We start from the raw sequence: 144,179 nt of genomic DNA on the forward strand, positions 1-144,179 counted from the left end.
GGCAGTCGTACACTTCTCCTTTGTTGGTCGTACACTTTCAACTTGCCACATGGGGGTTCCAGGAAGGACGTTTTTTGGCTGGAGGTTGGAACTGTTGGCATATGCACACTCCAATGAGACATTGTATGTGATTGAAGGTTTTGTCATTGATGGCAACCTTGCAATCCTATGGCACCGGCAAGACATTATACGGGCAAAGCATAACACCGACAAGATAGTGCACCGGCATTAGCAGATCACACTCTACACCGGCACCGGCACAGAAGAAAGAAAGTATACCGGCACTGAGGCCGACAGGATTTTTGTTATACAATATTTTGTTTATTATTGTAAGCCGACTTGGCAAATTGTAAAATGACTCTTATATATAAAGGAGATCATTGTAGACATTTGTAATAATGAGGTAGGAGCATAAAAGAAAATATTAGGCAGACCTAATGTGCAAAATATAGGTCAAAGGGTATATGTAAAGAACAGAGCAGGAACCGGTACTGAATCTGGCATTGAAGATGCTATTGTAAAGCAGTACAAGTTATTGGATTAGTATAATCCTTATTGTAAGTCAGTGTGACTTCCCATTGAGCAATGAGCTCTAAGCAGTTGGTCTTCCTACATGTGCAGGCCCCTATTGTAAGTAATATTCTCTTATTGGCCAGTGAGTGAATATTGTGGGTCACAAATCCCACCGAGGTTTTTCCCATACCGGGTTTCCTCGTTAACATCTTGTGTTATGGTGTACTTTTCATGTGGATATTCTTGATTCTGTTTATTGCATTATTTCTTGCATACCGGTACACTGTTATATTATGTTCTGCATGTTTTAACTTAAGAAATACTTATTACCGGTTAGATATTGATTCACCCCCCCTCTCAGTATCTGTGGGACCCCTAACAATTGGTATCAGAGCTTGGTCCTCTATTTTCAGAAGCCTAACAGCTTAAGGAAGATCTTGACACCAGTAAAGATGGAAAATATGATGAAGCAACTTGAAGGAGCTCTTACAGACTATGATGCAGAGAAATTGAAAAATATCAAATTAGAAGATGATTTAAGGGCAGGTCAGGATATCATTCAGGCACTTCAAGAAAATTTTACTATTGCAAGAAATAAGAGAAGAGAACTTTGTGAAAAACTGCAAAATGAGAATGATGAAAAGGAATCACTTAATGATATGATAAGCAAGTTGAAACAAGAGATCATGACAACAAAAAATGAAATGCAGGATATGACTATGAGATTTTGCAAAGAGATTGAGGATAGGAAGAAGAATGAAGAAGAATTGACCAGAAGACTAAGTGATGTAGCAAATGAGAACACAAGACTTAGCTATGAAAATGACATGTTGAAGACAGATCTGATGCATACTCAGAATGACTCAAATGAACTGATGAGACAAAAAGAAATCTTGGAAAAGGAACTGGAAACTGCAAATCAACACAAAGAAAAATTCAAGAAAAGCTTAGAGGAACTTAGCACCTTGCTGAAGAATCAAAAACCTAAAGGTGACACTTCTGGAATTGGCTTTGAAGTTGGTGAAAGCTCTGGTACTGCAAATACTCAGGATCACAACAAACCGGTAAGACAACCTAATGCTAATAAATTCAATGGAAAATGCTTTAACTGTAATAAGTATGGTCATAGAGCAAATGAATGTATATCTAGGAATTATCAGAATATCAACACACCCACCGGTCAATGTTCAAAATGCAACAAAGTTGGTCACAACTTTAAAAACTGCAGAATGAATGTGAGATGTTATGTTTGTGGACGATTTGGGCCTTTATCAAATCAATGCAGAACACAAACCGGCATAGGTTATGGGAAAGTTATTCAGAAGAATAATGTAACTTGTTATGCATGTAACAAGATTGGGCATATTGCTAAATTTTGTAGAAGTAAAGGGACACCGATAGACAACAAAAGTGCTAGCTTGAAAGGTAAAGAAAAAGTTGAAGAGGTTAAGCAAGAATTCTCAAAACAATGGATTAGAAAAGCTGATCTAAATATTGGGAATACTTCTCCATCAGTAGAACCAACCAATGCTTCACCAGTAGGACAAAGTGATACTTCACCGGCAGGACAAAGTAGTGCTCCACCGGCAAGAAGTTCTTCATCTAATTGAAGAAAATTTCTTTGAGGGTTTGGCAATCTAATGACACGTGCTAATTATTCCCTCGGTTAGAGATAAGAAGTTGAAAATTACTTATTACCAGCAGACAATGTTAAGTGAATACTTAACCGGCATGCAATTAATGTGGTAGATGGCGAAAAGACATTATAAAGTTAAGGTTTTGGCTCCATTTCATTTCACCGTGATTTTAAATTTTCAGAGAGCATGAAGATTCCGAGCTAAGGCATTTCGAACAAGAAGCAAGCACACTCCAAGCAATCATCCATCCAAGGCAGTAAAAGGTATTTAATCATGGCATCCACCTCTGCAATTGAATACATAGCAAACCCTACTGTTGTTGAGGTAATAAAAAGACCTAGGCTCGTATTTCAGTTAGTTCCCGAGATAGCAAAGAAGGATGATACCTTAGGTGCATTTTCTCAAATTCCTAAAGGAGTTGTTTATGCTAAAGACCCCCGAATGTACATCCACTGTAACATTGAAGAATTAGGAGATGAGGAAATCAAAACCATGTATAAAACCGTGATATGTGATAACACCGGCAATGTTAAAGATGAACACAAGATTATTGAAACCCTAGGATTTACAGAGATCCTTAGCATTCCTAAATTTCCTAAGGATGTGATTAGGATAGTATTAAGCAGAGTACATAGAGAATTTTTAAGATCACCAAGGAAGCTGTGAAAGCTGTCACAGGGTTACCAACCACCGGTAAGAGGCCAAATAAAACCAAGAAGGTTCCCAATGACCTAGTTACAAAACTGACTGGTGCAACATTTGACAAGAGGTCTCTAAGGGTTAATGATGTAAAAGATATCAATGTGAGATTCATCAGTATGATATTAGGTTATAAAGCCACTCATGCTAATAGACTTAATTCAGTTTCAAGTTTATGCATTAAGAGTGCTTATGATATGGTAATAGACAATGCAAAATTCGACATATGTGAATGGTTAAAGGATGAACTAATTGACAACCTTGAAAAGATCAAGAAGGACAAGATAGGAACTTTCAGATTTGGAAATCTGTTAGTATGCCTAATGCTACACATAACAAAACAGGTTCCCGGTATAGGTTATAAAGAACTTGGATATGACATATCGGTAGGAAAACAATTGACTGAACTATTCAATAACATGGGTGAGAACAAGGAAAACAATATTGATGACTTCTTTCAAGCATTAAAGACCAAAATGAAGAAAAGAGTAAGGTTATCTCATAAAATAGTAGACAAATACAAAGATGATATATGCTTTGTTATTAAGAAAGATGAAATATGGATGGAAGCGGTCATCCCAAGGACAATTTGGGTAACCGAGATGGGCTATGAAACAGATGATCACATAGTTGAAACATATGCTAAAGCACTTCTGGAAGCCCCCAATGAACCTAAGGAAGAAGTATTTGGTAGTGCTGAGACTATAGAAAGCCAAATACAATCAAAGAAAAGAGTAAAGAAGGTTGAGGCATTTGTAAGGAAAGGGTCCAGACAAGCAAAAGCCATTAAGTAAGATGTATTGAAGAAAACCGGCATAACAGAGGATGAGTTGGCAGCTCCACAACCTGAAACTCATCTATCACCAGTAGGTACTTCTTTAGGAAGTGACATGCCTACAACTTTTAAAAGAGTTGTAAGAAAAAGAGATCCCTTACCGGCAACCACTCCTTCACCTAGAAGAACAAGGCAAAAACAACAAGCAGTAAGATCTTCGATTAGAAAGGCCACACCAAAGAAGAAGCTAACACCTAAGAAGAAGAAAAGGACAAACAGAGACTTGGCCCCTCTTGATGTACTGCTAAATGAAATCACAGAGGAAGGAAAACTGAAGAACATAGAGAAAATTTATGACACTCTAACAGCTGATGAGAAAAAGCAAGTTGAGAACAGTGTTATCTTGCATATGGACATGTACAAGAAATTTTTGATGGAAGTAGTAAATGAAATTCCTAATGAATTATTTAGAAGACTTGAGGCCAAAAGGCAAGCAGTGATAGAATTAGATAAGAAAATAAAAATTGAGAAGCTACATGTTGTATATCCGGTAAACTCTCCAAAAGAAATTGATGATTTGATTGCTTAAGCAAACCGATCAGTATTCTCTACTGCACACCGACATATTTCACTAATGGCAAGATGAGTTAATGAAGTGACAGAGGAAACAGAAGATGGATGGGATATATTCCTGGTTGACAAAGAAAAACAAGAAGAGTACAGGAACCCTAAACCTATAAAGGTATATCAAAAAGATAGAGACAAGGGGAAAGGTAAAGTTGGTGGACCACCAAGCATCAAAGTTAAAGACAACCTACCCCCACCGGTGAAAACAACAACTGCTGAAGATCAACCGACAGCCGAGAGTATGGATGTAGAGGATAATAAACCTAATTCTGAAGTCCTATACACTGTGGATGTTGATACTCAGAAGATCAACATAGTAGTAGATAAAGATACAACTGAAAAGTCAGATATGGCTAATAAGCCTCCAGTAGCAGGGGAAACAGAGAAACTGGCAGAAGATACAGAGAAAAAGGTAGAAACTGAGTCACAGACAGAGACAACACAACATATAGAGAAACCAACAGAGTTAAAGGCTCCGAAACAACATAACTCAGAACAAGTACATAAGGAAACAGTGCCACCGGTAACTAATGAAGTAGGAAAACCAGTGCTTAAAGAAATGCAGACACAAACTGACCTACCAGAGGTCAATACAAGCATGGTTACTTCCACCAATACTCAGATTGTTGGATCATCATCAACATTTAAATCAACAAATGTGACTGAGGTATTACTTGATTCTATCAAGAAAATAACTGACTGCAGCTCACAGGCTTACAAAGCAATTGATGATTCTATACCAATTTTGAAGGTAATTGCACCTAACTGTAATATAGATAATAAATATTCTTTAGGACAATTGGATACATTGTGTAAATATATCTCAAAAAACATTGAGAAAATAAAGGAAGATTCATTAAAGGATAAGGTAGAGATTGAAAAGCAGAAATTCTTTGATGAGGAAATAAAGAAGTGTAATAGAGATTTTGACACACTTCTACCGGCACTATGCAATTTGTTGAAAGAATACAAAAATTTGAATAAAGATACATATAAAACAAACTTTTTGACTATAGATATTGACAAGAAAATAAGCAAGGCACGGGATGAGATAAATAGACTTGCAAATAGCTCTGTCAACTCACCTGATACACTATCAATTTTTGAAGAGAAGATAGCAAATTTTGAGGAAGAACTACTCAAATTGGAAAGGGAGAAAGAAAGGATAATAAATAAGGCAAAACATTTGAGATCTAAACTAATAATAAATAAGGCAAAACATTTGAGATCTAAACTAATAATAAATAAGGCAAAACATTTGAGATCTAAACTAAGTCCAAGATTGGACTATTTAGCATCTCTATGAAAGAAAATTTCTGAGGCATTAACACAGGGAAGCAAAACACCAGCAGAGCATTTGCAGCATCTCACCAGTACAGTGAAAAGAACTGAATAAAAGATAGTAAGAAGTTTATGGATAGTATAAACTTGATTTTGAGATATCTTTTTCAGATAATAACTACCCAGCTACAAGGTTGAGGTTATGGATAGATGAAACTACAAACTCTACTGACATATTGACAACCTTTGTCATTGATGCCAAAGGGGGAGTAGTGGGATGAGAAAGTTCAAAACACAGGAATCATATGCTCAAGGGGAGCTCTCACATTTTTGGACTGCACACTTTTGAACACTTTTTGAAATTTCTCATGAGTGTTGCCATCAATGCCAAAGGGGGAGATTGTTGGCATATGCACACTCCAATGAGACATTGTATGTGATTGAAGGTTTTGTCATTGATGGCAACCTTGCAATCCTATGGCACCGGCAAGACATTATACCGGCAAAGCATTACACGGACAAGATAGTGCACCGGCATCAACAGATGACACTCTACACTGGCATCAGCACAGAAGAAAGAAAGTATACCAGCACTGAGGCCGACAGGATTTTTGTTATACAATATTTTGTTTATTATTGTAAGCCGACTTGGCAAATTGTAAAATGACTCTTATATATAAAGGAGATCATTGTAGACATTTGTAATAATGAGGTAGGAGCATAAAAGAAAATATTAGGCAGACCTAATGTACGAAATATAGGTCAAGGGGTATATGTAAATAACAGAGTAGGAACCGGTACTGAATCTGGCATTGAAGATGCTATTGTAAAGCAGTACAAGTTATTGGATTAGTATAATCCTTATTGTAAGTCAGTGTGACTTCCCATTAAGCAGTGAGCTCTAGGCAATTGGCCTTCCTGCATGTGCAGGCCCCTATTGTAAGTAATATTCTCTTATTGGCCAATGAGTGAATATTGTGGGTCACAAATCCCACCGAGGTTTTTCCCACACCGGGTTTCCTCGTTAACATCTTGTGTTATGGTGTACTTTTCATGTGGATATTCTTGATTCTGTTTATTGCATTATTTTTTGCATACCGGTACACTGTTATATTATGTTCTACATGTTTTAACTTAAGAAATACTTATTACCGATTAGATACTGATTCACCCCCCCCCCCCCCCCCCTCTCAGTATCTGTGGCACCCCTAACAGGAACACCTCCCTAATTTGCATTCTGAGTGCACAGTTCCCAACGCCTCACCTATTCAGGCTATTCCATCAACTTTTTGGCTCAAAGAAATCACATTCTGGACTTGTACACCAATTTTGGTTAGTTTCCTAGTTTTGGTTGGCAAACACCAAAATTATTCATTTAAAATAAGTTAAGGACCTATGGGTATGTAATTAGCAGTAGAATTTATTGTAGTAGTTATCCTATTCATAATATAGTTGCAGTTGCTCTCAATTTCATTTCTATTTGGTTCTATGTGCAATTCTTGCATGGAGCATGTGTTATTTTTTGCTTTAAAATTGTTCAAAAATCTTGAAAATTCAAAAACACACAAACAATAGTAATTCCGGAGAGTTAGAATCAGCAGGGTTCTTACATTCATGAACATTAATATTCTTATCTTGTTGGTGTTGTAGAATATAAGTTAAGATTTTACAATGACTCGTGGAACAAAGAGGGGCAGCTTGCTGGCTTTAAGTTTTTTTTTTTGTGATGTTTGAATGTAAAATATAAGCAAATCTTGAAGTGGAGTCTCAATCAACTAGACTCACAAGGGCTTGTTAAAAATTCTAAATCCCTAGTTTGCATTATAACTGATTAAGCATCTTAATAATAAGATATTCATAAAATATTATATAAAAAATATTCAATGAGGTAAGACGTTGTGTTCTATTATTGAGAAGCTCAAATGTTTAAAAAACTTTAAAAAAGGCTCTTTTGTTTTAATTTTCTGCTGCCACCATTTCAAATTAAACTACAACATAATTAACTATTGTGAACGGATATAGTGTACCACATTCAAGCATCAATATTTTCTTTGGAGCACAAGTTCTTCTGTATACATAAATTGTAACGAGCTCAAATTAATAAAATATTAAAATCCCATTCAAATGTTTGATAAGTCACAAATTTGCATGTTTTAACTCCACATCCTTGTTCTTTGCAGGTGGCATTATTAAAGTGTTGGGACTGACTACAATAACAATACAACTACTACTATTTTGCATTACAAGAAATCCAAAGTCAAACATAGAGGGCCATGGATTTTGCAAAGAACAAGGTTACTGTTGAGCATCAAATTTGAATTAAGTAAAATATCTTGATTCGTAAGATTGAATTACGAGAGCCCTCCATTTTTAGAAAAACCCATTATTTTTATTGATATCATAATATTCCATAAGTTGTCAAGCAAGTGTAATAGCACTCTATCGAATATCCAAAATTCAAAAGGTATCGATGAGACTTAGCGATGTCTCATCGATATAAAAGGGATATCGAAGAAAAGGGAGTGTCGGTGAACTCTAGAAAAGACTCACCGAAAGCGATGATTTCACCGACAAAAAGTATCGAAGAAAGCAGAGGTGGTCCCCACCGATGAGAAAAGGCTTTCGAAGAAACAATACCATCGATGCAAGATGAAGAAGACTCACCGAAAGAAACGCTCTCATCGAAAGAATGATATCGATCAGACAAAAGGAAGTTACGTCGATAAAAGATATCGATAAAGATATGGGTTTCGAGGAAGCTAAAGGGCGTGTTATCGATATGTATGATTTTGCCGATACAAATTTATCAATGAAAAATTACTAATGAGCTCATCAAAGTAAAGAAGACTTCGATGAAACGACAGACCCATTTATCGATGGGGTGTAGTGATGTCAATAGAAAAGGTGTTTCGATGGAAGGATAAAGGAAGTCACCAAAGCCCTAGGTCTCTTCGACATGAAACCTGACGGACATCAGAAATATATCGATGAGGAGACGACTATAATGACCGAATGCAGCATTTCGATAAAGGGAGAAAATACATATTCAAAGTAATATTCAAAACAAAAGTATCATTGATAGAGACAAAGAGATCGATGGAATAAAAAATAAGGGATCAAAAGATATATTCTCATCGAAATGATTGCCGCGAAAATCAGAAACAAACCCCAGGGAAGGTCACATCGCCATTAAATTCGAGCATGTTCCCAAGTAACCGTTGTTAAAACTTCCATTATTAACTGATCAAAGACGACATGAGGATGCTAAACAAAGATATTGTAATGAATAAAGATGACAAGTACATCGAGCACATGGGGGTACTCAATTTGTTTATCTTCCAGTTTGTTAACAAAAAATGTTAGTTAACGGTTATATGTTGAAAAGTCACAACGCTTGGTGATAATGTATACTCTCATATAAAGGAGGGAACTTTGGTAATGTGGGAAGACATTAGAGAAGGAGTAGATTATAGCCTCAGGCTTACCATTGTAATATTTTGGCAAATATATATAATATAATCAATCGTTTTCCTTTGCGTTTATGTTGTGGATTATTGCATTTCTACAGGTAGTTGCTTATGATATTATCTAAAAGAAGATCGTGTTCTTACAATGAAATTATGTGTTTCATATTGTAGATTTGGATCAAAAAGATTTACTCGCGAATTGTAATTGTTCCTTGTATTTCTTCCTTGGATGGTCTCTTAAAAGTTAGGGTTGAATTCATTCAAGCAGTTTACAATATAGACACTGAAGTAGAGCTCATAAGAAATAGTAACTGACACACTCATCGAGAGGGGGTGGGTTTAAAAATTGTCTCATAAGTTTACACAATAAGTCCTAAAGAAATATAAAAACTCTGTAGCCCAAACAGCGAAGAAAGGCACTGGTCATCTATAGAATACAACTCATCAGTTCACATTTCACTTTAAAAGTAATAGGAGTAGTTGAGTAGGAAATATAGAATAGACTAGCAATAGTGTATATACATAAATTTCAAGCACAAAGATCGAATACTTCTACAACAACAATCTTGAACTCATCTGCTATATCTCCATCCTGGGAATTTATGCCATTCTGAGATAGGAGGAAATCAGATCAAGATACTTAATCTGCTATAAAAAGCATTAGTCATTGAAAACAACTAGTGAGTAGGTATACCCACTTGCAGAGCCTAAAGTGAGAGAGTTAATAATCAAATAGGTTCACTCTATAAGTTGGCCAAGTCAATTGGAAGGTTTGAGCATAGGAGTTGGCATATCCTTAGAACCTATCCAATCTGTTGATTTGAGACCCAACAGTTACAACATAGAAGTGTATAATATAAGGATCCTGACAATTTTCTCCTCTCACAAACTTTCAGAAGCCACAAGTTTTTTTGGCAAGGACAACCGACTGGGTGATGCAAGAGGGATGATTCACATCAACACAATAGATTGATTTTTGTAACCCTTTAGCCATATCAACGTACTAGGACAAAATTTTCCTGTTGAGAACAATCGGTAATAACTTTCACTAGAGACATAATTAAGCCAATCGCTTCAATGAGATTTAAGAAAGCCTAAATACAACCATTTCCTTTAAGTTATAGCCAAATCCAACGGTTAAAACAAAATTTATGATATATTTCCCAAAAATGTTAACCCTAGGTAGGGTTCCAAGCAACCTGCACCAAATTGATTATAACTTTTGAAAGACTTAATGAAATTGAACCAAAACACCTTTACATTAAACTAGAATCATTTGTTAAAATTTTCCAATTGGTTTGAGGAATTTTAATGTACCAACAATTTCCATACCACAAAGTTTGTAAATTGTTATCTTCACCAAAAACTGTCAAACTGGACAGCCTTCACCAAAATCGCCACATCTCAAACAAAACTCAATAAAATTTAATGAGACAAAAAGATTTGGAAACTAGAAACAAATATCTTTCCATCCAAATATTATAGTCCTCAATATGAGACCATTCAAGGGCCGTAAAATAGGATGTTTCAGACTGCAAATTCTAAAAACTTAAAAAAACCAATGTAAGGATGCTACAAAAATAAATTCCTTCTTTATTCTATCCTTCTTCAACCTTCTTTAACCTTTAACAACTCATGGAATTCGTATTGGAGGCCATATTTGTTTCTTTTCCAACCAACAATGATCAATTACAACTGACTTTTAAATGACTTACCCTTCACCTTCCACATACAACCAAAAATGCAAAATTGCATGACAACATTTGACAACATGACAATTTTTTACAATATTTTCCATATAACCCACAAATGACCTCCTAAGACTCAAACTCAATACAAATAAGTCCAAAATGGTCTAAAAGACCTCGTTACATTATCAAAACACAATGCTAAAGCCAAATTTACAAAATTGCCCCATGGAGGCATAAAGTCCATCAGGTGCTCCTGCACCACTAGGAAATGGAGGCTTCAGATGAGTTTATCTGGGTTACCTCAAAGATGGCCAATCAGTATCAGTAAAGAGACTTTACCAAGACAACTCCAAAGAGTCAAGTAAGTTTTTAATGAAACAAAGATACTCTAATCGCTTCATTACCAAAACCTCATCAGCTGTTTGGCTGCACAAGTCCAAAAGCAAATAATTACTGCTGGTCTACAAATATATTGCCACTGGGACCCTAGATGATCATCTGCATGGAGAAAATGTGTTTGGTGTGAATAAACTGCAGAATCCACTTCAACATGGGACTTCTAAACCTAACACAGAACACCCAACTGGGCTTTCTAAGCCTATTGCTAGGAATTGTTGTTGTACATTAACATGTACTGTATCAGAAAGTCAGCCTAATCATTATTTCCAAAAGTTTGCCTGAAATTGTTCAATCCATAAACTGTTATGTGATTATACATCATGACCACCATTAACAAAGTTCCCAACATTACCAAGCAGGTAGAATATATCATTAAGGCCACCAGTAATGAGCTGCTGAACAGATGCACATCCTCTCACAAATGTGAATAAAATGTTGCCTCTATGGCTGGAATATTGAAGCAGAATATAAGAAGATTTAGGGTTTGGTGTAATAAAATTTAGGTTTTTGGTACACACAATTGAGGATTTGATACATTATGATTTAGGCATAGGTATAACAACATTTAGACTTTACAAAAAGTTTTGTGAGCACTTATTTTATATCTAAGTTGTTTCCAAGATAAGAATATGATGTTTACTTAGAATAAATGGTATATTTTTGTTCAACTACTGGGCGTTTCATTGCACAAGTTTTGCACAGACCTTTAAAAGTTCCTTTCCTTAACACCTCTTACTAAACTCACTGATATGGCAAGTTGTATCATGAGTCATATCTCCAAACCCTAGTCATAGGTAAATTAGACTCCAATCGTATCTTATGAAAAATTGGCATAACACAAGATTACATGTAAGTGCAACATGGTCACCAAACTAGCCCACCCAACTAGTGGCCCCTTTGCCCTAAATGACCTTTGAATTCAGTTGCCATGAATTTTTTGCATAATTGATCTAATGAAATATACCATCGCATGCAATGACATGACAATCTTACAAAATATATTTCGGCTGAAAAGAAAAGGGGATTTAAACTAAATAAAATAGATGTAAACTTTATATATCAAAAGGGAAAGCCCCAAAGACAAATAATAATACATTGTTTTTTCTTTTCACAATTTCATTCATCTTTCAACTGTGTGGTTCACAGAGAATCAGGTCTATCTATCTTAATCTTAAACTATCTACTCAAGAATCATATCTAATGAGAATGTTGTATAGAATCTATAATAATAATTATGTCTAATGGGAATTCAGGATGCAGCATTGAACAAAACTAATCAATAAGTTTCTTTTAAGGCAGTTTAGCAGCAGAGAGAACATATTTCGTAAGCTTCTCTGACTGTTTCATATAACTGACTGTTAGTCTATGTAATCTCCCTCTTGTTTACCTTAGGCTTCCAAACAATGTCCTTTAATGCAGATGAAAGTTTATTGTAAAACTGCACAGAAAAAATGAAGTCATTGCATAGCTTGTGACAAGCAGGTAAAACCATAGAACTGGATCAACATAACTGCTAGAAAATTACTAGAATGCATCCTTAAACAGAACATTTGGAAGACGTATTTCATAAGTATGTCTCAACCTCAGAGAATTCCAGGGTATCACCTCCAGCCTTCTGAACCTCAACCATGCAAAGTGATGGAGCAACTTCAAATAACTAAAACACAACAAGAAAATATTGTAGCACAAGGATACAAATAATGCTTCACTATGCAAATAATAGCACAGTTAATGACAATTAAAGAGGGTTCTAATAGATTACAATGACCATTAGTTTTATGCTTGCAAAGAACATTCAAGATCATAAAGATGAGTTGTATTAGTACCTGTATCGCTACAGACAAACTACCCTTTCTTCCAATGTTGGCACCTTGCAGCTTCACCTGAAAGCAAGTTACACGTCATCTAGAAAGTAAGAGAAATTCATGCTAATGTGAGATGGATGTTTGTGAATCATTACTCATGAAATATGGATTAATACAGATTGACTCAAAGCTACATATTTGAATCCCAAAACAATAGTACATAATGATGCCCTAAAGAAATGCCAATTGCATAAAAAAGAACAGACCTACAAAAAATTTAAAATAAGATGGCACACCAGATACTTGTGTAGGTAATCACCCAAAGGCAATTTCAAAAGAACACATACCAATATAATTTATTAAGCCATAGAGTAATATAATCAAGTGATACTCGATACCTTATAATTCTTTTTTTTTACATTGAATCCAAGAGATCCAGCAGCTTCCTCAATTTTTGATATTATCTCTTCGGCAGGGTGTTTGGATGTGAATTTTGTTTGTCGCTTAACCAAACCCTAATACAAGCATATAGAATTAAACCACATCTGTAAAGTCCTGAGTAGTAATAAAAGGGAAATTAGCTATAACTACTTAAAGGCATGCGCAACCTGGAAACCGTAGAACTATGTCAATGAGATATCTGTCTTGACCAGAAAAACATCTTTGTTATACAATATTTACAGCTTAGTATTGACTAAAATAGCAGTTTTGCCCATGTTGGCATAGATCCTATTACTTGCTGAACATACTATCTTTAATTCAAAGTGAACCTATACCCTGTATTTGATGCAGATATACTAATTAATGTCAGCTATTCCACTAACCATTGTAAAATTCTGAAAAGTAACAGCAATATTTATAAATGATAAAGAAATCATAATGTATACTGTGGTTGAATGCTGAAGAATATCAAGTAATTCAAAAGCACTTCAAAAATGCCTATTCATAAGTCCTATTCAAATTTTAGAGATACAAACATGAAGGAAGACCTTTGACACAGACTAAAAACAAAACATACAAGTTTTCCTTGGATTCAGTTAAGATTATTTGGATGTTTACTCATCTCCATACCGTACCAATTTTTAGTTTTAACTTTTTTTTATTAACCAGTTATTTTCAGAAAATTTACATGTTTAGCCAGGTTGATGAGTTCTTAAAAAAAGCACAGAGCACAATAATATGAGGAGGCTGACTTGAAAATGAATGGCACATTCTTCTGTCACCAAGATAACATTGCATACACATTCATATGAGGTTGGTTTCCTTTAAAATGGAATGCCTACAATTGCCAAGATGATATACTTGGTTAATCTTTGACCACTTTCAACCAGAAAGATCAATCACAGTTGCTCTACTGGGCTTCATTTCAAGGGTAAGCACTCGTTAGGAGTCTCTCTTCAATCTACTGATAGGATTGAGTTTCTATTCCAAGTCAAGATTTAGATACATTAGAAACATAGATCTAATTCATCAAAAAACAAAAAAATAGAAATGTGAACTGAACAAGGGGCAACAGTAACATATATATTGCATTAGATCTACCATACCATGCACATTCAATCTACCGTATGATTAAAGAAGCATTCATTTGAGACAAGGAAACGTGAAGAATTAGCATAGAAGAATCATAATGACAGTGACCAAGAGGGCTTACTATACCCCCACACTAGCAATAGCACCAGTGGGATCCATGGCCAGGCAATAGGCTGTATTTAAAGGACCTATGAGTACGAGTACAACCCATGATTGACGTGTCTTTTGTGTAGCTGGTCATGCCAATATGTCCTTTAAATACAGCCTATTGGCTGACATGGCACTGAAAGGTTCTGACACTAGTCATAGCAGTTTGTCACTTCTGCAGAGATTTTAAGATTTGAGAAATTGAACCGTAAGACCTAGAAATCTGGATTTCTTGTTTAGCATGTTCCAAATTTTCAACAAATGGTCCTCTGTGCCATTGAATTCAAAGACATTTTTAAAAAATATCAATGATCTCCAAGTCAGCCTTATACATTAGTTTTATAAAAGGAAATATAAAAATTCACACATACTACTTATGAAACAAAGTATTCCTTCTCCGGAGATTTATTCAAAGAAAAGTTTCTTAGGAGATAAAATAGAGAATAAGAATCTTTTGCTGATTCTGCTACAAAAGATGCTTTCTGAAAAAGGTGTTTTATAGCAAATAGCAATAAACAAGTTTTCCTGACACTTACCATGTGCTGTTCAAACATATTACCAAGATTTAGAACCTCTGATACAGAAATAAGTTCAAATGCATTCATAAACACAGGCCGTGTCTCTTTTATCTCCGTGACAAGATGCTCCTGGATATAACCAATATAAAATAATAAATTATTAAACATTACACAAAAGGATGTTTCTTAAATTTTAATTTTTTTTAAAAGAAAAAAGAGAAAAATCACCCAGGACATAACTAGCAACATCTTACCTCTGAATCACTAAAAACAACATCTATTTCATTCAAGCCTACATTCTCATCTTCTTGGAACTTGGGTGGCATGTAATCTTTCTGGAACCATTCATTCTTTATGATCTCTGGTACTGTAATGCGCTGCCAGTGGAAAGAACAAATATGCGAATCAGTAAATTCATATCAGATTTCAACCTTCTGGGAAGACCAAGCACAATGAGTAAAGATACTAAAAGCTGAATATATGTATGGTATATAATAAATATAAACTGTTTTTCATTTTACCGTCTTAGGATTTGGATCAAAAATTCTTGAAATTAATTTCTTTGCGCTTGAGGAAAACCATAGAGGATGTTTAAAATCTGCTTTACAAATCTAAAATTTATTTGCATCATGTGTCAGTTGAGCCATATTTGTACAGGGTAAGTAATATAAAAAAAAAGATAAAATAACTGAAAAATAAAGTATCTCAAGTTGGTATGGAGTTCTAACCTTTTTATATAGTATCATAATATTTTGTTCATCAAAAGGAAGGTAACCTGCCATCAAGACAAAAAGTATAACACCACATGACCACAAGTCTGCAGTTGCACCATCATAACCTTTATCATTGATGACCTGCATAAAGCAAAATAAAATGCAGACAAAGATGTAAATTTTTTATTTTTCCAATTTGGTGTTATAATAAATACCATACTGGAAAACATACATAAATTTGTAGGACTAATTTAATATTAGACATACTGCGAAAATATGGTGATACCTCAGGTGCAACATAATTTGGTGTTCCACATGCAGTGTGAAGCAGTCCATCCTCCTGCATTCAAACACTTAGAAGGGATCAATATATAATAAATGGATGTTGAAAGATGTTACACAGTAACTAGTTCCATAAGAACAGTAGGTGGACAATTTGCTGGCTCCATATTACCAAGTTGAAGGAATCTATCTTAAGTTGTACAAGCTTTGACCTAAATCAATCCAGGTATTTATTTTTTATTAAAAGAGCACTTATATTAAAGGAAAAGAGACAGTTTTGCACTCTTAAGCTTTGTATATAGAATGAGTGCTCCTAGAATTAGAGAATTGATAATGTAGAATACTCCTACCTATTTATTATTGATTCAGTGATTAAGTTTTTTAATTTTTATTTTACTGAATCTCTTTTTTTTTTCTTTCTTAGGTAGCACAGTGTTCTTGAAGTCAATTGATGCTTCAGGGAATGTAAAAAATGCTAAGTATCTCTGTGGAGTGTTAAAGGACGTGGGTGAGGAGAATGTGGTGCAAATAGTAACAGATAACGCAGCAAATTATGTTGCTGCAGGTAAACTTCTTATGGAGAGGCACCCCACCTTGTTTTGGACCCCTTGTGTTGCTCATTGCATTGACCTCATATTGAAGGATCATGGTAAATTTCCATGGATTAAAACATGTGTAGAGACTAGAAGGAATATTTGTAAATACATATATAATCATGCCTGGGTCCTCAACCTTATGAGAAAATTAACAAATAAGAAAGAGTTGTCTCCTCCAGGACTTACCCGATTTGCAACAAATTTTATCACGTTGCAATTCTTACTTCAGTCCAAGGCTAGATTGAAACGCACGTTTGTAAGTGAGGAGTGGACCGCATCATCATATGCAAAGACTACTATAGGGATTGAGGCGGCTGATCGGGTTTTTGATGAGCATAGCATTTGGCAACCGGCTAAGGAGATTGTGCGGGTAATTATCTATTATATTTTTCATTTTTGTTCTCATTTCCATTTCATTTCCTTAATTTTATTCACACTTGTTTATGTAAAACTTACAACTTAAAGCTTAATGTTGCAACTTTCAACTTGTGATCACAATTCATAGAGCCTCCTATTGTTCTCCTACAAGTTGCTAATGGAGAGAAGCCCGCAATGGGCTACATTTATGAGGGCATGGACAAGGTGAAGGAGGCCATTAGAGCCATTTATTCAGGGAATTAGGTTAAGTATAGTCCCATATGGGAGGTCATTGATCGACGATGACACAATCTGCTTCACAGGCCTATAGATGCAATTGCCTACTACCTTAATCCGACGTTCCAATTTCACCCAGATTTGAAGGCCGATAATGAGGTGTAGAGTGGGCTCTATGAAGTTGTAGAGCAAATGTCACTTGATTCATCAATTGGAGCACACATAGTCCATGAGATAGAGATATTTAGGAATGCACAAGGAGACTTTTTCTCATGAAACATATGCAAGCAAAACTGGACACAAATGATGCTAAGTAAAAATCTAATCAAGGCATAGTTTAAAATTTAAATCTTAAACTTTTCTATCTATGATTCTATTACCATTATCATAAGCTCAAAGTTATAGAATAAAAATAATTTTTATTATTTTTTGTTTCAAATGCATGGTGGGAGATGTTTGGTAATAAGGTGCCAAAATCTACAAAAAATTGTAGTTCGTATCTTGAGCCAGCCATGTAGTGCTTCAGGATGTGAGTGCAATTGGAGCATGTTCGAGCATATTCACTCCAAAAATCGCAATAGGTTGGTGGTGCAAAGATTGAATGATTGTGTGTTTGTTCATTACAACTTTCGCCTTCTTCACAGACAGATCTTGGGCACTGACACATCTCTTATCACTTTAGAGGAGGTTGATCCACAAGCAGAGTGGAACACTGAGGTTGATGATATTGTCTTCAGTGATGAAGACTTAGAATGGGTTGATCAAGTGGATCGAGAGGCAAAGGCAGTAGTGATGGCAGAGGAGGCTAGAGCACGAGGAGACCCATTGGAAGACCTCGAGACCGAGGATGATGTGGATGTCACTGAGGCTGATCCTGAGCCTGAGACACAGGCAGAGATCATGGCTACAAAACATTCCAGGACCCATCTTAGGCGCACACGTAGGACAGTTGCGAGGTCGAGTGATCACTGATATTGGCTCCTCTAAGCCTTAGACTTCTAGGCTCTAGCTTTTACGTTGAACTTGATATATGTTTTGAACTTTTGATGACATGGATTTCATATTCCATGACTTTTGTAGACATTTGGCACTATCTATATTTCTAATGCATTATTTAGTTTAGCTTACTTCCTTCAGCTCAAACCTAAAATTTGCATTTATACTTAGGTGATCAATGTAAACTTGTGTATGTGTTTCTATTTGATGAGGTTATTATGTCTTTAATGTTTATTTATTAAAGAATGTATGAAACAGGTTTTAAATCCTCAAAAAAAATTGAATCTCTTGGGTTTTTCAGTTTGCCGAGTCTGGGCACCTAGTCTGAGTCAGAGTCCAAGTCAAAAATCAGCTTGCCATGTTCGAGTCTTGTAACTCTAAATCTAATTATTTATTAATTAGGTCCTTTAATTACTTTTTCACTTAAGCTAAACTTAGGTGCTTTTTGTTATTTAGAGTTTGTCTTTCTAGCTTTAGTTCTAGATGTGATTGAGTCTAATTTAGCTCCTACTTTGCATTTCTTTAGTTCTCCTAACTTTAAGATTAGGGAATCTCTTGCTTTCTATAAAAGCAAGTCATTCATTCATTGTAATTGTGAATCTACAATATTGTTTGTGCAATAATACGAAATTCCCCGATTGTTATAGATCATATTATCTTTGTTTGATCTCTTTTGTGTGATAGGTGTTTTGCTTGCAAATGAATCTTGGCTCTTGTGGTTGATCATCAACTTCTACATGGTATCAGAGCATCAGATTTGTAAAGTTCTTGTCCACATCCTTGAGGGATCCAACCTTGGGCATTTTCTCTGTGCACATTGGGCTCAAATAATGGTTGCCATTGTGTTTACAGCATGTCAAAACCCTAAGATTGACTGTCGTTTCATCAAAATCCAAGCAAGGCAAAATTTGGGGGTAGCTGAAAAAAATGGGCACTTTGGAGCAAAATAGAGATCACCATCATGCTCAGAAGGGCTCAAAAACCCCTATAATGCCAATCAAATCACTGAAATCCGAGCTAGTGTGCAAATCGAGGTATTTTTTCTCAGGGCATCTTCGATCAGATGGTTAATTGAACAATGGAGATGCAAAGCTCCATTTAAAGCAATTTCAAAGACGAGGTTTCTAAATGAAACAATCGTAAATTGAAACTGAAAATAGAAACTAGCAAATACAAGTAAACTAAACTAAAAACAACTAAATGATCTTTAAATAATAATTAAATAGTCTAATACCCCCCCTTAATGGTCATCCCATAGATAGAATACTTGTAGAGTACTCGATGATTTTTGAAAAACTCAATGAGTTTTTTTGGTCGGCAAGTATTTACACCATTAACTCGCACAAAAAACTTGCAGAGTTTTTGGGAAAAACTTTTAGGCAAGTCTCGGTGAGTTTTTCCCAAAAACTCAGCGAGTGTCTAGCAAAAAATCAGGTGCATAAAAAAAAGATGCTCAAACACATCAAAAAATTATCTTTTTTTTTTTTCAAGTCAGTCTCATTCTCTTCATTAGAATATATACATTTAAGTATTAAGTTATATTTTATGTATATATTGGTAGGATGTTTGAGAGTGGTTTTAGATCTCTAGGAGCAATAATGCCAATTCTAGGTTTTAGATCTTTACAATTTTCAAACATAGTCAAATTTCAGTAATCAGTAGGCCCTGTTGTGATCATTTCACACATCGCCCCATCAAAATGGGGACCCCTTTTTTTTTGCTCAAGTCCTAGTCTCTTAGTCTAATATCTCCCTCTCGCAGGTGAAATGAGTGAGTTTGTAGCCCTAGATATCATGAGAAGTCAATTCCATCATGAGTTCAACCGAAGACTGTGAGAGACTGCTAGATAGGGAAACTCCAAGTGCCCCTCTCCTAGAGCGAATTTCACTCTTATTGCCTCAAGTCGAAGGAGAAATCATATCGATGAGGTGATTTTTGAGGTCTTATAGTTTATAGAGGCATAAACTAAGGCATGAAGTAGTGATATGCAACTTAAGAGTACATTTTCAAGTTACTTCAAGTGCTCAAGGTTGAGGGCGAAAAACTTCAAGTGCTCCTCTTGAGGAGTGAAATTCATTTCAAATGCCCTTAGTCGAGAGCGAAATTGTTTCTAGAGTACCTCGGAGCCTAGTTTCATCATAATTGAATGAATGGAATGGAGGAGGGTGAGTGAGCAAACACTTAAGTGCCAAGTTTCAATCCACTTCATATGCATCCAAGTTCATGTGCATGTGATTTGGAGTGAACTTCATGTGCCTCTCTCTCAAAACGAAATTCATCCTAAGACTTCATGTTGAGCATGGTATGACGCATTAGAGTTAAGTGAGTGAGTGAAAGTGAGCGAAGGAGAGTTATAGTTTTGATTTGAAATTCACTTCAGGTGCATGACCTCAGGGGCGAACTTCATGCACATCACTTTTGGAGCGAATTTATCTTAGAAGCCTTGTTTGAGTGCGACTTAGAGCATTTGAGTTATCATAAGTGAAAATGGTGAACATGATTTTGATTTGAAGATCACTTCAAGTGCTCCTTCTTTGGAGCGACTTTCACTTCATGTGCTCTTTGATAGGAGCAAATTTTCCTTTTAGGCCTTCTATGAGGTAAGTTTGACATGTTTTCATGAATGAATGAATAAAAAACCTAAGATTTGAGTCAATCAAGCAATAAAAATGATTGAGAACAAGTTCAATTTTGACTTGAAATTCACTTCAAGTGCATGCAAGTTGGAGCGAACTTCAAGTGCGTGTGTTTGCGAGAGAATTTGCCTTATTAGCTCAAGAGAAGATGTGAGATTGTTTGCCTTGAACCGATTTGATGCTTAGAAAAGAGTGATTTCAAGTTAAAATGATGATGAAAGGCGAGATTTAAGAGGAACTTCATGTGCACCCAAATTGGGGCGAACTTCATGTGCACCCAAATTGAAGCGAAGTTCATGTGCACCCAAAGTGGAGCGAACTTCATGTGCATGGCCTTTAGAGCGAACTTCATGTGTATTGGTTTAGGAGTGAACTTCATGTGATCCGTGTTGAGAGCGAAATCCCTTATGTTTGAATGCACTTTCATGTCTATCTAATTTGGCGCCAAAATACAAAAATCGATTTTGAATGAAAAATGTTTAAATGAGTGGTAAGTCGGCCACCTTGAAGAGGCATTGAAAAGATAATTTGTGATTTTATTTATACCAAATCAGGTCGGCCTTCATAGGAAAAGACAAAACCTTTCCTTTGAGCGCCTATATAAGATCATTTCAAGGATCATTTCCAGCATCAAATCAAAACGATTCCTCCTATAATTAGTGAACTTCATCAGCAAGCAGGAATTTCATTAAGATCAGCGAATTTCATCATCAGCAAGAGCGAATTTTAGCATTGAGATTGCAGATTCAAGGGCGAACTTCATCATTGAACAACAGATTTCATCAACAAGAAGCGAATTTCATCTGCAAAAAGGAATATCACCAACGGATTTGTCCTAAGGAACAATGAATTCATCTGGTCGAGTTTCAGAATGCTGATGGTGATCATGTTCGAGACTTGGCGGATGGAGATCATTGTTGTGGCGTGTGGACCTATACTTGGTCTCAGTTGATCTAGGTTATGGACCGGCTTTAATGTAACATGTGGATAGGATCTATTGATGTATTTCCGGGATGTCTTATGTGTTGATATTATTTGTTTGGTCTAAGGCCGACATGGTTTGTAATTATGTAATCGGTTTATTGTCTGGTGGCTGACCTGATTGTTTATGGTCGAAAGTTTGTATATATAGATGTAAGATCTCATTGTAGATCATCATGGTTATTATTAGAGGCCATGGTCAAGGAATGTAATGTGCGAATAATGTAATATCATTCAAGCAGAGGAGTTGGTCGATCATTGGAGATCGAATTGGGTTTATATAAGAGGATTTAGTCCTCCGGTATTGAGCTTAACCGGAACTGTACTAAGGCATTTAAGATGTTATCTTTTGCAGTTCAACACTTCTCCGGATTGTAGTCTGGATTATATTTAGTCAGTGAGGCTCCTTTTGTGATGAGCAGTGCGCTCTAGGCTGTTGGCCTTCCTGCAACTGCAGGCCCCTCAATTGTAATTCACATACTTACTGCAGAAGTATTATCTAACTATGGGTAGGCTTCCCACCGTGGTTTTCCCCTTTACCGGGTTTTCCACGTACAAATCTTGGTGTTATGTGGATGGTATTTATTTTGTGATTATTGTTTATGCTTAATTGGTTTATCTGCTATTCCGGTATTAATGTTTTGGGTTCCGGTATTAAAGTTTAAATTGCTAATGGTTCTAGTAATCTGTGACAACTGATTCACCCCCCGCCCCTCTCAGTTGTCTTCCAATTATTTTTACTGTCTAACACTGTCAACATATCAGTTCGAGAACTTCATTCCCACGATTTTGTTCATACCTCCATCAATGTGCATCGATTTTCACATTTGATGATTCCAAAATTAATAGGAGAAGAAGGCGATATCATTTTGATAATTTGCAAGGCAATTTGGTGACAGTTTGGATAGTATGGTGAATCTGATCAGTAACAATTTCGTGGGCTCTAGACCCTCGATTTGAGTCAATAGTGCATGTGTTGGCTTGGCGGCTCCTTGTTGAGTAAGGCGCTTTCATTTGGAGGAGGGTTCGATCAGCTGGGAGTAGCATTGAGACACTAGTTTGTAGATTTCACTTGGTTCTCAGACCCCCATTGGCAGCAGCATGGACGGAACATGATTGGGTTCGATCTTGCACATTAGAGCCATCATGTTCGTGGATATTGCTTGCGTCTTCATCACTACATTTGGGCGAGATTATATCAAGTTCTTAGCATCTCATTTCATTGTTTTCAGTTGTATATGTGTGAGTCTATAACAGTGTAATGTCCCCTTCTCGATGATGTACTCGCAGTGGTCCATTGGCCTATTCCTGAGACCCGTAGGCTATGTGGAATGAAGAATTAGGGTTTCAAACATTGATGAGGCAAGAACTTAATATTTTTAGTAAGTCAGGGGTTGGTTGTTTTGATGATACTCTTCTACTAAGATTTCCATGCTTTGTCACTGAGTGCGAAGATCATGCTTTTCGGAGCAGTAGTTCATGACTTACTATTTTTAGTAAGTGGCAGTATGGAGTATTTCTATTTTTGGCAGTGGATAGGGTCCTGGCCTTGCAGTAGTTCTTTGGTCTTCTTCACTCTGCTTCATCCTAGTTTCTGTTAATGATCGGTATGGGAGGCATAAGTAATTTAATTAAATATTATTTCCTTGTCAAAGGTTTAATATTTAAATATTTGCAATTACTGATTAATTGTTGAGGATCACTGAGGGAAAAAATAATTAATCAATATTCATGATTATTTCCTAAGTCAAAAGGGCAAATTTGTTGGTGGCCATTTAGGTGGATTAAACATCTTTGGTTTAATGTTTAATATTGCAAAGAAAGCGCCACCATAGGGAAAGTTTGAACTTGCCTAGGGAAGGTAAGTGGGCACCATGTTGATGGGGAGACATAAGGCGAAATGCAAGTGAATTTGAATGGAGTTTGGCGCCATTTGCATTTGCATTTGGGAAGGCATGGAATTATGAATATGAGCCTTGGGCTCTCATTTTGGGCATCTTGAAAATTTGCATTGTTATACTGCCGGATTGGCATCAGAATTTTGAGGCTTTGGAGTGCGGCTCCCTAGTGCTTTCCAGTTTCGTACTTGAAATATAGTACCTAACTGTGTGTTGTAATCTACCATACCTTCAGTGCGTATCTTAGTCTTTTTGGTGTTTGGAGCGATTTTTGGTGTTGCTGGTTTACCTATGGCTGAAGCACATTTTCGATCACACCTCTCTGCCTGAGTGTCTAGTCATTTTGGGTACTGGGTCATTCATCCTTCCTTCTACTGGCGATTCATCTTGTAATTTTTTAGCACCTTGCATTGAGTATGGAATTTTATATTGCAAATCGAAATTATCTGGTTAGGCGTGGGTTTTAGATGGTGTCTTGGGATGCGTTCCAAATAAATGAGGGTGTTTTGATAGCTTACCTTTGGTTTGTCTTCATCATTGTTGGTCTAGTGTTGGTTTAGGACTGATTTTGGGTGAATTGGGTGAGTGTTGAGAGAGATATGAGTGATTTAGTGGGTTCATAGGCTGCTGGTTATGCATTTCCAGCCTGCAATTTCGATGTTAGTAGAGTTTCATGTTTATTATCTTTGATGTTCAGTATTACTCTTCTACTCTCACTCTCTCTGTTATTGTAAGGTTAATTAGTAGTACTACTAACCCATTATGGCTTGTAAACTCTCATCCCGCTGAAAAGTGGAAGAGGCTGGCTTGCCGCCTATATCAGTTAAATTGTAATTTAGTCCTCCCGCTGCATAAGCGGTCAAGTGATGATTGGTTGTAATGGTCCTCCCGCTGCATAAACAGTCGAATTGAGGTTTTTTTAATTCAGTCCTCCCGCTGAAATATTGCGTTTGAGTGATTTGTGTCTGTTGTATGTTGCTCTTGGCTGGTTCACCGCCAAGATTCTTGCTTTCCCGCTGGATAAGCGGAAGGGACTAGCTTGCCGCCCAGTATTGTATTCACTTTATCATTTCAATAGATTTGTGATCTAACAATCCCCTGTTCCCGTATGCTCTCACCTTCCCAGTTCACCGTATGCTCTCACCTTCTCACATTAGGCACTTGGTGATCAGAAAGTGGAAGGGTTGCATTTTTCAGCAAGCTTTGAGTTTATGTTTTCTAACCTTAATGGGTTACATGTTGGTTGATGATTCTTATTGGTCTTAAAAAACAAAAAAAAATATCCGAGATACTACAAACAGTCCTTCATCCTCAAAAAAATCTGAGACTTAGTCCTTGTAAATCAGTCCATGCATTGATCTTTGTCAGCATATTGTAATGGCTCATAATAAGGATTGAATTAGTTTTTGGACTGCATCTTGTTTTGGACAGTATTCTGAGGTTGTATGCCAATCATTTGACAAAATGACCGCAAGTGGTTATGTTTGGTTATAAGTCCTATTTGCCTTAATACATTGTGGCTGTTATTCCAAATCATTTCTATGTTATTCTATTTCTATTGTGACCCATCTTACATGAAGAATTTGCCTTAGAATGTCCTTGAAGTCAAACTGAAACTAAGATCAGCAGATTAAACAAAGACAGCCAAGTGTTTGATGAAATGTCTAAGTGAAAAGTATTAGGATTTTATGTCATAATTTAGCAAGGACATTACATGTTGGTGTACGTTTTATCATATACCAAACACTTGGAATAAAATACCACAAGTATACTCTATCCTCTCCTAAACAAAATCACTACTTGTGCCAAGATTGCAAGAAAGACCACAAGGCGACTCCAAGGTCTATATGTGCGAACGAGCGACTTTAGTGAAAGAGCTTCTTGGTTAGTGTGTGCTGAAATCTCAAGGGGGACTTACATGTGAACTCAAATCATTCACAAGTTGTGCCTAGGCAAATTTAACAATCTATGCTCAATATTTTTGGATTTTCTGGTTTAGGACTAAGAAAAGATTAAAAAGGATGAAGGTTTAGGGATCCTATGTGTTAGCCGCATTATTGTATACGGGAATACGAATAGTTAATTAAGTCGTAATTGAGTTTGTTGTTAGTTGGCACCCGAGGGGTGGCAGTTGTGATGCGGCGGTTGGCGCTCGCACCTCCTCGGTATCTTTATATACTCCTCATTATAACTTGTAAAGGACACACACGAATTATGAATAGAATAGCATATCTGATACTTGTCTGATATCTATGGCATTAATCTGCATTACGTACTTCCTGCTTTAAGTATTCACCCGAGAGGGCAAACATTTAGGCAAACACTATGCTACTTCTAAGCTATTCCTATGAACTCAAGAGACAGTAATGACTGGAAGAAACTAGAAACGATGCCCTGTTTCGCCACACTCGAACAACTACGCAAAGCGGGTGCAATCTTCTAAAGTTGTGTTTAAGGTTTTCACACTTAGGAAGGATACCAATGATTGAACAATATCATTCCAAGTAGAAGTTAACACCCATATTAAAAATAGCTCAGACTAACTTTGCACATTGAAAGGAAATCATCCATCCAACAAAAGTATGAGCAAGATTTCACCAATCAATACTATCACATCTATCATTCATCTAACAACTTGAAAACAAATTACTTAAACAAATCTAATCTAATTGTTGAAGGGAGCATGTAACCATGCAACCATTTAGCAATAAAAAGATTTCAAAACAATACTGATAATGAATATTTTATTACTCAAATAGCTTTGTGCAACAATTTCATAAATCTCTCCACAACACTGAAATGAGAGAATGAGAGGGGTTTATATAGAGTTTTGAAAGAAAAATAAATGGCCGAGACCGATTTAAGATCAATGGTCAAGATCTAAACAACACAACCCTAATTAGGGTTTCCCAAAATAAAATCTATGATTAACTGCACATAAGACAAGTGGCACGAGATGCTATCTTTTAGGATTGCACTCCCTTCTTCTGATATTCGATGAACCTGGACACAATTTGGTCAACCTCATCCATGGAGACATGTGTCAATAAGTTGACCTTGAATTCTGATCCTTTCAAGTCATCGAAGCACAAAGCAAAGGTGATTTCCCAATCCAATTCATGTTTGTGGAAGGAATCTTTGATGGACATGAGGCTTGACGCCTTAGCCAAACTATCCTTCAACAGTAGTCCTATGGTAGTAAAGAAGATGTTCTGAAGTCTAATCTCCAAATTCCCCAATTGCATATCATTCTCTCGAAGGGTATCCTTCCCAACCATTTCTATCACTACAAGGAAGATCTTGTCTTGAATTGCCTTTATCTGTTCTTCTATTCTATCAGCAACATCTTTCACCTTTTCCAAGACCTCATTTTATGCAACCAGTGTCTAGTGCCAATTGCTGAAATCATAAGCAGTCCCTTCTTCAATTATCTTCTGATTAACCAACTCTTGAGATAAGATTCCTTTCAGCTCTCTAAGGGATGGAATGATTCTATCTTGGACATCCTGGAGATCAACCCATATTTGTGCCATATTCTCTATCCTGGAAAGCAAAGAAGAAGTTTGATCATATGCTGATGTGATCCCTTCTATGAGCTTGGCTGCTTCTTTTATACTTTCTATCCAATCTCTAGTTTCTCTGGTTGTTACTATATCTTCCTCAAAACCTTTGATCACCTGTTGTGAGTCCAAAAGTAAGAGAGCTGCTGGGTTGGCTTGATCAAGTGGCTTAGTAGTTAACTGTCAAATGTATTCTTTCAGGTGCTCTACTTCTCTCTTATGCTCATTCTTCTTTCTGTCTCCTCATCCAGATTTGCCTTTATGGAAGCAACTGAATTATCTAAGTCATCTTTTGCTTGGGTTTTTGTGATTGGGCCTAAGTCAAAAGTGGTGATCTCAAACTCATGAGGGGCAATGTCTCCCTTTGCTTTGTTCACCTTAGGCATAGCTATTTGCACTATGCGGTTGCTTGTCTTATCTCTCTGGATAGTACAATATCTCTTGGTTGGCTTCTTCACAATAGTTTGTTCTAACCTAGCCAAGAAGTCTATCATGTCATCCTCTTCTTGTTCTTCTACTACTAGCATGTTCATCTTCAATCTTTCTTTCAACCATTCTTACTTGGTCTGGCATTTTGTGTTGCTTCTGCATTTGAAGAATATCCTTCTGCTACTCTCATCAGATTATATGTCAACGTTATATTCTTCTGCTTCACCTATGACACTGCTAATTAACCCACCACCTGGTATATTTTATGACTGGCTGCATTAGGGTGGCTAAGTTTGCATTATCCGGCTCTGACCACCTAATAGGAGGAAGGGGTGCATGCTCATCAAAACCAGGTTGAGTATGCTCTCCATTATCTTCTAACTGATTTGCTACAAGAAAAGGTTGAGTTTCTCTGATGAAGTTTACAGATAGCCTGGAATGTAACCTTTTTCTGATTTCGTACTTGTTGACATGTTTTTTATGACCGCGTCTAACACAGAATAAAGTCACCAACGGTCACCTTATCCTCTCTTGATCAAGATTAGTCTGTATGCTAGAATTACTTAAAGTTCAAACGGCTAATTCCCAAGGTTCCTTGAGTGCGTGGATGTGACTCAGTTGTTTGATGGGTTTGCTGATAACCCAAGGGGCCTTACGTATGTTGAAGAAACTTATGCAAGCTCAAGGATTTTTGTATGGATGATTTGCAATAAAAAGCTCTAGTTTTGGATCTTTGGGATTTTGCATTATGCGGAAAGTAAATAGGAATAGGGTAGAGGAAAACTAGACTAAAAGTAATCTAATCCTATGAACAAGGAGACGGGATATCTTGCGCAAAATCCAACCACGCTTCGCTTTGCCAGCAACGCACAACTACACGAAGGCAGTGCAATCTTCAGAGGGTGTGTTAAAGATTTTCAAATCATCAAGAGAAACCATCAAGTCGAACAATCGCTCCTGATAATCGAAGTTAAACATACACATATAACGGAGGCTCAGGCTAACTTTGCACGGTACGCAACAATCAGTTGCACACCAAAAGTATGAGCACAAATTTTGCAACAAGCGATCCTATCAGATCTAGTTCATCTAACAGCATGAAAGCAAATCTAATCTATGAAGAGAATGAGACCATGCGAGCTCCAAAACAACACAAGAACACACCAACAATTGAACAATGTATTAAGTGTTTGCTTCAAAAACTCTTAGCAACAATCTCTGACGATAGTCTCTCTTCCTTACAAATGAGGGGGTCACCCCCTTATATAGGCCTCAAGCTATGATTACATGCAAAAACCCTAATTAGGGTTTGCCCTAAAGATTCCCCACTCAAGGTGCAACAAGGTGGGAATTTGCAATTAATAACCCATTATGCCCGTGCACAATTAATTAAAAGAGCCTAAAATAGCGCCCACTCAGCACATTAAATGCCTCATGATGTTGACCATGCCCACAATATAACCGACACCATCATAAATGCCCATCATTCTCCAAGTGACGGCGGCATGCACGAAGAATCTGTCATAAAACCATAATGAGAAGGCAACATGCAAGAAGATTTGTAATGTCCCCTTCTCACTGATGACCTTCCAGTGGCCCATTAGCCTATTCTTGAGACCCGTAGGCTAGGTGGAATGAAGAATGAGGGTCCAACATTGATGAAACGAGGACTTACTATTTTTAGTAAGTCAGGGAATGGCCATTCTGGTGTTACTGTCCTACTGAGCTCTCCATGCTTTGCCTCTGGAAGCGAAGATCATGCTTTTCTGAGCATTAGTTCTCGACTTATTATTTTTAGTAAGTGGCATTGTGGCACAATTCTATTTTTGGCAGTAGACAGGGTTCTAATTTTGCAGCTGTTCTGTGGTCGTCCGGGCTCAGTTTCGTCCTAGTTGAGATAATAATCAGTACGGGAGTCATTTGCGACATAATTAAATATTATTTCCTTATCCTAAGGTTAATATTTAATTAATCTGATTATTGGCTACTGGTTTATTAAATTTGGGATTAATGCCTATTTTATCCTAAGTTTTTGGCGAAATTCATGTGTACTATGGGATGTCGAAATATTTTAGAGGAATATTATTTCACATTGCATCTCCATTATTTGCCAAGTGATTAACGTGGGTCCTCTCCCTTTTGGCGTGAGTTTTGACTTATGAAAAAGTGGCGCTACACTTGGATCCACATGTAGTGGAATGAAATGCAAATGCAAGGCGTTGAATTTGGGGGAATTGCATTTGGGTTTGAGGAGTGAAGTTATAAATATGAGACTTGGGCTCCCATTTGCACTACCTATGAAAATTGCATCGTTATGCTACCGGTTTGGCAACTGAAAATCTGATCTTCGAAGTATGGCTTCCTAGCTAAGTCTCAGTTTCGTACTTGCAAGATAGTACCTAGCTATGTCCTTGTATTCCCAGTGTTGTTGGTGAATGAGTTGCAGATTGTGGAGTGTTTTATGTGGGATTTGAGAGTTTTCTGGTTGCTGGTCGCAAGACTGCTGAAAGTATATTTTGCTCACACCTCTTAACCAGGCGACTCCATCATTCTGGGTACCGGCTCATCCTTCCTTCCTAGCCATGGCGATACATTGTGTAAGTTTTTAGCAAGTTTAATTGAGCAATGATTTTTCTAGACAAAATCGAACTTCCTAGGTCTAGCGTTGGGTTTTGTGCTTGCATTGGGATGCGTGCCAAATAGTTGTTGGGTTGTTGGGGTTGTAGCTTTGATTGGTTGCTGTTGTGAGTGAATTATGGTGGGATTGGGACTGGTTTGAGTCTAATTGGATGAAAAATGAGGGAGTTATGAGCATTTCGGTGTTTCCATGGGCTGATGTTTTGTATTTTCAGCTTGCAGATTGATTGTAACAGAAAATTATATTCTTGCTGTAGAAATCTGCATTACTCTCCTCCTTTCATCTCTAATCTTGTAAGGTTGTTTCAGTAGTACTGATCAATCATTCTTGCTGTCCTTATTTTGTAATTCCCACTGCATAAGTGGAAGAGGCTGGCTTAGCCGCATTCTTACTTTGAAATTCAGTTTATGTGCTCAGTCCTCCCACTGAATAAGTGGTCGAGTGATAAGTTTAATGCAATTGTCCTCCCGCTGAAATATGCGGTAGAGTGATAGTTTAATGTAATGTCCTCCCGCTGAAATATGCGGTAGACTGATTGAATTTCAGTTTCTTGTCATTTTCCCTTGGCCGGTTTACCGCCAAGAGTTTGGTTTCTATCCTGCTGGATAAGCAGAAGGGGTTGGCTTGCCGCCCAGGCATTGTAATTTCAGTTTGATTATTGTTGCTAACAATCCCCGGAACACTGTATGCTCTCATCCTCCCAGACTGGGCTCTCGGTGAACAAAAGGTGGAAGGGTTCCCTTTCAGCAGTTTGGTTTATTTCTCTAACCTTAACGGGTTGTGGTGATTGCTTGTATCTCTTATTGTTAAAAAATAAAAATAAAATTTACTGGGATATTACACGATTCCCTATCCGGTGGTGACATGCATTGACTGGTCCCATGCCTAGTCAATATTCCTTCAGCAATAAGTATGCCATCACTATTCAGTCAAAAAACTTTCGTCCAAAAATGGATGACCATTATCTCGTTCATTAATGGCGTATGCAATGAATCTACCGATGACGGCTTCTAGTTCTCCGATGGAGACACTTGGCACATTCTCAATGTTGAATTCCATCAAGGCAATTTCCTCTTCGCTTCTGGAAAAGAAATTTTCCCACTCTGCCATGACTTCCTGCGTTTTCTTCATCATACCGGAGAATGAAGAAACATTTGCAAAATGTTCCTTAGGGAACGAGCCGACGAAGAAGAAATCGTGCAACTGGGTTTTCAGGGAGTTCACCATTATTCCTCCGTCACTGAGTTTCCTTGAAAATAAAGCTTCCATGGCACTAAGGATTTCTTCCTATATCCCTCTGATAGACTCCTTCAAGGTGACAGAGTCAATGCTGAATTTGTCAAGGGTGTTCTTTCCTGAACAAATGGCGTAGAACCATCAGGGAAAGTCGTAGGCTTCACTCTCTTGGATCACTTTCCCGTCCACCAGAGTTTGCCTTGGAGTCTTCGTCAGGGCCCTGAGCCAGGAAATAGTTAAGTCTTGGTAAACATCTACATCCTCCCATAGTCCTTCTGTTGTCTCTAATCTCCTTAGGAGGGCCACGAACTTCGAATGAAGCTAAGCTAGATCCTCAATGAATTTTCCTGCCTCAGCGTAGACATCCTCTACCCATTCCCGAGAATTTTGTGCCATTGCTCTAGCAAGTTCTGCATCATCAACTACTTCCTTGGGAAGGAAGGGAGGAGGAGTGGATGAAGGACCTGTTTCCCTAAGGGGTCTTTTGAAACTCCTGACGTATTCGCATAGAAATCTATTTTCCTCCCTCAGCCGCTTACATTTTGCCTTTGATTTCAGCAACTTCTCCTTCATGGCTAAGGAGGAATCTTCAAAATCCCCCACAACTTGACCGGTGGAAGCATGGCCAAGATCAACCTATCTGATGACGTAATCCTCCTGCCTAATCTCACTCCTATCTTTATCCACTGCAGGTTCAGCGATGTGCAAAGTCTGGGATCCGGATTCTTCCCTGACTACCTTGGAAAACTTTCGGGGAGCCTTCCTTTCCGGTGGTTGATCCATCCTCTTCAATAATTCTTCTAACTCTTGAGCAGGATTGGTTCCTCCTTCTGCTTCATTCCCCAATCTGCCTATCAACCAATCAGGCGCGGGGATGGAATGGCTATGATCGTCTGCATGTACCTGTTCCTGAGATTCCTCTTCCATTTCACCAAGGATAGTCTCCACGAAGCTATCCTGGTGAACTTCTTCCTGGTGCGGGGGACTTTCTTGCCTCTGATTTCTTGGTTGATGATGGCCTTGTGAAGCATTGATGCTGAGTATATCCGGTGCTGGAACGTTCCCTGGAAGTGGGCCTGTGGGATGTGGAAACATCTCCACTTCCCGTACGCTCGAGGAGCTAACTGGTGAATGCTCCCTTCCTGTCCTTGCTCTCTTTTGTGGAGGTTCTTTTTGTTGGGCTTCTTGTTAAACTTCGTGTGGGATTTCCTGTTGGATATCCTTCATCTTTGTTGCCCTTGGCCTCTTTGGGGCATTTTTTCCTTTGTCCATCCGGGCTTCTCTTCCTGCCTGAACCTGTGAAGAGCTTTCAGTTGCCTCGCTATGGGAGTCCAGATTTCCCATAAGCTAGTATGTCAGATGGACATTGTCTTCTACCAGCTTTCTTATCTGCATGTCAATCCAATGCTTGGTGAATTTTAGCACTAGTCTAGCTAAGATGTTCAAATCATCTACCTCAGGCTCTGACCAATCTGGCAACTGGATAGGTTGATCCTTCACTTTCTCGAATTCGGATTGCGTCAAATCTGAATCTTCCTTCACCTGATCCGGTACCTGATGAATTTCACTTATTCTGATGGTGTCGAGGGGGAGTCTGGAATGCATTCTTCTCCTGACCTCAAGGTCATCCTCGGCACTTGCCCAGTAATCCTCTAAGTGAAATCTGTGTATGAATTTGACACCGGCAACCTTCCTAATTTGGCTGTAAGGATCATATTGGGCCCTGGATGTGTAAAATGGTAGGCGATAGAATGCCAATTCCCCTGCTGCACATTCAGCGGCCTCCAAACCTGGGCATATCTCCATGAAATCCCCCAAGACAATTGGAAATTCAATAGATTGCTTCTTCTTCTTCTTCTGCAGCTGATCATAGGCAGTTAACTGCCTCATGAGCTCGAGCAATATAAGCTTGTCTGACGGATATCTGGGCAATTTGTAAGACTGGAAGGAGAACCCTTGCGTCCTGATGTAGGTGAATTTGGGGAATTGCAGGAACGCAGCGCCATACCTCTGGACCAAGGCACTTGCTTGTGGAGACAACCTCATGTGTAACTTATTTTGCATAAGTTGTGTCAGGTACATGGTGAAGGTGTCATTCGCCAACCTGTAAGAGCTAACATTGGAGAGATGTAGCTGAGGATAACAGTCATGCACTTTTAACTGAGCTGGTCCGCAGCCCATGATTCCTCTTGCTGGCAGCCCATCGAATCCTCCTCTTCGTGCAAGCATATAGAACAGGTAGGAGCTCATGAAAAAGGACTGAGACCTTTTCTCTTTCAGTTTCTTCAATTGTTCCTGCAAGTAGTGACTGACCAATCTAGCCCAGTCGATCACTGTATTTGAATTCATGATCTCGCCTATGTAGAAGAACATCCAGGGCTCGAAGTTCACCGAATGTGAGCATCTCATTACTCTGCTCAGCATCTTTATCAGGTCCACATACTCCTGCTTGAACTTGAAGATTGTGAGAGTTTTGGGCATCTTGGAAGCATGCACTCTAGGCTTCAACAACTACTGCTTGTTGATCAAATCAGCACACCTAGCGGGGCCTGCTTCATATATTGCCTGAGCTCCGCTACTGGTCCTTTACGCCATGGAATAATGTGAAGGGATTCTGAAAGCTTCACCAATTGACTCAGGAGTCAATGTTGCCAGTAACTTGCCATCTGGCGTTGAGATTGTTTTCCGCTCCAGATTGTAATGTGCTGCACATTCCAAGACCAGACCTGGGCATTGAATAGCGGGAGGAAAGCCAGCTACTGCAACTATTCCACTTCTCACAATTCTGACAGCTGTCGAGGATGGATTATGCCCTGCTGTTCCGAACATTCGGATCTTGAATGCAGCAAAGTTGAACGTGCCAAGGTTAGTATCGCTGATTTCTTCCCATCTTGAATTCAACCGGGAATGAGGAAAAAAACCCTTCATCTCCGCTTTGATCAATGTCTTCTTGGAGATAGTAGCTGCCTTGCTGGGTTCCGCCATCTTGGAAGCACTACGAAATGATGGAAATAGAGACTAAGTATGAATATTCTTCACTTCTCCACTTCTTCTTTCCTGAATCTTGCACATGAGAAATGAAATGCCTTTCCCAACTTATATAGAATTCTCAAGAGGCATCTAATTAGTAATTGCATTTATGGCACGTCATACTTTCTCCAATCACTATGCCATGCAAAGGCAACTGCCCATGCGAACGAGTTCAAATTTAGAACTTTCCTTAAATGCTCCAAGTCATGCGTCATACTTGGAAGATTCCTCCTGCCAACTCGTTGATTTCATTCTTTCCAATTTTCAAGGATTTTGCTTAGGATTTGCTCAATTCTACTCCAACTTGTCATCTCCTGCTTTCGAAGGAATTTTCATGGCTCTTCTCCACATCCCTATTTTTTAGGGATCTTCCTAAAATTTAGGAGTCAGCTTCATTGGATGGGGAATTTCATCCCGAATCCGAATCTATAAAATTTTCCACTTTTGGTCGGGATTTGGTGTCTAAAAATAGCAAATTTGGAAATTCGCCCGAGGGGAATTTTGCTTTTTATTCCCCCTTGACTCCTTGGATTCCATGCCTTAGGCAAAATTCCAACTTTTTAGCTTAGGTGAAATTTTCACCATGCCAAGGATACATGGATTCTTCCACTTGTGAATGCCTTCTTCAATTCAATGCCCCAGTCCAGCCTTGGGCGCATTTTCACTTTGTCCATGGATACATGGTTTTTCCACCTGTGAATGGCTTCCTCATTTTGGCGCCCCAGTCCAGCCTTGGGCGCATTTTGGCCCTGTCCATGGACTAATGGATTTTTCCACCTGTGAATGGCTTCCTCATTTTGGCGCCCCAGTCCAGCCTTGGGCGCATTTTGGCCCTGTCCATGGACTGATGGATTTTTCCACCTGTGAATGGCTTCCTCATTTTGGCGCCCCAATCCAGCCTTGGGCGCATTTTGGCCCTGTCCATGGACACGTGGATTTTTCCACCTGTGAATGGCTTCCTCATTTTGGCACCCCAGTCCAGCCTTGGGCGCATTTTCGCCCTGTCCATGGACTGATGGATTTTTCCACCTGTGAATGGCCTCCAAACTTAGAATATTTTGACCTCCTGTGCTTTTGAAGTGTTTTCCTAAGCTTTCCATTTTAGGCATGGATTTCCAGCACTTGACCTATTTCAGGCTATCTTTGTCTGCTGTCTGACTTTCCGGAATTACAAATGTCTGCGAACGCCTGATCCTTGTCGCCCTGTCTGACTGACCCTGCCAATACTGACTTTCCAAAAATAGAATCTTTCTAGGTGTCAGCATTCGATCCCCAAACAGGGTGCAATAATGACTTACTATAAATAGAAACTTACTAAAAATAGAAATTACTAAAAATAGTAAGTTTGATTTTTGGCAGAATGGCGACATTCCAAGACTCGAAAAAATCCCTAAAAAGTAGGGACTTTCTAAAAATAGAAAGTTGCTCCGTTTGGGATCAAATTTTACTGGGAGGTCCCTTGAAGGGTCCTGATTCCAGTCGTATGCTCAGTTTTCCCGAAACCCTAACAGGAACCCCTAAAATTTAAGACAAAAGGCAAAACACTAAAAAAAGGACAGAACAGGCCCTAGACTTCGTAGAATTTGCTTGACAGAGAAGCAGATTAACCCTAACTGACCCCCGAACATCCGCAACGCGGAGAGATTTGAAGAGATTGCTACCAACACACACAAAAACCAAGGCCAAACGACCAAAAGGGCCTAAAAGCTAGGGGGGGTCCCTATCTGGGATGGGGTGATGTGTGATTAGGTCACAACCGTACTCATCAGCAGCATTTGCCCAAAAATCTTATATATCTATTTTATGTCTGAATCTTTCTTTCTTTACTAATCTAATGTTATTGTGAGGATCATAATTGGTTCTGGATTGGTAGAAAGTGAAAGTGTACAACTACATTTCAAGCCTGGCACCTTCAACTGTTTGTGCAGTTGAACAAGATTCTTCCATGTTTCCAATGAAGAATGGAAAAGATACGGCTGCCTTCTGTCTTATTCTTTTGAAACTCTGATAGGTCTCCAATTGTCTAAGAACTTCCAACAAGACCATCCCATTGATTGGGTAGATTGGCAATCGGTAAGGACGGCTAGCGAAACCTTGGATTCTAATATAGGTGAAATGCGGAAACTAGATAAATCAGGATCCATATCGGCTGATCAAACTTTTAGATTCATGAGAAAGTCGGTTATGAGTGCCTCCTTGCAATGTTCTTGTTATGTACATCAAGAATGCATCATAGGCTCGGAAAAATTTCTCCTTTAGTTGCATCTGAGGATAACAATCATATGACCGGAATTCATTCTCACCACTTCCCACTATGACTTTGCAAATCAGTCCTGAATATCTGTAAGTTGCGGCCAGCAAATAAATTATGTAAGAACTCATGTGGAATCTATTTGTCTTTTCCAAGTTCATCAATTGTTCATGAAGGTTATCACTGATTATGCGGGACTAGTTGAACAACTCGGTTCCTCAAGTGACTTCATCCATGAAATAATAAATCCATGTTTCGAATACCTGACCCTTAGATTGCCCATTATTCTATTCAACAATAGGATGATGTCACAATACTCTTCCTTGAAGAATGGACACAACAAATATTTCAGCACTTTTCCTTGAGGTCTTTTCTTCTCAAGCCAAGACTTGTTTACATTCGCGGTACAAAGTTTAGACTGACTATCATAGACTCTCCGGGCCTACTCCTTAATCTTATAGGTGGTTTTACTGTGCTTTTAGAATATCCCTTACATTTTTTTCAATTTGTCCCCAGTTAAAATCACAACAAGAACCCGTTAAGGTTAGGAAATCAAGATACAATAATGCTGAAATTGTAACCCTTCCACTTTCTGATCACCAAGTGCACAATATGGGAAGGTGAGAGCATACAGTGTGTTGTGACGTTTTCACACATCGCCCCATTGCAAATGGGGACCCATGTTTTTTTTGCTTTTTAGGGTTTGTTCTTTAGGTTTTTTAGGGTTTTGTTAGCTAGCCTTTGCATTTTGAACGTCGCCCAGGGGATCACATGGATAGCAAGTCCGGCTTGAGTGAGGTCCTGATCCTGAAATTTGGCTAAGTCTGGAATGTCCTGATCCTGAAATTTGACTAAGTCTGGAAACTGAAAAACCTCCAAAAACTAGATTTTGCAATATAACTCCTGGAGGTCTGAAACCACTCTCAAACATCCTGAAAGTATATATGGAATATAACTTAAAGTATAAGGTTTCTTCTTTCTTATACTTAAATGTTATATTCCATAAAAATTATCCTCATAGAGAGTGCGAAAAGTCAAATTTCGCTCGTGTCCTTCTCCAAGGGTCCAGAGCGAAAAGCGCTCCTGTCCCTCTCCAAGGGACCAAGGCGAATCGCTCGTGTCCCTCACCAAGGGACCAGAGCGAAAATGCTTAGTTGACCCATTCCTGACCTTGTTTGGACGAATCGAGACATCAAAGGCATGGTGAAGGACGAAATGAGCATGATAGAGCATCCAGACTTGATCAAAAACAACGAAATGATGAAGTTTTTGCCTACAGGGTCAAATTCGCTCCTGTCCCTCACTGAAGGACCAGAGCGAAATTCTTCATAAGGTACGATCTGGGCAAAGATCAAGTCAACTTTATGTTCGAAGGCAAGGAAGGAGGTGAAATGAACTCATTGAAGATAAATTGAAGATTACCAAATGCCATCAAAGGACCAAAATGCTTAAGTTCGCTCCTGTCCCTCAGGAAGGGACCAGAGCGATTTTTGTTATAGATGATTTTCTGGCTAAGTTACAATCAAACCCAAGGCATGGATGAATGGAATGGAATGTTACGAATCCGTTGAAGATAATTTTAGAGGTTAGCAATATGATGTGGAGCCTACAAGAGCAAGATCGCTCCTGTCCCTCTCCAAGGGACCAGGGCGATATGATGATTATATTGCCGTTCCTCCAAATTCAAGACACTCCAAGACAAAGAACAAGGTGGCAAGGACATTTCGAAGCGTCCCAATCAAGCGCAAAACATCAAAGATCGTCAACATTGAAGGATTTACATCAAGACTCCTAGTTCGCTCCTGTCCCTCTCCAAGGGACCAGAGCGAAATTCTCATAAAGGCCTAGATTTTTTAAAGTTGATCATGTTTCAAGCGACCAAGGAGAATCAAGGGGACTTCATTTTACTCGTTGATAGCAATTACAAGTTGAAGAAGGCAAAGACAAGCTCAAAACGTTGAAGTTCGCTCCTGTCCCTCAGGAAGGGACCAGAGCGATATACACCATATTTGCCAATTCATGCATAAATCACGTTAAGTCAAGGTTTTGCAAAGTGGTAAAAGGTCTAAGGTGTCTTTTGAAGACGATATACAAGAGTTTTGAACGTCAAAATGCTATCAATTGAGCTAAGGAACTTATATCGCTCCTGTCCTTTGGACAAGGACCAAAGCGATTTCTATTAAAACACTCATGCTCCTTCAAAATCAAGACAATGCAAGGGTGGGCAAGATCGAGGACGCCATTTGAAAGATAATGAACGAGGAACAAAGGTTGAAAGGTGGCAAATTCTAGCTAGAACACATGGATCGCTCCTGTCCCTCTCCAAGGGACCAGGGCGATATCACATCTTAAAGACATTCCTTCGCACAAACAAGTCAATCAAACTTGAAGGACCCAACTAAAATGCCGATTTGAACGTAAGGATCAAGATTTTGAACGTCAAAAATGCAAGGATCAAGACCAAATTGATGGATCGCTCCTGTCCCTCAGTCAGGGACCAGGGCGATGAGGTATGTATTATTTCATTTTCAAAAATTTGGCGCTCAAACACATTTCTTTAAATTTATTTTAAATGCTAAAATCGATGGATTGCAAATTTAATTAAGAATGGCATTTAAAATTTGCGCTTGATATCTATTAATTATTTTTGCCTTTATAAAAATCGAAATTTATTAATTTAAATAATAAAGGCATTTAATAATTAATTATTAATTAATAAAAAATCAAATGGGGCGCTTGATTTAAAATTTGTTTCATTTTACAAGGGTCGGCCTTTTAAGTTTATTTTAAATTTGTCTTATTTACCAAAGTCGGCCTAAGATCAATATGAAGGTAAGCGCCTATAAAGGGAAGGTGGTTTATTCATTTCAAATCATCATTTAACATCCTTCATTAGCATGCGATTTGGAGAATACAAAGGAGGTGCGAAATTGTCATTCAAGAGGAGGGCGCAGACATCATCAAAGGAGTGCGAGCTTAGTCTCAAGTTGGGCGAACTTGCCAAAGACCACGTCAAAGATATCCTCAAGGGTGATGAATTGATAAGGGGATTGTTCATTTAAAGGAGATCACGTTGAAGCCATCTAATTTTGATTTTGCCTAGGCGATTTCCTTGTTTTTGCATCCTAGAGTTAGCTCTCAAGAGAGGTATGGCGATATGGATTTATTGTTTTGATTTTGAACGTTGATCGTCATAGCTTAAATTTTGAATTCAAAGCTCAATAGTCGTTTTTAGGAAATGATTAATAAAGGACGTATCATTAAGTTTCCTAAAATTTGCTCTCTAATTTATGTTATGTATTGCAAAATCATGGTACTAATTTTGAAATGTTGTGTAGGCATCAAATGGAGATCTCATCAAAGAAAAAATCAAGCCGGATCAAGGACGGTCTTCGCCGGGACGATCAAGCCAGGACAGGGGCGACCTCTTTCAATCCAGCGTTCCAAGGTGAGGTACATCATCATCTTGCAAATCAAGGACAAAAGGAGTTAGAACAAGCGTTAATTAAAGCAAGCCTCTCAACGACATCAAATTGAATATCTAGCAAGCTACAAGTGTCAGATGAGGTGGCGTCCTAGTCATCATTTCTCCAGTCAGTGTGGTCCACCTCAGCATGTCCAGATTCAATGTACTTAACTCATGGAAGGTGGCACAAACTCCGATGTACCTACCTCGGCTATCCATTGGTCGATTTTTCTAGAAGGGACATGTGTCCAAGCAGTACAATTTTATCATTGGTCAAGCATTAAATGTTATGTAATGGTTGTAACAAACCCTAATTAGGGTTTTCATTGTAAAATCTTGGCCATTGATCTTGAATTGATCTAAGCCATCAAATTGTATTGTGGGCACTATATAAGCCCAGGCATTTCATTTGTAAAGGCTAATTGGCAATAGGTTAGAGATAGCATGTAAATAGTTGGAAGAGTTAGAATGTAGTTGATAGAATAGTAATTAGAGTAGAATAGGAGGACAAGGCAAGAAATTGTTGCCATTGATTGTAAACAAATTCCATTTTCATTGAAGTAATGGTGAAATATGTCGTTTTCTTGCAATTTGCATGGTTTCTTGTTGAGTCTTCAATCTTAGATGGTAGATGATTAGATGAATGGAGGAAATGTGATTGATTGATGGTGGAATTCGTATATCCATACTACTAGCAGTTTGTTGATTGCAGACTTGCCTTGCGTAGTCAACTGGATCATTCAGCCTAAGCTCAATTTCAATTTGTTGCCTCTTCATTGATATGCATCAACTTGGATGGTATCTATGCCTGCGGTGATGATTTGAACATCATAAAGATTCCCTTAGAAGATCGCACTAGTCTTGTGTAGATGTTCCATTGATGTCAAAACAAGATCTAGTTAGAGTTTCATCAAAAATCAAGTCATTGCTCCTACATTCTTAGTATTAGGATTAGATCCTCTCTTCGCCCTTATCCTTTTTTCCATTTTTTTTCAAAGCTAAGTTAGTCAGAGCCTGTGTCCAGCAAAGCAGATCGGAAGTTCAATCATCACATGTAAGTCCCCTTGTGATTCCAGCAAATCACATCATACCACTGGAGCTTGTCCACATGTAGAGACCCTACCAAAAGAACCTTGGAGTCTTCCTAACTGATCCTTTATGCGAATCTTCAGCAGTTAGAGACTATTTTCTCAAGAGAGGATAAGATGCCTATTGGTATTTTATTCTGTGTATGATGGTGTATAAAATACACGTCAACACAGTGTTAAGGGGATCGTTAGCTTCAAATAATTGGAAATAATACAATACTTGGGCGGCAAACCAGCCCCTTCCACTTTTCAGTGGGATATGGAGAATATTGAAGATCACTTGGCGGTAAACCAGCAAAGGATAATACAAGAAATTGAAGAACAATCACTCTACCGCTTATGCAACGGGAGGACTAGAAATGGAATTTACCATCAACTCCATCGCTTATTCAGCGAGAGGACAACATTACAATACACTCAACTGCTTATGCAGCAGGAGGACAATATTACAAAATATTCAAAATAGGCGACTAAGCCAGCCTCTTCCACTTACGCAGTGGGACTACAAGCAATAATCCAAAAGATAGTTGTAAGTACTACTAACTAGCTTTAAAATGCACATTATGGATTATCAATACATGAAATATCACTATCCCAAAGATAGGCGGGATAGCCAGCCTCTTCCACTTATGCAGTGGAACTAAGAAATAACATAACTTTGTTGTTAGTACTACTAACCAGCATTACAAATCATATAAAATAAAGAATCAAGTGCTGATAACAAGTCCAACAACTGCAACAATAATAGATAATTACTCCCAAACCAACTTAGACTACTCACACCAAAAAGCTCTTCTAACACACAACTATGAAATTCTGAAAATCAATAACACGCATAGAAAACACGCAGACTACCAAGCTACGGACACCCCAAAATGCTCATAACTTCTCCAAATCAACTCTGAATGACACAAAAACAAAAGCAAATGAAAGTTATGACTAAGGCGATGCAACCAAAAACTCAAACCTGCACCGCGAACACCACAAACAGCCACCATGCAACCTAAGGCAGCCAAGCGATGGTACGGCCCAGCTGGAAAGTTCGATTTACTGCCAAAAATCAGAAAGAACACCAAAAGAAACACCAAGGTAGAAGAATGATCGCCCTCCAGATACGCTTCCAACAAGCTATTACCCAGAAGAATCAAATGCACAAGCAGGGAGATACGATTGAATCTTCGCTTCAGCCACACCAAAAACCAGCAACACTGAAATCCACACCACACTGAAAATGCACACTAAAATCGAACCACACATTTAGAAGATCCAATCACAACTAGGAGTGATGTCTCACACTCGAAGTCTGTCAAGAGCCCTAGGAGGTATTCACCCTCGAAGATTGTCTGGAGTTAATCCGACAACATAACGGTGTAAATTGTTCAAGATACCAAATGAGAGCCCAAGTCACTTATTTATAACTTTTTGCCAACCAAATTCAAATTCAAATGCACTCCAAATACGCCCAAACCAAATGCCATTCCATTTCATCCACATTTAGCATTGCATTTCAATTCATTTCCTTGCACAAGTTCACCCAATTCACATTCACCCAAAATCGCCTTTTTTAATAAATATAAGTGTCATAAAATAATGTGTAAAGTGGGCGTCCAACTATGACTTCCAAATAAAAAATATCACTAAGGCAATATACTTAGAAAATCGCCCCATTTGCCTTGAGTTATAATTTAATTGTTAACACCATGACGACCCCCTTGAAGTCATATGCAAATTTCGCCCAAATAGACTTAGGATAAAATTAATATTTTCTCCCTTTTGTTGACGAATCTGAAATCGCATTGCTGCAAACTCCATACGGCCAACGCAGAATAGAATAAACCAGCTGAGTATCCTATCCTCTCTTGAGATAAGGAAAACCCTAGTGCTATTTTCTATGTTTGATCAAAGGGGATAACCTCAAGGTTTCGTTTGTTAGGTCTTGACTGTGGGATTGCTCAATGGTTTGATGTGTTTATGCTGGAAACACAAGGGGGACTTGCAGTGAGATAGGCGATTGATAGATGAGTTCCCTGGAATCTTTATGATCTTTTTTAACAAATGATTTCAGTTGAGTTGATACTGTTTTCAATGGGCCTGCAGATTCTCTGTGATAAAAAAGGGGAAAAAGGAGGGAAGGATAGGGAGAGAGAGATACACGAAATATAAATTCTAACTAAGATAACAGATTCAGCAAACAGACGGACACCTCCAAATAACTAGACTAAGCATCACCAGCTACCCAAGCAAAATGTTTGAATAAATCTAGTGCAATCTTCAAAGGAAAATAGGATTTTCATGTTATCAACTACAACATTAGAACTTTTACATTCATAGTGAGTATTCAATAACCGAACTTAAGCATATAAAAGGTTTAGATTAACCATGCAGAGAGAAAGGCAATCAGCCATTCCCCAATGATGTGAACTACAAGGATTCTGTCAGATGTTTGTTTGAAAATGCTATAGAAAAATGAAAGACATAACAAAATAATTTAAATGGTGAAGGAGACCATGCACTCACAATGAAAAGAAAACAGCTTTAACTTTGCATTAATCCTGTGTAAATTTCACCAGAGCTTCAGCAACAATTATTGAACTTCTTACAAAAAGAGGGAAAACCAGTCCCTTAAATAGACCTCAAAAATGGATGAATGGCCAAGATCTAATCTAAACAAGTGGCCCAGATTCATCCATAAAAGATGGCTGCCCATACCCATAAATGGGAGGCAAATATCAACAACCACTCCGAAGGGAGCAATAACTACCTAAAAAGGTAATTACAACATATCCAAAAATAATCCAAAAAGGTGCACACATAAAGTTTTACATTTTGTTGACTAAAAGTCAAATATCACCTTTTGGTGCAAAAGTGTTTTTTTCAAAATTTCAAGGAAAAAGAACTTTATACGAAATCACTTTCTCTAATTCAGCCTCACACTCCTTTTTTAGAAATTCATCTTCACCATGCAGATATTCCTGCCACAGATCACGACCTGCCGCACGTTCCTCACGAACATATTCCTGGAACCTGATGCATAATTGAAAAAGCGGACTTAATGGCAGCATAGAAGGATTACGAATTTTATATTGCATGCCTTCAAGGTACTAGTCCACGTGTTTCAAACCATCCTTCCAGCTGGAACGGTTACGCTCGAAACACAACATGTCCGAGTGGAACTGACCAGCAAAACTCAAGTCTTTAGCGGAATAGGTAATCCTATCCATTCCCAATCTTTCCTCCCAGTCTGGCCGGATTGCATCATCGGACAAGTCGTTCTTCCATCCTTAAACCATTGATCGGAGGACTGTCTTACCTAGTTCTTGCATGTTTCCCAAAATCACCTCGCATGCGTCATTCTCTTTATCAATGATTTCCCTCATGTCATTTTTCACGGTGACAGTCCAGTACCATTCCTTAAGAGTGCTGATGTTGTATGGATCCAGGATGGCGGACAATGTAGGAATCTGTGCGTGAGTCCAGAAAAGAGCCCTCATGAGGGGGAGAGTTGTGGCAGCCACGTCATGCACTCTGAGAGATTCCTTCTTTACCTCTAATAACTTGACTAGAGTGAGTTCTCGGTGGTGGGCCATCTCTTTTACTTCCTCAAGGATTCACTCCCCCCTTCTTTTGATGTCTTGTCCCCTTCTTTTGATGTCTTGTATCCATTCCCTAACGGCCCTTGCGGTGTCTCATACTCCTTCAAATTCTGTTCTGGTCCTTTGCGCAAATGCCGTAAGGGGAATATGGGATTCGGAAGCATTGTGTAATGGTCTCAGGAGTTGATCGATATATCCCTCGGCTTGCTTAGCACGAGCCCGAAACATGTTCTTTTTAGCTATTATCTCTTCAAGCTGCCTAAGTATATTCTGCACTGAATCCTTGAATTCTTCTTTTTCTTGCTCCTTAGTGGCTCGTCCAATGGGGATAGTTGTGATGCTATAATCCGCCAGTGTAATCTGATCTGTTGGCTTGTCTACAGGCAGGGTGGCATTGTGAAGCGTGCGGTTCCTTTGATCATCTTTAGTCATTCTAGAATATGCCTTGGGCTTTTTCTTCCCCTTAGCTTTAGCCTGGTCTATGCGCGAGAAGATGTCCTCCAAATCAATAGATGATTTGGTGCCGGCCCTGCGCTGGGCTCTGGCAATCAACCACTCTTGAGGCACTGTCTGGGCTGATGATAAGGTTAAGTCTGCATTCTGTTCTTTGACGTTTTCAACCGACTCATCACAGATTCGCAGCTGCTCCACTACCAAAGGGGTGGAAGAGGTGCCAAGTTCCTTCCTTGCAGCTGAATTTTCTCCCACGTCACTAAACAACTGTCTAGCGTCTTCACGCGAGGGCTGTTCTTTGATCCTTTCGAGCTTGTGAGTTTCATCTATCGTTTGTTCTCCTTCGACGGTAGAGTCATCTTTCATTGTATTGTGGAGCAGCAATTCATGGCGGCTCTGTTGCGTGGGTTCATGCACTTTGATCCCCTGAATGTATGGACGGAAGACTGAGAATCGAGGCTGCCCATTAGGTGGTAGGTGAACTGGACTCCCTCATGGATTAGTCTTTCAATCTGCTGATGTAACCATTGTTCCGTATATCTTGTCGGGGCTGCCATGACTGCCTCGAAATCGGTGATCAGGTCCTGGGACCAATCAACGCCTGGCAAAAGATGCCTTACTGCCTCAAATTCCTAGACCTGGAGGCAATTTCCTGAATCCGTGAGCTGATTTGGGACCCAGCGGTATTCAAAGAGCCGCATTTGCTGGACACTCAACGTGGAATATTCACGCCTCCGGACCTCATAGTCATCAGAGCAATTTTTCCAATAGTCTTTAACTAATTCCTTTGCTCTGTACCGTCTGCCATAGGCTCTCTTTGCCAGATTATCGTGATCGAAATATTTCCTCGGAAAATGCTCCTGTAGGCCATCAGAGGCCAGCTCTGCGAGGGATTCCTCTGGTAGGGTGGGGGTCTTCAGGTGGACATCCTAGTTGCCTATAATCATGGGGAATGCGAATCCAACCTGCTTGCTTTCTCTGAGTAAGTTGTTAGCCAGACGTGACTCCCTTGCGACCTCCATAAGAACTATTTTGTTGGTTGGGTACCGTGGAAGTCGGAGAGGGGCACCATCAAAGCCTGCTATTCGGATATAGGAGAACCTTGGGAACTGGATGAACCAGGCTTCGTATCTCTCCACTAGAATAGTAGCTTTCTCTGAGAGCCTTATATGTAATCCTCCTTGCATTAGTCTAACCAGGCGCATTGTGAAGGCGTCATTGACGCGCTCATATTGGCCAACTGCATAAGCTGGGCTGCTCTTTTCCTTCTGAGCTATATCTTGGTAATACAACTGAGGGTAACAATCATAGACCCTTACCTGACCAGGCCCATTCCCGATTTCACCTTTCATTATCAAACCTGGCAGCGGCTGGTTCTTGGCGAACATGTAGACCAAATAAGAAGTCATAGTGAAGTATTTCTTTGTTTCAAGCTCAATTAGCTGGGTGTGGATGTTGTCGCTTATGATCTGGGCCCAATCAAACTTAGACTTCCCAGCGAAGACCTACTCTGTAAAATAAAACATCCACTCTTCAAAGTAGTTGGATTTAAGAAGTCCCATAACCCGGCTGAGTAATGTGACCGTATCCCCATGCTCATTATGAAAATCACTTCTTGGGGTCTTTTCCCCAAGTCTAGCGCTCGGAAGCCTTCTCTCCTTGTACCACTCTTCATTCATTAGTGTTTTGCACCTGGCTGGATTCATATCATATGCCCCCTGTGCTTCATCTATAGTTGTGGTTGTAGGGTTGTTTGGGAAGGGAATGTCGAATGTGTCGCCAATGGCCTCGGGAGTGAAGTTGGCGAGAGTCATATTCTCGAGGACCACCAATCTGCAATTTGGCTGATAATGTCGGGCAACCTCTACCACTAGCTCATAGTTCTGTACTGCTGGAGGAAGTCTCGCCGCTTGGGCGATGCCACTTTCCACCATCTATCTAGGCTTGCCATATGCGTTAGGGGAGAAGACCCGATTCCTGAAGTATTGGATGTCAATATGGCCTAGGTCGGTATCACCAACATTGTCCCAGACGCTCTGAACTTTCGACTCTCTCAATCCCCCTCTTTGATACTGGTACTTCATCCTTCCAACTTTGCGCAGGATATCTGATTTGGATACTCACGATGTCTCGGCTGTAGCGGGCGTCTTTGATGATTCTACCGCCGATTTAGGCATTTATCCTGCACAGTCGGACGCGGATTATGAGGCGATATAAAAGAAGTAAGGCGGGTTAGATAGAGAATACTCCAGCATTCAAGGATTAATTCGAAATTTAGATTGGACGTGGAGCGATATTTCTAGCTGAAAAGCTTGATTGATTTAAACCAATGTATTCATGAAGCTTTTGATAGCGAATTTATACTTAACACTTTCTGGATTAATTTTCAACAGGAACAAAGCTTGAAAAATTCTCCTAAGTTTGAAAATGCAATTTCTGGTTAAATCTTAGGAGCAAATTCTAGTTTTGATTGCTTTGCACAACGTTTTACAAACGGAAAGAGATGCGAATTTCGAAAGTTTAAGCATTTTAATCAGATTTCGCGCACACATCTATTTGATTTATAAGCATTTCAGATGATCAAGAGAGACAAAGCGTACTTACCTGATGAAAATGGATGGCGAGAAATTACCCGACTCTGCTGCGTAAAGACGAATGGATAGTTCTGCAAATTTTGAAAATTAATAGTTATCTCCTTAATTCGAATTTTCGCGGTTGCTGTTTGAAAGGAATTTATTATTTTAGAGTAAGCGATTTTTACTTTGGGCAATTGGTAATCTAAACTTGAGTGACTAGAATGGTTTATGTAGTGTTTTACCTTGAATGTGAATCGCACGAAATTGGCTCTGTCTCTCTTTAACCCTTACACAATCCCTTTCTACGCAAACTTCGGGAATATGGAGGGGTCTTACCAATTTAAACTGCATTTTCCTTGATGAAATGCTTGAGCGCTATCACACAAACTTCGGACCTAAGCGACTTTCGGGGGGAATGGAGGATTTTTATCAACTTCGAATTCCTTACTTGGCCTACGCATTGCAGTTTTGAAGTTTTATGGCGAATTTCGGAGCTATGCCGCTGTTTTGCAAACTTAAACTAAGTTTTCTTAAACCCTAAGGGCGAACTTCGAACCTTTGCCTTCCCGGATTTTAAACGTTTCCGCCATTTAGATAAACTTCGGACTATTGGGCACCCCTTTGCAAGCTATACGAACTTCGTATCCCAAGGCGTCCTTCGCGATTTTCGCGTCTTTTGGCAAAACTTCGGAGCATTCATGAACTTCGGACCATAAGCGCATTTTGGAATTTGTGATTTGAAAAAAAAACTTCGGAGTTTTCAATGCCTTTGGAATTTCGGAGCTTTTTGCCAGTTTGGAATTTCGTTATTTTTAAAGAACTTCGGAGTTTTCGCGATTTTCGCCAACTTTGGAATTTTTGGACCTTTAGCACACTTTTGCAACTTGAAAAAAAACTTCGGACCATTGCTTATTTTTACAAATTCTACAAATTTTGGACCTTAGGCCCAATTTTGCAAACTTTTAAAAAACTTCGTACCTTTAGCTCTTTTTTGCAAATTTCGGAGCATTCATCGCTTTTTGCAATTTTATCATATTTTCGAATTTCGGCACCAAGGTCCGAAATTAGGGGACTTAAGTGAATTTCTGACCATTTGGGGTCTTTTGCAAACTGAAGGTAAATTTCGGACCTTTTGCTAGTTTTGGGGATTTTTGAATTTTTTTGAGAATTTTACACCAGGGTCCGAAAATCTGGCCTCCTAGGCGATTTTGGCAATTTTTGAAGTTTTAAAATTTTAGCCTCTGGGTCCGAAATTCGGCCCATAAGGCAATTTTGGCAACTTTTGAAATTTCGAACCCTTTGCCAGTTTTCACAGTTTTTAAGGCATTTTCGGACCTTAGGCCCAATTTTGCGAATTTTGGAGTTTTCTCCCAATTTGGCCTGAAAGTCCAAAATTTTACTCCTAGAGCGATTTTGGCAATTTAAACTTTCTCCTCGAGAAGCGCAAGCTTGGGCACTTGGGCAAGTTTGCCAACCTTGGCATTTCGCTAGGAAATTCGCTCTTTCTTCACCAGCAGGCGAAAATCATCCTTCATTCAAATCCCACAAACATCGCAAAGACAAACCTTATGTAGTCTATCTCATAGCTCTTGTGCGAAAAACGGCAACTTTGGGTCCTCGTGCGACCTTCAGACGCACTGCTCTTTGCTTGGCGGGCTTCGCCAACTTCTATCACCTTACGCCTATCCAAGGCGATTTCAAAATTTTGAACAAACTCTTGGCACTCGTGCCCGAGGGCTAGACTAGCCTAATGGAATCATCGGCTCTTTTCTTTTGACATCATCACTTCACGGATTAGTCGCGGGCTCGCTCGAAAGGACGCGAAACACTCTGCGCGAAACTCAGCAGGGTGAGGACGAAAGGCTCCAAAAACAGTAAGGGGGACCCTGTCGGCGACAGGGAGCGTGTGCAACGCACAACAAATGGCAACTCTGCTGGAGAAATGCTCCCAGTCATTTCGGGGACGCAAGTCCGGATCGAACCCAGGATCTCTGGTTAACCACCACGATTCAGACGAGAAAAGGAGAAAAGACTTTCAAAACGAGATAATGTTAAGGGTCAAATCGAATCACACGCAAATCGGATTAACTAGTGTGTGCAAGTGGAGTTTATTCCAGCATAGAAAAAGTTGAGGCACCAATGTTTCACCGTGTCGAGATGCCCAGCGAGCTGATACTTCAAAAGCAACCTAGATAGAGCCCCGCTGCCAGCGAGCGTTCATAGCCCCGGCGGAGTTATCACCTGTTAGCTCACAGAGATTGCTCTGTTTCCGGCAAGAAAGTTTTACCTTTTTTGCTCTGTACCGACAGAGATGCCTGCATTCCCATTTGCCAATCTTATGCTTGGTATTAATTGATTTCGAAGCGCTTTGCTCTTTATTCTTTTCTCTTTTTGGCATAGTAGGCAACGAAGCCTACGCGGGATTGAGCGTAACAGTGGTCGTTGAAGCATAGCCTCGGACCTTTCATCGATGTAGTGTCCCTTTGATTAACAACCGATTGTATGCGATTTTTAAAATGTGTTTGTGCAGTAATCACGATATCAGAGATAGGTTTTGACAAAAACAAGATCTTGCAAAGAAAGGTCATCTAGATTAAATCGACCTCGTCATGGGGTGCTCCATCAATCAGGAGTCCTCCTCGAACTTGGATCCTAGAAGTAGAAGGTTATAGAAATCCGACATCGCGCCAAGGTTGTACACGGCATAGGCCTCCTTTCAAAATTGACAGGGATCCCGAAGCAAAACAGGAAAGCAGGAAACTAAACTAAAACAGGAAACGGAAAACTAAACTATTATATACAGGGAAAAGGCTTCGAGAAACCTAAGGTTTGAAATAATGCTTGAGGAATTGACCATTCACAGGCAAGGGGACATCCTCACCTGTTAGGGCCCTGAGTCGGAATGCATTCTCTCCCAAAATTTCAGAAACCTAGAAAGGATCGAGCCACAGATTATCAAACTTGTCGTGCTCTCCTTTCCGCTCATGAGCTTTGTCCCAACAAAGGACGAGATCAGAAATGTGGAAGGCTTTTACTTTCGCCCTTCTGTCGAACCAACGCTTGACCACTTCTTGATGTTTAGCAAAATTATCTATAGTGTTGTCTCTCTTTTCTTCTAAGTATAACAACTGGGACAACCTGGCCTCCACAACGTTGTCGATTCCTAGATATTCTCTCATGAATTGCAAAGTTGGTATTCTTAATTGTATAGGAAAGATGGGGTCGAGGCCATATACCAAATGGTATGGCGATGTTCCAATGGCGGCCTTACACCTGGTGCGGTCTGCCCAAAGGGCAAATCGGAGTTGGGTATGCCAATCTTTTGGATTCTTGTCTAAAAGTTTTTTGATCACTTGCAGCAAGTTCTTGTTAGTGGATTCTGCTAAACCGTTACCCTGGGGGTAGTAGTTAGATGAAAATTTTAAGGTAATTCCGTAATCAAAGGCCCAATTTGAAAATTTTAATGATGCAAAAGCAGAACCATTATCATAGACTAGAGCATGAGGACAGCCAAAACGTGTAATAATGTTCTCTTCTAAAAATTTAATAACAGCATCAGCATTGCATTGCTTCAAAGATTGAGCTTCAGACCACCTCGTACAATAATCAGAAGCGGTTAGAATGTACCTATGTTGCGCAGAGGAGGGTGGGTTGATCGTACCTATGAAGTCGAGCGCCCACTAGCCAAACGGTTTTACCTCTATGACTGGTCGGAGTGGCATGGCTGTGGTTCGCTCCTTAGTTGCGGATACTTGGCAAATATGGCAGATCTTCACATGTTCATGGGTGTCCCGGAATAAAGTAGGCCAATAATAGCCTGCCCTAAGGATCTGGTGGGCTATTGCTAAGCCTGACCCATGACCTGTTCCAAAGTTAGTATGGAACTGCTCTATAATTTGGCGTGCTTCATCTCTGTTCACGCATCTTAGGTAGATGCCCTCGTGGTTTCTTCAATACAAGACAGCACCTTGCAGCATGAAACGGCTGCTCTTCATCCTCAGTGCCCTTTTCTGTACAGGGTTAAGGTGTGATGGACATTTTTTATTAAGAAGGTAGAAGGTTATGTCATCATACCACTCGTCTGGCGAGACTTGTTCAATCAGGTATTGTTGATGCACGATTCCTGAGCATTCAAACGCAAGGGTCTGCGTCAAAGTCTGACCTCGTACTAGCTTCATGGGCTGGATTTCAATGTCATACTCCTGGATGATGGTCACCCATTTGCCTCTCCTTTCACCTAGCTCATTCTGCATCAACAATGTCTTTACTGCAACATCCGGCACTATGGCGTAGATCTTACTCCTCAGTATATAATGCCGGAATTTCCTGATAGCTTTGACTAGCGCATAAGCTTGCTTCTCAATATTCGAGTATCTTAATTCAGCCTCCTTCAGCGGGGTGCTCATGAATGCTATCGAGTGCTCTCCCTCTTCTTCCTTTCGCTGAGTCAAAATTGTTGCACAGGTGTGTTCAGAAGCAAAGGAATATATGTAGAATGGCATTAGGTAGTCTGGGCTTACCAAAACTGGCGCCTGGACGATAGCTTGTTTGATCTCTTCGAACGCCTTCTTCGTCACTGGGGTCCATTCTATCTTAGCCTCTTTCTTTAGCATGTCATTGAGCAGGCGAACTATTTCAGCAAATCCAGTTATGAATTTTCTGACAAAATTTATCTTCCCGAAGTATGACTTAAGTTCCTTTTTGCTTGCAGGGAAATTGATTTGCAATATCGCTTTGATTCTATTAGGATCGATTGATATCCCTCTTTCTGAAGTAACATGATCGAGAAGCTTACCTTCGGTCATGCCAAACATACACTTCTTGGGATTCAGAGATATCCCGAATTGGCGACAACGCTGAAAAACTTTCCGCAGATCATTCACATGATCCGCCCTTTTCTTGGAGAAAACAATCAAGTCGTCCATATAGATAATGATGCATCGGCCTACGAGATCCTTAAAGGCGATGTCCATGGCGCGCTGAAATGTAGCTCCTGCGTTGATCAAACCGAAAGGCATCCTTCTATAAGCAAATATTCCCCACTTAGTGGTGAATGTGGTCTTCAGTCGGCCCTCGTACTCGACCATTACCTGATTATAACCGGAATAACCGTCTAGGAAAGACATCATCTGGGATCCATTAACCATTTGCAGGACTTCATCAAGTGAGGGCAGCGGGTAGTTATCTTTTTTTGATGCTCTATTTAAATTGCGGAAGTCGACACATAATCTGATTTCACCACTCTTCTTCCTTACGGGAACTAGGTTAGCGACCCAGGTAGAATGTCATACTGGGAAGATGATGCGAGAAGCCAGCAATTTCTTTACTTCCTGGTAGATTAAAGGTTCGAGGAGGGCATTCACTAGCCGCTGCCTCTGAAAGGCTTTGAGTTTGGCTTAAGGGGTATGGTATGAGTTATCACTGAAGTGTCATAGGTTTTGAGATCCTCATACCCCCAAGCAATGATATCTAGGAATTCTCTCATGTTCTTGAGGATTCCATCTCTTTCCTGAGATGTACATACCTTGCCAATCAGCACGTTCTTTAGATTTTCTTGTGTGCCAACATTGATCTTATCGCAGGCGCCTCCTTCAGAAGTACCTTCCTTGCGAGATTTGAGCTGGTTCCAGTCGAAAATCCTTTCCAACTGTACCATACCTCTAGGAATGGTATTTGTCCTGAGATTCAAGACTCCTTCTATGTCAATCTCAGCTTCTTGAGGTTCTTCCTCATCAATAATCTATGTCGCAAACACATTTGAGCTTGTAATAAAATCAATGATGTGCTTATCATCATCGAACACTTGGAAATTAGTAACATTGTCCGGAACTGATGGGACTGATGTTTAACTCCACTGTGAATTTTTTTAAACTTTGCATTGATAGAGGCTCGAGCGTACTTGCGGCCTGTGCCAATGAATCAGCAACCTGGTTCTGTGATCTCAATATGGCCTTGATGTTGAAAGCATCAAAACTCTCAATTATATCCCACACGTGGTTGCGATAGACACTAAGTCTCTTATCGTGGCAGGTGTATTGTTTTTGAACTTGCCGGACTACCACTTCGGAATCTCCGAAACAATGCAAGATCTGAGCTCCCTTTTTGATGGCTAGCAGTAAACCATGAATCAAAGATTCATACTCCGCTATGTTATTAGTACAGTGAAACTGTAGTTGGTAGGAGGCCAAATAGGTTTCACCGGTAGGGCTTATCAGTTCTACCCCTGCTCCAGCTCCTCGCTTGGACTTTGAACTTTCAAATCTTAGAGTCCAAGTTTGATTTGGGTTGGCAACCTTATTGGTTGCAGTTGTTGGACCTATCATTTCATACTTTTCTTGCTCAGGAGGCCTCCTTTCAGGAATCTCAGGGAAAGCGGTGTCTTCTGACCTAAGAGTGTGAGTTTGTAGCACCTCTGAATGTCTCTTCCATACTTGATTTAATGCTGCTCTGCATAATGAACATGTTATTTCTGAATGGGCGGCATTGTGAACTCTGCACCAGCCGGTTAGACGCAAATCTTCAATAGAATCTTGACGATTGAGATGGGGAATTTGCTCCGTGTGCTTGCAGAAAAACTCCCTAAAGCTGCTGAATAGCTCACTTTCCTCTGGTGACGGGATCTCTTTATCATAACTTTTTGCAATTCTTTCTAGATTTTGGACTGGATTTGAGCATTGTACCAACAAAACTTCGTTTGTTGAGTCTGCGTGAGCCCTGTAAGTGCCCATATCTGATTCTAAAAACAAGGTCTCATTGGCCTGGTTATATTCGGTGATCATTAGTTTAAGCCTAGGTTCAGACTCAATCCGGATCTGGTTTGCTACCCCTCTCCATGGTAGCCACATATGAGTGAAACTAGAATGCAGCCAACCGTTAAGGACGCGGGCCCAATCTCGGCTAAGCAACATGCCATATGCTCCCGGGATGTCTACTACTTGGATATCAATGTCAATCTGGATACGCGGATCTGCTGTCAATTGCATGTGTATATTGTTTAACTCCCCCACTACCGTCACTTCAGATTTATCTAATTGAGTAACCTTTCGGTTAGTCTTGGTGGGGGTTAGGCCTAGAGCGCTGCATACTGATAGAGGCATAACATTAGCTGACGCTCCTGAATCTATTAGACAATTGTGCAGGTTCTTACCAAAGATTCTAAGAGTTAATAGGAAAGGCGGGGGTTCTAGCTTTTCAGTGAACAAACTAATAGTAGGCTCTGATGGCAGGGCATCATTGTTCATGATTGAGATGTCCTGAGCTCTTCCTCGTGCACGCACTCCAAAACCAGTTTCCATAGGCTGATCATTTGAGAACTCAGGCGGTGCAGCGTAATTTACTGTTGCACTCCTAGGATTTGTTGGTGCTCTTACCTCATTGCTGACCTTCTGGGGTTGTCCTGGCGGTATTCTCTGTCTGGAGTTCTCATCGGTTCCTTTGGACTGAACTGGCGAGGGTTCCCTAAGGCTGCCCAAGACCATGTCCCTGACTTCGGAGACTTTCATCAGTTCAGCAAGGGATAAGTTGACTTTAATCTTCTTGAATTCATCTGCCACCAACTGGCCTAGTTTGGTAATCTCTATATTGCTAGATGGCCTATCGCTGGAGCCCTGAGTTGTGGCAGCGGTTGGCTGATTCTAAGGAGTAAGTATTCTGGGAGGGGCTTGCGCCTTTTGCGGCTGACCTTGGCCCGCATACTATTGTGATGCCCTAGGATAACTCAGGTTGTTGTTGGCATTCTAATCTGGAGGGACTTGAATATCCTTGGGAGGCGTGGAAGTAGTGTAAGGGCCACTATTGTTGTTCTGGTTATTGTTGTTATAATATCCCCGATTGCCGCATTGGTATTGCTGAAATGCATTCACATTAGCAGGCTGATTTGGGTCTGCCACCTCATTTTCCTCTTGATTAGGGAAGAAGAACGGGGGGATGTAGGTTTCTAAGACAAGCGTTGTATCATACCTTGGTGACGATACTATTTCAAATCCAGTGGGAGGAAGCACTGGCTGAGGCATTGTGTTCTCCACTTCCCGCTGGAATATATTTGCTGCAACCTGAAACTCGTCACATTGTAGCTCTGAGTGCTGGTTAGTATTATGCAACCTGCACCAATTAGAAAGAGCTACCTCTGCCAAAAATACCCTGTCTGTTGGCCTGTTTTCTGATGCTGGTGGGTTATCAAGTGGAGTGGGGACTCCTCCGTTGTTGGAATGGGTGTTCCACGTCCTTGTGGGTCGTTGATATCCTTGGTTTTGGTATTGACCTTGGTGCTGACCTTGCTGCTGGTTTCTCTGACTATTCTGCAACTGGTTATTCTGATTTCGCAGATAAGTGACCTCAATGGAAAGTTTCTTCATTTGGTCAGTCAGCTCTCGCATCTCATCCTTCTCCTCTTGGGTTCTAGAGGACACTGTGGTATTTTGCAGATATATGGACTACTTAGGAGGGATCTAGGATATAGGTGGTCCTGGATGAAGCACTAGCTGATTGGCAGCTTGCTGAGGCTGATATGTCAATTGCGGAATTGGATTCATAATAGGCGTTTGGTGAGCCAAGGCCTGGCTGATTTCTTGAACTTGATTAGGCATAGCGGGAGGTCCTAATTGCACCAATGGTCCGGCGATGTTTTGGCCTAGTCCCTTGCTGATCTCCATAGCCTTAGTATAGGCTTCAGTTAATGTGGTCGGTGCAGGGTGTGACTGCCGGACAAACATAGCTGTTAAATAGTCCAGAGCTGAATAGTAGATTTCCCTTGCCAAAGCATCACTTACCACATACGGATCCTGCAATCGGGTAAAGGCTTTATGGAACCTATTGTTGAAAGAACTGATTGGTTCATGCCCCTGCCTTTTGACTTCTACAAACTGCCTGTATAGCTCTGTCAGGGTTATAGGGATACCATACTTTCCCGTAAAAGCTGTTTTAAGCTTTTCCCAAGAGTCAATAGAAGATACCGGCAAATGGATAAACCAGTAAAATGCGTCTTCCCCCAATGAATAAGGGAAAAGTCTACATGCAACGTCTGCATACTCAATCTGTCTATTGCGTAACGCATCTTCGAATATCTTGATATGTTCTTCTACTGTTCTGTTCGGATCATTTGCATGAAAAATGGAATAAAACCTATCCGAGCTCTTAGGCATATCATGGTAAGTTGGGAAAATGATGGGCGATGGATTGTCCACCAACCAAGTGGCACCATTTGGAGCGGGTGGATTGTGCGCCATCTGTGGCTGATTTACTTGAGTTACAATAGGAACTGGAGTTCTAACTGCTGGAACTGTAAAAACAGTATTTGCTGGGACAGCAAACTGCTGATTTGTAGAACTGGACTCACTGGGATCTGCAACCCGGCGATAATTCTTGCGTCTGTAGAACTGAAATCCAGCAAATCTTTCCCGCTCTGGACTTGACTTTAGGACTCTTTCAAATCTCTCCAGAGAGAAAGATCCAATTCATTCCAGCGTGAGTTAATTTCAGTGTCAATCTTGTGGATGCGGTTTAGGAGCTCAATTAGCCTCTTCTTGATCTCTCTGATTTTGTGCGTCGATACGATCAGCAATCTCCTGTTCTTCCTCGAGGATCATGCGCATTCGAGACCAGTCTGGGTAGTTTCTTTTCACTGACCAGGCCAAGCTATATAATTCAGTGATAAGGCTTTCTTGTTCGTCGCTGAAATTCAAATCTGGCTATATCACTAGTTCGGGGTCTCTTTCTGGCTGAGGAGGATTAATGGGTAGACCCATTGCTCACCATATTAGCGGACCGGAAAGAGAACTGTCGGATTTCCTTAAGGACTTGCTTGCGAAGAGCAGCAATCCTTTGTCTTTCTAAATTTTCCCTGATCATGATCTCTATTTGCAAACCTTTTTCTTCTTCCTGGTTAATAGTGCGAATTACTCGTCTGAAAAGAGGGCGACCTGCTTCTGATTTCCAAGACAGGGATCATAGCTGGTCTGCAATATACGACTGGTTCAATCCTTGATCAGGCTGTTCAAGGGGAAGGTTGAGCGGGAATTCATGCAGCAATACCATACTGCATCATGAGCCACCCTCCTAGCGCCACTTCGGTTGCACGCGAGGGAGGGTATAAAGTTATAGGGTTACTCTTTACAAACGTGGACTCATATGATGCGGACTTAGCTGTATAGACATTCATCATACGGCCCTCCTTCTAGAGCCAATTCTGTTGACGAGACTGAAATCGCATTGCTACAAACTCCATACGGCCAACGCAGAATAGAATAAACCAGCTGAGTATCCTATCCTCTCTTGAGATAAGGAAATCCCTAGTGCTATTTTCTACGTTTGATCAAAGGGGATAACCTCAAGGTTTCGTTTGTCAGGTCTTGACTATGGGATTGCTCAATGGTTTGATGTGTTTATGCTGGAAACACAAGGGGGACTTACAGTGAGATAGGCGATTGATAGATGAGTTCCCTGGAATCTTTATGATCTTTTTTATCAAATGATTTTAGTTGAGTTGATACTGTTTTCAATGGGCCTGCAGATTCTCTGTGATAAAAAAGGGGAAAAAGGAGGGAAGGATAGGGAGAGAGAGATACACGAAATATAAATTCTAACTAAGATAACAGATTCAACAAACAGACAGACACCTCCAAATAACTAAACTAAGCATCACCAGCTACCCAAGCAAAATGTTTGCATAAATCTAGTGCAATCTTCAAAGGAAAATAAGATTTTCATGTTATCAACTACAACATAAGAACTTTTACATTCATAGTGAGTATTCAATAACCGAACTTAAGCATATAAAAGGTTTAGATTAACCATGCAGAGAGAAAGGCAATCAGCCATTCCCCAATGATATGAACTGCGAGGATTCTGTCGGATGTTTGTTTGAAAATGCTATAGAAAAATGGAAGAAATAACAAAATAATTTAAATGGTGAAGAAGGAGACCATGCACTCACAATGAAAAGAAAACAGCTTTAACTTTGCATTAATCCTGTGTAAATTTCGCCAGAGCTTCAACAACAATCCATGAACTTCTTACAAAAAGAGGGAAAACTAGTCCCTTATATAGACCTCAAAAAATGGATGAATGGCCAAGATCTAATCTAAACAAGTGGCCCTGATTCGTCCATAAAACATGGCTGCCCATACCCATAAATGGAAGGCAAATATCAACAACCACCCCGAAGGGAGCAATAACTACCTAAAAGCTTAATTACAACATATCCAAAAATAATCCAAAAAGGTGCACACATAAAGTTTTACATTTTGTTGACTAAAAGTCAAATATCACCTTTTGGTGCAAAAGTGTTTTTTTCAAAATTTCAAGGAAAAAGCACTTTCTACGAAATCACTTTCTCTAATTCAGCCTCACACTCCTTTTTTAGAAATTCATCTTTACCATGCAGATATTCCTGCCACAGATCACGACCTGCCGCACGTTCCTCACAAACATATTCCTGGAACCTAATGCATAATTGAAAAAGCGGACTGAACAACGGCATAGGAGGATTACGAATTTTATATTGCATACCTTCAAGGTACTGGTCCACGTGTTTAAAACCATCCTTCCAACTGGAACGGTTACGCTCGAAACACATGTCCGAGTGGAACTGACCAGCAAAACTCAAGTCTTTAGCGGAATAGGTAATCCTATCCGTTCCCAATCTTTCCTCCCAGTCTGGCTGGATTGCATCATCGGACAAGTCATTCTTCCATCCTTAAACCATTGATCGGAGGACTGTCTTACCTAGTTCTTGCATGTTTCCCAGAATCACCTCGCATGCGTCATTCTCTTTATCAATGATTTCCCTCGTGTCATTTTTCATGGTGATAGTCCAGTACCATTCCTTAAGAGTGTTGATGTTGTATAGATCCAGGATGGCGGACAACGTAGAAATCTGTGCGTGAGTCCAGAAAAGAGCCCTCATGAGGGGGAGAGTTGTGGCAGCCACTTCATGCATTCTGAAAGATTCCCTCTTTACCTCTAATAACTTGACTACAGTGAGTTCTCGGTGGTGGGCCATCTCTTTTACTTCCTCAAGGATTCGCTCCCACCTTCTTTTGATGTCTTGTATCCATTCCCTGACGGCCCTTGGGGTGTCTCGTACTCCTTCAAATTCTGTTGTGGTCCTTTGCGCCAATGCCATCGGGGGAATATGGGATTCGGAAGCATTGTGTAATGGTCTCAGGAGTTGATCGATGTATCCCTCGGCTTGCTCAGCACGAGCCCGATACATGTTCTTTTCAGCTGTTATCTCTTCAAGCTGCCTGAGTATATTCTGCACTGAATCCTTGAATTCTTCTTTTTCTTGCTCCTTAGTGGCTCGTCCAATGGGGATAGTTGTGATGCCATAATCCGCCAGTGTAATCTGATCTACTGGCTTGTCTACAGGCGGGGTGGCAATGTGAAGAGTGCGGTTCCTTTGATCATCTTTAGTCATTCTAGAATATGCCTTGGGCTTTTTCTTCCCCTTAGCTTTAGCCCGGTCTATGCGCGAGAAGATGTCCTCCAAATCAATAGGTGATTTGGTGGCGGCCCTGCGCTGGGCTCTGGCAATCAACCACTCTTGAGGCACTGTCTGGGCTGATGATAACATTAAGTCTGCATTCTATTCGTTGACGTTTTCAGCCGACTCATCACAGATTCACAGCTGCTCTGGTACCAGAGGGGCGGAAGAGGTGCCAAGTTCCTTGCTTGCAGCTGAATTTTCTCCCACTTCACTGAACAACTGTCTAGCGTCTTCACGCGAGGGCTGTTCTTTGGTCCTTTCGAGCTTGTGAGTTTCATCTATCCTTTGTTCTCTTTCGATGGTAGAGTCATCTTTCATTGTATTGTGGAGCAGCAATTCATGGCGGCTCTGTTGCGTGGGTTCATGCACTTTGATCCCCTGAATGGATGGACGGAAGACTGAGAATCGAGGCTGTCCATTAGGTGGTAGGTGAACTAGACTCCCTCATGGATTAGTCTTTCAATCTGCTGATGTAACCATTGATCCGTATATCTTGCCGAGGCTGCCATGACTGCCTCCAAATCGGTGATCAGGTCCTGGGACCAATCAACGCCTGGCAAAAGATGCCTTACTGCCTCAAATTCTCGGACCTGGAGGCAATTTCCTGAATCCGTGAGCTGGTCTGGGACCCGACGGTATTCAAAGAGCCGCATTTGCTGGACACTCAGCCTGGAATATTCACGCCTGCGGACCTCATAGTCATCAAAGCAATTTTTCCAATAGTCTTCAACTGATTCCTTTGCTCTATGTCGTCTACCATAGGCTCTCTTTGCCAGATTATCGTGATCGAAATATTTCCTCGGAAAATGCTCCTGTAAGCCATAAGAGACCAGCTCTGGGAGGGATTCCTCTGCTAGGGTGGCGGTCTTCGGGTGGCCATCTTGGTTGCCTATAATCATGGGAAATGCGAATCCATCCTGCTTGCTTTCTCTGAGTAAGATGTCGGTTGGACGTGACTGCCTTGCGACCTCCATAAGAACTATTTTGTCGGTTGGGTACCGTGGAAGTCGAAGAGGGGCACCATCAAAGCCCACTATTCGGATATAGGAGAACCTTGGGAACTGGATGAACCAAGGTCCGTATCTCTGCACTAGAATTGTAGCTTGCTCTGAGAGCCTTATATGTAATCCTCCCTGCAATAGTCTGACCAAGCACATTGTGAAGGTGTCATTGACGCGCTTATATTGGCCAACTGCATAAGCTGGGCTGCTCTTTTCCCTCTGAGCTATATCTTGGTAATGCAGCTGTGGGTAACAATCATAGACCCTTACCTGACCAGGCCCATTCCCGATTTCACCTTTCATTATCAAACCTGACAGCAGCTAGTTCTTGGCGAACATGTAGGCCAAATAAGAGGTCATAGTGAAGTATTTCTTTGTTTGAAGCTCAATTAGCTGGGTGTGGATGTTGTCGCTTATGATCTGGGCCCAGTCAAACTTAGACTTCCCAGCGAAGACCTGCTCTGTAAAATAAAACATCCACTCTTCAAAGTAGTTGGATTTAGGAAGTCCCATAACCCGGTTGAGTAATGTGACTATATCCCCATGCTCATTATGAAAATCACTTCTTGGGGTCTTTTTCCCAATTCTGGCGCTCGCAAGCCTTCTCTCCTTGTACCACTCTTCATTCATTAGTGTTCTGCACCTGGCCGGATTCATATCATATTCCCCCTGTGCTTCATCTATAGTTGTGGTTGTAGGGTTGTTTGGGAAGGGAATGTCGAATGCATTGCCAATGGCCTCGGGAGTGAAGTTGGCGAGAGTCATATTCTCGAGGAGCTCCAATCTAGAATTTGGCTAACAATGTCGGGCAGCCTCTACGACTAGCTCATAGTTTTGTACTACTGGAGGAAATCCCGCCGCTTGGGCGATGCCACTTTCCACCATCTGTCTAGGCTTGCCATATGCATTAGGGGAGAAGACCCGATCCCTGAAGTCCTGGATGTCAATATGGCCTAGGTCGGTATCACCGACATTGTCCCAGACGCTCTGAACTTTTGACTCTCTCAATCCCCCTCTTTGATACTGGTACTTCATCCTTTCAACTTTGCACGGGATATCTGATTTGGATGCTTGCGATGTCTCGTCTGTAGCGGGCGTCTTTGATGATTCTACTGCCGATTTAGGCATTTATCCTGCACAGTCGGACGTGGATTACGAGGCGATATAAAAGAAGTAAGGCGGGTTAGATAGAGAATATTCCAGCATTCAAGGATTAATTCAAAATTTAGATAGGACATGGAGCGACATTTCTAGCTGAAAAGCTTGATTGATTTAAACCAAAGTATTCATGAAGCTTTTCATCTCGAATTTACACTTTAACACTTTCTGGATTAATTTTCAACAGGGACAAAGCTTGAAAAATTCTCCTAAGTTTGAAAATTTAATTTATGGTTAAATCTTAGGAGCAAATTCTAGTTTTGATTGCTTTGCACAACATTTTACAAGCGGAAAGAGATGCGAATTTCGAAAGTTTAAGCATTTTAATCCGATTTCGCACACACATCTATTTGATTTATAAGCATCTCAGATGATCAAGAGAGACAAAGCGTACTTACCTGATGAAAATGGATGGCGAGAAATTACCCGAATTTGTTGCATAAAGACGAATGGATAGTTCTGCAAATTTTGAAAATTAACGTTTATCTCCTTACTTCGAATTTTCGCGGTTGCTGTTCGAAAGGAATTTATCATTTTAGACTAAGCGATTTTTACCTTGGGCAATTGGTAATCTGAACTTGAGTGACTGGAATGGTTTGTGCAGTGTTTTACCTTGAATGTGAATCGCGCGAAATTGGCTCTGTCTCTCTTTAACCCTTACACGATCCCTTTCTTACGCAAACTTCGGCAGTATGGAGGGATCTTACCAATTTAAACTGCGTTTTCCTTGATGAAATGCTTGAGCGCTATCACACAAACTTCGGACCTAAGCGACTTTCGAGGGGAATGGAGGATTTTTATCAACTTTGAATTCCTTACTTGCCCTACGCGTTGCAGTTTTGAAGTTTTATGGCGAATTTCGGAGCTATGGCGCTGTTTTGCAAACTTAAACTGCGTTTTCTTAAACCCTAAGGGCGAATTTCGGACCATTGCGTTCCCGGATTTTAAACGTTTTCGTCATTTAGATAAACTTCAGACTATTGGGCGCCCCTTTGCAAGCTTTACGCACATCGGATCCCAAGGCGTCCTTCGCGATTTTTGCGTCTTTTGGCAAAACTTCGGAGCATTCATGAACTTCGGACCATAAGCACATTTTGGAATTTGCATTTTGAAAAAAAAACTTCGGAGTTTTCAACGCCTTTGGAATTTCAGAGCTTTTTGCCAATGTGGAATTTCGCGATTTTTAAATAACATCGGAGTTTTCGCGATTTTCGCCAACTTTCGAGTTTTCCGACCTTTAGCACACTTTTGCAACTTGAAAAAAAACTTCGGACCATTGCTTATTTTTGCAAATTCTACAAATTTCGGACCTTAGGCCCAGTTTTGCAAACTTTTAAAAAACTTCAAACCTTTAGCCCTTTTTTGCAAATTTCGGAGCATTCATCGCTTTTTGCAATTTTATCATATTTTCGAATTTCGGCCCCAGGGTCCGAAATTAGGGGACTTAAGTGAATTTCGGACCATTTGGGGTCTTTTGCAAACTAAAGGTAAATTTCAGACCTTTTGCTCGTTTTGGGGATTTTTGAATTTTTTTGAGAATTTTACCCCAGGGTCCGAAATTCGGCCCCCTGGGCAATTTTGGCAATTTTTGAAGTTTTAAAATTTTAGCCTCTGGGTTCGAAATTCGGCCCATAAGGCAATTTTGGCAACTTTTGAAATTTCGGACCCTTTGCCAGTTTTCACAGTTTTTAAGGCATTTTCGGACCTTAGGCCCAGTTTTGCAAATTTTGGAGTTTTCTACCAATTTGGCCTGAAAGTCCAAAATTTTACTCCTAGATCAATTTTGGCGATTTAAACTTTCTCCTTGAGAAGCGCGAGCTTGGGCACTTGGGCAAGTTTGCCAACCTTCGCATTTCACCAGGAAATTCGCTCTTTCTTGACCAGCAGGCGAAAATCATCCTTCATTCAAATCCCACAAACATCGCAAAGATAAAACTTATGCAGTCTATCTCATAGCTCTTGTGCGAAAAACGGCAACTTTGGGTCCTCGTGCGACCTTCAGACGCACTACTCTTTGCTTGGCAGGCTTCACCAACTTCTATCACCTTACACCTATCCAAGGCGATTTCAAAATTTCGAACAAACTCTTGGCACTCGTGCTCGAGGGCTAGACTAGCCTGATGGAATCATCAGCTCTTTTTTTTTGACATCATCACTTCACAGATCAATCGCGGGCTCGCTCGAAAGGACGCAAAACACTCTACGCAAAACTCAGCAGGGCGAGGACGAAAGGCTCCAAAAACAGGAAGGGGGACCCTGTCGGCGACAGGGAGCGTGTGCACAACACCTTCCTAAGTTGTCCATCCATAAAATAATCAAATATTAATACCTCATGCCTAAGGTATTAATATATTAAAAATACCTTCTCCTCAAATATTGATTATTGCCAAATTTAGCCATAGACTGAAGTGTTGGAAATCACCAAAACTGAACTGAGTTGGGGCTCTGAACTGAACAACTAAAAGTAGTCATCTGAGTGAATACAGGATCCTACCAAAATAATACTGCCTGAAATAGCCACTGAGCTGAGTTGCAGAATCCTTGCCAAGAATAGCACCAAAAAATGTTGGAAGACCAACTGCTCAAGCTAACCTATCGGAAATAGCCATCTGAACAGGCCTGCTAACATCTTGCTAAAAAGAGAACTGCTAAAAATAGTACTTACTATATATAGCAAACTACTAAAAATAGTAAGTGTTTCCAAACTGATTTTAACCACATTCTGAGCAACCATTGCACTTACTAAAAATAGTAAGTCTGGAAAAAGTCACCCGATGCAAATGTATGTCGAACCATCTTGAAGTTTTCTGAAAACCCAAAAGGAATCCAAAATCCAAACTGTCAAACTCCCACATATACCCCCTAAAAACACCAAAGAATCATCCTAGAAAATAGGAAACCCCAATTTCTGCCCCTGACTAGCCTACGAGTCTCCAAACTAGGATAACGGCCAACACAACTAATCACTGCAGAGAAGGGGACATTACAATCCACCCTTCCTGAAATTGCTTGTCGTCAAGCAATGCCACCACAACTCTAGGAAATTTTAAACTGATCCACACCTAAGCAAGTACGAGCCCAAGGTCACATGTTCGTCTCAAGAAGAACCCACCATGCCGACGCTGCGCCACTCTGATCACATCAGTGAAAACATCACACCAAAACTGCATTAACCTCCCTTGTAACTCCAAAATGTTACCATCCATGATACTCAAACTGAAAATCCCTAAAGGATTGAAATCAATATCATGCAGCATCTCGTGCCCATAAGGCTCTAAGTAATCAATATCAACAGTGCCACTGTCTATCACAAGCTTGGGCAATAGAAAATAAGGTCTACTCAACTCACGATCAAACTCCACAACACATCTCCATATGGTATCTAACAGAGCCACGACTGTCAATGTGACTTCTCCAAATCTCCCTATGAAGAGGAAAACAATCCTTTGCAGGAGCTCAACAAACTCATTCTCATAACTCCACATGAATCTACTAGGCCTCAATTGAATTATTCTGATACAACCATGGTAACTTCTGAAACCTCTTACAATTCCCACTCCAAGCACCTCAGAATGATGAATCAAAGAAAGTAAAGATTCGCTGTCCCAATCATAAGTAGAAGAGAAGGCATAAAGAGAACCACTAGTTAGAGCTTGAACACTTCCCATACATAGATACCGATTGTCCCAACTCGCCATACCTCTCATTTGAGACCGTAAACCCATCCTTCCAAGAGACTGTGAAATCTGAAAGAGAGTACACCAGCAACCCACCAATTCTGAAATGATTGACTTGAGATCTGATTTTAGGAAAATCAACATCCAAGAAGATGAACAGCTGCTGCAACACAGGAAATCGTCATCCAAAACAACACATTTTCTCACGTCCAAGGCTGGAAGTATCTTCTCTAGTGACTCCAACTCCGCATGGAACATCCTTTGCTCAGAATATCTTGCCAATCCACTAGTTGATGAGCAAAGGGAACCATCAAATGGCTGGTAAAAAAGGAAACAACACCATCAAGACTGAAAATCGATTCCTTATCCCTCCAAAGATCCTTCTTTCCACATGTAATAAGCTCCATTAGACCATGTTGATGATCGCGAGCTTGGATTCCCTACCGAAAGTGATTTTCAACACACTGAAAAGAAAACTCAACACATCCCTAAGTGCTAGTGAGTATTAAGTGCATACTTAAGAAATTGATGTCTCCTCTAGTGAACCCTTGAAGCCTAACCATGAAAGCTTCGACAACATTGGAGTATGGAGCAAATGTTGTTCTCAAATCCAACTCCCAAAATGAACTAGTATGAGCCTTGTTATCATTCAACCCAAGGAAGAGGTAATCAAGCATGCAATCACCATGTTTTGGTCCTTTCTCCCCTACTTCATAAGTAACAAGTCTAAAATCTTCACTCCTTGCTGCTGCAAGGAAACCTTGGACGGCAACTGAACTATGTTTAGACAACACCTTGATGCCAAAGATGTTGAAATCATCCATACACTGGAAACCATACTCAGTCTCATGTCCAATCACCTCAACACATGTTTTATCATCCATCACGAAGAGAGGGTTTTCATAACTTTTCTCAATACCCACTTCAAAGAAAGGGTTATCCAGAACCTGGAAGTCATAACACTCATAAGAATACAGAGATGGTGCATAGTTGATGGGCTGCAAGAAAAAATCAGAACTTTGTTTCTTGTAATTGCTGCTTCAAGACTCTTGTCTAACTCCACCAACTAGCTGAAAATGCTCAATGTCATTAATAGGATTAGACTTCACCAATTCTTCGAGCCTTTGATTACAATCAAAATTTCCATTCTTATCTTCAACTACTCATTGGTTGTCCCTACTCTCACACCCCACATCATCCACGTGATGACATTGCTCAACACCAAGATCATGATCAGCACAGTGCACTAATAGATCTAATTTATGTTCAAGAACACCATCAAACCCTTCAATATCAGGAGCCTTATAGACTATTAAATCTGCTTCCACCGCATTGTCACTTTGATCAAACGAGAAGGCAGCCCCAAGATCAAGTGTAACGTCACCATTGTTTGCTGATATAGAATCCTCATCAAGTTCCATTTCATCATCTAGATCAAAGGGAAATTCATCCCACATGGTCTCCTCATCGTCCTTATCTGCCTTCACAACTGGATCCCATATCTCATTCATGTCATGAGGGTTAAGAACCATCTCATCATCCAACTGAAAGAGTGGATTATCTAAGGTCACATCAACACTCATCACAAAAAGAGGGTTATCAACAATCTGAAAAGTATTTCCTTTTTCCAACTTAGGCCAACTATCTTGCTGTCGTAAATCTGAAAATTCCAATTTAGGACACTGCTCCAGGTCAAAGACTTTCAGAATTTGGTCAAGCTCATTCTTCAAACTATGAGTCTCAACCCCATTATTCTGAAATGCAATTTCTGGTTGGTCCTCTAAATCTGCCCCTTGAATGTCATCATTTTGGTATATTTTAAACTCACAAAATAGGACAGCCTCTTGGTCATTAGGAACTTCATCATTAGCTGCAATATTTTCAGATTCATGACATGAATATCCATCCAACAATTTGTTAACCTTTTCCTCCTGTTTAATATCTTCAATTTTCATCTGCTCTTCCTCTAGAAGCACATGAGTGTATTCAACATTGTCACTAGCTCCATAAGGAACATTAAGAAATTCATCATGCAAAACCTCAATTACTGTTTTTTCATCTTCTTCCGGCAATGGTCTCAAGGACAAATAATTGTCCAACTTCTGAACCCACGATCTAGCGGAACTCTTATCACTACCGTCAAAGTTGGCTAGAGTAACCTTTCCAAAGGCTTGTTGATAATATAGTGGAGCATGACGGTGATTATCATATCTTCTACCTCTTTTTATCATTTGGTTCATAAATTGGTCAAAGCTGAGGATATTTCGGATCTCTGCAGGGAGAGAAGCATACTCCACGTAACTATTCCTTATTTCATCCATTGTTGATATCTCAGTTTCAGCTTGAAGCACTTCCTTGGGGAGGAAGACGGGTTGCAAAGGCCTTGGTACTAACCCTCTAGGTGTTCCTCCATTGTTGTTAGCTCGGAGTCCATTAGCGGGTTGATTAGAACTCCCACTATAATTCTGATTAAGTTTGGCCAACAACTGGGACATCATGTTCATCATGGTTTCAAATTTTCTTTCCACTCTAGCATAAGGACCCTCATTTTGTTCTACTGTTCTCTCTGCCATAGAATCAACCACTGTTTCTCTGTCACTCAAGGAGAACTCTAATTACTCGGAACACACAAGCTGGCAAGAAAACCAGCTCTGATACCACTGTAATATCCCCAATAATTTTTTCAATTTGTTTCCAGTTACAATCACAACAAGAACCCGATAAGGTTAGGAAATCAAGATACAATAATGCTGAAGTTGTAACCCTTCCACTTTCTGATCACCAAGTGCCCAATATGGGAAAGTGAGAGCATACGATGTTGAGGGGATCATTAGCTTCAAATAACTAGAAATAATACAATGCTCGGGCGGCAAGCCAGCCCCTTCCACTTTTCAACGAGATATGGAGAATATTAAAGATCACTTGGTGGTAAACCAGCCAAGGATAATACAAGAAACTGAAGAACAATCACTCTATCGCTTATGCAGCGGGAGGACTAGAAATGGAATTTACTCTCAACTCCACCACTTATTCAGCGGAAGGACAACATATAATATCCCCAACAATTTTTTCAATTTGTCTCCAGTTACAATCACAACAAGAACCCATTAAGGTTATGAAATCAAGATACAATAATGCTGAAATTGTAACCCTTCCACTTTCTAATCACCAAGTGCCCAATATGGGAAGGTGAGACAATAAGGTGTTGAGGGGATCGTTAGCTTCAAATAACTGGAAATAATACAATGATTGGGTGGCAAGCCAGCCCCTTCCACTTTTCAATGGAATATGGAGAATATTCAAGATCACTTGGCGATAAACCAGTCAAGGATAATACAAGAAAATGAAGAACAATTACTCTACCGCTTATGCAGCGGGAGGACTAGAAATGGAATTTACTATCAACTCCGTCGATTATTCAGCGGGAGGACAACATTACAATCAACTCAACCACTTATGCAGCAGGAGGACAGTATTACAAAATATTCAAAATAGGCGGCTAAGCCAGCCTCTTCAACTTACGCAGTGGGACTACAAGCAATAATCCAAAAGATAGTTGTTAGTACTACTAACTACCTTTACAATGCACATTAAGGATTATCAACACATGAAATATCACTATCCAAAGATAGGCGTCATAGCCAGCTTCTTCCACTTATGCAGTGGGACTAAGAAATAACATAACTTTGTTGTTAGTACTACTAACCAACATTACAAATCATATAGAATGAAGAATCAAGTGTTGATAACAAGTCCAAAAGCTGCAACAATAATAGATAATTACTCCCAAACCAACTTAGACTACTCACACCAAAAAGCTCTTCTAACACACAACTATGAAATTCTGAAAATCAATAACACGCACAGAAAACACGCAGACCAGCAAGCTACGGACACCCCAAAATGCTCATAACTTCTCCAAATCAATTCCGAATGACACAAAAACGGAAACAAATGAAATCTATGACTAAGGCGATGCAACCAGAGACTCAAACCTGCACCGCGAACACCACAAACAGCCAACTCGTAACCCAAGGCAGCCAAGAGATGGTACAACCCAACTGGAAAGTTCAATTTGCTGCCAAAAATCAGAAAGAACACCAAAAGAAAAGCCAAGGTAGAAGAATGATCGCCCTCCAGATACACTTCCAACGAGCTATTACCCAAAATAATCAATTGCACAGGCAGGGATATACGATCGAATCTTCGCTTCAGCCACACCAAAAACTAGCAACACTGAAATCCACACCACACTGAAAATGCACACTAAAATCGAACCACACATTTAGAAGATCCAATCACAGCTAGGAGTGATGTCTCACACTCGAAGTCTGTCAAGAGCCCTAGGAGGTATTCACCCTCGAAGATTGTCTGGAGTTAATCCAACAACATAACGGTGTAAATTGTCTGAGATACCAAATGAGAGCCCAAGTCATTTATAACTTTTTGCCAACCAAATTCAAATTCAAATGTACTCCAAATACGCCCAAACCAAATGCCATTCCATTTCATCCATATTTAGCATTGAATTTCATTTCATTTCCTTGCACAAGTTCGCCCAATTCACATTCACCCAAAATCGCCCTTTTTAATAAATATAAGTATCATAATATAAAGTGTAAAGTGGGCGCCCAACTATGACTTCCTAATAAAATATATTACTAAGGCAATATACTTAGAAAATCGCCCCATTTGCCTTGAGTTATAATTTAATTATTAACACCATGACGACCCCCTTGAAGTCATATGTAAATTTCGCCCAAATAGACTTAGGATAAAATCAATATTTTCTCCCTTCCTAATTCATCCATCCATAAATAATCAAATATTAATACCTCAGCCTAAGGTATTAATAGATTAAAAATACCTTCTCAAATATTGATTATTGTCAAATTGAGCCGGAGACTAAAGTACTAGAAATCACCAAAACTTAACTGAGTTGGGGCTCTAACCTGAACTTGTAAAAATAGTCATCTGAGTGAATACAAGATCCTGCAAAAATAATACTGTCAGAAATAGCCACTTAGCTGAGCTGTAGAATACTTGCCAAGAATAGCACCAAAAAATGTTGGAAGACCAACTGCTCAAACACGTCAGTCGGAAATAGCCATCTGAACAGGCCTGTCGATATCCTGCTAAAAATAGTACTTACTAAAAATAGCAAACTGCTAAAAATAGTAAGTCTGGAAAAAGTCACCCGATGCAGATGCATATTGAACCATCCTGAAGCTTTCTAAAAACCCAGAAGGAATCTAGAATCCAAACTGTCAAACTCCCACATATACCCCCTAAAAACACCAAAGAATCCTCCTAGAAAATAGGAAACCCTAATTTATGCCCCTGACTAGCCTACGGGCCTTTGAACTAGGCTAATGGCCAACACAACTAATCACTGCGGAGAAGGGGACATTACAGCTTTGGTATACCGATGTCTCCTGGATGGACAATTCTGAAAGATTTGCCAAGACTCTTCCATCTGGTGCAATGATTTCTATGGATTATGCTTTATAGTGCAGGGCACATTCAACAATCAACTCGATACACTCTTTGGCTGATGGGAATCCAGCTGCCTGGACAATTTCGCCGTGGACCATTTTGTGGGCAGTAGGTGTAGGAATGTTTCCATCACGTCCATACATTCTTTTCTTGAATTCCTCCATATGAACGTGTCTGAGACCTGTGTCAATGATATTCTTCCACTTGGATTTGAGTTTGGACTTCAACTGCGCTCCTTTGCTGGCGAACTTCATTGCTAGCTTCAAAAACACATAAAAACTTCATGTTATATTCAGAATTTAATTCTGATTTTAAATTCTTTTATGAAAATTTTACTTTCAGCGTATTAAAGGCCAAGTCTTTCAAGGGTTTGGTCTAGAAATTAATGAAAAATAAGACAGAAAGATGAGGAAATTTAGTCAAATTGAGTTTTTGAATCCTCTTTATGAGACTGAAATTTACCTCTGATTCTGAAAATCTGCCTTAAAATCAAAGAAAAGTTCGGACAATTACATATCTTGTCTTTTGATCTTGTTTCTCTTGAATTGTCTTGGATTGACTCTTGGAAGAACTTTTGGACAGTCATCTTTAGGTAAATCTTTATCCATCATGTCTTGGTGAGCTTGGACAATCATGCGTCTCTTTTGTCAAGAACTATTTTTCTTATACTTAGTGAATTTTGGAAATTGTTGTGCTTGCTGTCCATGGTGAATTTTTGTCAAATCTTTTTGGCAAAATTTACTTTGTCTTCATGTGATGCTCTATTTATCCAACCCTAGGTGGACTTGGATGATGTCAAATTTTTATGGAAAAGTTTTCATGCTTATATGTCTTCCTCTTGACAAGGCGAAGTTCTCAATTTATTGGACAAATTTTGTGCTTGGTTTCTTTGGAAAAAATCCTTGCCAAGGCGGAATTGGAGGAGGTTTAAACACTTTTGTTAGCAGAATTTTCTTCTTTGAACATGGGTGGACATTCCACATCCTTGGACAAGATTTTGTTCATGCTTCATTTCAAACTTGGGAGGTTATCACTTATAGATCAAATATGAAGAATCTTTCTCTTCCAAGGCGGGTTTGGAGATGATTAAAACTTAGGATATTTAGCAAAGTCTGTTATCTTCGACCTTGCTGATCATGATAACAGCAGTTGGACAATTTCATTTGCTTCCAAATCTTTGGATAGACAATTTTGTTTTTGTTTTTTAACTTGGAAGAGGATCAAGGAATCTGTCAGAAGCTTTTCTTTCTTTATGGCAAACAAGGCGAATTTATGAAAGCTTTTTCTTTAGCAAACCCTCAATCTGCTGTGTATGATGATCTTGGATGAGTTTTTCATATGTATCATCTTGCAAATTTGAAAAATTTCTGAGGAGTCTATGTGCAGATTTGGATTCTTTCTCCCAAGGTAGACTCAAGGATGATTAATGGTGAACTCAAAATTTTATCAACAAACCTTGGTGATGGCGAACTTGAACCTTTTGAATGTCTTTTTCAAACCCTTGGACCTGTTTTATTCTTCCTTCTAGAGATGATCAAGGTAAACTTTTCACCTTCAATCTGCTATTAATGGCGAATTTAAAGAGAATATCAAACTTATCTCCTTCAAACCCTTGAATTTATACCTTCAAACTGTTATCCAAAGTCGAATTTTGCTAACCCTTCTGCAAATTTGATAAGTTAATCAATCTTTGGAGCTGCTCCCTTTGGCGAATTTTAGGAAGAATTCAATCTTTGCTTTGAAGAAAGAAGAATTAATGAGATGAAACCTCCTTTTATATCTTCTTTGATGGCTTCTAGAAGCGATATTTTATCCTCTAGAAGTTTGAACTTCTCCTTGCTAGGCAAATAATGAAGTCTTTAATGAAATAAAACCTTGTCTTATAGTTTTCTTGGAGACTTCTAGAAGCTTTATCTTAACCTTTTGCTTGTCACACAAGGAAGTAAATGTTGGCATTATAACAGATAAAGGGAGATGGTTGGCATTTCAATTAGGATATTGAGAAGGTTGTTGATGATTATGGATATAACTGATTAAGGATGTTTACTGTCTTAATATTATTATTTTGTCATTGATGTCAAGAAATTGATTTTCTGATTCAGTATGATGTTGCCATATCTTAAGAAGTATGTTTTGAAGAGAGTTAAGATGTCGGTAAAAGACACAGAAAGAATGTGATGAATAAGGGGAGAAATAAGTTATTCAATGGGCAACTATTACCGAGTTAGACAATGATGAGATCATGATGTTTAGATTTTTTTTGATATCCTACATATGCTATTGTTTGTAAGGTTAATACTATACTATGTTACCGAGCAAAGAACCTAGTCGGTAAACCCTAAGGAACCTAGTCGGTAAACCTTAAGGTTATCGCTATCGGTTAATGAAGGCAGAATGTCTACCGAGTGAAGTTTAGTATTTATCGAGTTGCAACCGAGTAATAACAGAATGCATTGAATGAACAAAAGCATTATTTAATGAAAGAAGCTGATGAGCAGGTTATGATTAAATGATTGTTACGACGTGTATAAAGGTTGTTAAGGATCTATGGCAATGAAATATTGGCAGAAAGATCTATAGCTCAGATTGAATCGCAATACCCTAGCACAAGTTCCAAGAAATGTATGCAAGTTCCAAGGCGGGGTAAAACGTTTTCAGATCGAAGGATACATTGAACCTGGTCAAGTTTGAAGATCTGATGGCTATGATTGATCATGGGAAATGTGAACAAGGAGATTAAGCAGTTGGCAAATTGTTTATAAATAAGGAACTGTTGATAAACAATGTATGCGGACAAGTGTAAGCACAGGGATGCTACATAGTGATTACCGAGCACTGAAGCTTAAAGACCTGTTTTTGATAACAGAGTATAGAGTCCAGCAGAAGGACAAGATAAGTCCTATGACTAGATTGTATTGAGCAAATAAGAATCTGCTTTAGCATTTTTAGATGTGAAGTTGCAGATATATTTTTATTATTGTTATTTTGTAAAGTGACAAAAAATCTCTTAACCGAGTGGACTTAACAGTCTTATTTGTAAAACCCTCTAGCAGGGTGACATTCTAATTGAGTGTTTTGAAATCCTTTAACAAGGTCACTTCTAACAAGGTGAAGATTCTAACAGATCTGAGGGAAATCCCTTAACTGAGTCACATCTAGCAATGTGTTTGTAATCTTTAACAGGATTTGCTTTTAACCGAGCATACTCTAGAAGAGTATATTTCTTAGTGGGTCCGAAATCCCACAGTGGTTTTTCCCTATTTGGGTTTCCACGTTAAATCTGGTGTTATATGTTTTGTGATCTTATCTGTTTATGAGTTTGCATGTTTTACAGTTTTTCTGATAAGGTTACCGAGGTTGAATCTGTTGATTTTATGGAAGATTAAGTTTGTATGTTTCACCCCCCCTCTCATCTTGTTAGCTTGGCATCTGTACTAAACATTTAGTATCAGAACTATCAATTGGTATCAGAGATTTAGACTTCGGAAGAAAAGTTTAAAGGTACTTGAGGCAAAGATCCAAAGATGTATAAGAGGGATGCACCGAAGTTGAACAAGTCAAGTTTCTCTACATGGCAGAAAAGGATGAAGCTACACCTATCAGGAGTTGGAGAATATGTTGTATATTATCTGGAGAATAATTTCATCACACTTAGCACCTATCCATTGACAATGGAAGAGATAAAGGCAAAGCAAGAACATATCCAAGCAATGATTGAAATAACATCTGCATTGACTGACTCAGAGTTTAATGATCTAGAAGGCTGCAATGATGCAAAGGCAATGTGGGATAAGCTCATATCTGTGTATGGTGGAGATGAACATGTTCAAAGAGCAAAAGTGGATAGTCTAAGAGGACAACTTGAATCTATGAGGATGAATGAAGGTGAGAACATAACCTAGTACAGTACAAGGTTAAAGGAGATTGTCAATCAAATCAAAGGAGCAGGTGGAACTATTGAAAAAAAGGATATAACAAGTAAGTTGTTAAGAACCCTTCTACCAGCTTATGCAATCCGAGTCTCTGCAATCAATGAATTGAGGTTTGTACCCAATATGCCAGTTTCTTTAGATGCTACTATTGGTAAGCTACATGCATTTGAGTTAAGTAACTTTGATAACAGTGGGTCATCGGTAAATAAAGTTGAGTCTACATTTAGTTCTTTTCATCTTGATGAATCTGATGATTTCAATGATAGAAAGTATAAGTATTCTGAAGGGAATCACAGTGGAGCAAGTGAAAGATTTCGCAAAAACATGGAGGAGGTACACAAACTTTATGAAGAAATCAAAAAGCAAGAAGAGTTTGAAGCACTTTTAGCCAAAAGGCTACCGAGAGGAAAAGGTAAGTAGAAAGGAAAGTTACCTTTGAAATGTTTTAACTATGATAGAATTGGACATATGGCTTCTAACTGTCCTTACAAAGAATCTAGTCAAAAGAGAGATTACCGAGATGACAGACAAAAAGATAATCATTACAGAGGACACCGAGACTTCAAGAGAAAAGATAAAAAGACATGCCTAATAGCTGATGAGGAATCTAATGATGATAAATCAAATGAAACTAATACAGAGGAAGTTGTTTATGTGGTATCAAAGATGGATCAGATGAAGAAAGGTATGAAGAAAAAGCTTTAATATCTCATATAAATACTAATGATTCTTGGATCATAGATAGTGGATGCTCACATCACATGATAGGTGATAAACAGAAGTTTGTTATATTAGAAGATTATGATGGAGGCTATGTAAGATTTGGTAATGATGCACCATGTCCAGTAAGAGGTAAAGGATCTATAACACTTCTTGACAATGCAAAATGCAATGATGTGTATTGGGTTGAAGGTTTGAAATACAATTTGTTGAGTGTAGCACAGCTATACAACACAGGTTACCGAATAGAATTTCAGAAAGGAATTGTCAAAGTTCATGACAAGAATGGAAAATTAGTTGCTACCGAGACACAAACAAAAAGTAACACATTTCACCTTGACTCAACTCGGAATAAGTGTCTATATGCAAAGATAGATGATATCTGGTTATGGCATAAAAAGTTTTGTCATGTAAATTTTGATAATCTGATCAAAATAAGTAAAAAGCACCGAGTAAGAGGTCTACCGAGTCTTGAAAAACCTGAGAATGCTATGTGCCAAGGATGCCAGATGGGAAAGATGACAAGATCAAGCTTTACAAGTAAGTCCTACACTTCTAAGGGAATTTTAGATCTTGTGCATACTGATCTTTGTGGTCCTATGAAAGTTCGGAGTTATTATGGTGATAAATATTTCATATTATTTGTGGATGATTATTCAAGGATGATGTCAGTTACGTTTTTAAAAAAAAATCAGAAGCTTTTCAAATGTTTAAATGGTACAAGGCAAGAGTTGAAAATGAAACAGGAAGACAACTGAAATGTCTTAGATCTGATAGAGGAGGAGAGTTCACCTCTGATGAGTTCAACTTATTCTGCAATGATCGTGGTATTAAAAGGCAAGTCTCTGCACCGAGAACTCCACAACAAAATGGAATTGCTGAGAGAAGAAACAGATCTATTGTGGATTGTGCCAGAACCCTGATGATTGAAAAGAAAGTGTCACAAACATTTTGGAGAGAAGCAATAAGCACAGCAGTTTACACCTTGAACCGAGTACAACTGAAGAAAGGAACTTTGAAGACACCATATGAAATCTGGTATGACAAGAAACCTAATGTAAGTTATTTTAAAATTTTTGGAAGTAGATGCTATGTTCACAAAGATGATAGAAATGGCAAGTTTGATCAGAAAAGTGAAGAAGGAACATTTCTATGTTATTCTTCTAGAAGCAAAGCATTTAAATGTCTGATCAAATCATCTAACAAAATAGTAGAAAGTGCAAATGTGAAAACTGATGAATTTGCAGAAAGAAATGATGAAAGAAATTCCAAGGAACCAGAAGATTATGATGAGTTTGTCTATGTTCAACCGAGAAGTCCTACCGAGAAGACTGCTAAAGGAAATGAAGAGAATATCCAGTTACCGAGTGATGAAGAAGATCATACAGAGCCTACCGAGCCTGTATTAGCCAAGTATGTCAGAAGGAATCATGCATCAAGTCAGATTATAGGAGATAAGGATGATCCAATGATGACAAGAAACAAACTGAGACAGAACACATGTCTGATATCTGAATTTGAACTGAGGATAGTGAAAGAGGCATTTAACAGTGAAGATTGGATAAATGCTATGACAGAAGAGATTGATCAAATCAAGAAGAATGACACATGGACACTGGTCCCAAGACCGAAGGACAAAAATGTAATCGATACAAAGTGGATTTTCAGAAACAAGCTGAATGAAAAAGGTGAGGTCATTAGAAATAAAGCAAGACTAGTTTGCAAAGGTTATGCCCAAAAAGAAAGAATTGATTATGGTGAGACTTTTGCACCTGTGGCAAGACTTGAAGGAGTAAGAACATTGTTGGCATATGCTGCTTACAAGAATTTCAAGGTATATCAAATGGATGTCAAATCTGCATTTCTGAATGGTATATTAGAAAAAGAAGTTTTTATTGAACAACCTGAAGGATTTGTTGAAGGAAAGAATAATGATCAGGTATGTAAATTGAACAAAGCTTTATATGGTTTGAAACAAGCACCTAGAACATGGTATGAGAGATTGCACTCTTATTTGATCAAAATTGGTTTTATAAGAACTAGTGAAAACAGTAACATGTACATGAAGAACGATGAAAATGGAATACTAATATCAGCCATATTTGTTGATGACATTATATTTTGTGGAAATGACTCTCTATGCAAGAACTTTGGAGATAAAATGAGCAAAGAATTTGAGATGTCATTAATCGGTGAGATAAAGTATTTTATTACTGATACTGCAAATGAAAGATGAGATTTTCATTACTCAATCCAAGTACATAAAGGAAATCTTGAAGAAATTTGGAATGGAGGATTCAAAACCAGTAAGTACTCCTATGACTACCAACTGTAAACTATCAAAGAATGATGAATCTGCATCTGTTGATGAGACACTTTACCGATCTATGATTGGAAAGTTGCAATATGTTGTTCACAGCAGGCCAGATATAGCACATGCAGTAGGTATAGTTGCAAGATTCTCTACAGATCCCAAGGAAACACACATGACAGCAATCAAGAGAATTTTTAGATACCTAAAAGGCACTGAAGATTATGGCTTAGTATATCAGAAAGGAAATGTTTTTGATTTAAAAGTTTATACTGATGCTGATTGGGCAGGTAACATTGATGACAGGAAAAGCACAAGTGGAGGAGCTTTGTTTTTAGGAGAAAGACTAGTAAGTTGGCTTAGCAAGAAACAAGGATGTGTTTCACAATCAACAGCAGAAGCTGAATATGTTGCTGCAGCATTGAATTGTATCAATATAGCATGGATCAAACAACTATTGGAAGATATAAATGAGAAAGTTACCGAGCCAGTAACTATATTCTATGACAATACTAGTGCCATTAACATTTCAAAGAATCATGTTATGCACTCTAAGACAAAGCACATCTCTATCAAGTATCATTATCTTAGAGAAGAAAGTGGTGTTGGAGTATGTTAGCATAAAGGAACAAATAGCAGATATCTTCACCAAGCCACTGCCAAGGGACACTTTTGAGTATCTCAGAAGTCAGTTAGGGGTCCTACCCCTATCTTCCATTCACTGACTGAGTTCGGTGAAAGCATCAACTCGATGACTCTACAAAATATCTTTTAAGAGTTGATGCTAATTTACACACTTTAGGAGGTTTTCTAAAGGTGTGCAGGAAACAATAACAGGGAACAGGAATTGAAGACAAAATGCTCTGACCGAGACTAAGTTGAGACCGAATAGCAAAGGAACTCACTTCATACAGGAACAAATTATGTTTTAGTTTTCTTTTTGGCATTGTTGTCAAAGGGGGAGAAGACTAATGTATGGGGGAGAAGACTGATGACAAGGGGAGAGCATTTCAGAATTTCACAGCAATCCGAATCATTTAGGTCAAATCAATTGGTTTTGCCATCAATGTCAAAGGGGGAGATTGTTGGCATTGTAACAGACAAAGGGAGATTGTTGGCATTTCAATTAGGATATTGAGAAGGTTGTTGATGATTATGGATATAACTGATTATGGATGTTTACTGTCTTAATATTATTATTATGTCATTGATGTCAAGAAATTGATTTTCTGATTCAGTATGATGTTGCCATATCTTAAGAAGTATGTTTTGAAGAGAGTTAAGATGTCGGTAAAAGACACAAAAAGAATGTGATGAATAAGGAGAGAAATAAGTTATTCAATGGGCAACTATTACCGAGTTAGACAATGATGAGATCATGATGTTTAGATTGTTTTTTGATATCCTACATATGCTATTGTTTGTAAGGTTAATACTATACTATGTTACCGAGCTGATTCAGTATGATGTTGCCATATCTTAAGAAGTATGTTTTGAAGACAGTTAAGATGTCGATAAAAGACACAGAAAGAATGTGATGAATAAGGAGAGAAATAAGTTATTCAATGGGCAACTATTACCAAGTTAGACAATGATGAGATCATGATGTTTAGATTTTTTTTGATATCCTACATATGCTATTGTTTGTAAGGTTAATACTATACTATGTTACCGAGCAAAGAACCTAGTCAGTAAACCCTAAGGAACCTAGTCGGTAAACCCTAAGGTTATCGCTATCGGTTAATGAAGGCAGAATGTCTACCGAGTGAAGTTTAGTATTTACCGAGTTGCAACCGAGTAATAACAAAGTGCATTGAATGAATAAAAGCATTATTTAATGAAAGAAGCTGATGAGCAGGTTATGATTAAATGATTGTTACAATGTGTATAAAGGTTATTAAGGATCTATGGCAATGAAAGATCGGCAGGAAGATCTACAGCTCAGATTGAATCGCAATACCCTAGCACAAGTTCCAAGAACTGTATGCAAGTTCCAAGGCGGGGTAAAACGTTTTCAGATCGAAGGATACATTGAACCTGGTCAAGTTTGAAGATCTGATGGCTATGATTGATCATGGGAAATGTGATCAAGGAGATTAAGCGTTTGGCAAATTGTTTATAAATAAGGAACTGTTGATAAACAATGTATGCGGGCAAGTGTAAGCACAAGGATGCTACATAGTGATTACCAAGCACTGAAGCTTGAAGACCTATTTTGATAACAGAGTATAGAGCCCAGCAGAAGGACAAGATAAGTTCTATGACTAGATTGTATTGAGCAAATAAGAATCTGCTTTAGCATTTTTAGATGTGAAGTTGCAGATATATTTTTATTACTGTTATTTTGTAAAGTGACAGAAAATCTCTTAACCGAGTGGACTTAACAGTCTTATTTGTAAAACCCTCTAGCAAGGTGACATTCTAATTGAGTGTTTTGAAATCCTTTAACAAGGTCACTTCTAACAAGGTGAAGATCCTAACAGATCTGAGGGAAATCCCTTAACCGGGTCACATCTAGCAATGTGTTTGTAATCTTTAACAGGATTTGCTTTTAACCGAGCATACTCTAGAAGAGTATATTTCTTAGTGGGTCTGAAATCCCATAGTGGTTTTTCCCTATTTGGGTTTCCACGTTAAATCTGGTGTTATATGTTTTGTGATCTTATCTGTTTATGAGTTTACATGCTTTACAGTTTTTCTGATAAGGTTACCGAGGTTGAATCTGTTGATTTTATGGAAGATTAAGTTTGTATGATTCACCCCCCCCCCCCTCTCATCTTGTTAGCTTGGCATCTGTACTAAACATTTAGTATCAGAACTATCAGTAAATGTAGAAAGTTTTAATGCTTGATTCTTCCTTCTAGAAGTTTGAATTTTAGGAAGACATGTCACATTGCTCTATTGCTTAATTTGCCAAGTCATCATCTTTGCTATCTTCAATCCTTTTGAAATGCCATGTCATCTTTCTTTGCCATGTCATCTTCAATTTCGCCCAAGTGGGCAAGCTTTGGTGAATTTTGGGAAGAATTCCTTGTGCCATGGTCAAACTTGCCTAGGCGTACTTTGAAGGTATGATGGACAAGGCGGACTGAGAAAATTCCTTGACATGTTTGTTTGTGCCTTGGATGAATTTTTGCCATCTTTATTTCATGCCATAATATTAAGGTAGACTTTGAAAGTGTTGGACATGATGAACGTTGCATATACTTAGCCATTTTTATGCCTTGGTTTCTTGTTTGCTTAACCTTGAGAAGGAGTTTGTTAACTGTTGCCATGAGTTAGTTGACCCCCGATAGGAGTTTGCCATTACTCAAACAATTTTAGCTTGGCTACAAGGTACACTTGGAAAATTTGTCAGACATTTTTGTGTAAGAATAAGCTTAACCCTAGGTAGGAGTTTGAATAACTCTTGCCATGGATTAGTGAACCCTTGGTAGGAGTTTAACATTTGTCAAACAATTTTTCTTGGACAATTCTCCTATGCCTAGACATTGATTCTGGTAAAACATCTTCCATTCTTGACATCCTTGGACGATTTTGACTGATCATCTGCTATTCCTCTTGCTTAACCTTGAGCCTTGTCGAATTTGTCTGCCATTTTTACTTCTTCAACTTAGGCGAAATTTTCAATGTGCCATTTCACTTATCTTCTTTTGACTTTGTCAACAGTGTTCATGCCATGTTCATACTTTGCTGGTTCATCTGAACAAAAACCTTAATCTAGATTTCCATTTTGCTTTTTGCACTTGGAGACCTTATTTTTGAAATCTAAGAACGTGGGTACTGATATTATAGCTAATCTTCTGGAACAAAACCCTAATTAGGGTTTGCATTCTGCTTTTTACCCTTAAAGACATAATTTTCAAAATCCGAGAACATGGGTAGGAATAATTTGGCATGAGGATTGAAACCCTAATCTTGGAAAGAGCAAAAATTTTCAAGCCCTTGCTTTTTACACTTATAAGCAAAAAATTTCAAATCCAAAGACATGCATAGGATCAAAACGACCTAAAGAAAACAAACCATAACTCAGAAAAAAACAAAATTTTCGAAGCCCTTCTTTTTATATCTAGAGGCGAGATTTTCAAATTCTAACAAAATGGGTAGAAATAAAATAGCTCAAATAACAAAACCCAGATGTCACTTTCAAAAAAGCAAAAAAAAGCAAAAATTTTTACAAATAGCAAGTTGTTAGAAATGACCCAAAGCAATTGCGATCTTCGTCTTTCAAACCTTTTCAGCACTTTGGCGACATTTAAATTCAATTCTGAGCATAAATTCTCAATCTGACCCGGAATGACCTGTAATATCCTCTTCTTCGCAGTGATAAGTTCAGCTGGCCGTTAGCCTAGTTCCGAGGCCCATAGGCTACTCGGGGGCAGAAATTAGGGTTTCCTATTTTCTAGGAGGATTCCTTGGTGTTTTCGGGGGGTATATGTGGGAGTTTGTCAGTTTGGACTCTAGATTCCTTCTGGGTTTTCAGAGAGCTTCAAGATGGTTCGACATGCATCTGCATAGGGTGACTTTTTCCAGACTTACTATTTTTAGTAAGTGCAACGGCTGCTCAGAATGTGGTTAAAATCACTTTAGAAACACTTACTATTTTTAGCAATATGCTATTTTTGGTGAGTACTATTTTTAGCAATTCTAATTTTAGCAGGACATCAGCAAGCCTATTCAGATGGCTATTTTCGGCAGGTCAGTTTCAGTAGTTGGTCTTCCAACATTTTTTGGTGTTATTCTTGGCAAGTTCTATAGCTCAGCTCAGTGGCTATTTCTGGCAGTATTATTTTGGCAGGATCCTGTATTCACTCAGAAGACTATTTTTAGCAGTTCAGTTCATAGTCCCAACTCAATTCAGTTTTGGTGATTTCCAACACTTTAGTCTCTGGCTAAATGTGGCAATAATCGGTATTTGAGGAGAAGGTAATTTTAATATATTAATACCTTAGGCATGAGGTATTAATATTTGATTATTTTATGGATGGACGACTTAGGAAGGGAGAAAATATTAATTTTATCCTAAGTCTATTTGGGTGAAATTTGCATATGACTTCAAGGGGGTCGTCATGGTGTTAATAATTTAATTATAACTCAAGGCAAATGAGGCGATTTTCTAAATATATTGCCTCAGTAATATTTTTTATTTGGAAGACATAGTTGGGCGCCCAATTTACACTTTATTTTATGACACTTCTATTTATTAAAAAGGGCGATTTTAGGTAAATGTGAATTGCGCAAACTTGTGCAAGGAAATGAAATGAAATGCAATGCCAAATGTGGATGAAATGGAATGGCATTTGGTTTGGGCGTATTTGGAGTGCATTTGAATTTGAATTTGGTTGGCAAAAAGTTATAAATATGTGTTTTGGGCTCTCATTTTGGTATCTCATACAATTTACACCGTTATGCTGTCGGATTAACTCCAGACAATCTTCGAGGGTGAATACCTCCTAGGACTCTTGACAGGCTTCGAGTGTGACATATCACTCCTAGCTGTGATTGGATCTTCTGAATGTGTGGTTCGATTTTAGTGTGCATTTTCAATGTGGTGTGGATTTCAGTGTTGCTGGTTTTTGGTGTGGCTGAAGTGTAGATTCGATCGTATCTCCATGCCTGTGTAATCGATTATTCTGGGTAATAACTTGTTGGAAGCATATCTGGAGGGCAATCATTCTTCTACCTTGGCGTTTCATTTGGTGTTCTTTCTGATTTTTGGCAGCAAATTGAACTTTCCATCTGGGTCGTACCATCTCTTGGCTGCCTTGGGTTGCATGTTGGCTGTTTTTGGTGTTTGCAGTGCAGGTTTGAGTCTCTGGTTGCATCGCCTTAATCATAGGTTTCATTTGCTTCCGTTTTTGTGTCATTCGGAGTTGATTTGGAGAAGTTGTGAGCATTTTGGGGTATCCGTAGCTAGCTGGTCTGCGTATTTTCTGTGCGTGTTATTGATTTTCAGAATTTCATAATTGTGTGTTAGAAGAGCTTTTTGGTGTGAGTAGTCTAAGTTGGTTTGGGAATGATTATCTATTATTGTTGCAGCTGTTGTACTTGTTATCAGCACTTGATTCTTCATTCTATATGATTTGTAATGCTGGTTAGTAGTACTAACAGTAACACCAACGTTATGTTATTTCTTAGTACTACTACATAAGTGGAAGAGGCTAGCTATGCCGCCTATCTTTGGATAGTGATATTTCATGTATTGATAATCCATAATGTGCATTGTAAAGCTAGTTAGTAGTACTAACAGCTATCTTTTGGATTATTGCTTGTAGTCCCACTGCATAAGTGGAAGAGGCTGGCTTAGCCACCTATTTTGAATATTTTGTAATACTGTCCTCCCGCTACATAAGCGGTTGAATTGATTGTAATGTTGTCCTCCCGCTGAATAAGCGATGGAGTTCATAGTAAATTTCATTTCTAGTCCTCCCGCTGCATAAGCAGTAGAGTGATTGTTGTTCAGTTTCTTGTATTATCCTTGGCTGGTTTACCACCAAGTGATCTTCAATATTCTCCATATCCCGCTGAAAAGTGGAAGGGGCTAGCTTGCCGCCCGAGCATTGTATTATTTCTAGTTATTTGAAGCTAACGATCCCCTCAATACCGTATGCGCTCACCTTCCCATATTGGGCACTTGGTGATCAAAAAGTGGAAGGGTTACAACTTCAGCATTATTGTATCTTGATTTCCTAACCTTAACGGGTTCTTGTTGTGATTGTAATTGGAAACAAATTGAAAAAATTGTTGGGGATATTACATGACCTCGAAACTCTAACTCTTAACTCTCTCAAAATGAAGATTTATGAAAATGCAGAGCTAGGAAAGAACCTAAAAGAGAAAACAGGGGGTCCCCATTTGCGATGGGGCAATGTGTGAATTAGGTCACAAAAAGACCTCAACTTCAGGCTGTGGCACTTCTCTAGGTAGGAAGACAAGTTGTAAATGTCTTGAAATTGATCCTCCATTGTTACTCCCATTGTTAATCCCGTTTCCATTTCCTCCAAGGTTGTTGGAAGTGCTAGCTTCATGGCCATTAGTGGATTTATTAGGAGTTCCCACAACATTCTAATTAAGCTTAGCCAATAATTGTGACATCATATCATAGCGTTAAACTATCTTTCTGCTCTGATATCAGGAGCCTCATTTTGTTTTGTTGTCCTCTCTGCCATGGTTTGAACTAAATCGACTGCTTTCTCTTTGTTTCTCAAAATCTCTAAAAAAGTCTATTCAACTGGGAGAGACGGAATTTGATACTGATGTCTTCTTTGCTCTCTATTGTAGTAACGGATATCTCTGTCACTCATGGAGAACTCTAATCAATCTAAACTCATAGGCTGGTAGGAAAAACAACTCTGATACAACTAAAATATACCCCTTAATAATTTTTAATTTTTTCCCAATCACAATCCACACCAACACCCGTTAGGGTTAGATAATGAAAATCAAATACTGTTGAAAGTAACCCTTTCACTTTCTGATCACCGTGAGCCCAATGTGGGAAGGTGAAAGCATACGATGGTAAGGGGATCATTGGCTCAATAAACTACTAGCAATTAGAATTCAAATACAATACTGGGCGGCAAGCTAGCCCCTTCTGCTTATCCAGCAGGTGAAAGAAACTTCTACAATAGTTTGGCGGTGCAACCAACCAATTACAAGATTACAAGAACTGAAAGTAACAACAATCACTCAACCACTTATCCAGTGGGAGGACTGAAAATGAAATTGCAATCAACTCAACCGCTTATGCAGCGGGAGGACGGTGTTACAATAATTAAGAAAGGTGGCAAGCCAGCCTCTTCCACTTATGCAGTGGGACTAAGAGCAACAATCCAAAATAGATAGTTGTTAGTACTACTAATCAACTTTACAATGCACAATATGGATTTTCAGATTAATAGATATCATTGTCCAAAGATAGGCAGCAAAGCCAACCTCTTCCATTGATGCAGTGGGACTAAGAGTAATCAAGAAAATTTGTTGTTAGTACTACTAACCAGCATTACAAGATGAATAAGAATGGATATTCAAGTGCTAATAACCAGACCAACAGCTGCAACTAATTACCAAGACCTTTCTCACCATACCAATGAACTCACACCCCTGAAAAACAACTACATCCTCAAAAAACAAAATCTGATATAAATGAACAGCAGGCTGGAAATGTAGACCAGCAACAATAAACCCCCACAAAATGTAATGTCCCCTTCTCGTTGATGTCTTTCCAGTGGTCCATTAGCCTATTCCCGAGACCCGTAGGCTAGGTGGAATGAAGAATGAGGGTCAAGCATTGATGAGGCGAGAACTTACTATTTTTAGTAAGTCAGGGGTTGGCCGTTTTGGTGATACTGTCCTACTAAGCTCTCCATGCTCTGTCACTGGGTGCAAAGATCATGCTTTTCGGAGCAATAGTTCATGACTTACTATTTTTAGTAAGTGACAGTATGGCGTATTTCTATTTTTGGCAGTGGACGGAGTCCTGATCTTGCACCAATTCAGTGGTCTTCCTGGCTCAACTTCATCCTAGTTTTGGCAATAATCAATATTGGAGTCATAAGTGATATAATTAAATATTATTTCCTTATCCTAAGGTTTAATATTTAATTAATTTGATTATTTTTGCTACTGATTAATGACTATGGAAATTGCGCATAATGTCTCCTAAGTGCTAGGCGATTTATTATGTCTAGAAAGGGGCACCATTTTATATTGGGAGATATTATTTCATTCACCAAAAATATTTTGCTAAGTCAAAATCGTAATTTTATGCTTACTTAGCGTGAATTTTTGCTTATGGCTTGGATGCCATCCTTGGGTCCACTTGGTAAATGAAATGCAAATGGAAAAGTGGATTTGGGCGCATTTGTGAGCATTTGCATTTGGATTTGGTGGTGTTGGAGGTTATAAATAAGAGCCTTGGGCTCCCTTTTTTGTTATCATATGAATTTGCATCGTTATGCTGCCGAATTGGCAATTGAAAATCTGAGCTTCAAAGTGTGGCTTCCTAGCTAAGTCTCAATTTCGTACTTGCAAGATAGTACCTAGCTATGTCCATGTATTTCCAGTGCTATTGGTGAGTGAGTTGCAGATTGAGGAGTGTTTTGTGTGAGATTGGAGTGTTTTCTGGTTGCTGGTCGCGGATCTGCTGAAAGTGTATTTTGCTCATACCTCTTGGCCAGGCGATTCCATCATTCTGGGTATCGGCTCATCCATCTTTCCTACCACTGGCGATGCATCTTGTAATTTTTTAGCATATTATGTTGAGTGTGGAATTCTATAATGAAAATCGAACTTCTCAGGTTAGGCGTTGGGTTTAGTGAGTGCATTGGGAAGCGTACAAAATAAATATGGGTGTTTTGATAGCTTCCTTTGGGTTTGTTTTCATTGTGGCTGGTGTAGCTTTAGTTTAGAACTGATTTTGGGTGAATTGGGTGAGTAATGAGAGAGTTATGAGCATTTTAGTGAATCCATAGGCTGTTGGTTTTGCATTTCCAGCCTACAGATTTTGATGTTAGCAGAAATTTCATGTTTATTATTTGGATGTTCAGCATTACTCTTCTTCTCTTACTATCTTGATTATTGTAAGGTTAATGTAATGTCCCCACTTCGAAATAGAATTTAATAATAAATGATAATAATAAAATTAAAACATTAAAAATTAAATTAAAATATAAAATAATATAATTAAATATGACTAATTAAAAATTAATTAAGTTAATGAAAAGTCAAAAGACATGAAAGGAAAAGTTGTGACTCCCTCAACAATGAGATATAAAAAAGATACGAGAACCTCATTTGAGAGGGAGGATAAATTGGAAATGAGAAGTGCAGATCTGATTTAAATAATAAGTGCAGATCTGATTACGAAAGGTTGTGTCCCTTTCAAAGGGTAGAAATAATGAAGAGTTGCACTCTTTCAAAGGGTGCTAATGGTGAAAGGGTATGTCTCTTGCCAAAGGGCATACATGATGAAGAGGTGTGACCTCTCCCTCGTATTGAGAGATATAAAGGTAAGGAATCAAAAACATCTAGTGAGATCACCATCGATTAGAAGGATAGCTGCGTAGGCAGAGGCAAGAGAGGAGGGGGCACGGGAGAGCATTCGGGAGCAGACTTTCGTGACCAGCAAGTAAGAGGTAAGGTATAATATTTTATAAACAACTAATATATTAATGTTGATTAAACTTATAGTGTTTATTGAACATAGATAAGGAATGTGTTAAGGCAGTAGTAATATGCATTAAAATTACCATTTACTAAGTATGATAATTAATATATTAATATTAATTAATGTATATTTCATTGAGCGTTGGTAAAAGTATATTAAGGCTAAAAATGTGTGCATTAATGAATACAATTAATTAATATACTAATCTACACATAGGGAATGATTAAGGAATATAGATGTTATCAAGGAAGGTGTAATGCATATGTTAACAATGATAGGGTACATTTGATATGTATATATGTTAAAGAATACATTAGGAATACATGTTAACATAAAATGTGGATTAGGAAATAAAATAGTACTAAATCATCAAAGTGTATTATAAATGCAAATGTAAACACATGTTGGAGGCTATAGGGAGGAAACTCCCTTAGTCTAAGGGAGGGATTATGAAAATCCCTAGGGCAGTATATATACTGATTATTGATATGCATATGTAGGGCTTGGTTGATTAAGTTCAACCAAGAGGAGATGGATCTGGCCGGTCCACTCCGAGGACTTGGGTGATGGGATGCATCACCCAAGGTAAGGAATGACACATGGTCTTCCTTGGAGGGCTTGGGCGTAAGAGGTTACACCCAAGACAGGAATCGAAATTACCTTCGATTTCCTGGAGGGCTTGGATGTAAGAAATTACATTCAAGACAGTAGTCGAATTCACCTTCGACTTCCTGGAGGGCTTGGAACCAAGATGGGTTCCAAGAAGGCGAGCTTCACGACTGCCTAAGGACATACTTTGTATGGCATTCGTATCCTTTTTTATTAGATTAAAATTATGATTATGTTGATTAAGTATTAGATAAGAATTGTGATTAGTGTTAATTAAGTATTTTAAGGTTAAATTGCAAGTTAAATTAGTTATATATGTATATTTGTTGTATTTCTAACAATCTATTTTGCAAGACAATGATCCCTAACTAGTAGGGACATTACAGTTAAGTAGTAGTAGTACTAACCAATTCTGGCTTGCAACTCTCATCCTGCTAAAAAGTGGAAGAGGCTGGTTTGCCGCCTATTTCAATTGAATTGTAATTCAATCCTCCCGCTGCATAAGCGGTCAAGTGATGATTGATTGTAATGGTCCTCCCGTTGCATAAGCGGTTGAGTTGAGTTTGTTTGTAATTTCAGTCCTCCCGTTGAAATATCACTGTCGAGTGATTTGTGCTTTTGTGTATTTCTCTTGGCTGGTTCACCGCCAAGTTTCTTGCATTCCCGCTCGATAAGCGGAAGGGGCTGGCTTGCCACCCGGTATTGTACTCCACTTCATCTTTCAGCAAATTTGAAATCTAACGATCCCCCATTCATCGTATGCTCTCACCTTCCCACATTGGGTACTTGGTGATCAGAAAGTGGAAGGGCTGCATTTTTCAGCAAGTTTTCAGTTTATGCTTTCTAACCTTAACAGGTTATCTGTTTGTGGATGATTATTATTGGCCTAAAAACAAAAAAAATAACTGGGATACTACACAAAACACTTCTATCTCGCTCAAATCACACCCAAACAACCTCTAAACACACTCAAAAGGACCCAAGGCATAAAGCGACTAAGGCAGAACTGAGAAAATAGCACTAACAATGCACAACCACATAACACACAATCCAAAGCACCTCCCAGTATAGGGCATTTACAGCAGAAAGTTCAATTTGCAAGATAAAATCCATTACTCCAAAATAAACATTAAAAACTTACTTGAGGAATCGCCCAAGGCATAGGAAAAGGACAAGCAAATACCCAAAACCATCAAGAATCCACATAGAGACTTATGAGCAACATACACCTTCAGCTACACTAGAAAACAACAACCTGGAAACACATTAACAGCACCCCCAAAAATCAGAAGACCACAAAAATCTTCAAATCTTTGTTGAGCTCAATTTGCTCCTCTAGATGAGAAACAGTCACAAATTCAGCTAGGCGTTATCTCTCAAGCACGAAACTAAAAGCACTAGGAGGTATGCGTCCCTCGAAGCAAGAGTCTGACAGTATTTCGACAACACTTCATTATCATAGCAAATGGATGATCCAAATGAGAGCCCAAGGCCTCTATTTATAACTTTCCGCCAACCAAATTCAAATTCAAATTCCACTCAAACGGTGCCCAAATTCCATTAACATTTCATTTCACCTCCTTAGGCATTGCATTTCATATTATTCCCTTAGCATATGAAGTCAAAAACATGACCCCCTTAAGTCGAACTTTTGGGAATAACTTAAAGTTTATAAAACGATATTAATGAATTTGCACTTTGGTGTCCACAAAGAAGATGAAATAATTTGCCCAAGCAGACTTAGGATAAAAATTAATATTTTCTCCCTTCTTAAGTCAGGCATACATAAAATAATCAAATATTAAAACCTCATGCCTAAGGTAATAATATATTAAAAATACCTTCTCAAATATTGATTATTGCCAAATTGAATCAGGAACTGAAGTACTGGAAATCACCAAAACTGAACTAAGTTGGAGCTCTGGACTGAACTGCTAAAAATAGTACTACCAGATATAGTACTTACTAAAAATAGTAAGTCCTAAAAACATCACCAAAAAAATTGCTCTTCAAACTCCGTGAGTGAACTCGGAAAACCCAGAAAAATCCAAAAATTTGATGGCTGCGTCCAGCTTACTAAAAATAGTAAGTTCGGGAAACTTCTTTGAACTGAATACATGTCACACCCTTGCGAAGCTCTCTAAAAACCCGGAAGGAATCCACAGTCTGAATTGTAAAATTCTAATTCATCAATCATCAAACAACTCCCGCAAACCTACAAAAAAGTTGGAAACCCTAATTTTTGCTTCTAGTTAGCCTACGGGTCTCAAGAATAGGCTAATGGCCAACTGAACTTCTCACCATTGAGAAGAAGACATTACAAAAAAACTAGAAAGAATCCAGAGAGAAAACTACAAAACTCCTACAAACACCCCTCTGAAAAACCATCCTGAAGACAAAAACCCTAATTTAGTCTCTGATTAGCCTATGGGTTTCCAAAATAGGCTAAGACTCCATCCATCTGTCTAGAACTGATAAGTTACATAGGATGCATCTCCTTGTTGAATTTTGCAAAAAAAATGCATTTCTAATGAAATTTCAGCATTTTTTAAGTTGTCGAGTTTTTTGGCAAGTCGCATTTTCAGGCCTAGTCTATTGAGTTTGAATTTTTGAACTATGAATGTATATATATATAATATGCATTGATCATTGAACTGAAACTATTGCAATCTAAAACATGTAACTCTACAAGCACGAAAAGTAATTATCCTCATAGCATGCAAACTGTTTGACTATTTGACAAAATAAGCATTGGGAAAGGTACACACTTTTGGTAAAAAAAATTATGAGCATATTTTAGAGGATGTGCAGCACACTTGTTGGAGCCATCATAACTAGGAATGGACAACTTGCCTACTCTACACTGCAACTCTTGGTTAGGTTCTTGCCCCTATCTCATTTGGGCCTATTCGTGTACTTCATCTAGCAAAAATATGCTAAGGACATGGTTGCATGAAATTCCTCACCTAATGATTGGTACACCCTCAATTAGTCTATAAAACTTTCACCGTCTCCTTGTTGTCTTGTGTGTCCTCTTAGTTGTGCCTCTATGAAATCAGGCATTAAAGGTCTTTGAGTTATTCTACTAGCTACCCTGGAGTTGTCATTAGCAGAAATATTTGCATGACTTGCCTCTCCATGGTTGTCATTGTTTCCATCGTTGCCATTATTACCTACATGGTTCTGGTTGCCATTATTGTGTTTTGCATTGTTTGATTGATCAACTGAAACAATTGTTGCTTTCCTCTAGCCAAGTCATTTGAAATTTGCATAATACCAAGATTTTGTTGATCATCCCTATCACCCACGTTCCCTATAGCTTTCTCACCTAACAAATCTGCAATAGCAATTTCTTGTTCAATCTCCAATTGTTCCAATGTATCGTTTGGCCTCCCTCTAAAATAATACTCGGGAGACCCTCCCGGTTGCATAAAAAATTTCTGCTATCATAAACTTGCACAAATCCCCACTAGCACTGTAATATCCCCTACCAATTTTCTTTACCAAATTTTGCACAACTTTTACAAGTTTTCTATGCAGGCATTATGTCAAATAGTTTGCATGTAGTCAACTTTTTGGCAATGTAACATAAACAATTGCCAAAGAACTGATTTCTCAAATACAATTAATAACAGCCTTTCTTCAATTAAATTCTAGAAAATACATACACCAAATATTATTTGCAAATCTACACATGCTGCTGCAATATACTTGTGTATACAGAGCTTATAATATCATAGGAATGTAAGTACATGTATACCTCAGGAAGTGTTGTTAACAGTCCCAAACAGCAACTAAATTACTCCATATGGATTTTTTGTGACTGATATGATTCCCTTGAAGAAAGTATGACACTTTACAAAATGGAACAGCAAGTAACTAAAAGCTATGAAACCTTTTCTAGAGGCTGCACTGGCCTTTGTGGACCCCAAATAAGATTACGGTAGGGATAATAAAGTCTTCAAACTCTTATGAAATGCATCGCCTACCCTTGTAACACATTTCCATAATATGTATGGCCTTTAAGACTTGGAATGGTAAGACAAACTAATGAAGGCTCAACAGCAAATGAATAGAATTTTATTCCTTTCTTTCATCACCACACACAACAAAAGAATTTTCTTATTTTTCACCTTCACAGCTATTGAAGAGACAAATTTATTATTTGCTGCGAATTTCAATAAATTAAGGAAGATTTTTTGAAGCAAACTGGTATAAGTGAAAGTGAGTTGGAAACACTTCAACCGGAAACTCATCTTTCACCGGTTGGAACTTCTTTTGAGAGTGACATACCGGCAGTATTTAAAAGGGTAGAAAAGAAAAGAAAACCCTCACCGGTACCCTCACCTTCACCAAAGAGAACCAAACAAAAACAACAGGCAGTTAGGCCTCCGGTAAAGAAAATGACTCCTAAGAAAAAGAAGGTAAAATAGAATATTGCTCCATTGGATAAACTCTTAACTGAAATCACAGAGGATGGTAAGCTGAAGAACATCAGCAAAATATACAATACACTATCAGCTAATGATAAGAAAAGCATAGAGAACAGTGTAATCTTACACTTAGATATTCATAAGAATTTTTTTATGGAAGTTGTTGATGAAATACCAAATGATCTATATAGGAGATTAGAAGCTAGAAGGCTAGCAATCGTTGAGATGGACAAGAAAATTAAGATTGAAAAACTACTTGCAATACATCTAGTCAACTCAACTGATGAAATGGATAAACTTATCAATGAAGCAAACCGGACAGTATTCTCTACTGCTCACCGGCATGTAGCACTAATGGCAGGAAGAGTAAAAGAAGTCTCTAAAGAAACAGCTGATGCATGGGATATATTCTTTGTGGAAAAAGAAAAACAAGAAGAACTACTCAGACCAAAGACTATTAAAGTATATCAAAAGGACGGGGATAAGGGGAAAGGTAAGGTAGGTGGTCCTCCAAGCCTTAAAATAACTGATAATGTACCCCCACCTCCTTTAGATACTCCACCGGTAGATACTACTGACAGTCAACCGACCACAGAGAGTATAGAGACTCCATTAGAGGATACAAATCATGAGTCTGAAGTTTTGTATAATGTAAATATTGATACTCAAGAAGTAAATGTTGTGGTGGACAGAGAAACCACTTAGGACAAGAGGACAGATGTGACTATTGAGTCACCGGTTGCAGAAGTTGAGATATGCATTGAAAAACCTACACCTACAGAGCAACCAGCAGTGGATACCACTGAGAAACCGGTAGACACAACTGAAAAACCATCAAAAGAACCGGCTAAGGAAAGTACAGAGGTACAAACTGAGACTACATCTGAGAAACCGGCAGTTGAAAGCTCAGAGAAACCTTCTGAGACACAGATAGAGAAACCGAAATTGATACAGGTTAAAGCACAGGTTCAGACAGAGACAGTGCCACCAGCCCAAACTGAAAAGTCTAAACCTTTGTTTGTAGAAACGCAAACACAGACTGACCTACCAGAGGTCGAATCAAGCAAGGTGATTACCACCACCGGTAGCATGGCTATTGTGAAGGGCAGTTGGACAAACATCTGGTACATCTATGGCAGAATTCAGACCTACAAATGTAACAAAGGTCTTATTGGATTCAATAAAGAAGATCACGGAATGTAATGCACAAGCCTATAAGGCTATTGATGATACAATTCCCATTCTTAAATTGATAGCACCAAAGTGCATTGTAGGTAACAAAGATTCTTTAGGTCAACTAGACACATTGTCTAAGTTCATCACCGGCAACATATTGACTGTTGATCAAATAAATGAGGATACATTTAAAGAGAGAATGATTAGAGAAAAAGAGAAATTCTTTGAGGAAATTGTGAAGAAGAATAAGGAGAAAATGGATACCCTATTACCAGAACTTGGAGAGATAATTTTTGACTTCAAGAAACTGTATAGAGATTCTTGTAAAACAAACATTCTGACAGAGGATCTAGACAAGGAAATCAGCAAAGCACAAGATAAGATAAACAATATTGTTGACAATCTGATTGGTACATCAGACTTATTTTTGGAGATAGAGAAGAGGATTGTAGAGCAAGAAGAGAAAATCAAGCAGTTAGAAAAGGACAAAGAAAGAATAAAGGATAAAGCAAAGGACTTAAAATGCAGACTTGGTCCAAAACTAGATTACCTCATTTCTTTGAGAAAAGAAATATCTGAGGCTCTAGTTCCCGGACTGAAGACACCGGAAGAGGAAATGCACATATCACCGGTACAGTGCAAAGATCTCAAGAGGCAATAAAAGACAGCGAAACATTCAGTAATGGTTTAAATTCAATTTTGACAGACATTTTTCAGATTGTAACCCACCGGTTACAAGAATCCAGGCAGGACTCCACTGACAGTGAATGACAACCTTTGTCATTGATGTCAAAGGGGGAGTAGTGTGATGAGAAAAATGGTCAGAAGGAAGTAGAGATTATCTTCTCAGGGGGAGCACACATTTTTGGACACACAATTTTTTTGGAAATATTTTTGGACTTCAGTTTTTGGATACATTCTTGAATTTTTCTCATGAGTGTTGTCATCAATGCAAAAGGGGGAGATTGTTGGCAAATGCACACTCCAATGAGAAATTGTAGGTGATTGAAGGTATTGTCATTGATGGCAACCTTGCAATCATGTGATACCGGCAGACAGACTCTACACCGGCACACAGAACACCGGCACCGAAAAAGAAGAATACCGACACCCTGGCCGACAGCATTATTGTGTTAATATATTTTGTAATTAATTGTAAAATATTTTGTAAACCGACATGGCGGATTGTAATATGACTCATATATGTATGAGATCATTGTAGATCATCAAAAAGAGGAGAAGTAGAGGTATGATGCGAAATATGATGTAAAGGTAGCAAACCTAATATGTGAATTATTGGATAAGGGTTTATGTATGTAGTAGAGCTTAAACCAGTACTGAATCTGGCATAGCAGATGCTAATCTGAAGCAGTACAAGATATTGGATTAGTTTAATCCATTTTTGTAAGTCATTGTGACTTCCTTTGTAATTGAGCAATAAGCTCTAGGCACTCGGCCTTCCTGCATGTGCAGGCCCCTATTGTAAGAGTAATATTCCCTTATTGGCCAGTAAGCGAATATTGTGGGTCACAAATCCCACCAAGGTTTTTCCCACACCGGGTTTCCTCATTAAAACTTTGTGTTATGGTGTGCTTTTCATGTTGTGGTTCTTGTTCTTATTTGCTGCATTATTTTTGCTTTACCGGCCTGTAAATTTGGGACCTGCAACTATCAACCAATTGTTCACTTTCACACAAATCATGACACTAGGTGAATATGCCATATTGGCTAGGAAAGAATATTTCACCACCAAAACCAATCTTCATTTGAGGGCATTCATCCTATAGCAGAGAAAAATCTACTCAACTCCACAACTAGGTTTTCAACCAAAATATTAGATATTCAGAATGCTCCAAATGAATCCCTTCATCCTCTTTTTATAATATTCGCTGGAACTTTCTAGAAAAAAGTCACTTTTAAATAACAATTAATAATTATTTTTCCTTCACAAAAATGACTTCATATTATTTTATTTTTGGTCCCCAGGTAAAGTAATTTTAATAAAGTATCCATGATAATAATTAATTAAATGCAAGTTGCCTAAAAATATCATTTTAAGACAACTTTATTTAATTAATAAAATTATCTTCTTTCCACTTGCTGAGGCTGAAAAAGAAGACATCACAATGCCTATAAAATGGACATTACAAAAACGGAGTGCCCATTTGTTAGGTGAATTTATGACATGGGAGGTATATTTCCCTGTTGGGAATGTTGACCAATTGTGACTTAAGCATTGGAATTTGAACCATGGACTTGGACACCACATTTGTCCACAATTTTGGAAAGCATTTTTCATATCCAATTTTGGACTTTGTCTATTTAGTAGATGCTTAGGATGGAAATAGTGTTGTACTTGTATTTGCAAGGGCTTATGTTGTCAAATTTTTCTAGACATAATTGATGATTGTGGTTTAAGAAATGGATTCTATAATAATGTATTGTGATCCAAAATGTGATAATACGTTGAATGCTCCTTTGTCAGGTTTTTTCCTGAAAGGGTTTTCCCAAGGTAACTATTGTGCCATGTTTATGCCTGTGTTGTATGTTTGTGTAAATCTTTATGAAATTGTCAAATCTAGGCTATTTTAGCATTTCTCTCCTCTAAAGATTATGAAGAAAGCTATTTAGTTGCATATGGTTTCCTTTCAAAAATGGCATTTCCAATGAACCACGAACACTATGAATATTTGATTATGCCTTTTCATCTCACAAACACACAAGCAACTGTCCATGCTAACGTGAACAAGGCATTTCATCCTTATATGAAGAAGCTTGTTTTGAGACTTTTGATGACTTCTTGGTTCATAAAAGGGTTTTGCAAGAGAACTTAGCCCACCTTTATATTTTTCCGAATGGCATGATAATTTATAGTTTCTTTGGATAAAAATAAAGCACAAGTGTTTTCGCTGCACACAATCTGCTATACTTGGTACAGATTACTTCTGGTGATTGACTCAAAGTGGAACAATCCAAGCTTTAGGCAATTGAGGATTGGCCAGAACCAAAGACATTTACTCAGCTTAGAGAAATCCTAATATTATATGGTTATTATTGACAGATTGGCAAGGGTTGTTCTCACTTATCTACTCCACTCATAGATTTGATCATTGGAATGGCCGAATTCAGCTACAAAATATATGACAATCTTCTAAGAAATAACCTGCACTTCTCCCAATGATGACTTGACTTTTGTTCTATGCACTATATCTCACGAGTTATTAACTTGAATTCTTTTCATGAGTTATAATGCTAAATTTTTTAGCATTATAAAAAGGTAGGATACTCTTTAATAAGTTGACACTATTTAATATGATAACTTTAAACCTTTGTATCTATTTAGTTTTTAAAACCAAACTTAATTTTAAAATGTCTTTTTTGTTGATTATGCCAGCCAAACTGTTGTTAAAATATTAGAAAGATTGAAATGTAACCACCCTACACAGTAAATTTGCCCTTTCCAAAAAAATTCAACATCAACAATAAAATCCATAGTTCTTGTTAAAAACAAAATCTTACCCTAAGAAATATTGATGCTAGTGCTGATTCATTTGAACGAACAAGAACGCTAAAAAAGTTCTCATTTTACAAAATACAAAAAATTAAAGAATTTTAAAGTCCTAGACATCACTAATTGGTAATTCATATTGATTATTCAAATTGTTTGTCATCTTATAAACCCTGAAGCTTCAAAGTTGAGACTAACATGATGAAACAAAATTTCAATAAGATCTAATTAAATTCTCACAATATGCTTACCCGTACTTGTTGAGGCAGCGCACTCAAACCAAAGTCAGAAACTTTAAGATTTCCATATGAATCAAGAAGCAGATTTTCTGGCTACAAAACTCAAAGGTGCATATGTCCAGTTAGACAAGTTCATAACATATTGTGTTTCCAAAGAATAGTCATGGATCATTGAAATATAGGTTCAAGTAAAATACTTAAAGAATGGATCCAAAAAGAAAAGATGAAATGGGAGTACCAGAAGATTAATTAATTCTCCAGTTGTACCATACCTTTAAGTCTCTATGTGACACACCCCTACTATGGCAGTAATCCACAGCAGTGATAAGTTGTTGGAAGTACTTTCTTGCTTCATTTTCTTTTAATCTTCCATGGTGAGTCTGATTTCAAAACAAGTAAATTATGAAGAGCCCAATCCAATAAAGTAGTTGATGCCTTGCCATTCACAAATAAAATTGCAAAACTGTACACATAAATTAAAAGCTGGCTGGCCCACACCAAAACAACTGAAAAATTATCAATTGTTGATTAAAAGATGAATCAGAAACATATCATTATTTCATAATTGATCTATTCTGCTTCTTACAATTTTATTATAAAGGTCACCTCCCATTACAAATTCAAGAACAATATAGATCCTCTTTTTACTAGCCATGACCTGAAAATCAGAAGATCAACATTGTTAAAAGTCATACCACTTTGCTGAAATAAGTAGCCCAGGAAACCTATGCTACTACATTGCCAACTTAATAAAACCTATTATGTATGTCATAAAATAATATGCTTCTATGCATATTTAACGTTAACAAATTAAGATCTCATGAAATGCAAACGAAGACAGAAACTGTTCAATTTCGAAAGATCAAGTTTAGTCATTTCCAAATTCCTAACAAACAGAAATTTTAAAATTTATCATCCAGCAACCTATTGATATGAAAGAAGGGATATTTTCAGTCTGGGGATAAAAGAACACCTTTAGCTATTAAATTGGTCGTTTTGACCAATATCAGCACTTCTCATTGATAAACAACAAAATTCCTAAATTCAGAATTGAAAAACCCACCTCATGCAACTGTACAACATTTGGATGCTTGATCAAATTCATGGTAGAAATTTCTCTCTTTATCTGTACAGGAAGAACATATATTACAACAAAGCCTCCCAAGACAACATATAGCATAATCTTGGTCAGATACATGTCAATCAGAATATGCTTCGTAACCACTAAACCTTAATGCTAATAACTACTATTATGTGTAAGTACAAAAAATAAATTCCACAGGGAAATGAGCAACTTTTTATTATAATAATGATCTTTATGATTGCCTATAGCTGTAACTGTAATGTCCCTAGCCAATTCTGATGAAGATTTTCAGACTATTGCCCTTTTGAAGGAATTATGACAAAAACTTTGCTAATGACTGATATAAGATTTCAGATTTGGCAAGACATTATAAACCTTTGTTTATCCAATAAGAGTGACTTGCTAATCATATAACAATGGTTTAGGGAGATAATGCTACAATAATACTTAATGTTTGATTCAATGACAATAAATTTTGGTGTGAAGAAGTAAGATGACAGCTGACTATAATTAAGACAAACAGTTGGCATAACCAAATTCACTTCCCTTCTTACAATATACTGTCAAAGATCAATTACATGTACAAGTGCAAGGACCAAATCTCTGAGTTCTTTCTGAGGACTAATGACTGATAGAAATTCACACTTTCTCCATTTAAACAATAAAATGAAATGTGAAGAACCTGGTACAAATTGGTGAAGGAAGCAAACGCATTCTCAATGATAATGGGCTCCGAAGTGTGAGGTTGTACCAAGTGACATGCGGTCCCTGCTGTTGCTGTTACCAAAGTCTGAGAACACTGTGCAAATCTGCGTTCTGGTGTCCAAATGTTATCCCAAACTGATCGCCTATGATGTAGAGATATATCGCATTCCTTATGTAGAGTTAGGAAACAAATGCCAAGTTTAATGAGCCCAAATGAACCCACTAATGTTCCGCCCCTGTATCTGATATGGACAGGTCTGATAACCACTTACAATCTGCATTTATGAGCCAAAGAACTCCTTCCAAATTGATCCAGTTTCCAACTAGAGTACAGCGCTTTCAACCTAGGCGATCTCAGGCAATCTTATGCATCATACAATGAATATCGATGGAGTAAGAGGGGACAGACCTGAAGGAGTTCAGCCCATCATAGAAAATAATGTTGCCACCAAATACTCCAAAAGATTACCACAAAATCATCGCCTCATCCTCAAATAGCTTTAGGAACCAATGGAGGACCAAATCGATATATGTTGGAAAAGATATGAGTCAAAATGTGATGTCCGAAGTCTGCAACTGAGATATAGACAGACCCTTAAAACTTTGATCTGCCTCTACCAAACAACAATGGATATCCTCCAAGTGTCAATAGGATATCGTCAATCTGATTTTGCCCAAAATAAATGCATCAACAAGGTGATCTCCAAATATGGAAGTCTGAAGCATAACCACCTGAAAGCTGATATGTAACTCCAATAAGCTCAATGAGATGACTGAAGTATCATCTCCTCAATGCAACCCCTCAAGAGATCTTTCACTCTCTCAGTTATGCGATCAATGGGAGTTATCGTTCCCGAGGATCCTTAGTCTGCAGACACCCACTAGGTTTTACAAAACCAATCAATTCATCAAATCCAAATCCCAGTCTCCCGATCAATCATCCCCCTCTTCTATTTATCCTTTGCATAACCCATCATGAGATTCCTTCTATAAGAGGGTAGGTACACTTTATTATTTATTAAGTGACTTTAATTATTTTAATTTTATACTTTAGTCACTATTTAATTAAATTAATTAAATATAAAGTCACTTTTTAATTTTTAATTTATTTTATGACTTTATAAGAAATTAATTTAATTAATTTCTCCTTATTCCTCCATTTAGCCAAAAGGATAAGATTTCATTAAAGACTAGAAAAAATGGGGCCAGTAACAAAGGCAAAGAAAGATACGGGAAGTTGCCACAACCAAACATCTAACCATATTCAAAGGAAGTAAATTCATAAAAACAAGATATTTCAATAATTTAGACTCTCAAAACAGTAAACATCAAAATGCTTACAATGCAGTGAAGATAAATTCAGAATCTACTTGGAATCCTGTGTTATTTGATGCCCAAATAAATTGAAGAAAGAGTAGTATATAATTTTAAACCGAAAATGTCAACTTCAATGTCCAACTAAAGCTGCCAATATGATCCAAAGTAGAATCTGAAAATGATCATGATCAGTTAATTAAGATAATCAGCTTATCTTCTTAATCATGTGACAATCAAAAAACCCAAGATACCCTTTTAATTCTGTAAAATTGAATTGAATAAGGCAGAGATGCAGAGTGTAGATGCAAGAACACAGGAACATGTGCAGAGAGGCTTGAGGATGATTCAGGCATCCATGGACCCACAATATATTAAAAAACAAAAATAGCCATAGGTGATAATTTTGGATCAACCTGCATCACAAGTTTTCCTTCATATTAACGTGTACACCATGGTTTAAGATCACTTGAAGGATTTGATGGACGCAAAAGTCACTCTATCTGACACAAAAAGGAAGAACCAATTGTCTGAAAGGAAGTTCAATCAATTTCTCTTCCGTCTCTTGAAAGGAAGTGCACCTGCTTGGATTTGCTCAAATGGCAGTGGTTTTTTAGTAGCAGAATATGCATTCAAATGAGTATAACCCTTGCTGTGTGGGGGGTTCAGTTTGCTTAGGATAGTATACATTCAATGTAAAGAACAAGATCCTCATATCTGCTTGTCTAGGATGTTTGTGATCAGTATGTGTCTATTCTTTAATTATTCCAATAGGTGGAGGCCCTGATTGGGAATATAGTAGGCAATTCATAGTTTGCAAACTCTATGAGTACTCTCTGAGTTGCCAAGTACTCTATTTTATTTTGTTGGGCAAGTTTTTACAGAAACAGGAAAAATATGAGTAAAAATGCCTTCATTGGTAAAACACGTTTTAGCTATAAAACCATGCGATGTCAATTTTTAATTTAATAAATTTTGTAATTGGATTTTGCAAAAAAAAATTATTTGTTTACAAATTTTAATGTTTAGTACTTTCTAAATTGCTGAGTTTTTGTCGAGTATTTGCCGAGTCAAAAAATTTGGGTTAAAAAAATGGAGCATAGGAATTAAGGAAAGGTAAATGGAGAAGAAAGAATGGGATAAATAATGAAGGGTTATGACTTTTTCAAAAGATAATAATTATGAAAGGTTGTGTCTCTTTCAAAAGGTTATAATAATGAAGGTTGTGACCATTGCAAAGGGCAAACATGGTGAAGAGGTGTGACTCTCCCTCACATTGGAGAATATAAAAAGGAGTCTCATTTGGGGAGGAGTAATCCATAACATCAAAGAAGACAAGAAAGTCAATAAATCAAGGGAGAAATATCTAATCATAGTTGGACTACTCGCCAAGTTAATGAGGGTTGTGACCATTGCAAAGGGCAAACATGGTGAAGAGGTGTGACTCTCCCTCACATTGGAGAATATAAAAAGGAGTCTCATTTGGGGAGGAGTAATCCATAACATCAAAGAAGACAAGAAAGTCAATAAATCAAGGGAGAAATATCTAATCATAGTTGGACTACTCGGCGAGTAGTTAAAAATTTGCGAGTTTTTACGACTTTTACTCGCCATAAAAACTCGCAGAGTTTTTTGGCGAGTTTTTCACAAATTTCTGCGAGTAGTTAAAAACTCGCGAGTTTTTACAACTTTTACTCGCCATAAAAACTCGCCGAGTTTTTTGGCGAGTTTTTCACAAAAACTTGGTGAGTTTCTATTAAAAACTCGGCTGCATAAAAAAAAAGAGGCCCAAAAATGTCAAAAAATTATATATATTTTTAAGCCAGTCTCATTCTCTTCATCAGAATATATACATAAAATATAACATTTAAGTATAAGTCATACTTTAAGTTATATTTCATGTATATATTGGCAAGATGTTTGAGAGTGGTTTTAGATATCTAGGAGTTATAATGCAAATTCTAGGTTTTAGAAGATCTTTTAAATTTTCAGACTTGGTCAAATTTCAGTACTCAATATGCTCCTATCAACATTCTCTCGCTCTCTCAATCTCACTTACTTTATCTGCCCCGAATTTTAGACCTATCTATCTCCCTATCACTCTTCCTCTGTCCCCCTCGCTACCACTCTCCATCTCACTCTCTCCTCTCTCCCCCAAGATCTAGACCTATCTCTCTACCCCTCTCTTTCTCACCCTCAGACCCCCGCCAGGGGTGCTACGCTCAACCTAATTTTATTTTGCAGATGCTTGGTGGCAAAGTTGGGGTGGAAATACCCCAAATCTCAAAAAAATTGCCCTTAGAATCTTATATTAACCTTGTAGTTCATCCAGTTGTGAGCGCAATTGGAGCTTGTTTGAGGCCATCCACACAAAGAAGAGGAGCAAGTTAGCTCAAAAACGCCTCAATGACCTTGTCTTTGTGCAATATAATCTTCGGTCGCGCATAAGGAAGGTAGAGGAAGCACCAACTGGTCCGATTGATTTGGATGATATAGATCCTTACAGTGATTGGATATTGCAGGAGCAGCCTACATTGTTTACAGAGGATGAGATCAATGATTTGGAGAGGCAAGCTATGGAAGAAGGGGATAGATTTGGTTTCACATTCGATGACATTGAGGAGGATGAGGATTAATTGCCAATGCCAGGTGCAGCTAGAGGCAAAGTTACATCCAAGATGGAGGACGAGCCACAACTTGAGCCAGACATACTGAGTGAGGAGGCATAGTCACACCCACTGCAGACTTCTAGGACTAGACCCTCTAGTTCTACCTCTCCCCTAGTTTTTACTAGAGCTAGGAAGAGGAAGATGTAATTGTAATGATGTATTTACTTTTAGTTATATAAAAACTATTTACTATTTGCTTCGAGCCATAGCATTCCTCATGAGGATGCGATTTTGTATCCACTTTGCATTTAAATATATCTAGACTCAACTTGTTTCTTTTGTGTTCTCATTTATCGACTCATTGGATGCGTCTTCTCATTGAATTTTGAAAAAAAAAAAGCATTTCTAATTAAATTTAAGCAATTTTTTTAGTTCCTGAGTTTTTTGCCAAGTATTGGCCGAGTTTTTCTCGAGTTTTTTGTTCGGGCCTTGGCGAGTTTTTGGCTTTGGCGAGTAGTTCAACTATGGGGCTAATGACACATCATCACATGATTGTCTAAAAGGGGGAAATTACAAAGCGAATCTCCTTTTTGCACAACCTATAACTCTAATTTAGCCATACTACATTAACCAAGGAAGATTTTCACCATCGTAATTAATCTTCTCCAAGAGGGTTTGTGTCCTCAGGAAGGCTAAGCTAAACCAAGTCTGATCTCACAGAACCACAAGGATTCCACCAGAGAGAAATCAAATAGTCTACATAAGCCAAATGCAATCACAGAACCTCCTTTTATATTTTTCTTGCAGAAGTTTCCAGAAGACTCAATTTCAAATTTCACTTTTAGATAAAAACTCCTTTTTTGCTCCAAAAGACCCTGTTATAAAATTAATGATAATATTTGATATGCAAGGTCCCAATATTATGCATCCGTGACTCTAAACATTTTATTCTCTTTCGAACGAGCTATTGCACTACACTAAGGTGCTTTTTTAATTATTTTAATTAAATTAAGAAACCTTAGTAAAATAGTTAAATTAAAGCACATTATACTCCCAAGTTGTAGAAGTTGCCAAAAAGCATTGGAATCGAAATTTGACCATACTAGGATGACACTAATGATGAATAATGAAAATTGGACCAACTGGGTGACTTACTAGATTCTCTCTCCAACAATCTCGGAGAACACAATAAAAGTCAGAATCCACTTCGAAAAGTCATAAGAGTCCTCTAGACCATCTAAGCTCATTGTCAACATCAAAATTCCCTCGGACACCGATAAAGTTGGAGCTAACTACATTGTTGAAGTGACCAAAATTGGGGACATTACAACACATAATTGACATCCATAGGTAGAATATTGCGCTCTACACCAAATGGATTGTCCTTGCCATTGAAGGCTCAGTGGCTTCGAAAATTTTACTTCTCAAATGGCACACATTATGGCAAGAAAGGATGCAAAGGAGTTGGTTTCCATGCACTCATCATTACATTGGCCCTAGCCATTCTAGCAATGGTTTTAAATTTTAAGACCCTGATCTTTCCTTTAATAATAGTAACATTTGGCAATCCTCCATCATCAACTACTCTAATTTACCTATGGTTGAATGCAGGAATAAAAGCTCTCAAGATTTTTAGAAAAGGCATTCACACATTTTGGGATTTTGATACTTCCAAGGACTTGAGTCCCTAGCCTATCTTTCTAAGAACATTGAAGCTTACTAGTTATGATTTTCTTTCTATCCCTCCATTCAATAACTTATGCTTGATGTCATGTTGCATAACTTGCGTCATCAAGCAACTTTTGTGTAGGTAAAGGATTAGCATTAGAATTATAATACACTTTTTTTTTAAAAACACTTTAGGGCTTCTATACAAGATTCATAGCCTTTTCCACAACTTTCAAGAGCTGAAATGACCATTGGGGTTAAATTCTATTCCCCAAACCTCACTCTTTCAGCTCAAACAAATTTGGCATGCAAAAGTCATGCCTAACTTTGCACATTTTCTTTGGTGTCTCATTTACCAAGGGCCCCCTTTAGACAAAAGATTTCTCCATACTAGGATCCTAATCAAAGATGTCCTACCTATAATAGACTTGAGAGTTTGAAACATCTTTTTTAGACTTGTGTACAAAGCTAAAGTGCTTGGATTTGGATTCACAACTTTATTGCTCTTTCATCTTGGACATTTCTCTTAGAGACTTGCTCGATTAGGGGATATTAGTTATTACCCAATGATTGACATATATTGTTAACATTTAGAATTTTTATAGAACCACTATTCTTTTTCAATATTGAAGTCTACAAATTTTAGAGTCTTCAATAACGAGGATATTTTTAGGCAATTCTCTATAATAAGAAAGTTTATGTACTAAACTCTATTTTCTTTAAGATATAGGGGCAAGGTTAAAAAGTAACTGCAGAGTTTCAATGCCTAAAGTCTTTCTAATCAGTAGAGAAGCACTTCATGCACTACAAGTAAAATTGTACTTAACAACCCACCCCAAAATTCATTGGCCCTAGGGCCATAATGGAGGAGCCATTCCCACGACTGCATTTGCTTCTTTCCCCCTCCTTAGCGGAGGGAAGGGGCTCTGCCTCTGCATGGAATAATTACTGCCAGACCTTGCAGTTGGGTGTCTCTGGCCCAAGATAAAGCTAGTCTAGGAATTTTGTGCCTCCTTCACGTAGGTAGAAAGTGTGTGGGCTTCTTGGTGGTCACAATGTTGAGGATGGCTAAGAGGCTCGAAATCCTCCCTCTAATGAGTCTTATCTTATGCTAACTCCCATACACGAGATAATCTGCCCCCTCCTCCCTCTAGCGTGGAAGCTTGCATTTGGTGGCTTTGTAGTTGTTTTTGCCTCGGAGGCACTTTGATTTCAAATTTGTTGTGATCTCTTGGCCTATGCATACCAACCTTGGTGGTACTTTGATTTAAAACTACTTGTGATCTCGTGGCCTACGCATGCCAACCAGTCACTTGTTATTGTAAACCTTTGCATGTAATCTCTTATTGAAGTGTTTCCAATTTTTAAAAATTGGAGGGTTCCATGGGAACCACTTTAAGCAAGAAAATCAAAAGAACTAGGTATGCAGCGTCCAATCCACAATCTACGAAAAATATTTTGTTTCTTTGAAGTTTTAAAACATACTAGGCTCTAGGGAGATGATTCTAAAGAAGAAAATCCAAATAGTTGCCCCTGCTAAGGGAGCACTTCCGTGGCAGTAGTCATGAGATGATTTTAGAAAAGGGGCAGGAATGGCTCCACTATAGATATATATACATATAAAGCAGAAATTTGATAGAAAGAACACTGCTGTTTTGTTAATTTATAATAGAATTTAACTATAAAATGAATTGATAGATTATTTCAGTTGTTTCACATTATTGTTATTTTTTCTTGTAACTCTTTTTAACTTCTTTGTCTGGCTTACTTATAGAGTGAATCATTACAATCTCTATGTTGTCTTTATCCATGCTATGTTCAGCAGTAGAACTCAGAAAGGGGGACTGTTGGGATTAAAATGTCTCAACCTTTGAGTCCTCACATTGATAGTTAATTTAATTAATTATTTTGGTGCATATTGATTTATCCTACTTTTAGTAGGGTTGGAATCAAAAGTTTCCTTGTTGATTAAAAAAACTGATTTGACAACTTTCTATGAAGACTTGAGATTCAAGACTTGTGGTTTCTATTTTAGAACAAAAAAAGGAATAAAGTTTTTTGATTGATAAGTAGGAGGTATTTTCCACAACAAGTCAAATTATGATAATGCTACAAGGATTCAAATGTGTAGTCTTCAAGTCAAAATCATTGACCCATGTTTCATGAGTAGTCGTTCACAAGAACCCATCTCTCGTGAGAATGAATGGTCCACTTAGCACTCATTGCATCTAGGTGATGCTCACAGAGGTGAAGCATTGGGCCTTCTCAGGAGGTCACCCATCTCAGTACTACTCCAACTCAAGTGTGCCAACCCCATTTGCAATCCCACTTAGCTTGGAGGAAACTCCGAGGGTTAAGCGCACTTGAGTTGGAGTAGTACTGGGATGGGTGACCTCCCGGACAGCCCAATGCTTTACCTCTATGAGCATCACCTAGATGCAATGAGTGCTAAGTGGACAATTCATTCCCATGAGAGATGGATTCTTGTGAACCACTACTCATGAAACATGGGTCAATGAGTTTGACTTGAAAACTACACAGTTGAATCCTGATAGCAATATCATAATTTGACATGTTGTGGAAAATACCTCCTACTTATCAATTAGTTTTTTGATTTTATCTTTTCTTGGAGGCTAAGTTAAGGAAGGATTTGCTTTCCTTAGAGATTTATGATCAAGAAAGAAGATGCTTTTGTTGAGATCAAAAAAGGATGATTTTGAAGCCATTGATGAAAAAAAATTCTTCAACTTTTTTTCTCTGTTGAAGATGGAAGTTGTTTTCTTTGGCACCTAGCTTGTAAAGCATTAAATGCTTGAGTCGTATTTCATTGTAGAAGGATGACTAGGTGACTATCAAAAAGTTGTTGTTATACTATTTGTGTTTCTATAGAAAAGAGAAAGATGTAGTATCCATGTGAAGGCTATGAGCCTACAAGTGTATTGTAACTTACTTGTTGCAAATTAATACATCAAACACTTGAGAGTCAAGGAGGTACATCAAACACTTGAGAGTCAAGGAGGTACATCATTCATCAAGTACATCAAGGACAAAGGAGGATCAACCAAGGTTAGTGAAAGGGTACGTTGAAGAAGCAGATAGTTTCAGAAGAGTTAATTAAAGTAAGCTTCTCATCATCATCACATTAATTATCAAGAAATACAAAGTTCCTTGACCAAGCACAAACGCAAGACAAGGTGGCATCCCAGTCACTGTTCCTCCAGTCAGATAGCTCCACCTCAACATGTCCAGATTCAATATACCTGACTCACCAATGATGGTACAAACTTTGATGTACCTACCCTAGTTTCCTATTGGTTCACAAGCATTAAATGTAATTTTCTCATTGGCTAAAGGAGTTTGTTGTAACAAACCCTAATTAGGGTTTTCATCTTGTAATCCTAGCCATTGATTGTAAATCAATCTGAGCCATTGAATTGTAAAGAGCTCTCTATATAAAGCTTTGGTTCTTCATTTGTAAAGGTTAATAGTTAGTTAATAGCTTAGAGTTAGTAGCTATAATAGTGAATAGAATAGCAATTAGAGTAGATTAGGAGAAGGCAGGAAATTGTTGCCTAAATTGTAAATGAACTCCATTTTCATTGAAGTTATGGTGAAGTGTGTCATTTCTTTGCAATATGCATGGTCTCTTGTTGGATCTTCATGTTAGATGGTAAATAATTAAATTGAATGAAGGAAGTTACTGAATGCACTCATGTGGAATCTGCCTAGTCCAAACCACTAGCCTCTTATTGACTATAAGTGTGTCCTGCGTGGTCAACTGGCATCGAATGAGCTTAATCTCGAATTGCTATGCGTCTATTGTTCATGCATTAACTTGAATGGTGATCAACGTTTGATGGTGATGATTTGAACATCTTCAGAACTACCCTAGAAGATCGCATTGAGCTGGTGTTGAATTGTTCGGTTTGATGGTGAGACCTAGCCCAATAGGACTCCACCTAGTCGTTCATCTACCTCCTTACATTCTAGGTTCTAAAATAGATTTCCTGAACCCTCAATCTTTTTCTATTTCTTCATTATCCCGGTGAGTAGATAGGACTTGAGTTCCCGCAGATTAAAAGTTCAGGCATACAAATGTAAGTCCCCTTGTGATCCCAGCATAATCACATCAGACCAAATTAAGCTTATCCACACATAGAGACCCTACATATAAGAACCTTGGAGTTATTTCGATTGATTCTTAGGCAAATCTTCAACGTTCAAATAACTTTGTTCAAGAGAGGATAAGATACCTTGGTATTTTATTTTGTGTTCGCATGTGCATTAAAAACACATCAACAGGTTGCTTGCCCTCAAGCAACATCAAGCAACCCGTTGCTCCACTCTGATAAAAATTCCCAATCAAAACAATACCCGGATCCCATACAAAGATGAAGAACCTGCTGAAGATGCTGAAGTAGGAGAATACGAAATCACATAAGTGATCAAACATACTGTCAAACCAACACCAATCAATGTAATACACCCCTGACTCTGTCTCTATCTCCAAAATACACCTCTGAACACTACCATACTGCTGAAAAACTGGTGTAGATCCTGCCAAGTCCAAAAGTGTCGAACGGTCCTTACCAGGACAATCACTAATCCCTCCAAAACCAAAGAAGATGTAATCACCAATCAGCAAGGATAGTGCTGTCATGTGAAGTGGAGTCGGTGACCAATCCACGAGTGAGAGATACCTTCTACAATCATCAAGGGCACCTCTTGAGTAGCTGGCCCACTAAAAGTATTATCAATCACAACTGCACTCTCATTAAAAGAGGAATCAGCAACTGAATTTTCAGAATTAGACAAACTTTGTCCATCAGTCAATATAGGATAGTGAAGGTCATGAAAATGTACGAGATGCTTCTTAGCTTGTTGGGATATCAATTTGGCTTGTCGTGCTCTTGCCAACCAATCTTCATTCTCAAGACCAAAGACAAAGAACACACAGAATGCTACAGGAGTACACATTCTCAAAAACACACAGCTGGAATTAATTCCAGAAAATCAATTTTAGAACAGAAATTGTTTAATGTACATGACTACCTGTGGGCCCCATCTAATGAACTTAAAGTGAGAGGACACAGGTCAGTTATTTCCAACTACCAGATTGACTTGAATTGATGTCAGAGTGGTCGGTAGTTGGGAAAGTGGTTGGGACGATAACTGAGAATTAACTAGGCATGGCTTAAAGCTGCCAAGTTCTAGAAGGCAGATCAGGACTGTTGGATGCAGTCAATCTTGGCCTTTGGTCCAATTTGTAAAATCTATAAAAGGAAAGATGCCTCTCATTGTAAAGGGTTAGATTCTAGTTAGAGATTTTTTGTAGAAGGTTAGATTTTAGTAGTTAGACTATTAGGAGTAGCATAGAACTGTTGCAGAAATTGTTGTAATGGCAGCTAAAATCAATATATGAACATTGATTCGGTGTTTGTTATTTTGGTTTTATTCTGTTTGCATGGTTTTCTTTCAGCTTGTTAGAAGTAGAGTTCAATGGTTTTAATGGCAATTGTGGGGGGTATTTGATGCATTTCAGGTTCATACCATTGGGGGCCTGTTGATTGTAGTCACTGTACATGGTTAGTCTGAACCCAAAACTGTACTTAGTTCAACTATAGGTGTTTGTTTTAGGCTGCGCCAGAATTGGGTGCCTGGATGAATCCCCATAGTCTGAAAGTCCTTCATCCCTTTGGAGCTTGCACTGTTCTTGCCAAGTTGTGAGGATGTCTATGGCGAAACAAAAACTGGTTTATCGAAATCTGTCTACCCACTACATTAGTTGTTATCATCACTGTCCTTAGGTCTCCTGAACCCTACCTCTTTTGCTTTTATTTTTCGCAATTTGAAAATCGCCGCAGACAAGCTTGTTGTGAACATAAGGCCCCTTGTGTTAACAACAAAACACATCAACCGCTGAATTATCCTGCAGTCATGAACTAACAATTGGAACCTTGAGGTCCTCCCCATTGATCAATTAAAAACAGCATTAGGGATCCCTTTTTTCAAGAGAGGATAAAATACTCAACAAAACATTCTATTTTGCATTGGTCAGATAGAGTTGTAGCAATACGATTTTAGCCACGTCAACAGTATTCACTTCAAGAAATGTTGATCTCACCCAAGTATATGGACTTTTTCATCCTAGTCGGGCCTATGACAGCCAACTGGAAGTGCTTGTAAGCTGGTCGGAGATTGGAAGTGGCTTGACGCAAGGCATGGGTTTGAGGGGTCACTGGAAGTGACTTGATTTATTCCATTTTGCTGGTTCACTCACTTACTTCATCCATTTCAAGGGCTCTCCATTCATCTCATGAAAGTAACCTCATCTCTACAAGGCTTCTTCATCATTTCTAATGCTCTGACTACCCTCTCATCAAGCATTCCACTTCGTCTGACAGTTCTCCACACTTTGACTCAACATTTCTATCTCTGATCTTGAAGGCGCATGATGATGATGATCAAATGAAATGATCATTACAAATCATTGATTGCCAAGGCCTTGAGAGCTAAACTAACCTCAATTCCACTTAAAGAGAGATACGGGACTTGATCACTTCCTAACAGCCTAAGGCACTACACCTCCTCAAGTAAAAGGTTAATAGCTTAAGACACTACCAAACGACTAAACTAAGACAACTAACCTAGAAAACGAAAAAGAAGGGGTCCCCATTTGCAATGGGGTGATGTGTGAAAATGTCACAACACTTTCTTTGGCACCTAGCTTGTAAAGCATTATATGCTTGAGTTGTATTTCATTGTAGAAGGATGATAAGGTGATCATCACAGAGCTGCTATTATATTGTCTATGTTTTTCTAGAGAAGAGCAAGATGTAGTCTCCATGTTAATGCTATAAGCTCGCAAGTGCATCGTAACTTATTTGTTTGTAATGTCCCCAATTTTAATAAAGTGACTTAATTAAGTTAAATAATTAAATGGTCCTAAATTTTAAATAATATCATAAGGACTTATTTAATTAATTAATTTAATTACTAAATAAAGGGGGCCAAATTAACAAAATAATAAACTTTTGGTGTGGGTCATTTGTAATCCTTCGGGAAACTTCCTGGAGCCCATTTATAAGGCCGAGTTTGGCATGGTTGTAGGTAGGGATGCGAATTTGGTATTGTTCTTTATATGTGCGAGTTCCAGTTGGAGTTCAGCTTGTCTGCCATTTCGGAGGTGAGAGATCCTCCCTACTTGGCATACGCAATTTCGGTGGGAGTTTCTCCTCACCCTATTTTGCTTTTGTTCGGAGTTTGTGTAATCTATTGTGCGATCATTATCAATATAATTTCTCTTTGCAAGTAGGAATCCTCAGATTATTTCTTCTGGCAAGTGTGAATCTTCATCTAAATCCCTTGTGTCTGAAATATTAATAATTCATTTCATTCCTCTGTGAAACACCGACTGTCTAAGCATTTGGAGGACTTGAGGGGCGGGACTCGGCAGATATTCACTCATTGTACGGCCAGCACTACCGTACACCCAGTCTGTACTACCATCCCCACACTACGGTCAAGGCACAACTTATCACCGTACGGCCAGCACTGCCGTACGCTCAATCCGTACTACCATCCCCACTGTACGGTCAAAGCACAACATATCACCGTACGGTCCAAGTCACTGATCTGTCACCGCACACCGATTGCTGGAGGGAGTATACCGTACAGTCACCACCATACGTTCTAAGGAAGCCGTATGAATTACACCGTACGTGGAGCAATAGTGTTTGAAGGATACCGTACTGCGTACAGAACATTACATTGTTGTAGATTAATACATTGGTTCGAAGCTTTGGAGAGAGGGGTTTTTTGCCTGAAAAAGTTTTCCCCACATATATTGGTGTTTCTTCTTTCTATCTAACATTTCTTCCTTTCATGTTTTAAAGTATTAATTTACAGGCCATTATGCTGCTGAAATTTTTATAGATATGTGAGCTGAATTATATTTTCTCAAAGGGTCAATGCAATAGGAAATTAACTATGTCTGTTTCCACTTTAAAGGCATAGTAGTATGTTCTTGTGTCGATCATCTTTTAACAAAGGATACATCATAAGGTTCTTACTATTTCTCAAAGGTCTTTCTGGGATGCCCCTTTTCCTTTCAAGGACGGAAGGAATAGGTGCTAAGGAACATAAAGAGTATTTTTTTTTTAATGAGATATTACTATAAAATGTATTGATAAAATCTCTCCATTGCCGTTACCATTTCCTGAATATCTGTTAAATTTTGGTATGATTTTAACTAAATAGTAAATCAACAGAATCTCTAGTAGATATGATTTTTTCAGCAGTCTACATGTAAATCAGTAGTATGTTTCTGGAAATAAATGCGTACTTTAATTTGCATTGTGCATTCTGATGATGGATCAGTGTAATCCGAAATATCTAAGTAAAGAAACATACCACTCATCAACACAATCTCTATTGCTTTTACCCGTGCAGCGTTCCCATATCAAGATTTTTTTTTCTTGTCTAATGTACGGAATGTTTTGTCCTACGGTTGAATCCACAGAATAGGAAGTTGTGCTTAAAAGAAGGTGTGACCAGTAGCCTGGAAGCAAAGCGGGGAAAGGAAAAATGAAAATTGAATAAATTGATGAGTCGTATTACCTGTTGGACCATCTTTTGTTTCAGCAATGTGTCCTTCTCCATGATCTTGATGGCAACACTCTCTCCGTTCTCCATATTCCTGGCATATTTCACCTTGGAAAATTTGCCCTCTCCCAACACGCGCCCCAACTCATACTTCCCCACACGAGTTCTTTGAGTGCTCATTTTTCTCCAATATAAATATTTGGACTTTATTACTGTCTGTTATATACCGCGCTTACGATTACAAGGCTGCCATACCTGGGACTTAACGACATTCATCTTGGCTGCTGATTAAAATTTAAATCCGCCCCTGCAACTTGAGCCTTCCAAAAGTCTCTCAGTTGCTCAACCTTCCAACTCCAACTAACTGTATATTATCATCGCATTTTACTCTCACCACTCGTAAGCCTGCCATTCTTTGTTTACCAAAATTTCTTGCTGGTCTTTCACATTTGGGTCTGTATCATAAGAATCCAGAGGCTTGCCTGGTTAATGACGTCAAGATAAAACACATTTTATTGGCGTTGTAGGCTGCTTACATAAATAAACATGTGCACACCGGACAGAGACCGAGTGAAGCACATATATAGTTTGTATTCTCAATTATTGAATATATAATTGGCACAAGTCAAATAGATTCCTTTTTACCTTCCTTATATGGCAATGGTAGAAAAAAAAATATCTAATTAATCCCATTCAGTATTTAGAAAGTTATTTTGCTTAGTCTTACTTTTTTTTTTAAGTTTTCTGATTTTAGCATAGATTTTTTTTTTATTTTAGCATATATTATTTGGGTATGATATTATTTTGCTGATTTTTTATGTATTTCGTTTTATTTAAATAAAAGTATAAAATTATTTATCATAAAAGTTAAATAAATATAGTATGAAGTTTGATATAATCTTGTAGTAGGAGTAGTCATTAGATTTTTCAAGTATGATATTATTCTCCTCATTTTTTATATGTATAATGTGTTAATTTATGTTTTATTAATATAAAAGTATAACATTATTTATCATAAAAGTTAAATAAATACAATTTGAAGTTTGATATAGTCTTGTAGTAGGAGAAGTAGGCTTTAGATTTTTCGGATATGATGTTATTCCTTGACTTTTCATGTGTATAATATATTAAATTTTTGTTTTGTTAATATAAAAATATAGCACTATTCATCATAAAAGTTAAATAAATATAATTTAAAGTTATATAATTGTCTAGTAAGAAAAATAGGCTGTAATATCCCACTAATTTTTTTTTGTTTTTTCAGGCCAATAGCAATTCATCCACAACAATTAACCCGTTAAGGTTAGAGTAATAAGCAAAACAACTGAAAGGGAACCCTTCCACCTTTTATTCACCGAGAGCCCAGACTAGGAGGGTGAGAGCATACGGTGTCCCGGGGATCGTCAGCATCAATAAACAAACTAAAAATTACAATTGCATGGGCAACAAGCCATCCCCTTCTGCTTATCCAGCAGGATAGAAACTAAACGTCTTGGCGGTGAACCGACCAAGGGAAAGATTACAAGAAACATAAGTTCAATCACTCTACCGCGTATTTCAGCGGGAGGACAATACATTGACAATCACTCTACCGCATATTTCAGCGGGAGGACCAAAAAAACATTGAACTTATCACTCGACCACTTATTCAACGGGAGGACTGAAAATTACAAATTATTGCATATCAGGCGGCAAGCCAGCCTCTTCCACTTATTCAGCGGGATGAGAATTACAAAGAGAGAACTGGTTAGTAGTACTACTACCTAACCTTACAATAATAGAAAAGATAGAAGGAGAGTAATGCAGATTTCTGTAGTAAAAATATAAATTTCTGTTACAACCAAATCTGCAGGCTGGAAACACAGACCAGCAGCCCAGATAAATGCCAAAATATTCATATCTCCCTCATTTTACATCTGATTTAGCTCAAACCAGTCCCAAACCCACCGTACAACATAAGCAATGCTAACCAATCAAAACAACACCCCAAAAAGACCCCTATTTATTTTGCATGCATCCCAATGCAAGGCAGAAAACCCACGCCTAGACTAGGAATTTTGATTTTGCATAATTAATTCAAAACTCAAACAAACGTGCTAAAAACTTACAAACTTATTCGCCAATGCTGGGAAGGAAGATAGGATTGATACCCATAACTGTCAGATGCTCCAGCAGAGAGATGTGAGCAAAAATATGCTTCAGCCACAGGCAAAACCAGCAAGTACAGAATCGTTGCAACACCAAGATGTCAATGGCAAAGCTCTGAAAATGGTAGAGGAATACAACGCACAGCTAGGTACTGTATATCAAGTACGAAACCGGGTAGCACTAGGGAGACGCACTCCGAAGCCTCAACTTCTGTCGCCAATCCGGCAGCATAACATTACAGATTTTCAAGATGATGCAAATGAGAACCCAAGCCTCATATTTATAACTTCATTCAACAAATTCAAATGACATCCCTCCAAATTCCACGCTTGCATTTGAATTTCATTTCCACTTACATGTGGACCCAAGTGTAGCGCCCAATCTCCTAAGTCAAAACTCACGCCCAAGAAGGGGGAGGACCCATGTTGGACACTTAGGCACAAAATGGCGATGTAAAGTGAAATAATATCCCTTTTAAAAATATTTCACATCCCATAAAACAACTGAATTTCGCTCAAACTTAGGATTAAACAGGCATTAATCCCAAATTTAATAAACCAGTAGCCAATAAATAGATTAATTAAATATTAACCTTAGGAAAGGAAATAATATTTAATTATGTTGCAAATGTCTCCCGCACTGATTATTATCACCTCCAAGATGAAACTGAGCCCAGACGACCATAGACTGCTGCAGAATTCAGACCCCTGTCTACTGCCAAAATTAGAAATGTGCCACCCAGCCACTTACTAAAAATAGTAAGTCAAGAATTAAGGCTTAGAAAAATATGATCATTGCATCCAGAGGCAAAGCAAGGAGTGCTCAGTAGGACAATGGCACCAGAACGGTCATCCCCTGACTTACTAAAAATAGTAAGTCCTCGTTTCATCGATGCTAGACCCTGATTACTCATTCCACCTAGCCTACGGGTCTCGGGAATAGGCTAATGGACCACTGAAAGAACATCAATGAGAAGGGGACATTACATAGGCATTGGTCTATTTCAAAGCTAAACAAGTCATTGTTAGGATTCCGCATGAAAAATGGTTCACCCATATGGGTGGGGACATCCATAGTTATTTTATTTGTAGACATGTGAAATCATCCTAACATTATTCCATAATAATGTGTTATTATTAATAATAAATTAAATATTTACATAAATTAATTAATCTAGTCACTACTAATTATTTAAATAGCTAGATTATTCAATTAATCTATTCACCGCGAACTAGTTAAATTAATATTGTATAATAAGTCTAACCTAATTGTCACATCAAATTAAATAATACTTGCCTCAATTTATATCCATCGTATTATTTCAATGTCTACCTCACACACATAATTAAATTAAAAAATATTTTATTATTTCATTTATGCATATTCCTTTAACCATTTCCAAAAATAAACGACCAACAAATTCTTAAATTCTCTATCATTTTTTGTTGTCACAAATTATTAAAATTTAATAAATACAATTTTACCCATTCATCAAATTAAGTCCAAACCCTCCAATTTCTCCTTGATCCTACGAAAGTATTGGCATTTAATTTCCATTGTTGACTTCATCCTTGAATCCTAGTTGTCCATGTTCCTTGTTGAAAATCTATTAGTTGGTACATTATCATATGCAAATCGATCAACTATCTTCAATTTGGTACATGTTTCAAAGATTTTGATCAAGCATATAATGAACCTCATTAAGTAAATCCACTTGGGAGATGAAGCTAATAGTGCACCATATGAAGTTTGTTGTACATTGATAGGATCGGATGAGATCCACTTTTTAAAATCTCAAATATAGGTCCATAGGGTATTCATATGAGGAAGATGACATTCTTTTGTTCTTTGTATAAAGATTTTATTTGGAATGAGTGATTCAAAAAGATAGGTTGATGAATGGTATGATTTTAAATCCACTCAAGACATATTGACTTTGAGACAACTACAACCCATGGAGATGGAATTCATAAATTGAAAAGCAAACACCATATTTCAAATCTAGTTGAACCAAGTATTATAGATATATTATTTAAATATTAATCTTTTTATCTTATTTTATATGATTTATTGAATTAATAAATATTAAATACTTAATTCAACAAAATATATATTTATGCACTTATTGAAGATGAAAACAATGAAGAAGGAATAGATTACTATTTGTGCCATTGTGATAAGGAAAAAAATTGCCAGGAGCCCCAATCATAGATTGAGAAGACATTGAGTATCTTATGCAAGGATCGGTGGTTATTATTGGAACATAGCTTAAAAGGTACCCAATATAGAAGCTTGTGGTGTGCTTATTCAAGGAATTCGACATGCATAAGAAATTTATTCATTATTTTAATTTTGTTGTGGCATCAAATGTTCAATTGATCAAACATTGGGGTAGATTGTTGAATAAAAATTTGTGAAAATTTCACGAGTCTAAAATGTGGATAGTAGAAGAAATGTACAAATTTAATAATTTAAAAGTGAACATCAATCCTTGAGGACCCAAAGGAGAGAGTTCCCTACACAAAATTTACATGTCTCACTTGTTGGTGATCAGATAATTTATCTTTATCTTTTATATTGAGATGCATCACAAAAGAATGGGTGAGAAGATCTAGAAATAAGTTGAATGAACCTTACAAAGATCAATGTTGTATTTGCTTACATTAGCCATACAAAAATGGGAAAATTGGTAAAACAAAAAATACATAAAATGACTTATAGAAAACACTTAGAAACCCAAATTTTGCAATCTTTAAATTTATAATAGAGATTTATTTACAAAGCATTAGTGCACATGCTAGGTGAATAAAGCATGTGAAATACAATTGCTTTAAGGGTTTAAGTGTTTCACTGCACCAAAAAGATTTGGCCCATAATACATGATATTTTTTTGGCTTTCAGTATTAGGTACATCACCTAGGGATATCTTATTAACTATTTGATGAAAAACCTACATGAATAGAAGAAAACCTAATGAATATTCTAATAAAATCATAACATAATATACCACCTTTATCATGGAGGATAACTATTAACCTAAATGGCCAAACCATTAACCCATACTCCATCATTAGACAAGAATGAAACAATGGCTTTTGCATCACTAACTTGGTCTAATAATTTAGAGGGGATCTCCATACGAATATATTTAACTAGAGAATCACTCATTGAACCACCTAGATAATGGTTTGGGTAATAAAAAGACACAGGGTTGTGCCTAACTTATACCAAAAAAAAAATCATGGAGAAGATTTTGCGTGTTCCTATGACGAGTTTGGTGTTATTTTAGGTGTACTTATAATTCAATGCCATGATGTAACCCAAAAGCCATAGTTTTAAAAAATATCATCCAATATCTACTCCCATAAAAAAAACGCATGCCTAGAATAAGCATGGCCAATTTCAAACCAATATTTTTGGTTGTACACAAGAAGAAGAATGTTCCTATCAAACTAGCCAAATAAAAAGACGAAGTAAACAATTGAAGTCCTAAATTGTCAAGTTTGCAATAGTTATCAAGTTGATCTTAGATCTTTTTATATTTGTCAAAAAAGGGGAATTTTTTTCCAATATATTGTTCATAGATGTCACTTTGTCTACACATTAAATAAGATCACTCCCCCCGATTCAAAAATAGACATGACCATTATTTTCATCAAATTAATAAGATTCAAGGTTTTATGTGCTATTTTGAAGTTATTTAAATAGCCTCCCCATTGTACACCACTAATGGAAATCTATCCATTTTAAAGGAAAAATATAACAAAATTATCAAACAATTCATTACAAACTCCATGAAAAATAGTCAAGCTAGCTTACTAGGAATTCCAACTCCATAGTCAAACGACAAGCCTCCACTTGCCTTCTGTTATCTCGTCATTCATCCTTCATAGCAAGAGTAAATCGCCCTACAAAATTTTATTTGAGTCCTTATCTTTCTAGAATTTCCTTGGTTCAATCCTTAATCCGTTTGTAAATTGTCTCTTAACCCATAGCACCAAGTTTTAATGGTCTGTTTGAACCCCATGAACTCATTGAACCATTTTGAAGGGAGTTCATAATGTTCATTTAGGTTCCGTAGGTTCTAAGGTATCTAAAAGGTTTTCATGCTAACGTTCACTCAAAGTGTTTTGCAGCGGTTCTTTTTCATGGTCATGTATGATGTGTTATATCTTCTTTCTCCAGGTCATGAACCCTTTGAACCTAGTTCAAACAGTTCAGTGGTGTTCAACATGTTCAATGAAGTTCAAAAGACCAGCGGCACTTAACAGTGTTAATCTTTTCAAAGAGAATTTTCTTGGCGCAATGTATGCTTTGCACTACCTGAACTCTCGTGAAGTTAGTTCAAATTGTTTATGCGTGTTCAAATCAGGTGGGTCCCATGGGCTAAAAGACATGATGGTGCATTTATTGCTAAGTATGGTGAAGATTGAACCATATCTCGGGTGACGTCAACTGGCTGAGTTTTCGAGGCAAGTAATCATTTTGGGGAATTGGCGGTTACTCCAAAAATGCCGCCATGCATTCAATGCATGCGTGTGATGTCCAATCCCAACGCTCAGCACATTTGAGTTGACGATTGGAATTAATGCACTTAATAAGTTCGTATCACTTCTTTTTCTATAAGGTATGAAGTGATTAATTTCTGAAAACTTGTTCTTCATTGCTGCGGATATTTTGGATAGAAGGTTTGTTTGCTGGTAGTTGTCTGATTGGTCTCAACTGTGAAGGTGAGTTTGTTTCCTGTCCTCTCCAGTGATTTTTACCTGTTTTTCCTCTCTCGTAATAAAATTTGCTGGGGAAAATAAGGGTTATTATTTATGAATTATGAAGTCCACATTGCACCTTTTCGGGAATATTTTTAGTCTTCCATGCACAGAGCCCATAGTCAATGATACAGACTTGAAAGGAGAAAATGTGGAAGTTTTAAAGGAAAGGGTGTTTAAAGGAATTGACGGTTCATTTGGTTTAGAAATTCTGAGTAGTGGTCTCATAGAAGCGGCAACCTTTCTTCCTGTTGTCTCGTGCCCAGAACTAGTTAGGGAGTGTATTGCAAGGTATGATCCTATTTCTGAAACTATTAAGAGAGATAATGGTGAAACCCTAATCGCAATTAACAGGGAAGTTATTTCCTCCATTTTCAAATTGCCTGATTACTAGTTCTCAAACTTTTCTCCCGCCCAATCAATCACCGAGTTCAATACAGATAAAACTGGACACTAGAATAATATAGCAAAGTATTGGTTGAAGGTTCCTCAGAGGCGTGGCTCCAGATTACCTAAGAATCCCAACAAGAACCACATGCTTCCCCACATCCATGATGTCATGTTACTGCTACACCAAGTTAGAGGTTCAACCGAGGCCTACAACTTCGATGATTGGATTTACTGCTATGTACAACTGGTGCTGGAAGGAAAGCAGTATCTTGATTGGGCAGAGTTGATTGTCGACTCCATGAGGGAACAGTTGAGTATGGTGAAAAAGTTCAAGAAAAATTTCTTCATGTCCTCATATCGGATATATTGTTTGGCTCGTGCTAAAGAGACAGTGGGAATACCTAGGCAGCTCGCTGAGGGAGAGGTTTTTGTTATGACTTTTACCCTATGTTACAAAAGGATAATGCTTTGCAAGATTTTAGGAGAGTACATAATGCTTTCCTGGGAGATTTGTGTTATGAGTTAAAGAACATACAAACCAAGAGAATATCTGAAGATGCATAGGCTTTAGTGAAGAAATATGGTAGTTTCTTTGTTCAGTTTCCTCATTTTTGCTACATAAGAGTAGGCGGTTTTGAGGAAGAGCCTTTCAGACTTCCACGTTTTTGTTCAAATTGTTTTGTTCTTGCTGAGGTCTGTAGGCAGTTGGCTACCGTAAACAAGAAGGCTAAACCCATAGATAAATGGGAGGATAATTTTCCTATTCAATTGGGTATTTTATCTTGCAGTTCAATGTCAAATGCTTTAAGCATTGGAGCCGACTTGAAGAACTTCAATTTTCCACTGTATCATGAAAGAAAGGGCTTTGACAATAAAGGTTTCTCACAGAGTCTTGGTTTGATGTCGCACCTTCCAATCCCACACCTAGAGGATTTCTGGGAAGATTGCAATGATGAGCTTGAAGTGTTCAAAAGAGCAAACATGAGAATGGTTCTGGAACAGGTAGTTTCACTACAGGTGAAACTTGATATAAGGGGAATCCAAGAGGATTATCTAGAGCTTTTTGAACCTAGATACTTGGACCAAGCTGAACCCAAAGCATCTTGCATTAATTGGGATGTAGAAGAAGAGGATGACATACAACTTAAAACAAAGAGGGTCTTGGAAAGAACCGTGGAATGGGTAAACAAGAGAAGAGCAATGAAACTAGGAAACAAGATTGGTCCTGCAAGAGGTAGTGAGGTTGCTCTACTACCCCAAAACATTTTTCTAACCCCACTTCTATGCCTGTTCATGCAGGTAAAGATAAGAAGGCATCTTACACCAAGCACGAGCCCAATTTGGCTCTAGACTTTTATGCTCCTTAATATACCAAGTCACGGGGTGCTGCGCAGAAGAGAATGGACTAGATCAAAGACACTGAGGCAAAAGACAAAATTCTTCATGCTCAAATTTTTAAAGTCGAGGACCTTCACAACGACATGTTCAACACCATGGATTCTCATGCGGTCACTATAGCCATGACGCCGCCACCTAAGGTGATCGAAGGAACAGCTAGTTCAAGTGCAACTTCTAAATGGCTAACCACTTCAATAAGCAAGAAACGATGTTTCATTCCAATAACCATCCCAATTCAGGACATGGTGGTTAAGTACACGGAGAAGGGTCCCAATCAAAAGAAGTTCAAAACAACTGCGAGATTGGATACTGATGAAGAAACTGAGAAGTGGGTTATCGAGATTGCTTCTTATAAGCCCAAAGATGAGAATAAGGAGGTTAATGCAGAGGACTTTGAGATCACCAAAGTGGAGTTCGGGAACATGAGTAGAGATTCGGATAATCACCTTTTTCAGGTATCGGCTAAGAAGATGCTCACTAGGTCAGAAAAAGATGGGCAGGAGAAAAGAGAGCTGAAGCGGCATATCAAAATTCTTGCTCAATTCATTGATAGTATCGGTTTCTTTGGAGCACTTCCCATATCACATGCTTAGAAAGTTTTGACCCTACTACGCCAGAGAACAAGAAGCTGATGGGTCAAGTTCAGTGAGCCAAAAGCATCATGGGGGCTATGGAGAAATGGATTGAAGGAGTGATTAGAGATGGTGAAAAGTATATCACAAGCTCCAGGAAGTTATGCAACAAGATGCAAAGCCTCATTGCAAAGATTCAGAATCAGATCATGCCATGGGAAAAAGAAGAGCATAAATGGGAAAATGTCTTGCCCATGCTCACCAAAATAGAAGAGTACAGAGCCACCAAATTTTTGACAGAAAACTCAATCAAGTTGGTAACTGATGAGTGCCAACTCTTCGTATTGAAGAAGACTATAATGTGGCGGGTACTCACATTCAAATCTGTGGTTTCTGATGCTAGGAATTTTGTTCATGAGCTTCAGGACCTTCAATGCAGCTTGGTTAATGATAACAAAGTGGTTAATCCAGACCACGATTGGCAACTTAGAATCTGTGGACTGAACACACATGACGCAATAAAGGCTTTTAGGCTACACATGGAGAAAGTTAAGGCCAAAGGCAATTTCACTCCCGAAGATATAACGCAAGTCACCTGAATTGAGTCCATGACATTTATCGGTAATGATCAGTTACCTAAGCATGCCGAGAAAATGGTGAAGCACAAGTGGGATAAAGAAGCCGCTAAAGCAAAGATCAATGTCATGAAAAATCCTAGCCAGTCTATAATTCAGGATCTTGCAACCGCCCACGATGCCCAAAAAAGTGGAGGAGAGGATGACGATCGAGAAGAAGCGTAGCATGATGATAATGCTCTGTTTTTATTTTATGTGTTTTTCATAATCTTGCAATGACTTCGGGACATCTGTCCCTAAAATACTCTGTTGGTTTTTATAACTGTTTCAGAGGAGGTCGGGTTTTAAGGGAGACCTCCTTTGTTCTTTAAAGCTACTATAAATTAGATTAAGATAGATAGAGAAGGGGTTAGAATAAGTTACTTAGTTTTTGTTTTTAGAAGTTCTATTTTGGTTGGAAGGAAGTCACTAGTTTATGGAAATCTGAAATTAGAAAGAACTTATACGTGTATTGTTGTGTCTTTGTTGCATGAAATACATATATATAAAGATCAAATGCGTTTTGGAGAGGGAAAACCTTTGAGTTTTGAATTCGTGGAGTGGTATTTCTTTGCAAATATTAATCTAATTGAACGACTGTGATCACCTTTCTGATGGTAAATGTTGTTATTATTCTGGAGCTCCTTTCTATGTGATTTTAAAAGATATGTGTTTGAAAAGAGATTTTATTTCTCTTACCTGTTTTTATGAAGAGCTGCATCAGTGTTTTTGAACTTTGTTTCGATTACCTCTAGTTTACATGTTGAAGTGTTTTGAAGAATATTTTTCTCTGATATATTTGTGAACTATTAGCCTCTCATCTAAGAATGAAGTAGGCAGCCTTATGTGCTTTCAGGTTAAAAGCATACCAATATAATTTAATTAGATTATTCCCTATATAACTAATGGAGGGAGTTGTACCTATCAAAAATTCAGAGGGAAGTGGTGTACGTCACAGTTACCCAACTGTTTAGTTGAACTTTTATCTTTCAAAGAAGGCGACAGAGTTTGAAACAATTTAATTAGAAGAAAGGAAAAAATCTGTTCACTAACAGATTTTTGGCGACTCTGCTGGGGAATGTCAAACATTCAATAGATCTGTATGTTACATGTATGTTAGAATTGAACTCATAACCAATAGCATCAACAGGTTTTCTTCGTTTGGAAAGAGTTAAAAAAAAAACAAGGGGTGAACGGTTGAAAAGAATTTCCATAACCCGGAATATTGTTGTGGTAGAAAGAGTTGTTTAGGGACCCTAGAGGGGACAAGACTGGATTCTCGTCCTTATACCAGATCACAGAGGAGAGAGGGAGTTGTTGATGATTGTTTCGAAGAATTGCAAGGGTTATCATTTTCCACAAATTTCATGCCCAAGAGGAACGCGAAAAGTAGACCTTCTTCTCCTACCAGAACTACTCCCAAGGTACCTTCCTCTTCTAGCCACTGGCAAGCATTAACGCTTTCTGGAATTCAAGCCCCTCCCCTTGTAACTATTTACCCTATTTTCATTATGGCTCAACCATGGGGTGCCGCAGTTGGGCCTCTTGCTCTCGGAGCCCATAATCCACTTCCAAAAGGAGCTAAGGATGTTTTACCTAAGTTTAATGGAGATGGGAAAATCTCGGTTGAAGAACATTTGAATTCTTTTAATGTAGCTACTAGGATACTGGCAGTACAACATGAAGATGTGGTTGTTAGGCTTTTCGCTCAAACTCTTACCAAGGGAGCAACAGATTGGTTCAGTCATCTATAGGCCAGATCTATAACTGATTGGCAAACAATGAAAACTGCTTTTGAGATATGGTTCAAGAGTGTCGATGATGAGCACTCACTTTTGGCTCAGCTCACACAGATGAAGAAGGAGATTCATGAGCCAATGAGAGACTATGTAGCTAGGTATAATAAGATTATTCATAAAATTCCCTAGGCTAAAAGACCAACTGCTGATAACCAACAATGTTTCTTTATCAATTCTATGCCTTCTGATGTTGGTTTCCATCTCAGAAGAAATAGGCCAGTTGATCTTGATACTACACAAAATCAGGCTATAGAGCTTGAAGGTGATTTAATAACAGCTGGGAAGTGGAGAAAGGATGTGCAAATTCCTCAAGGTCAATCTCAAGCTTCCACCTCTTCGACCAATCCAGTTGTTCAAAGACTAGTCAATGATATGATTGCTTTGAAGAGACAGATACTGAAATCTGGAGTTTCCTACCCATAGCCCTATCAAGATATAAGTAGAAAACAACCAAACCAGTATAATTATGGGCGACCTTTGCAACTTCCTGCTGCCCCGCAAAGATTGCAAATAGAGGCTCCTCCTGATAAAGGTGTTATGTGCTCTTTTCACCTTACTACAGATCATGATGGGAGTTCTTGTCCTGATATGATAAGGCACGTTCAAATGGAAAGCACAAAGGATGAACTAGGTGAGTTCACTGAAGTGGATAAGATTCAAGAAGTACCTGGCGACTCTGGATCATTCTACCTTGAATATGAATCAGATTCAGAAAGAGGTAGTAATATTTTGGTAACTCTTGAAGACCCTGTGTGTGCAATCCTTACAAGGAATCAACGAACCTCCCAACCTGCTCCTTTTGCGACTTCTGTTGGAACTAGTTTCAAGGGTAAGAGTCCTGTGAGTAATGATTCCCCCTTTCATGCAAAGACTCTTGAAGTTAAAATTTTGCAAAGAGATATTGAAAGTAAAAATAATTCTTCTCCTTCCTCCTTCTTTGACATAATTGAATTTTGTAAAGCTTCAACTGTTCAACTTTCCACTGCTGAATATTTGAAACTAAACCCGAAGGAATTAGACAAACTGGTCAAGTATGTAAAAGGAGATTCTACCTCAGAGTCCTCAGTGCATAAATGTGTGGTTGATAATGATTTGTTTACTGCTGAAACACCTACATTTGTCTCTTGTCCTTCCACTTATTCAATTACTCGTTGTGCCTTCCACAATGCTGAAGATAAGCTTGATATAGAAGTTCTGAAGCCCAAACCTTTCTATATCTCCCTCCTCCTGAATGGTCAGAAGCTTAGCAATTGTATTATAGATTGAGGGGCGTCAGATAACATAATGCCATCGTTTGTTGCAAGAGCTTTAGTTTTAACACTTACTAAGACATTTGGGAGATGTTATTCAATGGATGGGAAGCAGGTCCCTCTCATTGGATAGGTAAAAGATGCTCAGACAGTGCTGGCAACATGTCCTGATAAAAGGGTAAAATTGACCATTTTTGTTGCTGACATTCCTGCAAGTTGTGGGCTTCTCTTAAGTAGGACTTTCTGTAAAGAACTTGGAGGTGAAATTAAGATGGACTAGTCAGAAGCTATCATCCCACTAGGAAAATAGAAGATCAAACTTGAACTCGAGCTGAAGAATAAATATACAGTCTTTCCCTCTGATAATCCCAAAGCCCAGATTTTGTTCCAAGAATGTGAATTTGGAAATTATCTCATTCTTGCACCTGATAAAAAAGAATTGGAAGAAGTCGTCGATGAACAAGGTGGACTGTGGCAAATGGAATTTGATGAAAGTTGTGCCAACTCTGGCTCAAGAGCAGGGGTAGTTTTGCTTTACCCCAATGGTAACGTTTTTCCTTTTTCTTTCAAGTTGGATCTCAAGAATACTAATAACACTGTGGAATATGAGGTATTACTTTTGGGATTGAATGAAGCTAAATATAAGGGTATAAAATTGCTTAAGGTAAAAGGTGATGTGGAGCTGATTGTTAAACATATAAGAAATATTTATTCAATTAAGAATGAAGACTGAAACATTATAGAAATAGGGTTTGGGATGAGATAGTTTTTTTTTATGCTTTCTCAATTGAAGCTATACCAAGGGAGCAAAACACTAGGGAAAATTCATTGGTCGTTTTAGCTTCTCTCTTGTTACCACACCCAGATTTTAAGGATGATTCTTATAGGATTGAAATGATTTATAGGCCAAGTGTCCCTGACAATGTGAATCATTGGCAAGTATTTGATACAGATGCTCAAATTAAAGATTTTCTAGAGTGCACCCATTCATTTGTCCAATCGTATTTTGAAGGTTCTGAAGATAGTTGCAAAGAATTTTGTCCAGACCTTGGTATTAATTCTAATAAGAATTTTATTCAACTGAAAGGGAACAAAATTCCAAAAGGTTTGGTGACTCTAGAGAGGTTTTTCACCCGTAATGATGTGTTCACTGGCAAGAAAGCTCCTGATGATGACAGAAAGGGAAGTTGTGAAAGGATCAATCTTGGTGATGAATCTAATCCTAAAATGGTAACGATTGGCAAATATTGATCTTCTGAGGAAAAAAGAATGCTTAATGGGTTACTAAAAGAATACATTGACGTATTCGCTTGGTCTTATGATGATTTGAAGGAATTTAGCAATGGACAGTTTCAACATCAAATTCCGTTGAAGCCTGGTGTTTCTCCTTTTAGACAAAAACTGAGAAATTTCAATCCCATGATGGAAGACGCAATTTTCAAGGAGGTAGATAAAATGCTTAAAGCCAAAATTATATATCCAATTCATCACTCTACTTGGGTAGCCAATATCGTGCATGTGAGGAAGAAGAATGGGGAAATTCGGATTTGTGTAGATTTTCGCAATCTGAACCAGGCAAGTCTTAAAGATAACTATGCTTTACCCAACATGGATCATATTTTGCAGACAGTAGCTGGGTCGGAAATAATGTCAATGTTAGACGGTTTTTCTGGTTACAATCAAGTTAGTGTTGCAAATAATGAACAACACAAGACAACATTCATCACTCCATGGGGAACGTTTGCATATAATCGTATGCCATTTGGTTTGATTAATGCCGGAGCCACTTTTCAAAGGGCCATGGATTCTCCTTTTAGGGATTTTCGTGACAGAATTATTGTTGTTTACCCAGATGACATGACCGTGTTTTCTAAAGATAGGAATAATCATCTCAAAGATCTATGGGCAGTTCTACAACGTTGTCGAGAGCATGGTATCTCCTTGAATCCAAAGAAGTCAGTTTTCTGTGTAACTGAGGGAAAATTATTGGGGCATATCGTTTTGAAAGAAGGTGTCAATAAAAGAAAGGGCTTTGATAATAAAGGTTTCTCACGGAGTCTTGGTTTGATGTCGCACCTTCCAATCCCACACCTAGAGGATTTCTGGGAAGATTGCAATGATGAGCTTGAAGTGTTCAAAAGAGCAAACATGAGAATGGTTCTGGAACAGGTAGTTTCACTACAGGTGAAACTTGATATAAGGGGAATCCAAGAGGATTATCTAGAGCTTTTTGAACCTGGATACCAGGACCAAGTTGAACCCGAAGCATCCTGCATTAATTGGGATGTAGAAGAAAAGGATGACATACAACTTAAAACAAAGAGGGTCTTGGAAAGAACCACGGAATGGGTTAACAAGAGAAGAGAAATGAAACTAGACAACAAGATTGGTCCTGCAAGAGGTAGTGAGGTTGCTCTACTACCCCAAAACATTTTTCTAACCCCACTTTTATGCATGTTCATGCAAGTAAAGATAAGAAGGCATCTTACACCAAGCACAAGCCCAATCTGGCTCTGGACTTTTTTGCTCCTCAATATACCAAGTCACGGGGTGCTGCGCAGAAGAGAATGGACTAGATCAAAGACACTGAGGCAAAAGACAAAATTCTTCATGCTCAAATTTTTAAAGTCGAGGACCTTCACAACGACATGTTCAACACCATGGATTCTCATGCGGTCACTGTAGCCATGACGCCGCCACCTAAGGTGATCAGAGGAACAGCTAGTTCAAGTGCAACTTCTAAATGGCTAACCACTTCAGTAAGCAAGAAACGATGTTTCATTCCAATAACCATCCCAATTCAGGACATGGTGGTTAAGTACACAAAGAAGGGTCCCAATCAAAAGAAGTTCAAAACAACTGCGAGATTGGATATTGATGAAGAAACTGAGAAGTGGGTTGTCGAGATTGCTTCTTATAAGCCCAAAGATGAGAATAAGGAGGTTAATGTAGAGGACTTTGAGATCACCAAAGTGGAGTTCGGGAACATGAGTAGAGATTCGGATAATCACCTTTTTCAGGTATCAGCTAAGAAGATGCTCACTAGGTCAGAAAAAGATGGGCAGGAGAAAAGAGAGTTGAAGCGGCATATCAAAATTCTTGCTCAATTCATTGATAGTATCAGTTTCTTTGGAGCACTTCCCATATCACATGCTTTAGAAAGTTTTGACCCTACTACGCCAGAGAACAAGAAGTTGATGGGTCAAGTTCAGCGAGCCAAAAGCATCATGGGGGCTATGGAGAAATGGATTGAAGGAGTGATTAGAGATGGTGAAAAGTATATCACAAGCTCTAGGAAGTTATGTGATGAGATGCAAAGCCTCATTGCAGAGATCAGAATCAGATCGTGCCATGGGAAAAAGGAGAGCTTAAATGGGAAAATGTCTTGCCCATGCTCACCAAAATAGAAGAGTACGGAGCCACCAAATTTTTGACAGAAAACTCAATCAAGTTGGTAACTAATGAGTGCCAACTCTTTGTATTAAAGAAGACTATAATGTGGTGGGTACTCACATTCAAGTCTGTGATTTCTAATGCCAGGACTTTTGTTCATGAGCTTCAGGACCTTCAGTGCAGCTCAGTTAATGATAACAAAGTGGTTAATCTGGACCACGATTGGCAACTAGAAATCTGTGGACTGAATACGCAGGACACAATAAAGGCTTTTAGGTTGCACATGGAGAAAGTTAAGGCCAAAGGCAATTTCACTCCCAAAGATATAACGCAAGTCGCCTGAATTGAGTCCATGACATTTATCGGTAATGATCAGTTACCTAAGAATGCCAAGAAAATGGTGAAGCACAGGTGGGATGAAGAAGTCGCTAAAGCAAAGATCAATGCCATGAAAAATCCTAGCCAGTCTATCATATGCATTTTGGAGAGGGAAAACCTTTGAGTTTCGAATCCATGGAGTGGTATTTCTTTGCAAATATTAATCTAATTGAACGACTGTGATCACCTTTTTTATGGTAAATGTTGTTATTATTTTGGAGCTCCTTTCTATGTGATTTTAAAAGATATGTGTTTGAAAAGAGATTTTATTTCTCTTACCTATTTTTATGAAGAGCTAAATCAGTGTTTTTGAACTTTGTTTCGATTACCTCTGGTTTACATGTTGAAGCGTTTTGAAGAATATTTTTCTCTGAAATATTTGTGAACCATTAGCCTCTCATCTAAGAATGAAGTAGGCAACCTTATGTGCTTTCAAGTTAAAAGCATACCAATATAATTTAATTAGATTGTTCCCTGAATAACAAATGGAGGGAGTTGTACCTATCAAACATTTAGAGGCAAGTGGTGTATGTCACACTTACCCAACTATTTAGTTGAACTTTTATCTTTCAAAGAAGGCGACAGAGTTTGAAACAATTTAATTAGAAGAAAGGCAAAAATCTGTTCACTAACAACTTCATGATGCATTTTATGATGGCATAAATTATTATTGAAGCCTCAAATTACAATCCACTCCACCATGTGCAATTGAAACTACAATGCATATCACAACTATCATTTCTTTATTGGATCTTTTTCAACTAATAAAAATTTCACACACGACAATTTTTTAGATATTCTTTCAAAATAAATGATTTTACAACTTAAAAGTCAAGGAAAAAATTGATTACTACACAATATTTTTCAATCCTACAAAATACATATATATTTACTATCAAAAAATGAAAACACACTCTCACAAAATATATTATATTAAAAAAAAAAAAACTCTCCCTCACAACCATAACAAATAACAAACCACATTCTAGTCTAAAATGTTACCACTAAATTATAACTAGAAAAGGAAAAAAATTATTAAAATTCTTTAAAGTCAAATTTTTTTTTTTTAAAATCATTAAAATTTTCTAATAAAAATGACTACTTAAAATTTACTAAACTTGAATCCAAATACTAACATAATATGATAATATTTTGAGCTTCCACATTAAACACTATTCGCATCCAAAAATATACACCTATAATAAGCATGATCAATTTCTAACTAGGGGAAGAGCACCAATAGCTGAAATAGTTCCAATAACCGTCACCTTAATACCATGTTGACCCCCCAAAACATAAAAATAAATTGTCAGAACATAAATATAAAAATACCAATGAATATTTATTTTAACACCAATACATGTTCACAAATGAACTAGTAGTTGAAAACAAAAAAGTAAAAAAAATAAACATCTACTGGTGCATTTCCTATTTTAATACAAAACAACTTGCACAAATAATAAACATTTTTTTTTTTTTTAACTTAATGTTTACATTTGCCACTTTATGTAAGTGGCTAAAAAGTACAAATGTACTCCAATTACAATTACATATGCACAACTATTGGTGCATTACGTGACATAAAAACAATCAATTTTAGACTTCTTAGACACTCAAGTGTATATTCTTCCAAATATCACTTCACAACTTCATGCATTAAATGGATCTACATTTGGTACTTGCATTTGCAACAACCGGTGTAAGGCTCCCCAATATCCAAGAATTTGCATAAAATCATATTAAAAAAGCCAAGTTTCATTCAAGAAAATCGAACAATTTGAAGCAATGGATGACTGCATATTTAATATGACATGACCACATAATTCCCACAAAAATTCAAATTTGAAAATAGCTAGCTACCACAATCGAATTCATTGCACATTCGATATATATTATAAGACAGAATTTTCCGTGTCACTTTCACTACAAACCAATTCATTGCATATTCCTTAGCTCTGCAAATACCCTCTGCACATTCCTTATTCAAGGGTGCGCATTCGGGTTGGTACACATAGAATAACTAAATTCCCTCTGCAATCAACATTAAAAGCTATAAATATTTCAATTGAAATAAAACTGTTTTCAATAAACCAACATTTCTTTCTGTATACACATAAAATTGGTTATGAGTGATTAAATAAATATTATATATTTATTTAATAGTTATTCTTCTATTAAATAGTTAATTTGAAAAGATTAATTTATTTAATTCATTTTCATGTCTTTCTATTAATTAATCTAACTAAAATAATTTATTAATTAATTCATCTATTATATTCCTCTAAAATAATTAAATATCTAATGTTTAATTATCCTTCTAACCAAGTTAATTAAATATCTAATATTTAATTATCTCCTCTAATCAATTAAATATCTAATATTTAATGGTTATTCTCCTATCCTATAGTCTCAAATATTAAATGATTTCCTAAATTATTTAATCTTTCTTATCCAACTCACCTTCCATCCCCACTTTATCTTCCCTTTGCCAACTCATCCATCATGTGGCTAAGGAAATTAATATTTCTTAAATATTAATTCATCATTTATCTTCAACCACCAAATTTAATGAATATTGTGTACGTACACATATTTCATAACCATCTTCTATATTATCTCCAACACCCCCTACATCTTAGGAAGGACTTGAGTCCACTTGTCCTCTCATGCCTAAATCTTCTCCAATCATCCCTAGATTCCCTCAGTCAGCAACCCAGTCAAGGTGAGATGAGTGACACTTGTCTTCTTCTTCCCCCTTTCTCTCAACCTTCACCTTTGCTCATAGCCATCCAAATCTATAGATCTGATTATGACCGTTGATCCGAGCCACATTATCTCATCCTCTCAAGGTCTATAAAATCAAGAGCTTTAGTTGAGAGAGAGTTAGACTTCAAGTGTATTTTCAAGAAAATCATTTGTAAAACTTATGCATCCGTGAGTTTTAATCTTGAAGCAAATAGTAATTAGCATTTTAGCATAATCATGTAGCATTGCATATCATAGTATTAGTTAACTATCAGTTATCAGTCCATTCTTCATATGCCATCTTGGAAGCTATCAGTGCATTGTCTGAGAGCACACCATCTGCAACCAAGAACAATGGAGTTAGGACACAATGAGACATAAACTATGAAGGTAATATTAGTATTTTTATTTCGTATGTATTTCATGTAGTTTCATTGGTTGAGTTTGGATTTTCTATAGCATTTCCATTTGTATTTTGTGAAACTAACTTGTTGCAGGTAGCATTCTGAGGATGAAATTCAAGTCGACACATTCTGGCGTCCACCGTGGGGCTCATGGACCTCGCATATACCTTTAAAAATCTCGCAAAAAGTAAAATTAACGCATTTGTTATGCAGATTCACGCATGCGTGAATTCTAACAACGCTTTTGTTCAATAGGTTAGCGCATTTGCATCTCAAGTTAACGCATTTGCATTGCAGGTTAACGCATATGCCATGCAGGTTAGCACTTTTCTCTGAAAATCTGCGCATTTGCATTACAGGTTAACAGTTTTGCCCTCTAGGTTAGCGCATTTATTAAAGAAATCATGCTTTTGAGTTCACAAAGTAGCGCTTTTGCTCTGCAAATTAGCGCTTTTGAGGTGAAAGAGAGCGCATATGTTAGAATAGAGCTTTTGTTTGCAACTAACAAAATTTTCTTGCAGGTCTGAATGTGGCAAATTTTATGCATTTGCTCACCTAGTTAATTAAAATCCTTATTTTGAGAAGTAATATATCATGTCTTTCTCATTTAGTCTAACTAAGGGGATAAATTGACAACATGCAACTTGCATTTTGAGTAACTTCTCTAAAATAGTTGCACGTCGACTTTTAAAAAGGCTAAAAATAAACACCATGTTTATTGGAGCAACATCTCCAAATAGAGGATAGATCACATTGCTATGGAAAGTTAAAAAGGACACTTATATTCTGTGTCTCGAAAGTGGTAGGTATATGCTCTCCCCTTAATTGGGCAATCAAAATGTCAAGCCCACTCTTTTATGCTTTCTTTACTTTCAAGCAATTAAATCCTTTAGAGGGCCTGCCTTCCCAAGCTGCCTTGAGGGGGCCAGTGAGAGGGGAACAACCTAAAGTGGAAACGGGCTAATGTCAAGTCCTTCCAATCCACTCTAAATAAATCGTGTTTGTGATGAAAGTCCCAAACAACATGTGCTAATAAGTTCATACCGACACTATGTTTCCCCGTAAACCCTATGGAGCGCAACCTCTATAGGTTGGGAACCTTCTATATTTATAGAGATGAAAGTGTCGCATGTATGGCTACATGACCAAAAGCCTTTACTAAAAACCACTTGTACTAGTTGCCAAAATCCTTCTAATTGTTCGCGTAGGAGGTCGGACCTCTGAAGCCGCTCACACACATATAGTTCCTAGTAGAGATATAAATTTTGCCATGGGGAGTTTTCATGGAAACTGGTGCTTGGCTGCCCTGGAGAAGTGAGTGCCAAGGGTGGAGCTAGTGGGGTCAAGCATCTAAATATCCGCTTTGAATAGTGTAACCTCGAGGGAAACCCCATGTGAGATTCAACAACTATTGTCTCAGCCTGCCATAAGATTTTGTACTTGCTTGTGCATTTTGTTTATTAAACATTGTGTCTTGTATGTCTATTACATGTTCCAAATGGTCAAAAATTAAAGAAAATTATCATCTACGCGTGAGCAAAAATCCAACAAATTGCTGGAAAAAAAAATTGATCAAAAGGGTAATACAAAGGCTTTCAAACATTTGAAACACCAGATCAAACTAAAGTGTCAAAACATCAGCATCAAAATAATTCTTGAGTAGATTTGCCTCTAAAACCATCACGTATTTTCAAACTAGCTCAACAACTGGGTCACTAATCCAACGAGTTATTCCCAAAAGGTTTCTATAAGCATAAACATTCAACAAGCTATTGATTCAAACATCTTAAGTGCAAAAAAATCAACATCATTGTCAAGTCTCTCATCGGAATAATCAAATCCTCTATCGTGAAGCTTGATCAATCTATACTAGGTTCATAATCTTGGATATATCTTTCCTATTTTTAACCTAGGTTATATCAAAATCTGAATCGCACCAACATTGGAATCAAACAAACTTGTAAATTGTCATATGCTTATATGACTTTTAAGTATCACCTTAAGAAAAGAAAACTCAGTTATAAAGCTACTCAGAAAAGAATAAGATTCTTGTATATCAATCGCAAGATCTTATTAAAACATAGGACATTCCTACACCATTTTTGTCACTACTTACGTGGCTGCGGTACATAGTTTGATGGAGAAATTTTGCAAGGACGCGATTTTCAATAAAGAGACGCTTTATCACAACGAACAAACAATAGCGGTAAAATCGACAAAGCATATCTACCTAAACCAATAATCACCTATTGACTTTTTCATTTGGAAATTTCAAAAAAATTGAAATAATCACATGCCAGTTTGGACTAGAGCTCAATACGAACAACTGAGAAAACAACAAATGGAGGAAGAAGATAATCCTACATTCCAAACTTTTGGGTTTACTGTTGTTGACAAAGAAGCAGTCAATAGCACCATCAAAGACCTTGAGCAAGATTTCAAATTTGATAGGCTAATGGAAAAATTGTTGACAAAGCAAAAAGAGAAATATCTCTTGATGTTGGCAAAATCTGGAGCTAAACTACCACAAGACTTTAACATAGAAAGCTTGAAACAAGATGTGGAGGCAAGTAACACCCAAAACACAGATGATCCAAATAACGAAGATATGAACAAAGAAAGTCATGAAGAAACAAGGAAAGAAAGGGATGACACATGAAAAGAGCGTAGTGATAAAAGAACTTATGAAGAAACAAGGAGAAATTATATGGATAATCCATTATTAAACCTTACTCAACAAATGCAAACTCTACAACAACAGGTACAAGACATGCAAAATGGAACAATCTCCAAGAAGTATTCATTGGAATATATATGCCCATATCCTTTCGATAAGAATTTGAATATGATACCATTTCCTCAACATTGTGAGATTCCTTAATATGACAAATACGATGGAAAATCCGATCCTCGGGATCACATTAGGGAGTTTTTTACTATGAGCATGGAATTTGCTCATGATGAAACTTACCTTATGCATCTTTTTTCTAGGAGTTTAAATGGACAATCAATGGAGTGGTTTTCAAGATTACCATCCAGAATCAAATCTTTTGAAGAACTTGTGAATAGATTTATTTCACAATACTCCTACAATATAAGGAATGAGATAACAATGCTGGATCTATGCAATGTTAAACAAAATAATGGTGAATCTTTTATGATCTTCTTACAATGATGGAAACACATGTTTAATAGGTATCCCCGAGATGTACCTGATCAAGAAAAAATAGACATATTCATTGATAATCTTATCAGTGAAATGAGTTATCGACTAAGAATGCAATATCCTCCCTCTTTTGCCAAAATGGTTGAGAATGGTCTGAAAATAGAGAACGCAATGGTAAAGAAAGGAGAGCTAAAACTTTACAATAATTCCTACAACAACAACAACAATGACAAACCCAAATTCTAGTCAAAGAATAGGAATGCCAGCAATGGAGGAAATGGTGATAATAGTTCTACAAAACAACAACAACCAATCTTTAATCTATCAAGTCAAATCCCAAGCAATAGCAATCCAGAAAACAATAAAGCCAAGTCCTTTTTCTCCAATCCTCAGAGGAAATTCACAAACATTGGAGAACCTTTGGAATTAGCTCTAAAAACTCTGCTCGCCAACAAATTGATTGTTTTACTAGAAGCAAGAAGTTATGAACCACCAGTCAAGCCAAATTGGTGGAATGACAATCATTTTTGCAATTACCATCGGAATAAAGGACACCAAACAAATGATTTTCAGAGATTGAAACACCTTATCCAAGATCTAATCAATAATGGAACCATCACAGTGGATAGCCATAAGACAAACAAATCACACCTAGCTTTCAAAACTCCACTTCCGAATTATGACAAAGGTGAACAATCCCAATTAAAAGATGACAAAGGAAAAGCAAAAGTGAGTTACACTTATACATATGATGATGTGGTAAATATTATCATTGTTAAAGATAATCCATCTTCGGAGCCAGTCAATGTTATTACGAGAAGCAAAGCAAAGGTTACCTTTCCAGGTACAACAAAAGACCCAACATCCACTTCACAACAATACAATTTAGTAGAGAAATTACAAAGAATACCCGCTCAAATATCAATTATGGAACTTCTCAAGGTTTCACCTATGCATAAGGAAATTTTGGAGAAATCTTTAGTGGAAACAATAGTTTTAAAATATTTGGATATATATCAGTTCCAAAACATGGTAGGACACCTTATAGCTCCTCATTGCTTATCATTTTCCAAAAATGATGACGCATCCTTACAACATCCTCACAATGTTCCCTTACATGTTTAAGTCACCATCAATAAAACTTGTGCCAAACGCGTACTTATAGATGGAGGAGTTGGCTTAAACATTTGTGCATTAAGTTTGATAAAAGCTTTGGGGTATTCAAAAAATGCAGTGGACCCGAAAAAGAAAATAACCATCAAGGATTATGATGAAGCAGAACGTTCTTCTAAAGGAACTATTGTGTTGCCAATCAAAATAGGACCTGTGGAAAGAAATACATTATGTTAGGTTTTAGATTTGAATCTCTCTTACAACATTCTTCTAGGAAGACCATGGATTCACAAAATGCAAGCAGTTCCTTCTACATATCATCAATGTGTAAAATTTCCTCATGAAGGATGAGAGATCACTATAATTGCATATTCTAGTCAATATTGCAATAATTTGAAGCCAACACAAGATGCAAGAGTTCCACATAATGGAGAATCAGTATATCCTACTAAAGAAATTCAAGAAAAGTTATGGGAAACTTTTGAGGAAAAGCTCAAATTAAATGATGAAGGAATGAGAAAATATTCTTTGCATAATTTTCTACTTCCCCCTAAGTCATATGGAAAGCCTACATATTCTCAATTAAAGACATCATAAAGATCAAAACATATGTTTAAAGGGACATTTGTTAGTGCTGGAACTCTTGAAGAAGAAAATGAAGACAAAGACATTCTTGGTTGGTTGTACAAGGATGAAGATAAAACTATAGCAATAGTAGCAGAAGTCAATATTCCCATTAAACAATATGATAAAGGTTATGAAATCATGCAAAAAATGGGATATGAAGGAAAAGGACCAATTGGTAAGCGACATCAAGGTATTTAAGAACCTATTTGTCCACACTCGCAATCCAAAGAAGATAAATCTGGGCTTGGATATCTAAAATCAAATCAAAAGCAACATGATCATCAACAACAAAAGTGGAGAAAGAAATCAGTCTCTAAAGAAAGGAGATTACCATCAAGGGTAAAGAAAAATCTTGTCAACAAGTTCTGAAAATACAAAAAAATGTAAAATCTGAACAAGATATTCTAGAAGCAGCAAAAATAGAGATGGCACAAATCAGGGAACTCTTTGCACCATACAACATTCCTATATGGTATAGTGGAGTAGTCCTAGATCGTGATTCAGAGACAGATTCAAATGAGTATGAATGGGGTCTAGATGTCTTATCTACTATATCAAGTAAGGAAAACAATGAAGACCAAGCAACTATCACGAAAGAAGACTTGTCTATAACAAAACAAAAGGTGGAGTTAGAACAAAAACAAGAAAAACTCAGAATTCAGAGAAAAGAGGCGTATGCAAAAAGGAAAGAGAATGACAAAGACAAAGAAGTAATGCCACAAGAAGTACAAACAGGGATAGATCAAGCATACAGAAATATAAGATTTTCATTAAAAGAGAAACAAGATGTATCGAGATGTGGCAGAACCATAGAAGAATTAAGATATAGTCAAGTTGGATTGACTATTAGTCCAAAAGAAGTTGAGTTTGAAAGGAGACAAACTCTAGCAAAAGAATCCTCTTTATCATGTACACAAGTATGTCAATTCCAAAATGCAAATGAGGTCAATCAAGAAGGAATTTGCAGTATTAAAGACATGTGTGTTGATATAATCCATTCGTTTAAGGGACAAACGTCCGTTGAAGAACCACTTGAGTATAAACTACAAAATACTAATATTGATTTTGTTAGAACTAATTGGGAGATGCTTGGGAAAGACAATTCTCAAAAACATTTAATCTATGACAGTACCTATTCTATGCCAAATTATGATCATTATGTCATGAACGTTGAAGCACCTAATGATGACAGTGAGTATGATTTACCGCTTCTTCATCCTGAACTAATTGATTGGGATAATTTAGACAACCCTAAACTAAATGTCTTTTCAAATGATCATGACTTAGTTGTGTACCTTAATGTTGTCGAACCCATCACACCTAAGATATCTTCCATTGTAGAATCAAGTAATGTTTCTCGTAGTTAGGAGAATGCCAAACTTTCTAGTCGCAAAAGCCAAATAAAACAAGGAAAGAGACCTATTGTTGAAAACCATTTCATGGCAACACTAGACCCATCAAAAGGGAAAATAAAGGACGTATCTGATGGTGCGAACCTCTTTGAGGCACTAGAAGATGGAAAGTTTGACATTCTTCCTACATATTTTTAGAAGAGATTTGCTATCCTGATAGAATGAATAGAAGCAGTAAACATTGGTACATCAAAGGATCCTAAAATACTTCATTATGTTGCCTCATTATCAGAAGAAGAGAGGAAAGAATACATGGAATTCTTTAAGAAAAGACAAATAATTTTTTCTTGGTCCTATGCGGATATGGCAGGACTTAATCCAAATCTTATCATGCATCATCTTAATGTGGATTTAAAAGAAAAACAAGTTAAGCAAAAGCTAAGAAAGATGCATCCACACATTGCTCTTCTTGTAAAAACCGAGCTGAAGAAACTATTAGAAGTGGGTTTTATAAGACCTGTTGCTTATCTAGAATGGGTTTTAAGTATTGTACCAGTGTCAAAACTAGATAAAAGCATAAGATTTTGTAAAGATTTCAGAGATCTGAATAAGGCATGTCCAAAAGATGATTTCTTGCTACCAAACATTGATATAATAGTGGACTTATCAGCAGGGCATGAGATGTTTTCATTAATGGATGGCTTCTCAGAATATAATCAAATAAGAATCGCACCTGAAGATCAAGAAAAGACAGCTTTCACCTGTGCATGGCGAACGTATTGCTAGAATGTTATGCCATTTGGGCTTAAGAATGCAGGAGCAACTTATCAAAGGGCTATGACAACGATTTTCCATGATATGATGCATACATTTATGGAAGATTATGTCGATGATATACTTGCAAAATCTCATACAAGACAAGAACATTTGAACATCTTAAGCAAGATTTTTGACAGGCTGGAAAGATATCAATTGAGATTAAATCCAAAGAAATATGCATTTGGGGTAACCTCTGGAAAACTCCTTGGGTACATTATATCAGCTCGTGGAATTGAAGTAGATCCTGAAAAGGTCAAAGCCATCATGGAGATGGAGTCACCTAGGAACATAAGTCAATTGCGATCTTTACAAGGAAGATTGCAATCAATCAGGAGATTTGTCTCTCAGTTAGTAGATATATGTCTTCCACTCACCCATCTTCTACATAAAAATATTCCATTCAAATGGGATCTAAAATGTGAAGAAGCTTTTTTTCAAATAAAAGAATATCTTATGAGTCCTCCAGTACTGGTATCACCAACCAAAGGGAAACCATTGTTGCTCTATATCTCAGCAACAAATGTATCATTAGGAGCTCTCCTAGCTCAACATGATGAAGGAAAAGAAAGAGCAATATATTATATCAGTAGAACGCTTGTTGGTTATGAATTAAATTATTCCTCAATAGAAAAGACATGTCTAGCAGTTGTATTTGCAACTCAGAAGCTACGACATTATATGTTGATTCATTCTATAAAACTAATAGCAAAGATAGATCCCCTCAAATATTTGTTGAGCAAGTCAACCTTGATAGGAAGAATAGCCAAATGGGTTATGATATGGAGTGAATTTGATATAGAGTATGTTGACCGAAAAGCTATCAAGGGACAGGTCATCGTTGATCAATTGGCTGATGCACCTTTACAAAACGACATGCCTTTGCACATCGAATTTCCTAATGCAGATATTTTGACAGTAAGTACAAAATTTTGGGAATTGTACTTTGATGGTTCTTATACACAATATGGATCAGGTGCAAGAATCTTTTTCATCACACCTCAGGGACACACAATTCCAAAATCATATAGACTACGGTTTCCATGCACCAATAATACTGCAAAATATGAAGCATTGACTATTGGGCGTAAGATGACCATTGAATGGAATATCAAAGAACTACATGTCTATGGTGATTCACAAATTATCATCAACCAAATAAATAATGAATATCAAACTAAGGATGATAAGCTCATGCCATACAAATAGCTGGTAGAGGAATTTAAAGAACACTTTAAAGAAATATCATTCACTCAGATTCCAAGAAATGTGAATAAAGCAGTAGATGCAATGGCTACAATAGCATCTCTCTTGCAAAATAAGGAGAATCAACATCATTATGAATTTCTCGTGGAAGATATCTTAACCCCTACCATTCAATCCCAACATACCTACCGAATTTGCTATATATCAAGAACCAGTCAATCCTTATACGGTCAAACTTATAAAATATTTAAAAGAAAATATCCTTCCTCTTGACCTATCCCACAATCAGAGAAGGAATTTTATCCGCTAGTCCTCTCGCTATACTATTATTGTCAATATCCTATATAGGCGTGGTCTAGATGGTACTTTGTTGAGATGTCTTGAACAAGAAGAATCTGAGAAAGTTCTTAATGAAGTTCATGCAAGTATTTGTGGCATACACTCAAGTGGTTTAACATTGGCTAAGAAACTTCTTCGTATGGGTTACTATTGGCCTACTATGAGAGAGATTCATTCACATATGGTAGAAAATGCAAACAATGTCAAATCCATGGGAATCTCATTCATGTACCAGCACAAGAGTTATATCCTATGACAGGATCATGGCCGTTTTCTCAATGGGGCCTTGATTTGGTAGGAAAGATAAATCCCTCATTTTCTAATGGACATAAGTTTATTCTGGTTGCTACTAAATATTTTACTAAATGGATTGAAGCAGTGCCTTTAACAATAGTGACAGGAAAACAAATATCATCATTCATTTTGAATTATATAATTTGTTGCTATGGAGTTCCTATGACCATTATCACTGATAATGGAAGACCATTCAAAAATCAAGATGTGAAGGAGCTATGTGAACAATTTCATATCCAACATAGGTTTTATACTCCATATTATCCACAGGGAAATGGTCAAGTTGAGGCATCAAACAAAACTATCTTGAAAATCTTGAAGAAAACAGTCAATGAAGCTGGAAAAGACTGGCACATTTAGCTAAATCCTGCTCTTTGGGCATACCGAACTAGCATCCGCACTCCA

At 38.0% G+C, this 144,179-nt stretch overlaps 1 protein-coding gene across 3 annotated transcripts; it reads right to left on the reverse strand.

Moving 5' to 3' along the window:
- Nucleotides 1–12,120: 12,120 nt before the first annotated feature.
- LOC131036174 (CBL-interacting protein kinase 23) lies at nt 12,121–115,586 on the reverse strand. 3 transcript variants are annotated; one of them, XM_057967995.2, is made up of 14 exons: nt 115,020–115,584; nt 100,084–100,146; nt 99,607–99,678; nt 99,293–99,400; nt 99,033–99,113; nt 16,092–16,145; nt 15,821–15,946; nt 15,614–15,703; nt 15,347–15,469; nt 15,111–15,221; nt 13,293–13,409; nt 12,916–12,972; nt 12,672–12,746; nt 12,121–12,527 (listed from the first exon to the last, which is right to left on the reverse strand). In XM_057967995.2, the coding sequence occupies exons 1-14, from the start codon at nt 115,182–115,184 to the stop codon at nt 12,453–12,455; spliced, it is 1,317 nt and encodes a 438-aa protein (XP_057823978.1). In that variant the 5' UTR covers nt 115,185–115,584; the 3' UTR covers nt 12,121–12,452. The 3 variants fall into 3 exon arrangements, with proteins under 3 accessions (XP_057823978.1, XP_057823980.1, XP_057823979.1); XM_057967997.2 differs by lacking the exon at nt 13,293–13,409 and having other exon boundaries at nt 115,020–115,586; XM_057967996.2 differs by lacking the exon at nt 100,084–100,146 and having other exon boundaries at nt 115,020–115,585.
- Nucleotides 115,587–144,179: the final 28,593 nt, after the last annotated feature.

The sequence above is a fragment of the Cryptomeria japonica genome, chromosome 4, assembly GCF_030272615.1.
Source record: "Cryptomeria japonica chromosome 4, Sugi_1.0, whole genome shotgun sequence".
Classification (NCBI taxonomy): domain Eukaryota; kingdom Viridiplantae; phylum Streptophyta; class Pinopsida; order Cupressales; family Cupressaceae; genus Cryptomeria; species Cryptomeria japonica.

Excerpts from the sequence above, each read along its gene's own strand:
- LOC131036174 (XM_057967995.2), bottom strand. The coding sequence starts at position 115,184 with ATGAGCACTCAAAGAACTCGTGTGGGGAAGTATGAGTTGGGGCGCGTG. Across the intron at positions 15,947-16,091 it reads CAAATTATGTTGCACCTGAG|GTCATCAATGATAAAGGTTA; the intron begins GTATCACCATAT and ends TGCTTTATGCAG. Across the intron at positions 13,410-15,110 it reads ATATGTTTGAACAGCACATG|GGTTTGGTTAAGCGACAAAC; the intron begins GTAAGTGTCAGG and ends TGCTTGTATTAG.